General features: G+C 46.3%; 1 protein-coding gene and 1 long non-coding RNA gene across 10 annotated transcripts; both read left to right on the forward strand.

Moving 5' to 3' along the window:
* Positions 1-2,006: 2,006 nt before the first annotated feature.
* LOC309340255 lies at positions 2,007-4,911 on the forward strand. The gene is made up of 2 exons (XR_014155889.1): positions 2,007-2,256; positions 4,697-4,911. It is a non-coding gene; the product is annotated as an uncharacterized lncRNA (long non-coding RNA).
* Positions 4,912-5,406: 495 nt separating this feature from the next.
* BCOR (BCL6 corepressor) lies at positions 5,407-103,665 on the forward strand. Of its 9 annotated transcripts, none has more exons than XM_081858852.1 (15): positions 5,407-5,480; positions 46,615-46,745; positions 48,604-48,682; positions 50,264-53,068; positions 53,705-53,758; positions 54,207-54,390; positions 68,476-68,754; positions 69,087-69,440; positions 72,447-72,775; positions 73,258-73,395; positions 84,021-84,187; positions 99,609-99,754; positions 101,634-101,711; positions 101,875-102,025; positions 102,542-103,665. In XM_081858852.1, exons 2-15 carry the CDS (start codon positions 46,660-46,662, stop codon positions 102,825-102,827), a joined length of 5,136 nt encoding a protein of 1,711 aa, XP_081714978.1. In that variant the 5' UTR covers positions 5,407-5,480; positions 46,615-46,659; the 3' UTR covers positions 102,828-103,665. The 9 variants fall into 9 exon arrangements, with proteins under 9 accessions (XP_081714978.1, XP_081714981.1, XP_081714975.1 ...); XM_081858849.1 differs by lacking the exon at positions 5,407-5,480 and adding an exon at positions 7,242-7,784; XM_081858856.1 differs by lacking the exon at positions 5,407-5,480 and adding an exon at positions 7,242-7,784 and having other exon boundaries at positions 69,189-69,440.
* The last annotated feature ends 40,048 nt before the right edge of the window (positions 103,666-143,713 follow it).

Consider the following 143,713-nt stretch of genomic DNA (forward strand, 5'->3'; position numbering starts at 1 on the left):
CTTCCGAGCCGCCCTGCAAGGCATGTCACTGCCTTCCCTTTCCCGGCTGCACCCCAGAAGTGACAGACAGGCGGAGGCCGAGGTGTGCGCTCTGCTGGGAAGAGCTGCTCTTGGCGAGTCCCTTTGGAAACACTCCCAGGATTTCCAGCCCCAGCATGCAAGACAATCAAAATGGCCGAGGTAGTAAACAGCCACAAGTTGCTGCCGTCCAGCCCTCGATCAACGGTGTGTTGTTGTTGTTGTTGCTGTTATGATGGTGGTGGTGCTGTTGGTGTTTCAAAAGCGGGCTTAAATCGAGCCTCCTTCCTACAGGAAGGCCATCTAAAGCCTTCCCAGTTAACAAAAGTGTTTCCTGTGCCGCTACCTCAAGAGTAGGAAACCTAAAATCCCCGATAGTTCTTCTGGCACACCAGGCAGGTTGGGCTGCATTGCCTGAGGCGGAGAACCAGTTTCTGCAATGCAAGGAAATCTTCCTCAGGTAGATCTGCCTGAAGAAAAATCCCGTGTAGTTGAAAGGCTCTGCTCTTTCAATAAAATATATGCCTCGAAGCACGCGATACTGCATCTTTGTGGGAGAGCCACCTTATCGGAGGGAAGGATGAGGATGAGCTGTTTGGAAATGGCTCTCTCCTTTGCTTTGGCCTCCTGGCACGACCAATTTCTGTCTCCAATAGGGCTAAAGGGGCAGTTTCACTCCACTGTTTCCAATACAGGTTTATGGCCATGTCCACAGAAACCCCTATATTCCGATTTCAACAACAAAAATACCCAATTGTTAATATGCTTTAAGTCATTTTCTTACAAATGGCAGATGAGGTGCTAAACCCACACCTGACTTACCCTACTAAGCACTGTAGGTCTGGTATCCAGCTTGACTGAATGCCCTCTCCTTGAAAATAAAAACAATCCGATACAGCGCAACCAGATGTCAAGGAGAGCGGTTCTGTGTAGCCTTCTCCTTAACGTGCTACCCTGCAGCGGCTGCATACACAATACATTTAAAGCACATTTAAAGTGCATGGTTCTCCACAGAGATTCCTGTGGAGTCTGTCGGGGTAAACTACAGTTCCCAAGACTATGTGGGGGAAGCTATGTACGTTAAATACATGGTATAGAAATAGGTGGGTTTTTAAAAAAATATTATTAGCAGGGTGATGGTGTCTCGAAGCATTCCATCAAACGAGCCCTCAGGTACTGTCTGAAATCAAGACAAATGATTGCCAGCGACACAATTTGCTGTTTGTGAGAAGTAGGCCTGGGGGAGACTGGAAAATGTAGGTGAAACAGGAATACTCCCCTCCCACACACTCCGGAACCCTTTGTTCATTGACACTTTCACCCATTATGAGGTTGCTTCTGTCTCCTGCAGACAGAATGGCTGCTTTCTCCCTAGGAAGCTAGAGTGGATTGTGGGACAGCCTCACAACAACCTGCGGACCGTCCACCACAGGCGCAAAAAGCAAGCAACAGACCCATAGATCTGTGACGCGCTGGCTTTGGTGGAACAGTTGTTCCTCAGCTATCCAAGGTTGGAGCCTTGGTTCGCTCCAGTCTATCTGATTGTGGTGCTGAACCAAAGAGAAGACGTTAGCTTGAATGAATGAATTTGGCTCTTGTTTAGGCCTCATAAAAGAAGAAGAATAAAAAGAATACTGGCAATTGTATACGTATACTTTTAGGGTTGAGAGTGTTTTAAATGCATACTAAGCTAGAGGAGGCAGAACTTTATCTGTGACTCGTCTGCCTTTCATAGCTGCTTCTTTTTTTAACGTTTCAGGGTTAGAAGTCGAGGCCTTGTGGCTTCTCTCTCAGTTGCCGGTGCGCTGCATCTGTGTCACATGCCTCACAAAATCTGAAACATGTTCTTTCCTGTCTGCCGAGCGCGCACCGGAGCTCTGTGTGCGCCAGGGCCAACGCCAGCCGACGTTTCCACTCCAACTGCAACCGCTGAGAGTTGAAAACATGGTCGTCCCTCCACGCCTACTTATGTTTACGCAGAAGTAAGCCCCACTGATTTCAGTGGAACTTGCTCCCCAGTCCGTTTGTTTAGGATTGCAGCCCAAGTGTGTGACTTTCCAGGACGTAACACAAACCCTGTTAGAAACTTGGCAGCGGCAGCCGGAGAGGTTTTTCGCCTGCGAGCACACATTTCGATCACTTTGGGGCCAGCAGAAAGCCACGCATTGCTCCGCCACCCATTGGCCCAGGAAAACAGCACGGACTTCCAGCCCCGGCCCCCCTCTGCTGCCGCGCCAGGTGTGTGTGTGTGTTTTAAGTGGGGGGAGGAAAAAAAAATCTTAATTTCAATGTCTTTTGTTTTCCTGATGGTGAAATCAGGCGTGCAAGAGTGGTCAGAGCCTCTGTCTAAGGCCAAGCCAAGGTGGCCTTGTTTTGTTATTCAGATTTCTACATTCCCATTAAAGCAGGCTCCCAGGAAGCGGCGGCCACGGCTTGATTTAACGCACACTCAAGCAGGGCCATTCAGAGCTCGGGAGAGCGCCGGGTTATTTATAGGCTTTTTCCTCGGCGCTGTGCGCCGCCGTAGCCAAGCAGACCGCTAATGAATTTAATCCTGGCGACACCCTTAGGAAGGAGAAAAGGACTGAGTCACGGGCCGAGGTTGATCAGGCCCGGGGCCTCCAGCGCGGCGCGGCTCCGGTGATTGATTACGTGCCTTGCCAAGAGACCGGCCTGCTGCTTCGGGATGCAGCGCTGCCTGGAAAAGGGGCCAGCGGGGAGCCACGTGGAGTTCAGAAAAGAAGGGCCGGTGCCGTGTGAATCCATTGTCGCGCCAAACAGCCAGAGCGAGGCGAAAGGCTGCAGCTACGCGGTTCCCCTCGCTTCCCAGCTCCGCAGAGAGGCGCCTCCGGCCCGTCCTCCACAGCAGCGCTGCCTTCAGGAGGTCTTTAAACGCTCGGCGTGCCCGCAGCGGCTGTTTTTTTGGCGTGGATTTCCCTCTCCGACGCTTTCGGTCCCGAGGAGCTCCAGCGTCTACAGCTCGCTGGCTCCGCTCGCTCTCCAATGCTCCTCTTCTCTCCCCCCACCCCAGCGCAACGCACAACGGCCTGACCCGAGGGTCAGCTCTCCGAGGAGGCGAGGGAGGAAGGGAGGGAAAGAGGCCTGGCGATTTGCGGCCTCAGTTCCTTCGGCGAAGGCTCCCTCGGCGATTCTGCTTAGCAAAACACAGGCGGGGTGAACGCGGGGCAGGGGGTAGACTTAGCGACCGAGACGGACCCCCCCCCACACACACACAATGCCTGAGGAGCTCGGGAGGCGTTGCGTTTGCAACCTCTGGGAATCCTCACCGGGTGGGGGTGGGGAAGACAGGCACTCAAGGAGGGTAAAATAAAATCTGAAAACAAAAACAACCCGCCTGATCGCTAAGAACTTGCTTAGAAAGACCCTGCGCGAGCAAATGTTCCGGGTCCTTGAGACGCGGAACGTCTAGGCAGCTCGGTCCATCATAAACTGGTTAAACAATGGCGTTAATGAAACCAGTCTTACAATCCAAGGACTTCGACTCAGTTGTGTTGCTCGGCAGGCAGGTTCAGTATTTCCACGGTATTTTTTATTTTATTTTTAAGGAATTTGTCCTTTCCTTTTCTGAAGGCTCGACCATACACACTCAGAGACTCAGAATGTTTTTTGGGGGTTAGAGCCGCCGCACATACTGTCGTGACCATATTCAAAGGTTCTTCAGAAAATTAAACGGATATGATTTTAAAACCGTTTTAAATACAGAATCAACCCACTTTGCAAGCATACATCTACACTTGCTTGTCCAGAAAAAGAAGTGAAAGTAAAAGCAGGGCATTTCGACAAGGACTCCCTTTTTTATCTCTGGATACAGGGGAAATGCAGTTTCCCCTTTTTTTATCTCTGGATACGGGGGAAATGCATATGTATCTAACAGAGGCCTTCCACCCCCACCGCCATCCAGCTGCATGTCTGTACCTCACGTGTGCTCCGTCTAATAACTTTTAATGTCTAGCCCTAAAACGTCTTTATAAAAAATAGCTTTACAATGTAATGGGCCAGGTGTCCTTGCACTCGTTGCCGGAGATTGAAAAAACGTGTAGGATGGTTTTCAGATGCAAAGCTCATAAACTGGGAACAATATGCAACCCACCCCCTCCATATCGGATTTTAAACTCCACTTCCAGGCACCTCTGGAGGAAAACCTTCCCGACGCATTTGCAATGCACACACTTCATTGGCAACTTGTTTCTTTACTCTCCCCTCCCCTCCCCCTTAAGAGTATTTGCCCTCCAGCTTGGGAAAGCGATGCCTTTTTGCCATTTCTATCAGCTGGTTTTAAGAAGCTGAAAAGCTTGTGTGCCCAGCGTTTCGGGTTACAAACGGTAGATATCTTTCACTTCTGCTTTGAAAGCGAAGAGGAGGCTTTCCACCCCTCCCTCTCTCTTGCAAGCTAAAAATAAAATCCAACAGAATATTAGCTTTCTGGCTAGAAATAGGTATCAAAACAATCAAGCGATTATTCATGAGATAAGAACTTGGGGTTTAGGTTTCCAAATCCTTCTAGCAGACTCTACTTTTAAGAATCTCCTGCTTTCCATTAAAACGTAAGAGATTCGCATAATTAAAGAAGGAAACTGCATACTGAGTAAGCAACTTTTTTAATCAAGGCAAATGTTGCTAGGGACCGGATTTAAACATTTCCCCTTCTTTCCCACAGATTCCTGGACTTCGCGAGGAACAGGCTGGCGCGCTCGTCGGCGTTGAAATAGCTAATCTCTCGGGATGCCGCAGCTCCTAGCATACTTACCTAGGTATAAACAGCTTATGCAGGCAACATAAGAGTGTTTTAAGGACGCTGGAGCGAAAATTAAGAGCGAGGGCTTGGTATAATCACCTCTGTAGTCAGTGACAATAAAATTCCATTCAATTCCACCCGGCTGGTTTGTGCTCCCCTCCCCCCACGCCCTCCTCTTATAGCTAAAAACCGAGACACGTCTAATCCGAATCAGACAAATCCCGGACCCCAAACTTTCCTGACAAGCATGTTTAGGGTTGCAGCCCTGTCGGATTACCAGTGGAAGCTGCACTCTCGCGAGTAGGGACCCGATACCTCTACAGCGCAATCCTGTGGCACGTTTCCTCAGAAGCAAGTTCCACTGTGTTCAGTGTGGCTTACTACGAAGTAAACGTGCAGAGAGGAGGACTGCAGTGGGAGCCAGTGATTCCCCCCCTGATGCTGCACACACCATCCTGGTTAAAGAAGTGTCCCTGAATGAGCGAGGGGGCGCGCGCGCGCGCACCCCCAACACACACCACCACTTCCCGAAGTCTATAGGGTTAAATCTTGTAGCCGGCGCCGTGCTGTTAATTCCAGCAATCGCTAGGAAAGCCATAAAGAATCACGCGCTGTGCGAGGGAGAACCTAACAAGCGAGGATCAGTCAAGATGGGCGTCCTGAACCCGACATTTACTAGCTGACCTGCCGAGTCAGCGCTACCAAAGTAAGTAGATACGCAAGATAACGACCATCCCGGCGAGCGAGAGATCAAAAGGCCGGCAGAGAAATCTCCAGCCGGTACTAGAATTACAGCGAAGGAGGGGGGGGGACCCCTCTCGCCCCACCTTCCCAAGCGATTCACACGCCGTGACAAAAAACAAAAAAACAAAAACGTGTTTGGGAGTTTCAGAGGTGGGAACCACGCGGTACCTTGTTTAGACCCCAAGGGGGAGGGAATCTGTTCTGGGGGCACTCCGAAAAGTAGCTTCTTGAGAACCGAATGGTTCTCCTCACCCAGAAAGGCTCGAGGGCAAAGGGGCGAGAAGGAAAGCCCCACGTCGGAGTATGAAAACAGCGACTGGTGGTAAAATGAAGGATGTTGAAGAGTCGTGGGTGCAGGGGGTACACTGGAGGGGAACGGTGGCTTGCGTGCTTCTGGAAAGGAGAGATAAAGGGAAATTGCTCGTTTGGAGGGAGTCTTTAAATACAGGCTGGGATGAAAGCGGGACACCACACAGTTATCTAAAAAAAGGAAAGAAAAGAGAGGGCTGGAGAGGCATTTTCCCCCAGGGGAAGAGTGGTGGCCAGATAAGACTGGGGGAGAGAGAGAGAGAGAACACGAAGAAGACGTTCCACTTTGGGCAGGCTGTGCGCGACAATGGAACGCGCGCGGGTGGGGGGAAGAGGAGGGAGGGGGAGGGGAACAAAGAAACAGCCCATTTGGGGTTCTCAGGGAAACGCAGAGAGGCAGATGAACGTGGGGGGAAGGAGGAAGAGCGCGGTTTTCCACACCTGAGGAAATATCTATCTATCTATCTATCTTAGGCGCGTGAGGGGAGGAGGAATGAACAGGCAGCGCCGTCCTCCTTCCGCCTCATACAAGGTTATGAGGATGCCGTTTACGAGGTGGAGGGCTTCGCCTTCTCTCTCACCCCCCCTGTTTGAAAAGACTCTTAATGAAGGGCTGAGGAAAAAGGGAGAAAAGGGGTCGCGAACAACACACACGCGAGACGCGGGAAGGTGCTCTTGCCAGAAGCCGATATTGAGGCGGAGAAGAGCCCGCGCTCGCTCGGCTTGGCGAGGAGGTCGCGCAAGGGGGAGAGCGAAGCCTTCTGCCGCGGGCGAAAAAAGGAGAGGAAGCCGGGCGGGCGGGCGGGCTGGCTGGCGGGGGTCTGGCTGCGCCTGCTGCTGCTGTTGCCGCTGCTGCCGGGGCTTTGACAGCTTGGCCAAGCGGAGGGAGAGGAGCTTTATGGTAATTGCGGCTCTCTCTCCACTGGCCTTCTGGGTAGCGAGCCAAGCCGAGCCGAGCAGGGAGTCTGGGAGGGGGCGGGAAGAGACTTTCCCCCCTTTTTTCCACCTCGCCTGGTCAAAAAGGAGAGCGGAGTCTCCTCAGGGCGCCCTCAGGCAGGGCAGGGCAAGGCAAGCAGAGCGAGGAGGAGAAAGAGGGGAAGGGGGGGGGGGAAAGCAGCCAGGAAACGCCGCGGTGTGGAGGGGGAATCAATTAAGGAGAGAAAGCGAAAAGCCTTGGAGAAAGGGAAAAAAGGAAAGAAAAGAGGCAGCTCCGGGAGAGCGCGCGCGCGGGGGAAAGAGAAGCCTCGCTGTTGCTGCTTGGGAGAGTGGAGTGGAGGTGGCTCTGCTGCCGCTGCCGCTGCCTCTACTGGCGGCTCCCTGAGTGCTGAGCCCGCCGGGGGGAGGGGAGGGAAAGAGGAGAGGGCGGGGAAGGGAAGGAGGAGGCGGTGGAGGAGGAGGAGGCGAAGGGGGGCAGCGTGCAGCAGACGGAGCCTGCTCTCCCAGCGGCAAGGTGAGGAAGAGCGGCTTTCCCGGTGGATTAAATCCCCAGAGCCAGCCCAGCCACACACACGCACACGCCGCCGCCGCCGCCGCCAGGACGCGGGGCTCTTGCCAGGGAAGAAAGAGCATGTAGGCGCCGTCGCCAGGAGCCGTCGAGCCCAGCCCGGAGCAGCCACACCAGCAACATGGCGCTGCCAGAGCCGAGCCGTCGGGCAGCCGGAGGGAGCCTGCTGCTGGCGGGGTGCTGAGCCCAAGCGATAGTCAAGCGGGGTGACCGTAGGTCTCGCTCCCCCCCCCTTCCAACCCGCGCAGCCCCAGCTGCCCTGCCGAGGTCCGCCGGTGGCCGGATTGTCCGACGTGGGGGCAGCCCGGGTCTCTCTCCTCCCCCCCCCCTTGGGCTCGGAGGTTGGCAAACTTTTCTCGCCCTCCCAGACTGAGAGTGGCTCGCTTTGGAGAGGATACGCTACAAGCGACGCCGGAGCAACTCCGCAGCGGCATCTCCGGAGCCGAGGCTAAGGTCAGCGCTCTCCCCTTTGAACTCCTCTCTCTCTCTCGCGTCTCTCTTTCTCTCTCTCTGCGGAAACGCCGCGACGGCCAAGTACCAAAAAGGGCGACGATCGCATGCGGTACGCTTGAGTCTTGGTACACTTCTCCCGTGTGTGGGGAGGGGGGACCTCGACGAGGCGACCTTTTTCCTCAACACCCCCCGCCCCCAGACCTGGCTGGGGTGCGCCTGTGTGTGTGTGTGTGTGTGTGTGTGTGCGCGCGTAGGAGAGAGAGCGCGCGCGTTGGTCCCAGCCTGCCTCTCCTCGGTTGGGATCGTTGCCAGAATGTCTCTCAACCTGAAACGATCCGGGCTCCGAGGAGGAGGGCGGCGTGGAGGCGAAGGAGATGTTCGCGAGCACAGCGGTCACCGCCTGAATGCGCCTTGGCCGGGTAGAGGCGGGACGCGGAGGCGTCGGGTGGGGGGAGTGCTCCGAGGGGCGGGTGTGTTGCGCGGGTTTGTTGAAGTTTGCAGGGTTGTGAAGAGGGGCGCGAGGTGGGGGGGGGGAGGGAGCGAGCGACGAGGAAAGGGGAAGCTGCCGGTCGTGCTCTGTCGGCTCCAGCAGGAAGGAGGTGGCGGGCGGAGGGGGATCGAGAGAAGAGGCTTCCCGGCGTCTCGCTCCTCTTTTATCTTTCGGATTTGGAAAGGGCTATAAAAGCCCCACCTCTGGCAGCCGCCACTTCTGGGCTCCCAGGGGGACAGGGGAGAGTGGGTGGAGGGGAAAGGAGCGTTTTTGGAGAGCTGCTTGGCTCTCCTTTTGGCCCACCGGCAGCGAAGTTCAAAGATGAGTACCGGGAAGAGACAGCCAACGTGATTGAGGTAAAAAGAGGCTCTCGCTTTCGGTGCGTGTGTGGGGCGTATTTGTTGCTTTTCTAAACGCTCTTGGAAAGAGACTGCGGAGGCTGTGGGAGCTTTTCTTCCCGGTTGTTTTCGAGGCCACTTTTTTGAGGGGGGTGTCGGAGTCGGCTGGGCGGGTTGGGGGGGGGAAGGGAGAATAAACGAGAAGGTTCGGGGGCGGCGGAGAGGCGATGTTCTAGAGCTGGTGGTTCCAGTTCAAAGACTTTGTGTTGCTAGTCTGGGGTGGGGGTGGGAAGAGGTCCAGAGCCGCCGTTAGGAATTTCGGGCGTCCTTTGCACCTTTCATTTCTGGCTCCGGGGAGGTTGAGAACTTGCCTCCCAGGAGCGGATGGCGGAGGCTGTTGGCTGGAAAACCCTAGCCAACTCCGGGGTTGCTTGCGCTCGGCATCTGAGGCACGTAGCTTGTTTGTTGCGAAGCCAGTCCGGGGGCGATCTCTAGCTTTGCGAAGCCTTCGCCTTTCGTTTCTGCCTCGCCGGCTGCGTCTCAGATTCAGAAAAGCGAGGTATGTGGGTGGAAGGAAGCGGTGGGGGGGGGAGGGCGAAGAGAGAGTGGAGGGAGGCGTAGATCGGAAAACCCCAAAACCCCTTGAATCAGAAGCTGCGAGGGAAATACGTGCTGGTGTTTTAATGGCAATCGCCTCGGAGCTTGTTTCCGTATTTAATTCTCCCGAGCAATTCCCGCCTCGGCTCTCCATCTGCTCGGTGGAAGCCCCGCAGCTTCGCGTTCGCCTCCCTTGGCAAAAGGGCGGTCTGCGCTCGTTCTGGTCGCGCGGGCTGGATCTGTCAAGGTTTTGTAAACTTTTCCATGAGGCCTAGGCCAAAGGGCTCCTTAGACGGGCCCCACGAAGACTATCTGCCAGCAGAGATAAGGAGAGCGAGACTGCTCCCCTCCCGCATTGTAAGGGGAGTAAAGCGAAGCGCCCTTGCAAGATCGCCCTGGGACCTTGGAGACAGAGCCCCGAGGCCAAACTAAGTTGTCCCCGGGGAGTGGGGGTGGTGTCTACATTCAGCATTGCCGAAGTGGATCGGCTCCCACTCCCCCCCCCCCATATTTGCATGCTGTTAATCTTGGGAGTCCCGCTCCTGGAGGCGGCTGCTTCCAGCTTTGCGCTTTCGTTCTCTCTTACACACACACACACACACACTCCTGGAGGCGGCTGCTTCCAGCTTTGCGCTTTCGTTCTCTCTTACACACACACACACACAGTTCCGTCTAGGCAATGTTGGTGCTGGCAGACATGCCTGCGGGATGCGGTGCCCTCGCGATAGGGCCTGGTGGTTATAAGAGCTCCCGTCCCTTGCCTTGTGCTCCCTTAATTGAGGCCAGTGGGACCGCTCTGGAGTAAAGCAGGCCAGGAGGACTGGGCTCAATTAAGGTTTTGTCTTTTTGTTTGTTTCCTCTTTATCAGCCTTGTGGGGGTGTTATGTAGGTGTTTTAAGTGGCAGCTGGTGGGTTTTGTCTTTTTGCGAACAAGACAACCTTAATGGCTTTTCGGCGGACCGTAAAAAGCAGGACTTGGAATTTCCTCCCCGCCCTCCATCCCGCAAGGTTTGCCACAGTAGACGAGATCTTTGAATTGGTGACTGGGAGTTAATTAGGAAGTATCCTCTGGATCAATGAGTTGCACATCCCATTAGCTATTTCCCAGCTCTTTGCAGAATCGGCCTTTCCATCTACTAAGCCGGAAACTGCCTCCTTTTCGAGCTGGGGTCAGATAGAGTCAAGGAGTTTTTGGACAAGCAAAGAAGAGTGGAATCTGGGAACCAGCCCTTCCGACGCAATGATTAAGTTCTCCACTCTCTGGAAGGCCTGGAATCTCGCCTCTCCCCCTCTTTCCCCACACTTTCTCCGAGGGGAGCCCAGGCCCTTCGCCCAGGGCAACTGCGGGACACGAAACGTGACGCGCGCATTTAGCGTGCGCTAAACAGGGACGGACAAAACCCCGTTTGTCAGCCATGAGGGTGGGCTATTTCAGGGGTCTCTGCATACCCACCAGCTGTTGGTACTGCGGATGATGGTTCTTTATTACCCCATTTCATCTCGAAGGTGAGGTGCGGTGCTGCTGGAGGAGGAGAGAAAAGGGAAGGCGGCTTTTTCTCTCCCCCCCCCCCGGTATTGTTTCGCTCGCCTGTGATAGATCGGTCTAGACAGCCGTCCAAGCTCCCTGCGAGCGGAAGAACCGGAGCCTGAAAGGGAGAGTGGGGGAGTCGCAAAGGAAAAGGTCACCGCGAGATTCGGTGCGTGTGGATGTGTGTGTTAACCCTTCAGGAGTCAGAAACCGAGGTAGATTTTTCCGCGTGAAGGGTTGAGGCTGGAAGTTGCAGAAATCTTCTGTCTCCAGGGGGAGGGGAAGTTGGGAGAGACCGAGGCGCGATCCCCCTCAGGCTGCTCTCGATGCTCCGTGAAGATCACTTTCCCACCATCAGGAACCTCCTTTTCTAGCCGAGTGCCAGATTCTTCCGTTCCCAGAAGTTTCGTCGTTTGGGAACTCCGCTGAGCGCGCTTAACCCCGTGTCCTGTTGGGGCAGAGCCAGGCAAGCACAGAGAAGCACAAGGCGAGCCAGGCGTGGTGGTGGAGGAGGAAGAAGAAGGGGTGGGGGTCGAGCTGGAGCAGGAGATCCACTCAGCGCTCTCTTCTCCATTCTGGGGAGGGGGGAGGAAGGAGGAGGGAGGGATAGCTCACAAGGACAAAGCCAGAGCGGAGAATTCGGAGCCACTCCGGCCAAAGACCTCCAGGCGAACAACCTCAGGAGCAGAACCCAGCTCTCCCTTGCTTAGAAATGGGGAGTGGGTGGTGTGGGTGCTTTGTTTTTTGAGTGCCCAGTAGGGACTGACTTTGTTCCATACGACGGGGCTGGGCGAGCCTCACCTGTGTTTGGTCAATATATAAGCGGAGAGAGCCGGGGCAAAACTTACCTGCGGCTGCCTTGAGACACATTAGACTTGACAGAAGCAAACTGGGGCTCTGGCTCTCTGTGCGCGCTTCTGTTTGGGGTCTCCTTTCTGTGAGAAGGGCTGGTGGGTGGGAGGGGAAGAGCAAAGCCCTTCTCTGCGGAATATAAGCGCGCCTGCCTTCGGAGCTCCCCTCCCCCCCTTCCCACAGACATCGGCTGCCCCCGAATAAGATTCTCTGGCCCTTTATCACCCCTGGAGGAAAGCTGCTTTGCGTTGGATTTGCCCGCGACGCGGCTCAGTTCTTTCCCTCTTTGTCTGGAGCCCTGGCTCGCAGCGCTCCAGCCCTCGCTGGAAAGCTTCCCGACGAGGAGTCCGCGCAGAGCCAAGCAGGCAGCTCGACAGTTCTTTGCACGTCACATCTAAATACATCGGTAATTAGATGGAAGCACCGCCGGAAATGATAGATTGGCTGCATAGCTAATAGGGACGAGGACAAATAAAGCCTACAGCGTCTCTCCCCCACCTCCTCCCCTCTCCCCTCTTCTCGCTTGCTCCCTCCCTCCCTCGGATAAGTGGGCCCCTGGAAATCAAGCCCACGATCTGGAGCGAGAACTGAAATTACACGTCGTCCGTTTTAGGGCTGTAATCAACCACGCAGATGAGAGTCTCGGTTGCTCCCCTGCTGCCTGCAAGCAGTTCTTCTTGAACGTGTTTGCTGCATGATTGTGGGAGGAGGGAACTCGGAGTCTTTTTAAACCCCTCTGGGTGTCTGCTAGCTAAATATATACACCTAGGAGAGCGAGCGAGCGAGCGAGGGATGGGAAGGAGCGGGTGCGGGGGGGGGGAGGGGTGTGAGAATCCGATCATCTAATCAAGCCTCAGTCCCTGCGGCTGCATTTCCCACACCCTTGCGCTTAAGCCGGTTAAGCTCCCTTTGCGACGTTAATGGGCCTCGCTACACAGACGTAATTTAAGCGCCTCCTGGATCGCAGGCACAGGAAGCCTTTCCAGGGAGTCGTAAACGGCGGAGCAGCTAGCGCCTGGATTATAAAGATAGTAGATGGAAGCAAACCCCGTCCATTTCAGGGCCTCGGGTTGTGCCTGTGGAAGTTTTCTCTCCTGGAAATCTGATGGCTTCCTCACTTCTCTTTCTGTTTAGGATCTAAGGGCTAACCTGCTGTGGGCAGTCCAACGTGGCGCTGCTTCGAAGTACTTGCTTTGGGAGCATCTTGCTCCCCCTTTCCCAGCCTAGCCTTTTCCCTCTAATGGGATTTCCCGCCCCCCCCCTTATTTCAGTGTTTTCCACAGCGCTTCGCATGCCCTTGGCTCTAAATAACTGTAGCAGCTGCAGAAATACTGAAGGAGCAGCGAGCAATCTGTGGCTTTACTGTAGGTGTTTAGGGGCTCAGGGCATGGGGCTTAGAGTCCCGCTACATCTCTCTCTTCCCCCCACCTTCATCCGGCCAGTTTGCACTTCTAATTTAAAAGTCCCTGTTGCAATCGCCACAGCCTTCCTACAGCGTTCTGTAAACAGGAGGGTTGAAAAGGGAGCTCCCCACAGACACTATGATGCAGGGCGTATTTTTTTTGATGGCGTGCCTAACTTCAGGAACAAGAGAGCAAGGCCCATTTTCAAGGCCAGCCAACGCCTGTTTTCTGTTGTGGCCAGTCAAAAGACCCCCGGCTTCAAAACACATTTGGTTTAGCGGCTGGAGTGTGCCGTGTAAATTTGGAAAATTCATTTCTCCAGTTTAGTCTTGACGGGGCACCCTCCGCCTCTGTATACGGTTATCTGCGTGATGAGGAGAAGGTGATATCAGCATACAGTAGTACCTCGGGTTACATACGCTTCAGGTTACAGACTCCGCTAACCCAGAAATATTACCTCGGGTTAAGAACTTTGCTTCAGGATGAGAACAGAAATCGTGCAGCGGCAGCAGGAGGCCCCATTAGCTAAAGTGGTGCTTCAGGTTAAGAACAGTTTCAGGTTAAGAACAGACCTCCAGAACGAATTAAGTTCTTAACCTGAGGTACCACTGTAGTAGTTTAGCTATTCGCTCCTTGGAGGGAGGGTGAGAAACCCAAAAGACCTTATATCGCAAGACCTCATTCCTAAAGTGTCCTGTGCATTTTATCAGAGGCAACTTGCGCAGCCATTTTGAACCCTCAAGAGTGCTTTAAGAACATCCTCAGTATTCCTTAATAACACCTCTGTAATGTAGGCTAGTGTTGTGTTTGGCTTGCCCAAGGTCACCTAGGCTGCCTACACAACATACATTTAAGGCACGCACCTCCAAGAACCCTGGGAACTGTGGTTTGTTAAAACTGCTGAGAATTGTAGCTCTGAGAGGGTAAACTACAGTTCCCAGGATACTTGGGAGTGGGTGCTTCATATGTGCTTTTAAGGCATGATATGCGTAGTAGTGACTTCCTACTAGGTGAGCTGAGATTTGAGCAGGGTATTTCCAACCTGACACTCCTTTCTACACAACACCACCTCTCCACCGGAAGATACGGCTCTGATAAAGGCTTTAATGGTCAGCTGGGGCAAAGGCATTTAGTTATAGCTGAGTTGGGGACTAGGCTGGAGACAACCCTCCTTCTTAAAATAAGCCCTCTGGGTTGTTTTTTTAATGGTCTGGCTTTTGCTGTGGGTTGGAAGGTGTTAACCGAATGTGGAAATGAACTGAAGCATTTTAGAAGCCCCCTTGGAATCAGGCCCCTATCTATCTATCTATCTATCTATCTATCTATCTATCTATCTATCTATCTATCTATCTATCTATCTATCATCTATCTTGTACAGCAGGCTTGCTTGTCCCTGCTTCTGTTCAGCGGCTGCTTGCTTGGTTTACATACCAGGCGTCGCGGCGCAACGCACCATCTCGCGTTTAGCCCTCCATTTCCAGGGAGGCCTCACAAACAGCCATGCAACACGATCGGCACCGCAGCCTCCGGTGCTTTCGCCTGCTGGGCTTGCTTGTTAAAAATAAATGCTAGTGGTAGCGAGGGTGGGAGAGAGAAGGTGGGGAGGAGGGGAGGCGGTGGGTGGGTGCGTATGTTCCTCCTCTTCCTTCCTCTCCGCGCAGTGTTGCACTAGCCAGTTAAATAGATCAAGCAGATTATTTCCAGAGAGCCAGACTAACGTCGTTCTCTCTCTCTCTCTCTCTCTCTCTCTCTCTCTCTCTCTCTCTCTCTCTCTCTCTCTCTCTCGTGTGTGTGTGTGTGTGTGTGTGTGTGTGTGTATACTACATCCGAAGGAGGAGGGGTGGGAGGGAGGAAGAACGCTAGAGCCCTCCCTGACTCGAGTGTGGAGCGGAGGCCTCGTTTGCAGACAGGGGGAGTTCCCATTTCCGCGAGCAGCGCTGGCTGCGTTTAATCCTTGTGTGTCCTTTCCCCCAAGCCGGGCTGATAAACGAGAATTACGCTGAAGCGACCTCCCTTTTCCTCGGCCCTGTTCAACTGTCGGGCCCTGAATTGCAAGCAAGCGAGCGAGCAAGCAGCCGGGGCGTGCTTTCCTGGCAAAAGTTAACGAATGTTTCACAAGGGCTCCTCTGGCGTGCGCTTTGACTCTTCCTTAATGGATGAGCTGACTTTCGGGCAGAAAGCAAGGAGGCCACCAAGTCGAAAGGAGCGAGCAGCACCCCCCCCCCATCCACACCGCGTAGAAAATCATCTTGTCCTCTTGAAGCGTCTTCGTTTTCCTTATTTGCTAGGGAACCAAAGTACTTTGCAGCTTAGGCAACACACACGGCTAAACTAAAATTCCTGATCGCTTGAGAAACCTATGCACGCGGTTCTTGCCTTGTCAAAGATTAGAAAGCCAGGGCAGAAAAGCGGTGATAGCTGCGGCAGCAGCTCATTTCCTGGCCCTTCCGCTTGCATTTAAATTATGCACACACACCTGGCCCATTTCATCCACTGCGGTGCTGTGAGGAGGGCAGGTAGGAGGAAGCCCGCGTGGAAGACGATCCTTTGGCTGCATGAAATATAATTTCGTGATCTGCAAGACACTTTCCAGTATAATCTCATTATGCACCACAGGCTCCCGGTGTTATTTTGTAGGAGGCGGACAATGATCAATTTACATTGACCTGGGGCTGGGCAAGCTTTTAGATGGTAATTGCCATATTGATTTGCATGAGAGGGAGAGAAAGGGGTGGGGAAGGGGAAGGGGAAGACTGGCTAAAATTAAACACCGGAAGCTAAATTAAACTAAATTTAATGTCTAGGCACAAACGTAAAAGACCTGCTAAACTCCTGGGTTCTTAGCTAGGCGTCTATTTTTAGAACTGTGGAACTTGGAGGAAGAGGGAGATGGCTCGGGTCGCTTTGAACGTTATCCGGCTCTGCTCCAGAGAGCGAGAGTGGGAATCCTGAGCGATCCCGCCGTGGAAACCCGCGCGAGTCCCTTGGAAGAGTTCCGACCCTTGATGGAATTTCGGCCGTGTCCTCTCATACGTTATTAAGTAAAAAAAGAATATATAGGATCGCGAGTGAGCCTTGTCTTCCAGAAGGCAAGGACAAGGTTTTAATTTGATCATAAGGCAATTAGAGGAGAAAAATACAGAATCCGGCAGCAGTCGCTTCCCTGGAAACTGGCTGTGCGGAGAGTTGAGTGTAGTCAGCGAACCGTTAGGAAAGGGGGTGGGTGACTGTTCCGCTCTGCGGCACATCTCCTTAGAGGAAAGCATTCCGTGCACTTTGTATCGCCTTAATTTAGTAGCAGCAGGAGAGCTGGGCGGGGGAGGGGAGGCACCCCACTTCCTCCCAAAGTGCGCTGCAGCCGCTCTCTGGAACACGCGTGCAAAAGAAGCCACAAAACAGCGTTGACCATTTATATTGGGGACACTTCTCTTCGCAAATGTTCTCCGTGCAGTTGGATCCTATGCAAGCTTGTTCATTGGGGGGTGTGTGGGTTCATTCAAATAAATATGGATAGGATTGCAGCTTTGACCTGCTTTACTTAGTGTCTAAAGCTACAGTCCCCCCGTGCACGTTTTTCTGGGAGTAAGCTTTAATTAAGGCGATGAGACTAGCTTCTCAGTTACCTTGCAATTTAAGCACATTTAACTTGTGGGCATTAAGATTAGCCAAAAATTTGAGGTGGGTGTGTGGGAATTAAAAGGGGGTGGAAAGAGTGCCTGTGTCTGGACAGAAAGACTTTGGCGATCCCACCCACCATCGCACCCTATATGTTTTGACTATATGCGATTTTAGCTTTAGGCGGGATCCTTGAGCGCAATGCCTGACTACCGTAAACGGAGACAAACAAAAACAGAACAAAAAACCTGGCCACTCCTCTAACACCTAAATCCGAAACAAATTAGTTGGAAGGAAGGCCTGCTAAAATAACTGGGGCTTCCATCCAAGTCTTTAGGGCTGATGTCTTAAACCTCAGTGCTTTCATTTGTGTGCTGTTGTTGTTTAACTTGAAAGCATTCTGCTATTAGTCAGTCCCGCGGCTACGGCAGCACGGAAAGATCCTGTTTTACTCAGAAGCTAGGCCCACTTTGCTCAGTTAAGCCTTCTCCTTGAAGAAGTGCGCAAAGGACTGCAACTTCAGATTCCTAAAAATGCACAAACTGGGATACTTGTCAGACTTCAGGAACAGAATACTCTGCTGCTATTTCTTTTGTTTAAGGAGGGAGAGCATGCCGACTTAATGTTTCTTTTGAAGGGTACAGCTCTAGTGATCAGGAATAAAATCAGTTTCCCACATCTGAACAAAATTGCAGTTGTGGCTGCCCTTAGGATGGGAGGCACTTGAAAAGTGAAGGAAAGTGAATTGGTAGAGTTCAGGCTATATTTACTTTGTGCTTGTTTTGGTGGGGGGGGGGAGAGAAGTAAGCGGATGTTGTCTATTTTTGCACTGCAAGGTTGTGCTTTCCATCAAGGAAGTGAATTGTAGGCTTAGATGAAAACAATCTTGCTTAGGCTTTTCAGAAGACTTCAGTGGTGTTATTAAATGCAGGAGGGGGTGCAGGCTTAGAGAAGCAAACTTGCTTGCTTGGAAGTAGGTCATATCCGACATCCTATGCACACTTCCTTGGAAGTAGTTTCCATTAAAATCCTTGGGGCTTTCTTCAGAGTAAATATTTAGGATGGATTGAAACTACCCAAGCATTAAACAAACAAACAAACAAACAAACAAACAAACAAAAACAGGGTAGCTTATAATAATTCCCTGCATAAATTCAACCAGGGATATCTAAGCCACATTAAACCCACATTCATAGAAAGTGAGATTTGGAGCCCAGATTATTGACAGGGATTGACAGATTCCTGGGGGCTTGTAATGGCCCTATTTGATGGGGCACTATATTTGGGGCTGTGCTGGTTTCAATTCTGATGTCTGTATATATAGATCTGAGCATGCACAGCCTATAATAAGACCTTAAGAAGTGCAGTGCTGGACCAGACTGGGGGTGGGGGGAGATGCGTTTAGTCCGGCATTCTCTTTCAACAGTAGCCAGACTGATGCCTCTGGGAAATCTACAAGCAGGGCAGGAAGGCAACACAGCTGTCCCCAGACTCTGGTATTTATGTAATAATAATAATTTTTTAATATATGTGGCCTGCTCGTCATTGACAAACAAACCCAGTGTGAGATACAATTAATAATATATAAAAATTGCAGTATTCCATAAGACAAAAAGGGGAGCAGATAATAAATCAACACAACCAGCAGCTCTGCACAAATGATAGCATAGAAGGAGTCTTACTGGCACTAATACCCACAAATGCCTGGGTGAAAAAGTAGGTCTCCAGCTGGCAGCAGAAAATATTCTGGTACATTGGCCTTTGAAAATGGGGGTTCCATTTAGCTATCATGTGATGGAGCTGTGATATCATCTTTATGCATTTATTTAACACATTAAAAGCCATCCTATTTAGTGGCATTACCACATCCTGTGACAGTGAGTTCCATAAATTTACTTTTGTACAGTATTTACTTTTGTCAGGTCTGAATTGACTTCTGATTCATTTCATTGGGCAATCTTAAATTCTAGTATTTTGAGAGTGGAGAAACTTTTTTTTAAAAAACATACATCCTCTTCAAACTATTCACAACTTTAAAAGTCTTTATCCTGGTAAGGAATTTGTCCGCCTTCTGTGTACCTTTTCCAATTCTATAGTTTCCTTATTTAGAGGGGGCAATAGAATTGCATGCAGTGCTCCAAAGGTGGCCACACCACAAATATCCATAAAGGCTGAAAGGCTTATACTTCTAGCCCTGTTTGTTCGGCACACTTGCATGTAAACAGTGATGTAGAGGCTGGTGTGTCACCTCAGCCTATTCACAGCCCTCAACAAACTTGAAGGCAAAAGTCTGAAGCAGGGAGCCTCACCTATCTACTCATGGAGGCTTTATGTACAGCTCAGAACCCTGCCGTTTCTACGTCATGCTGGGAGCCTTCTTGCATGGAGGAGGGTTCCCTGCTTTAGACTTTCCCCCTCAAGTCCATGGAGGGCTGCAAAAAGGATAAAGGTGATGTACTGGAGAGGGCAAAGACCTGCAAGCCTGTCTCTGTTCCTCCTTGTATGATTGTCCAGATATGACTGCAGTGAATACCTAGAGTGGCAAGTTGACTTTGCCTCTTTCAATACAGTGGTACCTCGGGTTACAGACGCTTCAGGGTACAGACTCCCCTAACACAGAAATAGTACCATGGGTTAAGAACTTTGCTTCAGGATGAGAACAGAAATTGCGCCGCTGCGGCACAGAGGGAGGTCCCTATAGCTAAAGTGGTACCTCAGGTTAAGAACAGTTTCAGGTTAAGAACAAACCTCCAGAACAAATTAAGTTCTTAAGTACCACTGTGCTTCTGCACACTGACTGAGTTGGGTCCGTCTGTCCCCCCCACATTGATTTGTCTGCCATGATCCCTGGATCTTTCCTGGTTGGTCACTGCTAGGTCAGCTCCCATCATACGAAGTTAGGATTTTGTGCCCCAGTGTGCATCACTTTGCACTTAGATAGAATCTTGTTGGCCATTTGTCCATCTTGGAGTTCTTCATAGTTTACTTGGGATTTTACCAATCTGAAGGATTTGGATGTTATCCATAAACCTGGCTACCTCGTTACTTGTCCTGGATTTCAGATTGTCTGTGGGGGTGGGGGACAGGTCTCAAGTCTGATCCTACCCCACTGCTTATTTCTCTCAATTGTAGGAAATTGTTCCTTTATTTGTACCCTCTGCTACTCATACTTTAATCAGTTACCAATCCTTAAGAAGACTTGTCTGGATGGTAATAATAATAATAATAATAATAATAATAATAATAATAATACCACCCCTACCATATGGCTGGGTTTCCCCAGCCACTCTGGGTGGTTTACAACATATCTAAAAACATAATAAAAACATCCTTTAAAACTTCCCTAAACATGGCCGCCTTCAGATGTATTCTAAAAGTCAGATAGTTGTTTGTTTCACTGACATCTGAAGGGAAGGTGTTCCATAGGGAGGGAACCACTACTGAGGGCCCCATTACTGAGAAGGCCCTCTGCCTGGTTCCCTGTAATTTCGCTACTTGCAGTGAGGGCACCAGCAGAAGACCCTCAGAGGAGGACTTCAGTGTCCGGGCTGAGTGATGGGGGCAGAGATGCTCCTTCAGGTATACCGGGCCAAGGCCGTTTAGGGCTTTAAAGGTCTGCACCAACACTTTGAATTGTGCTCAGAAACGTACTGGAAGCCAGTAAAGATCCTTTAGGACCGGTGTTATATGGTCCCGGTGTCCACTCCCAGTCACCAGTCTAGCTGCCACATTCTGGATTAGTTGTAGTTTCTGGGTGACCACGTAGAGTGCATTGCAATAGTCCAAGCAGGAGATAACTAGAGCATGCACCACTCTAGTGAGACAGTCTGCAGGCATGTAGGGTCTCAGCCTGCGTACCAGATGGAGCTGATAAACAGCTGCCCTGGACAGAGAATTGACCTGTGCCTCCATGGACAGCTGCGAGTCCAAAATGACGCAGCAAGGATACTCGTTGCCAAGCACTGGAAATCCCAAGATTTACCCACACTGGAAGAATGGCAGATGCAACTGATAGACTATATGGAACTGGCCGAGATGACCGGCAGAATCCGAGACCTGGGAGAGGAGACGGTAGAAGAAGACTGGAAGAAATTCAAGATCTATCTACAAAAATATTGTAAATTGTATGAATGTTAAGAAGGATGCTAGATTATAAATAACTTGGCACCATTAAGCTAGAAGAAGTGAAGTATGAAGATAAGTTAAATTTAAGAAAAGACAAATTTTGGATAACTATCAGGCTAAATTTAATTTTTTAAGATTGAACAAACGATATCTAAAATTAGAGACACAACATTGGAAAATTAGATAACAAGATTGGAATTAAGGTGATAAATTGCTGGTTAAATATTTATAAATTAGGAATGCAGGAGCGGGAGATGTGAGGAAGTCCAAAGAAGTTAAGAAAATATGTTTATGATATGTGTTAACTTGTTTCTTTATTTGTATTGTAATTAAAAAAAAAACTTTCAATAAATATTTATAAACAAACAAACAAACAAAATGACTCCCAGGCTGCACACCTGTTCTTTCAGAGGCACAGTTACCCTGTTCAGGACCAGGGAGTCCCCCACACCCACCTGCCCCCTGTGCCCCAATAACTTCTGTCTTGTCAGGATTCAGCCTCAATCTGTTAGCCGCCATCCACCCGCCAACCGCCTCCAGACACTCACACAAGACCTTCACTGCCCTCACTGGTTCTGATTTGAAGGAGAGGTAGAGCTGGGTATCATCTGCATACTGGTGGACACCCAGCCCAAAGCCTTATAAAGCCGTATATTATTTTAATAAATGTTAGTTGTTATATGCACTTAGAATTTTGCTTCTCAATTGCTGTGGCACATTGGTTTTGCCATAACTTGTGTGTTTTTAATTCCCACCACCTAATTCGGACAAGACTTTCATTTTGGAATAGGGGAACCTTCTTACCTTTTCATACCTTTGTTTACACTGCTCTTTAACCATGCTGGCATCTTCCATAATGTGAACTTTAACCTGTAGATCAGGATTCAGTTATCAGGGTGTGCACTGTGGCAACAGAGCTTAATGCATGTACTTCTAGGTACACTGAGTTCAAAGCAATCAATCAATGAATCAAGTGATTCTGGATTTACTGTGGCTTGGGCAACATGGTAATGGCTGCAATACAATGAATACTATACTTACTTTGGAGTAAGTGCCAGTGAACTCATTGAGGCTCACTTATGAATACACATGCAGTTTCAGGTTACCCATTTGCACATTATAATTGGCATAGGCAAATTCTTATCAGGAGGATGACTGGCTTCCTTGAAGGAAACCCCAAACCCAAAATAAGATGTGTGGTTGCAATCCATGAGCTATGTTTGCTCAGTAGTTCTATGCCACCTCTGCAAGGCCTTTCCTGACATAGTGATACATTGGAGAGTGTGCATAATTTTGAGTGCCTACAGCATTTTCAAAAGGAGCAAGTTGCTGGGGGAGGCCAAAAGAAAGCAATTAAGCGAATTCTGGGTTTGCTAAATAAGTGCAACATTAAAGAGAAGGGGAGCACTTGGGAAAATATATATATGGGGGTGGTGAAAAAGGCGTATTTGGCCATAATCCTATTCACTTTCTGAAGAGTAAGTATTTTGCTTACTTTCTAGTAGACATGCATAAGGACTCTACTCTGGTTTAACAAAAAAATAAGCAAAGGGTTGGGTGGTGCTTTCAGGCTGATATGTTTGTTGTGGTATCCGCTATCTCGGGTAGGCCAGGGGAGAGTTCTTTTGTTCCCCTGTGCTCTGAACAAGCTGAGATGTTACTTGAACCATGGGTTGTTAGTTTCAGGAACCCTTTACAAGCAGAAGCCAAGCAGAGTTGTAAAAAAGAGAGAGAGGAGTGGCTGAAACGCCCCCTCCCCCCAGTTAAGGAACCTCAGAGCAGGAAGTGACTGGTGCGCCTTCCTCCCCACTGAGTCTCGGTTCCTGTCATCTCCCTTTCCTCCTGGCTGCTTCTTGGCCGGGCGGGTTGTGTAAACCACACTCGCAGTTGGTCTTGCACAAGAAGCTGCAGTTCCCCATCAAGAATCCTTCCTGATCATTGATTGGAGAGGAGGAGGAGATGGGGTGGCCCGGGTGGACAGTGGCCTTCCTGAGAGCATTGTTTCTCGCCACAAGGTTGCTGTTTGGGCGCGTTCCACCTGACCCATGCCTGGGCTCCCATTCTAGACAGAGCTTAAACTATTACGCCGATCAGGTTGCATTGTTTTAGTGGAACAAACCGGATCCGTGAAACCAAGTGGTTCGGCTAATCTGGTCTCGGGTCGAAACGAAGCGAACCGTAAATATGTTTCCAGTGGCTTCGTATACCTGACCAAAGAGCCCGATCCTACAGACAGTTGAGCGCGCCTAAATCCTGCAGGGGGTCCTCGGGCTGTGATGCAGCCCTCCTAATAATGGCCAGGAAGCCGGTACCATCGGCTGAGCATCCTTGCTTACTGCTGAGTAACGATGATCTGGGTGCGGAAGCAAACATCCAAAGGTCCGCTCTCAGGCACATTTCCTTGGAGGTAAGCCCCACTAAGTTCAGTGGGACCTCTTCCCAAGGAAGTCTACCCAGGAGGGCTGCAGCCTTACGCGCCGGAGATTCCTTGTACGTGTAATCAAGAGCATAAAGAATACGGGTGGGAGGAGGAGACGGCTTGCGAGCTTGGAACAACGGCTTCGCCCCGGTGGATGCGACGCGAGGCTGCCCTGCGTGGATGTTTCGAGGCTGTTTTGCTTTTGGCAAGAACGGAGAGTCCCCGACCTGATTTCCCCGCCCTCCCGCCTCATCTCCTTTTCAATCAGGAATATTGGATCTCGTCTCTATATACAAATTGCTGGTATGAAAGGGAAGGCGGATGGGGGCGTGGGGGGAGCCCAGCCCGTGTAGATGGAGGCAGGCATAAACTTGTGAGATCAGGTTTCCTGCTGAGTTCCCGAAGGAGAAGTCAGCATTTGATTGAAGCTACACTTGGTTCTTGGTTCCCAGGGGGACAACAGCCCTGAAATACGAGAGCGCTCTCGCTCCCTCCTCTCCCTCCCCCGCCCCTCCCGTCTTCCTCTCTAAAAGCCTTTGTGCTGAAAGAGCCTCGGTAGGCACGAAGCGCTGCTCTCTCGCAAGAATGTGTTGCAGCCTTTGCTGACATTATTTTGTTAGCAATGGTTTTCTCTTTCTCCCTCCTCTCTCCACCCGCGCCCCCCCCCCACTTTGTACAGCGGCAAGCAAATAAATTGTCAGCTCGGCTGAGGCACCGGTTGTAACTGACCACAGCAGGGCTACAAAGACGCGGATGCTTGGAATCGCTCGCCCGGGAGAATTTAGCTCGGAAGTTGGGTGCTGCGGAGGCAGGAGCTGCGCTAGCGAAACCTTTTAACCTTTAGTAGCTAGAGCTGGAGTCTGCGCCTCCCGCTGTCTCGAGCACAGGCAGAGCCCCAGATCCAAAGAACCGCGCAGGCCGATCCTATGCCTTCTCCCTCGGAAGTAAGTTCCCTCAGGCTTACTGGTTTGCCTTGGTTGGGGTGAGATGTCGCCTGGGGTTTCGGCTTGCAGTGAGGCAAGTTCCCTGCTTTTCTGTGGCGGCGAAGTCACAAACAATCCTTTGCCGCGGCGGCAGCCCAATCCAATACGTGGTTACTCGGAAGTAAGTTAAATGGGACTTATTTCCAGATAAGTATTGCGGTCTACGTTTGCGACCCCACGCGCAGTTAACGTGGGGGAAAGGCCCATTTAAGGACTCTTGTGCGTTTTGCTTCCGGCGGGTAATCTTGCATCGGGTTAGGCTGTTACCGTTTCTAAGGTGAAGCAAGACGCTTAGGCTGCCATCTCCGACACACTTTAGGAGTAAGCCCCAATGGTTTAATAAAATTTAGGAGTTGGCAAGTAAGGAAATACACCGCCAATTTCCTCCCTTCCCAACCGCTTTAGTTTCCCTGCGCCTCTTTCGTATCCTAGTTTTTCAACTGCATTTTCGAGAGATTTTTTAAAAATTATTTTTATAAAAACAGTAGTAATAAAAAAGGGGGAAAATGGAAAACAAAAAGAAACGGTCTTCAGAGGTTGCTTATGACACAGGCCTGTTTGTCAGTTGCCAGGGGTCTACGGAGGTACAACCACGAGATTTACTCCCTTTGCAGAGTTAACTGCATTTGCACACTGGAGCCAGTCAGCCTTCTTGACTTGAGCAGGGCCGGCTGCCATGTAAATGTGTTTAGGGTCAAGAGTTAATTTTCGCGGCTGTTGGTGCCTCCCAAAGCTGCACTCTTGGAGACCGCAGCTGAGACTCGGCCTGCACAGCTCCAGCCACCTGGTCTCCCCGTCATAATCGAGATGAATTGCGCTGAACCTAAAGGCCAGCTACTCGAGAGGAGGAAAGCCGCAGGCTGGACCGGGGTCTCTTTCCCAAGGAAAAAGCTGTGTGTTTGTTCCGCGGTGAGGGTCGCCTGGGCTTTGAACAAGTAGTTGGTGGCAAATTGCCCGCTGGCCCAGAAAGACCAAAGCAGCTTCCTTCTCAGCTATTTGCCCAAAAGATCAGGACACCTAAGCAGCTGTTCCTCCGGCTCCTGAGGACTTTGGCATACAAGAGCTGTCTTTTACGCAGCAGGGTTTTTTATTTTTAAGGATAGGCAAATAGTTCAATTGCTCAATGAGTACATATAGGGTGCCTAGGAGGACACGTGTGTATGAGAGAGGGGGGGGGCACTCGCCGGCATCACCGTCGGGCAGGGACTACAGCTCCCATCATCCCTAGCCGCTGGATGCAATGACTAGGGGTTGATGGGAATTGTAGTCCAAGAAAATATGGCAGGCCTCACTGGGGCTGCTCCTGTCATGCGGCATAAGACCTTCCATTTCCGTTATTTTGCTCGGGGCTTGGCCAAAACCATAACGGAGTATCAGGAGCAGCAGCAACAAGGCTGTCCGGGAGCAATATCCAGTGGGTCTGGGTCGCTCTGGCAGGGGGAATATTATATGCACTTGCCTTGAGAGTAAACCTTAACTGAACACAGGGATTTAAGACCAAGTTAACATGGCTATTGTCCAGCGGTTAGTGGGTGTGGGACGTGGGAATAAGAGCTGAGCGAGCCCCCCTTTCATTTGAACTGGGACAAGCCAGAAGGTGGTACCTAGGCAAGGCCATGGGTAGCCATGAGCTGATCCTACACTAATGTGGATGCCCTACTTCCTACCTTCATATGTGAGAGCTACATATTCCTTCATTGGGGGGTTGGACTAGATGACCCTCAGGGTCCCTTCCAACTCTACACTTCTATGGTTCTACTCCTTGCTTCGCCCCCACAATCACCGACCCAGTAACCCCTATCTCTTCTACTGGGTGGAAGTTTCCTAGCATCAGAATAACCCACTGGGCGCCCTTTCTGGCAGCTCGTTCTTTCTCCAGACAGCCACGACTCGAGTATTTGGGCCTCAGCTGGTGCGGGGAACAGAAAACCGGCCTGCAAGTGCTCGCTTCAGGTAGCGGGCGCCGGGTGCGGCAGGCGCTGGAAAAAAGAGGATTTCAAACCACCCCCCTCCCTCCGCGTCCCTCTCGCTTGAGTGACACGGCGTCTCTTCGTGTCACTCAATGCAAATAATCGGGTCCACGTCACTGTCCGGGGCCTGTAGCGTCTGGGGAGCTGATGAGAAGCGCTGGGGGCGGGGGGGGGCGGTGGCGACGGGGTGCATCTCTTAAGGACCACGAGGGAAATAAACTGTTAAAAGCAGCACGGCAAGAAAGCAACAGTCTCTGCCCTCTGCTCGGCGCCCCCCACCCCCACCGACGCCCGCGCTTGCAAATGCAGCCAGCTGAGGAATTTCTCCTGCGGAACGAGAGGCATTAAAGCTTCTAAGAGCCACAATGAGCGAGACCCGGGCAAAGGCACGGGCGGGCGGGCGGGGGGCGCGCTAAGCTACTGCAGCTGGACTGGGGGCGAGCAGAAGAGGACTCCAGCTCTGACCTGGAGCTTCGGGGAGAGGGCGACTTGGGGAGGAAATGAGAGCGAGAGCGAGAGAGACGCGTCAAAAAAGAGCAAAAAGAGGACGGGGGTGGCGCGCGGGGAGGCGGAGGAAAGCTTACTTTTTAAAAGACTCCATTTATTGCCCAAGGAGAGTTCGCGAGAGTGAGGGACCGGCTGATACAAATAGTTCCCTGGCCTGGGGGGAGGCGGGGGGGGGGTAGGGAGGGGAGAGGGGGGCTCCTTGTTTCGAGTAAACCAGCTGCAGGAGTGATGCTAGAGCAAGGAAGGGCAGACACAATGCTGCTGTTGTTGGTTTGATCTCTAACTGTGGATTGTTAGTCTGGATTTAACTATGTGGTGTGGGGAGGGAGGGAGAAAGGCGGAGGGGGGGGCCCCGAAGGCTGTTTACAGCTAGTGCAAATAATGTGACAGCTGTTGGAGCGCGAGCAGCCAGCGCCTCTTCGGCTTTTACACAAAGCTCTCTCTATGGCGAGGGAGAGAGAACTAAAGGGGGCGGTGCGGCGACAGGGGACAACGGTTTCGCCCCGGGCCCTAGTAAAGAAAGTAGCGAGCATGCCCGAGGGAAAAACAAAACAAATATTAAACACAAGAAATCCACCCCAGCATCATCTTCCTCATCGATTTCCTGGGATGGGGTTTTGAGGCCCGCCCTCCCCCTTTCTCCCCTCCCCCCTTTGAATAGCTTGCGGCGCAGTCCCCAACCAAGCCTGTTTGGAAATTCAAGTCTTGCGGGGTGCAATGGCCCTTACTCCTTTGTAAGTGTGTCTGGTGGTTTTACAAGAACCACAAAGCTGAGCTGAAAGAACAACACCTCCCAGTGCTACTGGGAGGAATGAGCTTTTTTGGGCCAGTTGGAGGAGGGGGCCGACGACCCTCACCTGCAACATTTATTTAGCACGCGTGTCCCCAACTGTATACTATTCCTCTGAAAGTAGGGAAAGGATGTATGCACCCCGGCGAGGATGTTAGAGTTCCTTGTAAGCAGTTTAGCTGAGGGTTGATTCACACATGCACACACATCTGCCTATCTCATTCCTGAGATGTGTGAATCGGCGCCTTTGAAAAGCATCCATCGTGGAACACCAAGGAAGTGCTGTGTGTCCTCTTCCTACATTGCAGAGTTTGGACTACATGACCCTTGGGGTACCTTCCAATTCTAAAATTCTATGATTCTAATTGTGATGGCTGTTAACACTTGATACTGAGGTCATGTACTGGAGTTAAGAACATGCACCTGTGAATTCACTCTTTTGAAAGGTTTATTCACCTAAAAACAAACAACTGGCCTGCTCTTAGGCCAGACTAGATATTTGGTTCCCAAATCCCACCTGGACCATGGACCTCTTGTTGATGGTCTTTACAGACCATTTAATGATATTCTACCTTTTGTAGCCGTTGCATTGTGCCGTGCTAGAAGCTGTATGATGTTTAATTGCCTTTTAATTGCTTCTTTTATTTCTTATACTGTATTTTATTATATTACAACTCACATTCCATAGAACTCAGATTGTAATACAATAAATTACAACATAAGAAATAAAAGAAGCAATAAAAAATATCAGTAAAAATCATTATAAATATTTAATGTGGGCATGCTGCAGCTCACCTGAATGAAACCTGCAGACCACACTCTGGGAAGCCCTGGGCTAGATAATCCTGCATGGAGTACACAGTGTCCTGGAACACCAACCTGAAGCCAGGGAGGAACACTGTTCTTTAGGAAGTAAGGATTGCAGTCTCTTCCTGGTGTGGATGGCAGAAGTACATAGGAAGCTACCTTATACTGAATATGGCTATTGGGGAAATCTAGGTCTGCACTGGCTACAGAGATTTGCAGCTGCTCTCTTTCTGTCAGGGATCTCCAAGTCCTACCTGGACATACCTGGGTATGCAAAGCATACATCTCATCACTAAACTATGGCCCTTCCCCAACCACATCCTTGGGAGTTGCTAGGATCCAAGTACCTGGCAGGGTCCACTGCTGATGCCTGCCCCTTGCCCCCCCCCCCGGCCTTGCATTCAAAGCAGTGCCAGGGAGCATTAATTATTATTATTATTATTATTATTATTATTATTATTATTATTAGATAATAATTCCTACCTAGCATTGTTACAGGCAATTGTGGAAAATTAAGACAGAGGCTAGACACAGGGCTTCTCCTTGGTGCCTTGCCCACCACAGCCAGATAAATCCACATGGGCCCACTGACAGAAGAGGGGGCCTACCAAAGGACACATTCCACTTGCATCTAAGAAAAAATCTGAAGATGTACAATCTTGCAGGTGTTTTCAGGACCACAGTTTCAGTTACTTTTGTACACACAATTTCCAGTCTGCAAATGGCTTATTTCAGGATTCTTTCCTTGAAGCCCATTGGGCTATTCTCCAGGATAATTGTCCTGAGGATACAGTTGATCCCTGTTTGTTTCACTACGTTTAAAAATGGCACATAATCTTTCATATTTGTGGGAATGTTAAGGAAGGTAGGAGAGGATATATTGTTTGAATATTATCCCTCCTCACTCACGCTAGCGAGTAAACAGCAGAGCACATTCCCTTTGCAACTTATTGGAAGCAGGCTGATGATTCGTTATAATCCTTTAATTAAGCAATCCAGCCTGGCTTGTCCAGTTTGGATTGTTCCTGGTAAGTTTCCCCTTTATTTCCCTCTTAAAATAAGAATAACACAACACAGTCTTCTTTAAAAGTAAGAATAAAGTTTTACTCACATTCAGTTCACAGCAGTAATCTGAAGGCAGGTTTTATCTTGTGGCTACAGTGAAAAGAAGTCTGAGCTACACTTCAGACTTTCTGCTTTTGGGCTCCATCCTATGTGAAGGTTGAGCTGTGTGCTGGATAAGAGCCAGGACAGTGAGGGTCCAAGAGAGCAAGAGAGAGATGGTTGCGTGGCTTGCCCTTTTATCTGGTCAGCTAGGGTCACACAGAGGGGGAAGAAGCTCCAGAGAAGGTATGACAGGAAGTCCTCCCTGTCTGGAGTCACATTCCGCTGTGTGTCCATTCTAGGCAACAAGAAAATGTTGTACTTGACTGCTCTAGTAATAATGCATCCCACAATATTTTCTCTCTCCCCCCCATCTGTTATATTTTTTACCCTGTCCTCCTTCCAATAGGAGCCCATGGTGGCACACACATAGTAAAGGAAGTGTCTGCTTTTTGCTCGGCATCCCCCTCCATATATTTTCTATATAAAAATACTCAAAACAGTTTAGGTTCACAACACAGCAGGCAAGGAATAACAGACTGCCAACCCTTGTCACCCAACCCCGAAGGGTATATTTTTAACTGTCAGCAAAATGATGCCAACATGGGAGACATATGCAACTTTACAGGGAGGGAGTGTTCCATAATCTGGGAGCCACCACAGAGAAGGCCCCTGTCCTTCAAGGATACTGGAAAGTTGTTCAAGACAGTCTAAATAGTTCAGTAATAAGAAACTGCTTTTGTTAAACTTGTATGATTTATTACAAGTACTTGCCAAAGCACCTTCACTAACACCTGCCAACTTGTGCCTTAAGATCTCTGGGGGAGGCTCTGCTTGTCCTCCTGCCAGTGAGCATGGCATGTCTGGCACTTAGGCAGGATTCATTCTGTTGTGGAAATAGTTGTACTCCACCTTCTAACGCACAAATTGTGACTATTGCAGTCTAGGTGTCTCAGACTGAATTCAGAGGGGGGCATACTAGCAGGACTGGATGATGACTGATTTCTTGATATTTTTGCTGCAATACTCAAGCCATAGATTTTAGAGTAAGTTCATTTATAAATGCATGATAGATAACCATATTGGTTCATTAGGAAGAAATCCAGGTGTTAACATTCTGTGGATCTTAAGATATATAGTGACTACCTTGGACACTCTATAATGGAAAGGCAGGATAGAAATGTTCTTAAAAATTCTAGAGGAAATGGTTTGAAGGCAGAACTGTAGGTAGTGACTTGTGTACTAATACCCCAGTGCTTTCACATGTCTCCAGAGCATAGTCTGAGGACTGCCAATGCTCAGGAATTGTAGTAGCCAAACTCTCTGATCCAAAAGCCTCACTTTTCATTCCAGGTGCACTCTATGTATGCTAACTGTAGTCCCTAGCCAGCTTGCAGGTGCAAAGAAAAATGACTCTCACCAGATTCTGGCTCCAGATGTCAATGCAACTAGGTTTCTGCACTGGAGAGTCCTATCTGAATTTAAGCACTGAAGCTGTTTTTGTCCCACACTGGGTAGGAACCAACCTATTCCAGTATCTCCTTCTGGAATAAGAGTTGGCATGCCTGGGACCTTCTCCTTTAGCAGCAGATACCAAGGCACAATTAGCAATGTCAGGCACAATTAGCAGTGTCAATGCAATTTATATATGCAGGCACTGAAAGGGAAATTCCTGGTTCAAATTAAACCCTTTTCATAATTCGGGACTAAAACCAAGTATAAACTGCACAATTTTAGGCAGATCTTACATTTGATCTTTCCAAATGGGTTTATTAAGGGGAGAATTAAATTGTGGGAGGCAAGTGGGAAGTACATTTTCACATTCTTTCAGGATTAAAGAGTATTTCACCTCGCGCAAGACCAGCTCCAGTATGCAGTCACACCCCTTGCTAAATGAGTATGGCTTTGTTTGAAACCAGGACATAAAAAATACCAAGGAAATCTCATCCAAGATGGGTGAGGTCTAGGACTGTGATCCTAAGCTTACAAGTGAAATCCACAAATTTACTGTGTTCTAATCACTCTGAAATAATCAAACTGGTATTTAAAAAGTGATAGAGGAGTTCAAGATAGGCATACCTTTTGCACATAGCAGGAGAAAACTGCTTTTTACTGAAAACTGAGTCAAAACTGCCTGGCTTTCCTAGGAGAAGAAAGATAAGGTTTGGCATGCATGTATGTGTGAGTGAGAGAAATAGAAGATCAGGGCTACACACAGTCTGTTTTGTGTGTTCTGATTTGCATGGTAATTCAAAACAGAGTTAGATTAGTTTGTAATGTGAGGAAATTTCCATTGTATTTATTGAACAAATCTGTTAACTTTCCATTGTTTTTAAATATTGTACAATCAAGTTTCGAAATAAACTGAATCTATTCTGAGAAAACTAGGCTGCTATTCTCACAATGTCTAAGTGTTAAAACGTGGAGCAAAACTACTTTTGCAGCAAAAGGAATCTATCTCATGATGCTTTGTTTGCAGGTTTTCTCCCTGCTTTTGCATAAACAGTAATGTCAATGACTGATGTACACCAATTTTGTTAGGGGCAAACAACATCCTGTTTTTGTGATCCTACTCCTGATTATCTTGATTGAGAGTCAGGTTTAATTAGAAAATGAGTGCTGAATCAGGCCCATGTCCCATGTGGTGCAGCATCCTTTTCTCAGACTGGTCTACCAGATATCTATGGGAAGCATGAAAGCAGGCCATATGTTTAATAGCAGAAACTGGTATACTGAGGCATACTGACCTCAAAAATGGTGGTTACACAATGCTTATTTCAATGTGGACAACATTTGCATAACAGCAAACAGAACAAAACCCTGAGGGATAGCTCAGTCATATAGCATGAGAATCTTAATCTCAGGGTTGTGGGTTCAAGTCCCAGGTTGGGCAAAGGATTCCTGTCTTGCAGGGGGTTGGACTAGATGATCCTCGTGGTCCCTTCCAACTCTACAGTTCTATGAAATTTAGCAATGTGCAATTCTAACCTTGTCTACTCTGCAGTAAATCCTATTGAATTTCATGGGGCTTACTTACAGGTAAATGTAGCTAGGGACTGTAGCCTGGACTATTGCTTTACTTGCAGCACATTGACATGGTTCCTAGACTTTGCTTTGGCTCAGTGGGAGTGAAACCTGTTATCCAGAGTGGCTCTTTGATCACACATGCGCAAGAAACACTGCTTTGCCACAGCCTTCCTGTCCCCCTAGCAGAGTGAGGTAGCTTCACTCCTCTTCATAAACTTTTCAGATTAGGTGGGAATCATTATGCTACAGAAATTTGATGCTTCCTTGCCAACCTAGCAGTTCGAAAGCATGACAAAGTGCAAGTAGATAAATAGGTACCGCTCTGGCGGGAAGGTAAACGGCGTTTCCGTGGGCTGCTCTGGTTCGCCAGAAGCGGTTTAGTCATGCTGGCCACATGACCCGGAAGCTGTACGCTGGCTCCCTCGGCCAATAAAGCGAGATGACTGCTGCAACCCCAGAGTCGTCCGCGATTGGACCTAACGGTCAAGGGTCCCTTTACCTTTACCTATGTAGGTAATGGAATGAGCACTTATTTGTACAGTATATCAACTATATCAATATAGCCAATTAGTAGCTTATAATAATAATAATAATAATAAATTTTATTTATATCCCGCCCTCCCCAGCCGAAGCCGGGCTCAGGGCGGCTAACAATAATCAAATAATCAAATAATCACACATTCAAAATATTCATTATAAAAATTAAAATCAAATTAGTGGCAACCGATTAAGCAATATTCTTATGCAGCTTTCCCACCTTGGAAACTGCATCAGGGCCTTATTGCTAATGACCCAGAATGGCTAGAGACATGATGGCAAAGTGGGCTTTTAATGCTTTGGTGTAATATGTGAAGAATACACCCAATTTCTCCTTGCATGGAATGCATGAACCGCCCCCCCATATGTTTCCTGTGCATCTCACTCATGCAATTTCCTGTTTCACACATTAATCTGGAAGTACAAAAGTATGTCTGAATTCCCACACATCATAAAGTGAAGCTGAAGCAGTTTTCAATATGTTTTTTCCATCTCACTTGTACCATTTGAGTGCATCTGGGAAAGACCTATAAGGGCACATGCACACAACATGAAATATAATTCTGAGTATTCTCTTGCACTACTGATACACTATGGCTGCAAAAACACTTAAAGTGTGACAAAGAGAGAAAAAGAGCCATGTTTAAAATGGACAGGCATTGTAGCTTGTTTAGGTCTTATATTTGAATTAAAGATGTGGGGAAAAGAAAAGAAAACCTTTAACATATTGTGTGAAAATGTCCTATTGTTTTCAAATTGATTGCGAGTATACAGGAAAGTAGATTTACACTTGGCAGTTAAATCTTTCGATGCTTTTTGAGGAACCTGTGATCCCAGTACGATTCACGTTAAGGGAAGTTCAATTGATTTCAATGGGAACTGTTTAATAAACAGATTTAGTACCGAGATGATTAGTCTCGCTAAAGTGAGGGGTCAGCCTGTCTGAAATGGCTCTCCCCCCGCCCGTCCTTAACAGCTTGGAAATCTGTCTTTTTGATTTCAACGGGAAGCCATTAGTGATACAGCTCTAACCCTGCTTGGAAGCGGATGAGCTCCATTCAGCACTGTGGGACTTGCTTCGGAATTAACATGGATGCAGCGGGGAGGCAAGTCATATAAAACCTGGGAATAAGGATTATTCTATTTTGTTTTGGATTGTGGCGCCGATCGTCTTCAATCCGAGCACTTCTGGTTTGTGAATAGAATTTCTGTTTTGGGCAATGCCGGCTTGTTTCAGGGCAACTGGCAACTGTACATCGAATTTCATTCCTCGTCACTCTCATGCGGCATATCTGTCACTCTCCAGTTTCTTTGCACGAGGCACTCTGGGTGGAAGATACCCCCAGCAGTCATTCATTAAGCGCCAGAGCAATAAATCGAGCTCTAACGTGACGTCTGCCATTTTCTGCAGGAATGTTGCTTGCGAAACTACTTTTGCCTTGGAGCAAAGGCGGAAAGATAAACACGGCTGCCTTGCCAAAACACTGGCAAATCTTTTCCTGCTTCCACAAATTTCTAAAAGTCACCCAGCATCTTTCTCTCCCCTCACTCACCCCAGGATTAGACTGCTGCCTCTGAGCGGGGCGCGCGAGTGGTGGTGCTGTCGTTGGCTTTTTATTTTGGTCTTAAGGGGGGGGGGGAGAGAGAGCTAATGCAAATGAGAGGAAAATAATTTTCTTTCAGCGATATGCAATGTATTAGTCACTTGTTATCGTGCTTGGAGGCAGACCTCATTTGCGCGTCTGCCAACTCGCTCACATCTGCTCAGAGCTGTTCCGGGCATTTTAACCTTGGCGGTGTCGTGTCGTAGTCCCACGGATCAAGAGCCAGTAATTAAGGCTTGAAGCAGCAGCAAAAATTCATAGCCGCCCATCTGCAGCGCAGTTGCTTCCGCGCTCAGCCCCCCTCGCCTCCCTCCCGTTTCGGAGCCGACGACTTCAAGATGGCAAGGCAGGCTGCGCCGGGGTCCTTAAGTCTTCCGAGGAAGGCCGAGGGGGCGCGCAGCTTCGCAGCCCGAGGAGGAATCCCAGCTGCGCCGCGAAACTTTGTCCGCGAGGCCCTGCTCTGTGCTCCCTCGGCCGGTTCTTGCCCTGCGCATTGCTGGGATATTAAAACCGGGGGATTCGTCTAGATCGCTGCTTGCTGCTTGAGGACACGTACGATGCTTTTAGCAAAGGCGGAATAGATTCTGCTGAGACTGGAGGGTTTGTCCTTAGGGTGCTAGGCGATGTACACTTAAAATTGAAGAACGCTTCCTATCCCCACCAGCGGCCCTGTTGGGACTTAGGGAGTCCCTGGCTGAGTGGTGGAGCATCTGCCTTGCACGCAGAAAACCCCTGCTTCAATCACTGGCGTCTCCAGGTAGGCCTTCCTGAAACCCTGGAGAGCTGCTGCCGGTCAGTGTAGACAATATGAGCAAGATAGGCCCATGGTCTGGTTCATGATAAGCCTTTGTTCCTATGAATGATGCCCAAGCCCTAGTCGTCTTCGCAAAAATGGTCTTTCGGCTCCATCCTATGTATGTTTACCTGGAAGCAGGTGTCGCTGTGTATTCTGTGTCTTCCTCTCGGTGAGCCTTAGACTGCCTGCAATCCTGTGCTCATTTACTTTACGATGGAACCCACCCCGGGGGTGCAGGAATGCACTTTAGGGGGGCTAAAAAAAGTTAAAGGAGCGGAAAGCACTTGGGATGGGACAGTTAGCTAGAAATGCTAATGTAGGGAAATCTGGATAGGAGAACATGATTCGTGGAAGAAACCCTCCTGCAACTGATAGGCAGGTTTAGGGACTGGGCTCAGATTTCACATTTAAGGCGGCAATCCTATGCGCGCTCACCTGTGAGTAAACCCCATTCAGCTCAACGAGGTTTACTTCTGAGTAGATATAAAAAAGGGTCGCAGGGCAATTGTGAGGTCACCCTGGATCAAGCGGCTTGCAGATGGTTGCCACACAGCTCCTTTTCTGACATTTAAGTCTGCTGCGCTCATCTCTATTTTAAAAGGCACGTTTAATGTACATTTTCCAGAAAGCGCTGGCACCAAAACTCCTTACTGGTAGGATTTGTACAGACGAAGTGTGATGGTGCTGGTGGTTTGGATTTTCGCTTCTTCTTCGCAGGAAGAGATGGCTAAGGGCGCAAGCCAACGGGAAGGTCTCCTGCGCAAGCCCGGCTGACAGAGCTGCGCAGGGAGCGGCGGCTGTTCTTTAGCAATTAATTTCAACCGGGGCTTGTGAGCGCTGGATTGCGCCTTAAGCTGCTTTGCTATGGCGTCATTTCATTGAAAGGAGAGCGAGGTTGCTCCTGAGTTAACTTTGCGGGGGACGAGCTCGCCACCTCGGCATGGGGACTTGGACTGAGCGAGCGCTTAGGCGACGAGGATTGCAACCCCCCGCCCTGTTAAAAGCTCTCCATTCGCTAGCGCTTAACTCGCGGACCAATCTGCTGGCGGGCGAAGAGGAGGAGGAGGAGGCGGCGGCGGTGGAGGCGAAGGGGCCGACGACGCAGGCAAAAGCAGGCAGACGGTCCTGCGGGGGGAGCGGGAGGATTTAAGGCTACTTAAGCTCGCCCGAGCGCTCGACAGCGAACCAACCAAGCTGCATCTCTAGCTGCCGGCGCGCCGGCCATTTGCTGAATAATGAGAAGCTGCTCCTTCCCCTCCCGAGGGACTCGCCTTCACACAGGCTCCTCTCGGAGGTGGCTGCTCGCTCCCCCCCCCCCCGTGTGTGTGTGCCTGCCGGGAGGGAGAGCGGGGAGTGGGAGGCGCTGCGCTCCCAATCAATCAGACCCTCGATGCTGTTGCTCCGTAAATGAGGAAACCACAGGCACTGTCAGCCACAATTAAGCAAAATCAACTCGCCCGTGATCAATATCTGCTCGTTTCCCCGGTGAATACGGGGGCCGACGCCGACCTCCTTTGGGCTCTCGCAGCGCGGCCGCCGGGCCGAAAAGCCACAAAGGGCAGCGCCGACCCAAGCGGGGCAGGCAATGGGAGAAAGGGCGGGGAGCGCATTCATCACGAAGGGGGTGGGGAGAAACTCGGCTGTGGGTGTGCGCCTCCCCGGTGCACGCGCGCTGCTGTAGACCGTGGGGCTTCAAAAGCAAGAGGGTGTGGACCAAGCGGGTTTACCATTTCATCCTGGTCTTCACAGCAACCGACCTTGGGTCTGGGCTGGTTTGTTTATGTGTACTAGTCACGCACATAGCTCGATACTTGTGCTGGTTTTCTTTCTTAAACTTTCCTATTAACAAACACGGTTTTTTTTTTTTTTTTTAAAATAATTTCTTTCAGCCTACTCCCTCCCTAACCTGGATTCTTAGCATACCCTTGTGAGACCAACACTGGGCTGGGAGGAACCTCTTCCTTCTGTCTTTGCAAGCCAGCCAGCTTGCCTGCTGTCCGGGCTGGGTGGCGTGCGAGGGGTTAATGGGCCGCAGGCGCCGACGGGGCCTTGCCTGCGTTTTCCCCCGCTCTCGCTTGGCTGATACCCAGGGAGGCGGCGCCCGCTTAGGTACCTGAAAGACCCATTGAGTGCCAAGCGGGTAGGCTGCACGGAGGCCCTTCTCCTTTCCTCGGGCCCCTTGCTGCCGCCGCCGCCGTCCCTCCTCCGCCTCTGTCACCGCCTGCTTGTTGTCTCTCCAAGCAGCAGCAGCAGCGGAAACCGAGCCCGTGTCTGCGCGCGCGCCTAAAATGGCGCGGCGGGTCGGGGATCTCAAAGACTAAACGGGCTGGGATGACTCATTCGGTCTGGCTGAAAGAGCGACGGAGAGTTGCAGGAGGCGGCAGCGCGAGGAGGTGCCTGCGCTCGGTACAGGCCAGGCGAGCGCCCTTCGCCACCGTGCTGCCGAGCCTATAATCCTCTCGAAGGGGGAGGAGGGGACCCCGCGGGACGGGGTGAGACCCCCACATCGGCGCCCGAGGCGAAGGTGCTTTTCGCCGTGTACGTAGTGCGGGAACTGGGCCTTAATGGCACAAGTCAATTCGGGGACTTTCTCGGATCAAACGGCGGGGGGGAGACGCGAGGTCGCGAGAGAAATACTTCTCTCCCCTTCATTCTGTTTCGTTGCCTTCGTTTCTGCTTCCTGCAACGCCCCGTGTGCCTGGGCTGTTTCACGAGGGACCAGATTATTAAGGCGCACGACGACCCCCCAATATCCCCCCCGCGTGGCCGCTCCACCTCCCCCACCTCCGAGTTCATTTGGGTGGAACAAACGGGCCCCACAGCTTCCCCCGGGTCTCGTACTAGGAGAAGCGGGGGCGCTATTTCTCCACCGCGCAGAAAACGTTGGCAAGAGACGACGTGAGAGAGAGAGTGAGAGACAGAGACGGCGGGCAGGGTTATTTGAAGGCTCGCCAGCCATTTTACCTTTCCCTTATTGACGGCCTTCCGTCCTCCTCCTCCTCCTCCTCTCCCCGCCCCTCCCCGTCCCCGAACATCACTTATTCACAAGTTTTCCTGGCAAATGGCGGTAAAGGGTCGAAGTCACTGCGCTTTGCTTCGCGGTTGATGTGCAAAGGAGGCTGCTGCGGTCCGAAGCCTTGCGCACGGCGGTGGAGGAAACGACGGGCTGCTGCCAGAGGTTTTTGGATGCGCTGCCGGTCTGTGCACCGCCCCCTTTGAACCCCGATCTTTCAGGGAAACGAAGGCAAAGGCTGTCTGAAGCCACTCTCTCCCTTCGAAGCAGGGTCTCCCTGGCAAAAGGCAGGGAAGTCCTTTCCTTTCCTGCGGCTACACAGCAGTTGGCTGGGGTTGTGGAGTCCTCGCTTCCCCTCGTCCTCCTGCTCTCGACATATCACCCCTCACTTTTGCAATGCACAAAAGTGAAGTGAAGGAAGGAAGTGAAGGAAGGAAGGAAGTGAAGCATTTCTACTTCCTCCCTCCCTCCCTCTCTCTCTCTCTCTCTCTCTCTCTCTCCTTCCCGTCCCGTTTCGTTTTATCTGAGTCTCGAAGCCGGAATCCCCCATTCCGGATGCCGTTGCCTGTGCCCAATCGATCGCGGCCGCCCGTAATGCCTACACAGCGCTTTGTTTACATGACTTGAGAAGAAAGTCCAGATCGCGAAGGCGCAAGTGACGGCGCAGGAAGCCTCCCGAGGAACGTGCGCAGACAGAAGAAAGAGGCAGTTCAAAAGCCCCTGAAATAGCCACCCGACCGGTTCTTCTCTTTTTCCGCGCGCTGCTTGGGCAAACTTGGGCATCGTTCTGCGCGCCTCCGTTACGCACATGAGAAAATCGGGTTGGAGACGTCGCAGGCACATTGTGCTTAGCTTTGTGGCCAGACAAAATGCCACACGTCCCGGCTAAAGGTCAGCCGCCGTCCTCCCAGCCGTGGATACTTAGTTTGCTCTTTCCTACTTTGCTTAACAAACGTGCTTCAAGCTCTCTCGTACAACGTAGCTTCCCGCCACCTCTGCGCAACGGCGTGTTCAAATTTATGCCACCGTATTTTGCACGACCCAGTGCATGCTTATTCATAAATTCTTCTGTGTTCAAGGGGGCTTATTCCGAGGCAAGTGTGCACAAGACTGCAGCCTTGTTTAAAATAGCAAACTGCACTAATATCTTAAGGTTACAGTTGTAATACCGTGGGGCGAGGCCTGTTTAACACAGCGGGGCTTGGTTCAGACATAAGATAGGAAGGGCTGGGCCAATTCGAAATTGTAAATGGAAGAAAAGGTGGCTTGACTTAAACGGAAGCCAGGACAGTGTAGTGCTTAGTGCAGACCAAGATGCTCCCTGAGTGACCTTGACTCGCTCTGCCCTTTCCTTTGATCTTACCTCGCGCGATTGATGTGCGGCTAAAATTGGGGAACGTTTGCCACCTTGACCTCCTTGGAAGAGATATATAAATGCAATAAATACATTTCCACTAATGTAGAGCCAAAAAGCGTGTAGTTGCCCCCGAGTTCAGGCTTTGAGTACATGTGCAGGCTCATGAATAGGCTAAGTGTACGTCGCGTCATTATTGAAATATAGGAGAAAAGGCTGCCTCCCCATCAGATGCTCTGCAGCTTGTTTAGGGGAGACCTGAAACGGGCAGGGAGCTAGAGATGGGCAAACTATGTATGGTCTTGTTTTGATTACAGAGGAGGGCCTTCACTGATTAACGCGAAAGCCCCGCTGGGTTAGCGCCATTCCCCCCCTGACATTCGCCATCCACGTCCGCTTGCTCTACGGCTCCGACCCGCCTGCCGTGCAGCTGACGGCGGGCCTGTGGTTTATGCAGTGGAAAGTGGCCGGCTGCCAAAAGGAGCAGGAGGTGGAAAGAGGAAAGGCGCCAACAGGGAACTCGTGTGCGCTCGCGGCATTCGCTCTCCTTCCTGGCTCGCTGGAGCCCGGCTGGGGCTTACTCTCTGGTTATTTTTCCTCCTTGCACCCTTTTTCGTGCCCTGGTTGGCAAGAAAGGCGCCTTCGCCACCTTGAATGGCGGGAAAGAGAGGCCGCCAACGCGCTCGGCATGGTTTCTCCGGACCCTCCTTCCCGGGGAGGCGAAGCGCAAAGCGCTGCGGCTGCTTCCCCTGGCCGCGGGCACCAGGTTTGTTGAGTTTGCGAAGGCAGGAGCGTGCGAGCAAAAGTTTGTTCCTGCGCCCGCCTCCAGTGGCTGCCAAGAGTCTGTTGCCGTTGCGAGGGCGATGCAAGCGGTTCCCTTTTTGAAAAGAGAGAGAATGAGAACGGGGAGGGCAGAGGAGAATCCAACAGCCAAGCAGGGCGCTGCGTGAATGCATTTGCCTCCCACCCAATGATGTGGAGTTGCGGCGGCTGCCAGTGGTGCCCGGAGAACTGGGTGTTCAGCCAGACACGCCGAGCGCCGGGGCCGCTTTTTTCTTTTCCTTTCGAGTCTGCTCTGTAACATGAGCGCAGCAGCTTGATGGGGGGGGGGGGGAGAGGAGGCTCCTCTCGGCAGCGGACACCGAGCAGGTTTTGCAGCGAAACCCCGCCGTGCAGCTCCCCCCTTTTCCTCCCAGGCGAGCTTGACGGATTTGTCAGCCGGACACCTCCGGGGAGGAAATTCCGCGTGGCCTCTTTGGCGCTCGGAGCCTGCCTGCTGCTGCTGCTGCTGCCTTAGGTCACATTCTCGCGCAGCCAGCGAGCTCGCCTCGCTCGGCAGGAGGCGCGGCGCGATCCCCACCCCGGGGAGGAGGTTTTGCTTTCCGTCGCGGGCTGGTACGGTCGGAAGCTGCTGCAGCTATGGCAGCCTCTAGCAACTCTGGCCGAGGTGCTGGGCATGTGCTAGCAGCATATAAACGAGGTGGAGGGGGTGTGCTCTCCAAAGTAGCATGCGGGAGGGGGAGGCACCGAGGACAGCTTTTTAATCAAGTTTTTTTTTTGGGGGGGGAAATCGTGACATATGTGCGGTTCTGTTATTTTCTGTTGTCTCCTGCCTTACGTCCCCTCCGCCCCCCTTCTATGTATAAAGCAAAAGAGTGTTACATAACGGGGAGATTCCCGAAGGTAGAAGGAGACTTGCGGGGACTCGGAAAAGCAAAGTGTCAAGCCCTGAATCGCTCCACGGAGGCGGAGAAACAGCCAGGGAGGTGGTTTATTTAATTTTCAGGACGAATTAGATAAAACTGCGGTCTTTGGTCCAACACTCTAGTGTAGCCGGAATCTCAGCTAAAGCATACACACCAATTCAACGTACTGATTTTTTGGGGGATGGGGTGGGAAATAATCGCAATAAACACTAACACGGCCTACCCGCCCTCGTTATGCCCAAACCCCACTTCTTTTTGACAGTGTCTCTAAGCGTGACTTTCTCAGACGCTTGTGCATTTTAATTTACACTATGCATTATATATGCCGCCTTTTATTAGCATGTCAAGGCAGGCGGTTAATACCTAGAGCTAACAAGTAGTCCTGAACAGCCCCGATTCTGCGTGCACTTTCTGGGGACTAGGCCTCGTAAAATGCAAGCGGGACTTGGGTCTGTCTTTATTTCGGTGCGGGGGGGGGCACTCATTTTCAGCTTGAGGGTCCCACCTGAAGGAGCCTTCCGGGGCCGGCGGTGGGCGAGGCCAGAGGCGGCGTTGGCTCCATGGATGTTACGGCAGCCTACATTCTAACCGCGCAAGAGTCAAAAGGTTTCTGTGTTCTATTTCTCTATAAAGTGCGTCAAGGCAAGCGAAGAGGCATTACAGTATCTTCGGCCAAGGACACATTCAAACCAGACAAAAGCGCTCCGAAGGGTTTGTGGGGGCAGGGCCAGTGGGGTTTGGCCTAAGCAGAGTGGGCTTCCGGTCCCCCATCCTTGTTTTACTGGACCTCTTGGGATTTACCTTCAGGTAAAAGGGTAAAGGAAGGTTTGGGTAGTTACAGGGTAAACCAGTGCATGTCTACTCTAGTCCCAATGCGTTAACTGGGGATTACTCCCGGGTAAACGAGTAGTGGGTAGGATTGCAGCCTTGAGCGCATTTCTTTGATTTCACAGGGACTTGCGGGTAAAGCTTGCTCTGGACCGTAGATCCAAATGCTCAGACTTAACTGAGCTGTGGATCCATTGCTCCGTAAGCGGAGTGGTTGCCGCTTCCAGGCTCACAGCCACAAAGCAGAAAGAGCTGCTGCTTTGCCAGCAACGTCTCCTCCTGGAGCCCGAAGGGTTAAAAGTCTGTTGCTTGTTGCAATGAAATTATGGCTGGCAGTGGCGCCGCTGTTTGTTCAACAGACCTCCACTTTTAAACAGTTCACAAAAAGTTCATCAGGGCGGCGGTGATTATAAACAACGTATGTATGCGCTGGGAAGCGCGACCCTGAAAACGAGCAGAAACGAGCAAACATCTCGCCTCGCCCACTTCCCGGGAAGGGATCGCGCGCGCTCGGTTGTACTTTTTGCACAGAACCGGCTCAGGCGCTGCGCGCTCCCGGCTACTGCAACTCTTCTCCCGGCCTCCGAAAAGGCCTTTCTCTCCCAGCCCGCGGATGCCGCCTCCCTTTCGCCTCGTGTCGCTGGGATGCAGCGGCGACACTCCAAAGGGGAATTTGGCAACTTCTTCTGTTGCAAAAGCTCCGCGGCAGACCTTAAGCAATCCCAGCCTCGCTCTGGGCCCCTTCTGTGCAAACACCTTTGCCCGGGGCGAGTTTCGCGGCGTGGACTAGCAAAGAGAGATGGTTGTCTTGCAGCAGAAGGCAACATAGTTTTCTTTTTCTCCTTGTTTTGTTGTTTTATTTTTAAATACGCACTGTAGCGCTTTGGGAGCTATCATAATTTGGGCCGATTATTTGGCAATTTGCTTTTGACCTTCCTCTCTTCCCAGTTTAGGAAACTTTTGCATTCAGGGCGTAGCTTCGCTTGCATATCTGCCTTTGGAAGCCAACGGCTCCCCCTCCCCACACAGCGCCCCAAGTATCTGGGGTTGACTCAGATCGCGCTCCTGGGGTCGACTTTTGCAGATCTCAGAAGCACCAGTCGATGGCAACCACCGATACATTTCCCCGCGAGGAAACCCAGAGCCTTAGCTCAGTTCCAGCCTATAAAAAGCAAGATTAGGCTCCCGGGCATGTCTTCTGCTTTTCAGAAAAGGGGTGGGGGAAAGGGGAGAGGGAGCGGCGTCCCCTCCCTCCGTGCAGACAGCCCTATCTCTTTGGACTTTGTGTCCCCTCCATTCCTTACAGATGAGGCGGCGCTCTGGGCGGCTACTAACCGTATGTAAAACTCTCAATCATTCTCCAGGCTGCGGCTGCTCCATTTGAAAACATTACGAGCCGTGCATCTGGAAAACACTAAATCTGGTCAGCAAAACCCGTCTTTCCCCTGGAACAACAACTTTTGAATGATAGGGCGATATTTCGTCCTAGCCTTTACTGGGGCGGTGGGGGGGGGGTGCGAGGAGAAGGAAGGAGAGGAGAAGGGGCCAGCTCCTCTTCCTTGACAGCAATTGGGGTCAGCTCTTTCAAGCTAGCTGCTGCGCAGGGAGGGAGGGGACGGTGCCATTTCAGTAAAATATGTTCCGTGCGTGGGGATCTGCACAAAAGGCTTCTTCAAGGAGCTGGGAGGGGTTACAAGAAGGGCTCATGAAATGCTTGAGAGAACACAGGGCTTTCCTTGGCGCTTATACGGAGGTCCTCCTCTGATCGTGGTTGGAGCATTTGTGCGCAAACGCAACCTAGGTTTTGCCTCCGCTCCGGTTTTAAGGGTTAATTCGTCTGTTTTGGAGCACAGGGGCTTTTAAACTGCGAGGCGTGCGTGCGTGCGTGCCGCTCTCCACTGGCCTCTGCGTGGATAGGTCCGACCAGACCCCGGGGCTCCTTCACCGTTTACTCTCGGGTAATCCCACTGGGCTTGGTTGAGCCACAGGGGTTGAAGGGCTGCGGCAGTAGAGCCCGATCCTAATCGCATACTTATATTGGATAGTGGGTTAGTTTCAGTGGTGCTGTATCCCCAAGTTATTAACCGTGTGTAGGATGGCCCCTTATTAGGAATACACAGGTTAAGGTCTCCATCCGTTCCGCGCTATCCTAAACGCGTTTAGCTTAGAAATGGGTCCCGATTTGTGCAGAACGACTTCCTCGGTGGTAGCTACGTTAAGGATTGCGCCCTAGTACGTCTCCGTTTAAAAAACCGAAAAAGCCCCGGAAGCCTCCCTTCTCTGCAGAAAAGCAATTTAGCGCAGCGCGTCCCGCGTTCGCCGTTCCTCCCCTAGGCGAGGCATTTTGTGCCTGCGCGCACTTTCCCCTCCCCTCCCTCCTTTTTGGTGAGAGGAAGAGCTGAAGGGGTATCCTGTGCATTAAAGGCTCCCCCTACTTATTAACCCAGCATTTAACAGCGGGATGCAGGCTGAAGCTCAGTCAAAAGAAACGACTGAACCTCCAAAGAGCAATTAAAATCCGGCACTGGAATAAATCACGCGCCGCGATAATCGTGTTAATAAAACGCAGCTTGTCCTGACACTTCACTCATGCAGCAAACTAGAATTTAATGCGGGCGGAGATGGCGCGTTCGGGAGGGAAGAAAGGCAGGCGAGGCCCTTCTGTTGCTGGACGCGAAAATCCGGTTGCCTTTCACCTGCCTTCCCTGCTGCACGCAGCGCCGATCCTTTCGGACTGCTAATGCTTCTCCAGTGAGCCCGCTAATGATTTCTTTCCCTGGAGTGAGCAGGCGTCATTGAATTACTGAAAGCACTCAAAGCAGCAGCGGCGGCGGCGCAACAACAGCAGCTCCAATGGTGGAAGCCACCAGGGTTGGGTTACTTAATCAAATCAAGGGCTGGGGATCTCACCAACCTACTTAATGTTTTTTTCTCTCCCCTTAACCCTTTTCTGGGCTGGGAGACGAACTTCTAGGAAAATGGTTACCCTATTAAAAATAGGAGCTCTTGTTTGTCTCTGGCCTTCTACTTCAGCTTGTTTTCACAGATAGAAAGGCTAGAAACTTCATTTGAAGTGGAAACTGACATTTGACACCTTGCTTTTTTGCTTTCTTTAAAAGTGAATGTTAGGATATCACTCTGTGCCTTCAGTCTGGCTCCGTTCCCACTCCCAGGCTATGTTTTCATATTTGGATTTCCTCCTTGCTAAAGTTATCTCTTCAAACACAACCCAGTTCTTTTGTGCACTGGGTAAGATCCCGCCAGTGTTGAACCCTGCTTTGTGAATAAATGAAAACCTGCGGGAATTTGTCCTGCTTAATTTTGGTTGGATCTTCCCCATTATTTGGATTTAAAGTTTCACTGAAAGTTATTTCAACACAATGGGGACAATCAGGCTAAAAAGTACATTTAGTGACACTAGGTACCATTGATTTCAGAGGGTTGGGGTGTCACAATTGCCGCTTGATCACACACACACTGGTTGTGCTACACGTGGAAAAGAAAATCCACTGAAAAGAAAATGATATATTGCTACTTACGAAGGGTTAAACACACACAGACAGAATTATGCTGCCAAAGTCGAGTACTCTTACATCCTGTAGAAGTTATGCAGGTGCTCAACACTCCCAGTGAATTTATTTATTTATTGCATTTATTTCCTAGCTTTCCCCCCAAGGAGCTCAAGGTGGTATATACATGGTTCTCTCTCTCTCTTCATTTAATCTGCACAACAACCCTGTGAGATAGGTTAGGATAAGAAAGTGAGTGCCCAAGGTCACTCAGTGAGCTTCATGGCCAAGTGGGGATTTGAACATAGGTTTCCCATTCAGACAATCTCACCACAACAATGCACCAGACTCTATGTGAAATCAATAGGATGCAAAAGCTTTTGGGTGGGTTTTTGCTGGTCCTGTTTCCTTACTAAGTTTTATGGGTATATTGTTGTGTGTGTGTATGTGTTTTTGTTTTTGCAAAAGTCTCTTATTTTTTTGTATGCCACCTTAAGCAATTTTAATCAGTAGTGTGGTAACTAAACGCTATAATGTCCCAGTTGGTTTTCATTTGCTTGTCTGTGTGCACCATGAATTCCTGAGATGTAATTCGCTTGAGTATCAAGCAAATATCTCTGGCTTCATTACAAGTAAGGTGTGCTTTGCTGATGGGTGTGTAATTGTTTTTATTTCGAATTAAACTCAATGGGAGTAACATTCTTTCCCTGTCCTGCACAACGTTAGATTTATAGCGTTTCTGACCAGTGCATTCCCTCAACTTCCTACTTTTTGTTACATGTGTTTTAACTCTGGCTGCTCACGACCTTGTACCAAGCCTATATTCCTTGTTAATTATCTTGAGGCAGACCGGTGATTCCACTATGATGTCTGCCCTTCCTCCGCGGTCAATCTTCTCAACTTCTTTTTTTTCTTTCCCACCAATTAGATTATACACACGTGTGAAGAAAAGCCTCTGTTTTAAGGTGAAGTCATGCTTTCTGCAACTCCCCTGTATGGCAACGTTCATAGCTGGATGAGCAATGAGAGAGTCCGTATGTGTGGGATTAACGAAGAGAGGTAAATATTTTAAGTTTCAGGAAAGTTAAACCACGCGGTGTTTCTGGAGAAGGGGGTTTCAGCGTTAATTTGTCTTAGTGTATAGCTTTTTAATAGCTTGCATAGCGATAACTCATGGAGAGCTCTTTTATGAGACAAGAGTTGGAGACGAGAGATGTTATGGGCGCAGACTCTCCCTTCGTGTACTGTTTTAACAATCAGTGTTGCTCAGGAAACCAGAAGGGGGCTTATAAAAGATTAGCTCCCAAAGTCACCTCTTCCTCATATATTACATACATTCTCTCCCAATCTTCAGTGTATTTACTGGAAAGCAAACGTCTGTGATTTTTAATGAAACTTATTTCATGGCATGCGTGCTTAAGGTTGTCCCTGTAAGTTTATTATTTTATATTTGTGAAAAAGACAAGAACAACATGGATTCAGGTTTTTAATTTTAATTGGTCCACATTACATGGCCTGCAACTTAAGATAATTTGTCCAGCAATTAGATATTTCTATAACTTTCCATAAATTAGCACAAAGGTCAGAGTTTGGCCCCAGTTCAGAAACCATTCGTCATTCTTCATTGAAATGAATGGGGCAAGTTAGTCATGATTAATCTAAGCCACATTCGCTGCAACGAGACTGAAGCAGGGCTAACTTTCTCTGGATTGGGGCCTTGTAAAAGCATACCAAACACAGTTTTTTAAAGAGACTTTACAAAATAGTGGACAATACTATAATTCTTTACTTCTAATTATTAAAATGAAGCAAGCACACTGTGTTTGCAAGTACTTTTGGTCAGACTTGCACCCTATAGAAAATAAAATCAGGACAGCATTGGGTCATTTAATAACTTTCTCTGATTGTTTGAAAACAGCATGCGAAAATTATGAGTTCCGAGACACTGAGGGGGAATGCCATGGCTGTGTATATTGTTATCAAATGTCAAAGGAAGGAGGTGCACATGAGCAAAATGCTATTGTTCTGTTTCTATCCAATTGCATCCTGTGGCTATTCCAGTAGGTGTGGGTTGTAACAATAATGTGGGTGTTGCTATTACTTTAAAAATTGATAGTGCCACCACTTTAAATATCCTTCTGGGTAATGATGAAACTTCCCTTCTGCTGTATGTCAGCAATTGTGTCCCTGGGATTTGAAAGTTGGCACTGAGGTGCATTCTTTTATCTGTGTTTTCTGTGATAACAAGTCCCTGAGCTGCTACGCTGCTAACACACAGATGTATGGTTCCTTCTTCAGCACTGAACAGCTGACATTTGTATGATATTAGAAGTGTGTGGGTTTTTCCTGTCTCTGTATATGTGTGTGTGTGTGTGTGTGTGTATATATATATCTGTATATAAATGATACTATACAGGGTTGTTTGTTTCTAAAGAAAGAAAGAAAGAGTATTTACTACCATAACAAAACAAATTCCTTCCAGTAGCACCTTAAAGACCAACTAAGTCAGTTCTTGGTATGAGCTTTCGTGTGCATGCACACTTCTTCAGATACCAAGTGTGCATGCACACGAAAGCTCATACCAAGAACTGACTTAGTTGGTCTTTAAGGTGCTACTGGAAGGAATTTGTTTTGTTTTGACTATGGCAGACCAACACGGCTACCTATCTGTAACTATTTACTACCATGTATTGCTTTAGCAAAACTCCTTAACTGGAAATAAAGTCCAAAAACATTTTTTCATCCCTGAACTCTATAGAGAGAGAAAAAGCCCAATTAGAGGGCAAATCTGTTAATTTTCTTCTGCACTGATGTATTGATAAAGGTATTTTAATAGAAACACTGCAGTCAGATCAAAATGTCAAACCATTAACGTTGTGTCTGTAAGTCACTTTTTAAAAATATCTCTTGAAAATAGGAAAATCCCAGTTAATGATGGAGATGCTTCGAAAAGCAGGTTGGAATTAAGGGAAGAAAATCACCTGAACCACAGTGTGGTAAGAAACTGATAGTTCCGTTTGATGACAAAAGGTTTTTCTCTGGATTTTTGTGCTATGGCTTCAGTTTCAAATAACTATTTGGGACTAATGAAAGTTGCTTCTAACCAGAGGTGGCATTCAAATATCAGGTTACGGTTGCATCCTTTTGTATATATTTCTAGTATCTGAGTCTTAAGCATTTTTTTACTTCGTCATATGCTTAGTAGCACATCATGAACGCTCTCAGTCATGATTGCTCTAAATAACATCGCTTGGCATATTTCAATTAGCCTTCTGAGAATTTCAGTGACTGACAGCTGGTAGCCTTGGGTGGACAGAATGGGGTGTGTGAGCCTTTGCTATAGTTTCAGTGTCTAGAGAGGAACCACCTAAAGATGATCCTAAAGATGTCACAGGCTCCTTGAAAGAATGGTGGGATATAAATATAATAAAACTGTAACAACTAGAACAAGTACAATCTGCAGTTGGGGGCTGGCTGAGTGCCTAGGAATGAGATTTGAGAGAGAGTGCCCCAGGGCCAATGCTTTTATTCTAGAAAAAAAGGTGTTGGGGCTGTGTACCCCTGAGTACCCCTGGGAAAAAGCACTGCCCAGGGCTGTTGTTTTTTCTTGGGGCTTTGAAGGACTGTGGAGCCAAGGCCTTTGCCTGCTTTCTCTGTAGTGTGTTTTGCTTCTTAGAATTGGGTAGCCTACCTTCTCTCATCTTGTCTAGGAGCAAACATTTGGAAAAGAGGAGAGACCAGTGTTTCTGTTTCTTCCTCTTCCTCCTCTTCTTCTTCTTCTTTCAACTTATACACCACCCTATACCCTGTAATACAACTACATTACGTGATCTTGCTTTCTCCTTTCCCGCAAGCTCCTCTTTGTTCATATGAGGATGCTGCGAAAGGCAGCAGTTTAGCTCCTCTGCTGGCCTATAAAAGTTATTAACAGTACAATGCTATATGTGTCTACTTGGAAGTCAGCCCCATTGAGTTCAATGGGACTTTCTCCCAGGTAAGTATATATAATATTGCAGCCTAAATATCACTTATTTTGGCTATCAATAAGCAGAGGAACGGAAGTAAAAAAAGACTCAATGTCATTGTTTGATTTAAATGATTTTTGGAATATAAATAACTTTGCATCTGAGGGACCTCCCCTCCCTCCGTAAGCATACCTTATGAAATGTCCCTAGTAGGAAACGAGTACACCCATGGTTCTGGAAATCAATTTTTTTTAACGGGACAGTTGGTTGAGTAGCAAAGATTTTAGGATATTATCCTAAAATCCATGTAGATGTTTTGCTAAGTATGAAAGGATCTAGAGACCTATTAAACTAATCTTACTGAAAAAATAAGAATCAAACTTGGCAGGTCTCAGACTCCACAGACAGAAGAATGAAGCAGGCAAAAATTTTAAAATTTGATTTACTTTATTCCTCTGCATTTATCAGTTTAATCAGCCCACGTTAGTTTTTCACAATAAAAACAATGTATTTGCTTCCTTTTGTTTCCCGCAATGTTTTTTTTTAAAGTACCTGTAGCCTTGAATAGTACTTGACTAAATGCCAAAGTCACCTCTCTCTTATTTCACAAAGGTGGATGCCACGGCAGTGCATCGCATTGACAGCCTTGCAGCTCTGAGCATGGACCGGTCTGGACTTATGCGGGAAGGGCTTAGAGTCCCCAGCAGTATTGTCTATTCCAGTTTATGTGGACTTGGCTCAGACAAGCCCCGGGACGCTACAAGTGCTATTGCTGGCCTTGGATTTGCTCCTGAAAGAAATCCAGAGATGCAGTTCAAGTCTAATCCCACTGAAGCAATTGAAAATGCAGCTGGAAAACCCCCAAATGGCTTCAGTGCTATGTACAAAACGCCACCTGGAATACAAAAAAGTTCGCTTCCAACTGGGGAGACCTTAGGCTTGGACAGAAGCTCAAGTGACAAACCGAGTCCTCTCAATGTCAATGGTGCTAGTTACCTAAGGCTACCCTGGGTAAATCCTTACATGGAGGGTGCTATTTATCCTTTTCTCGAATCACCAAATAAGTATTCGTTGAACATGTATAAGGCCTTGCTACCTCAGCAGTCCAATTACAGCTTGCCACAGCATCTGACCTACTCGCCCGTATGTACAAATGGTGAACGTTTTTTATACTTGCCACCTTCTCATTATGTTGCTCCCCACATTCCATCATCGTTAGCTTCACCAATGAGGATCTCTGCTGCAACCGCAGCTCCAGCTATTCCCCCTCTAGGACACTGTCCAGAAAAGAGCTTGTCTTGGAAGATGGGAGTCGGCCCCGGAACTCCTGTGGACTCTCATGCCTATCCACATATCCAGAATAGCAAGCCTCCCAGAGTCCCATCTGCAAAGCCAGCGGCTAATAATATGCCAACAGACCCCACTGTTCTCTTGTCTCATTCACCGAGACCATCACCTAGAGTTCACCTCCCTCCGCAGGTTGGGGATGCTTACTCAGAGTTTCAGAAACACTTTTCCAGGATTTCGACGTCTCCTTCTTCAGTTACACTCCCAAAGCCATACGTGAATGTAAGCAATGAGTTTCCTCAAAGAGTCTCCGGGGGGAAAGCTCCTAAAACACACGACACAGGCGAAATCTCTCAGCAGCCTACAGTGCATGCAAGGAAAACAGGTCACGACAGGAAGGACAGCAGATCCCCTCCACTGTTAGAAAAACAACAAACTGTTACCAAAGAGATTATAGACAAACCATTGGATTTGTCATCAAAAGTTGTTGACATGGAGACAACCAAATCTGATCATGTTAAGAAAATGGCGCCAACTGTGCTGGTTCATAGCAGGGCCGGAAGTGGCTTGGTTTTACCTGGAGGTGATCTTCCAAAAGAAACCATTTCTCCTGGAAGTGGTTGCCCTGTCTATAGACCTGAAATAATCAGCACGGCGCCTTCCTCCTGGGTTGTTCCTGGTCCAGGTCCCAATGAAGATAACGGTGGTAAAAACATGCAGTTGAAAAACAAAGCATTGGACTGGGTGACGCCACAACAGCGGAGTTCCTCTTGCCCTAGGATGGGGGGTACAGAAGCAGTTGTCAGTAATATTTCAGGGTCTGTATCCAGCGGAGGTCGCCCAGCATCTGCTTCTCCTGCTCCAAATGCCAATGTTGATTGCCCTAAGACGACTAGCTCAGTAGAGACCACTGCATCTGTCATACAGCACATAGGACAACCTTTAGCAGCAGTGTCTTCAAAGCATAGTAATAAGGCAGCTAAATGCAATAATCCAGAACCTATCTTCAAAGCAAATGAGAACACCCTTGCACCAACTTCCATATTTTTCCCTCCGAATGATGCATTCCGATCTCCACCATTGCCCTATCCGAGAAGCTATCTCCCATATCCAGTTCCAGAAGGCTTAGCTATAGGCCCTTTGTCTCTACATGGGAAAGGACCTGTATATCCTCACCCTGTTCTGTTACCCAATGGGAGTCTTTTCCCTGGACATCTAGCTCCCAAACCTACCATTCCATACAGCCTGCCAGCCAGCAGAGGTGAGTTCATGACCTACCAGGATGCTTTGGGTATGGGTATGGTACACCCAATGCTGTTACCCCATACAGCTTTGGAGCTGAAAGATGAGAAATCGGAAAGGAGGTCTAGATCGCATGAACGGCTCCGTTATGAAGACCCTGCCTTGAGAAACCGATTGCCCGAGATGCTGGAAACCAGCACAAAACTACATTTTGAAGTACCTGCAGACAGAAACGCGAAATTGCACCAAAGTTCAAGTCATGGTAAAAATACTACCAAAAGTGACAAGCACCTGTTTGCAGAACCAAGAGAGGAGCAAGATGTGAAAGGTGAAACGAACCTGATGAAACCTAGCTTTCCTGTTGAAAGCAGTAATCAAGCAAGTGACCCCACAAAGCACAAGGTAGAACAAGGCTTCCCCCACAGAGATTTCATTGTGATGAGGGAAGACTGTGGGAGAAGCAATTTCCATGAAGTTTATAACTTCAAGCAAGCCCAGAGCCCACACCCATCAATGTTCAACTTAAGGAAAGAGGACCTTTCCTTGAGCCAGAATAGGGAGAGGTTAACGGTTCCCACTTCCTCTGTGTTCTTGGAGGCTGCTCACGGAAACGATGGCCTAGCTATGTCCTTTTGCAAAATGCCAGATGATGCTAAACAGCTTTGTATGGGAAACACGCAGTCAAGTATGGAAGTCAGTCAGGCATACGCCAAAGAGGGAATTGAGGGCGCGGAACCTAATGACGGCAAATTCCTGAAACCTAAGCCATCTAACCTGGCAAAGAGAATCGCAAACTCTGCTGGTTACGTAGGTGATCGATTCAAGTGTGTTACGACAGAACTGTATGCAGATTCTAGCCAACTTAGTCGAGAACAGCGGGCTCTGCAGGTGAGTTCTGAGGCTTAACTACCAAAGCAGTTTTTAAAAAAACACAGTTCACAGTTGAGAATGAAATATGTACAACTCTATAAGTCTATCTTGAACTTAACTAGCAGTGGTAATCTTGTGTATATTCGGGTTCTGCTATGAAGCCAGGGGTATTGGAGCGTTAATAGATAAGAATTATATGTAGTTAATTGGTGTAACAAATAATTTAATCTCATAAGCATAACATGTAGTAGTGAAAGGAAGCTGAAGAATGCATGACATGTTTGTTTTTAAAGGTAGTTTGCTATAGCTTGCCTGTGTTTGGCTAGCACTATTAAGAACCAAAGGAAAGGCAGAAGTTCTGATGATTATTTCATACAGGACATTTGATTAAAAAGGAGTAGCAGCCATATGTTAGCGGGTTTAATGCAACTTCTTTACCAAGCAGAAATGTAGCTTAAAGGAATAGAAGCTGTAGTGAATTTGACGTTGAATGATGCCAAGTATTGTAGGTTATTTTTTAGATTTGTGAAAGAATGAGTTAAGCCAAATTGTTTTGCGTTGTTAAAAAAAGAAAGAATTAGTTGATGCTTATAAAAATGGATGAAATTATCTAAAATTTAAATGATCCATTGAGTGCCCATTTTAATTACATAGATGGAAGGATTACAAGAGGACAGTATTTTATGTCTACCTGCTGCTTACTGTGAGGTCAGTTCTTCAAATTTTTATTACTAGAATCTTGCATAAACCTTTGAGTTAAAATTTCATTTCCAAGTACACAAAGGGAAGTTGTGGGCCATGGTCGTCTTTATTCATTGTACAGTTTATGTTTTGTTTCTTTGTTATACCTCTCAAAAGACAATGCTTTTTAATACATATATATATATATATATATATATATATATATATATATATATATATATATAGTTATTTACTTTTATATATGGAAGAACTGTATATTATTTGTGTATAGATACTACATGCCTTGCATATTGAACATATGGCATTTTAAAACTTTATATAGAATTGTGTGTATCTCAAAACTTTGGGTTTGAGGAGATATTTTCTTTTGGAAATACTTTTCATAGAACGTAAGGTAAATGAAGTAGCTCTTATTGTGAGGTGTCTTTTTCCCCCATATCAATTCTCTTTCTAGCGTGCAATGATGCGCTTCTCAGAGTTGGAGATGAAAGAGAGAGAAGGCCACGTAGCAACCAAAGACCCGGAGGTCTGCAGATTCAACCAAGCAGACTGGGAAAACTTGAAAGGAAATAATGAAAAGAAACCTAAGTCTGTCACTTTGGAAGATGCCATTGCCGGGCAAAATGACAATGACAGATGTAAGCAAAGTTTTATATGCCTTTTTGAAATTTCTGTGTGCCTCCTGTAGTCATTTAGAGCAAAACATGACGATGCCATTACAGTGGTACCTCGGGTGACATATGCTTCAGGTTACAGGCTCCGCTAACCCAGAAATATTACCTCGGGTTAAGAACTTTGTTTCAGGATGAGAACAGAACACTGTGGCGGCGGTGCGGCAGCAGCAGGAGGTCCCATTAGCTAAAGTGGTGCTTTAGGTTAAGAACAGTTTCAGGTTAAGAACGGACCTCCGGAACGAATTAAGTACTTAATCCGAGGTACCACTGTACGTAGATGTTAAAGCATTCAGCTCCAAATAGCTGCTGCACAGTCATAGCAATACCTACTGGGTGATATACAACATTAGTCATAGAGTAGACCATTTGATAACAGTAGATGTCAGTGGGTCTTTTCTGAATATGACTAATGTTGCATATCGCCCACTAAGTTTCCCTTGACAAGAAGTGAAAACAAGTTTCTTTCATGTAAACATTTGTCAACTGCAGCTCGTCGTTTGTGTAGCTTAAAAGTTGCGTCGGTCTTAGTGTGGGTTCTCTGTTGTCTTAAGCAGGGAGAAAGGAAGACAGGTAATGGGAGGGTTGAGTTAAGTCATATAATCAGAAAACCTTCCATTTAGTTATTTGAAGAGTTTGAACATTAACATTGTGTGTGTGTTTTTGCTTTTTTTGCAGAAAGCCACTGCAATGTGGTGATCTGTATTGTGTAGTAGAAGCCTGCCCTCTCCCTCCATATCAGCAAACTGTTCTGTGCACAAATTTTCCATTCATAGGCTTGTCAACTTCCATCAGACCAGTAAAGAATAAAACTATGCCATGAATCAACAGGGCCAGCTGGTGTGGCAGCACCGTGGTTCTGAACTCCTGCTAGCACTGCTGCTTGCTGCTTACCAGGGTGGTGTGGGAGCTGGGCAGTGGTGAGGCCAACGCAGCCTGGCCATACTGGTGGAGCCAATCTAGTGCCCCAACAGCTGCCTTTTATCTTTTAAAATTGGGGGTTGTTTGTTCTTGATTTGGGCTGTATTTTTCCCACCATTAGAATGGAAGAAGTGCCTGCTAATTTCTAGTGATTTCAGCAGCAGTAAGTGTGCAATGAACAAAAAGATTGGAGGGTTTGTCGCCTCAGTGTATCCAAACCTCTTCAGATGTGATAACCTATTACTTCTCCCTTCCCACAAACTTGCTAATAGAAAAATGGGTGTTCTTTAGAGTGTGTGTAACTTTGTGGGGGCTGGTCTGCCATGGCTGGTAAACTGAGTCAATAAGAGATGTTAATTACAAGTTGCTATCTCATAATGGGTTGGCCACAAATTCATATATTCATCTATAAAATCCAGATCTACAGGCAATGATTTGCGTGCTTCCATTGACGTGCAACCTCGCATTGCGGTGACCTGAGAGTGCCTGGGGAAAGGGGGCAGGCAGGAACGTAACCCCTGTGTAAACCAGTTGTTGCCTGTATTTGATAAACACTGTTAATCCAGCACAGAACAAGGTTGGGGAGCACTTGGCTAGGCTAAGACTCTTGAAGAGAGTCTTCTCTTCTCAGCTGTGCTCAGCAGAGTTCAGGTAGTTGAAGAAGGCATCCTAGGCTTCCTTCTGAACCTGGAGACCTGATGCTCCATTCTGCTTGCTCCTCCTCCTCCTCCTCTTTGTGGCTTCCTTCAGTTTCAGTAACTGCTTGTGTTTCAGTGCACTCCCCATGAGCCCTGAAAACTCAAAAGTGCTGTTCAGTTAAAAGGAAAGCAGTTACAGTCTGTGTCTATTCCCCCAGCTGATACAGTGGGTGGAGGGGCAATTCATACACATCCTCATCAAGCAGTAGAAGAGCTGTCTTTTTCAAAGGCAGCTGGAGCCCAAGAAACTAATGGTGTAAGGAAGGAAGGGAAGGACAAATCAGGGTTTGAATAAAAGAAGGGAGGAGACAAAAAGGTCTCTCAACATGGAGGTTGATTGGGTGCATATCATGCTGCAGGGAGGCAAACATATGTTTTGTGAAGGGAGCACCATGTTGCTGTGATCGTGCGGATGTGAAGACTAATTCTGTTGCAATGGGTTATCTAGGAACACGATTCAGGTTATTTACTCCACTGCAACTGTTCTTCTATGCATGCAAGTGTCAAGCTTTATGTAAGATCGACCGTAACTTGACACTTTACGTTATCCAGCAGTGGCATTTTTTTCTTCCAAGTTGACATTTACTCCTTGCTATGATGCCTCATTCTTCAAGGCTCCATTGTTTTCAAAGGCACTGAAATCTTTGGGATGTTGTTGTTACTAAAATTATTTATTATTATTGACAACACCAACAACATTTCAAAGATTTCAGTTGTTGCTATTATTATTATTTATTATTGGGTTTTTTTTGTTTTTTAAAAGATTTCAGTTGTTGCTATTATTATTATTTATTATTGGGTTTTTTTGTTTTTTAAAAAAAGGAGCGGCCAAAACAAAATCAGAGTGGAATTCAAATCCAATGAACACCAGGCAGTATAAACAGTTTTTACAGCCTGCCTAAAACTAGGGAGCGAGTGCCACCAATTGGACGCACCAATCTATTTTTTTTTTTTTTAATAATATTTATTAAAATTTTCCAATTAATTACAAATTAATAAAACATCCAATTTCAAATCTTTTTCCAATTACATCCTTTCAGGACTTCCCCTTCCCTCCCCCCCTTGTATTCCAAATCTCTCAAATAATCTCAACAAGTTCTTCTCCTCAATTCAAACTTGTTATCCTTAACCCAATTTTTTTTTTTAAAAAAAACAACAACATTATTTTCCATTCCCCTAAAATCGGCTTATTCCCACCACGAGTTCCCCACTTTAAAATACCATATAGATGTATATAGCCTAAATAAAACATAGTTTACGCCTTTAAGGATTCCACATTTCCCACCCCCCCTTTTCCCGGTTGCGTTCCCAATGTTCCTCAATGTCCGATATTTCCACGTCTCTCTAAATCATAGTCCTTTGCCAGTCCTCTTTAATTTCGAATGTCCAATCATGGAAGGATTCTGTCTCAAAGAGAGGCCCATTTTTTCCATCCAGATTTTTATATCCAGGAGTGAAAAACTCCAAATTATAATCCTTAAGCTTGTCAAATCTGGATGTCCCAAATGTCCCCACTTTTGACTTGGTCCAATTCTTGTTATTTTGTTGTTCTTATTGATCAGACTCCTCTTTCTATTTCTTTCTGTCCCTGTTTTCCTGCACAAATGTCCTAATTCCAAAAGTTAGTTCCTTTACAGAGGCTTGTTATTCAGAAACAAAACATTACGTCAAGTTCCTTTCATTCCACAACAGATGATTCCATTGTCTTCTTCGATGTAGTGGCCTCTGTAGTCATAATAATGTTCCATTTCTGCAGTTTCCCAGGAGATAAACAGTTCAGTTCCAATTTCCAGCTAAAACTTGTAATATCCCTCGGCTCCTCTAGGTGGATTGCAAAAACTGAGTTCTCTTCCAGATCGCATCCATTAGCCCTAGTAACTTTGTAATCCATATTTAAAACAATTTGTATCCAATTTATAACAAATATAACCAGCAAAGTCCTTGTAACATAGTCTCTGTCTTATTTTCCGCTTTGACAGCTCTTTGACAGCTGTCAAAACTTGCCTTTCTCCTCTCCAAACTCCGTCATCGATCGCTCCCGGGGTTCCAGGGGGGGTTGTTTTTAAGTCCGAATTCTACTTTCCTCCTCCAGCTCAATCTCATATTCTTCACTCGTGAGGTTAAAAACTTGCCAAAATGATGTTACTCCGATCTTAGTTATCAGATCCTTTGCTTTGACCCTTCTACAATGGAGGGGGTGGCTGACTTCCTTTTTTGCGCCTCCCCCGCTCGCTCCGAAATTTTTAAAATTTTTGTCCCTCTTTTTAATCCAAGTTCCAATTACTTACAGGTTGTTCTTTTAGGTCCGAATTTTCAAAGGAAGAAGCCAGCGCTCTCCGCCGAATGGCATGCGGCTTCGCACGGCAGGGATAGCAGAGGACTCAAAACACCACGCTTCTCCCCGGCACCCGATCCGTAGCCTTTAAAAAGGCTCCTTCACGAGTCGGGAGGGCGCTGACGGTGTCAGCCGAGTCTCCATGTCCACGGCCCCCGTGGCCGTGGTTTTTAAGGGTCCCCGCATCGCCGGTGCGGTAGGACCCAGCCCCTGCCGTGCAGGCTCCCTCCGGAGCTCGGAGGGAGTCCGCCATTCGGCGATGGCGCCGACCCGGAAGTCCTGGACGCACCAATCTAGCCTCTCTTGAGGATGGAACGTACAACAGGGTCCCTGAAAATGAAATTGGGCATTGTATGTTTTCTGCTATTTTCATTTGCTTTTGCAAAAGGTGAGAGGGGTGGAGTAGCTGCACTTTTAGGTTTGCTGTGAACTAACAGGATTTTATCAGTTCTTTAAAATTTGCTGTATTTAGAACACCTGTGTGCAAGAAGCAAATAGTTGATAAAATGGATTACACTATGTCTTGGAGCCAGATTACATATTGCTGTTGCCAGGGGATTGGCATCCTGTGGCAAGGTTTTAATTTCCTGCGGCTATTAGATTCAGCTGTACTCACTGCATCAATCAGGGCCATCAGGAGAATCTTCCTGCTTCTGCTCCACGCAATTGGTGGCCATTGAAGGGGGAAGGTCAGGACAACTCACTACCTGATTATCTTGATGCGCATAGTAAATACTATCAAATGTTATCTCTGCAGGGAGGCAAAGGTGCCATAGGGTTGTTGATCCCCACAGTGACTGTCCTATATAGCTCTGTTCTTAACTTCAATGTAATGTGATTAACTTCAAGTTACTTTGATGTGGCAGTTTGTGATATTTGTTTATGTGTGGACTGATAAGGTGTTTACAAAATAAAAGTTTTGTGCACATCACAGGGCTTAGCTTTGCAAAAAAGTTTCAACACACAAAGCCTGGGATCTTGTCAATTCTGTTCTGCTTAGGCCTTAGGGAATAGACATACAGTGATACCTCAGAAGTTGAACAGAATCTGTTCCGGAAGTCTGTTCGACTTCCAATACGTTCGAAAAGCACGGCTTCTGATTGGCTGCAGGAAGCTCCTGCAGCCAACCGGAAGCTGCAGAAGCCACATTGGACATTCGGGTTCCAAAGAACATTTGCAAACCAGAACACTTACTTCTTGGGTTTGTGGCGTTCGGGAGCCAAAACGTTTGACTCACAAGGAATTCGTGAACCAAGGTACGACTGTATTGATTTCAGCAAAATGAAAAAATGAGACTACTGTAGACTAAGCTGTCTGAAGGTGGTAAAGGAAGGCTGATTGCATAAAGTTTTTTAAAATTAATAAACGTATTAAAACCAATGTGGTAGACGAGATGTTTAAAAGTGCATTTTTCTTTGATGTGGTGATGTCTATGGTTACTATGCCTGCAAAGCACGGAAAGTTTTCACAGCATCACTACAAAAGTTTGCCACATCTATTCACTTTTTGCTCCTTGCAACAGCAGCTAGTAAAGACAGCTAAGCAGAAAGCCTTTAGCGCTAGGTTTTTGGTACTTCAGGGCATTTTGAACCTAAGCACCTGACATTCATCATGCCAATTGGCATAAGTACCTGATGTGGTCAGAAAGTTTTCAGGTTCAGCTTTTCCCATGGAGAGTTGCTGTTATTCAGTTGATCAGTGTCTTACATCTAATGTTACCACGTTTATGAGAGCCTTAAATCTGGATAACATTTTGATCTTTAGTAGCATAGCTGGGAGCTTAACAAAACATTGCAGTGTGGAGTATTCCTATTCAGGATTCCAGCCAGCCATGTCTCTCCCAAAGGTCTCCATTCTGCCTGCTACCCAATTTTCTGCCCCTCGCCAGACATTCATTGTTTTGTGGCCATTGAGCAAGCTCTGTCCTTGTTGGGCTGTTTTGGGTGGTTTTTCATTCCCTTCCTCCCCCGCCCCCTAAATATTTTTGTTGTATGTCCACACACCTTGGGGCTTCCACAAGCCTTTTGATACCTCCCTCTTGTGTGTGGATGGTGGTTCTTTTGGCTACATAAAGATGGGTCCTGAGAGTTCACTATTCTTATGTACAATGTGACTTGGAAAAAGGGTTTACACATACAACAGAATGGATTGTACACAGACTATAGTGAGGTGAGGTTTCTTTTTTGAAGGTTTTTCTATGTGTAAAAAGGCCCTCAAATACAACGGTCTACAATTAGAAAACTATAAAGGCCAGTGAGATTCTTTCTCTCTACTATGTTAGTTTTTTTCCTGGCAGGAATTTTTTCCTGTGAGGTGGGGGCATTTACAAATGGTAACCTCACTTGCCATCTGAAGTGCTATATTATAGTCCACTTTACCACTTAATTCTGCTGCCTCTTACCTTCTGGACTGGTAGATTTCTTTGCTTTGCTTTTTTCGTTTGTAGATCTGAGATTGGACAGAATGTTCTCAGGCCCTTATGGGAACTGTTAGCTGTCTCCTTTCGGGCTCTTGCATACCTATGGCAAACTTTTATTATTATTATTATTATTTTTAAAAAACCCAAGTTAAAAATAAAAAATCCTGGTAAAAAGCATTCTTTTCTCCACCTTTCCCACCCCAACTACCAGCAAAACAAAGTTAGATGTGATAGTAAAAGACTGAGTACTGGTGATTTTCCTTATCTCTGACCGAAGTGGAATTAGCTGAGGCCATGAAAGGCTTTGGCATGTCTTAAGTTCTCCAAGGGAAGGTTCTTGCCAAAGCAGGAAGTCTGTGGAGAAGTAAGATGCCCCATTGGTTCTCAGTGCTGCTAATTACCTGAACACAGGTGGTCCTTTTCCCTCCGTTTGTGGGCCCACTGCATACATGCAGCCACGTGAGTGATTAGTGAGTGGGGTGGAGAACCTATGAGGTCCAGGTGGTTTTTTAAAAAACTCCATAGGAACCCTTTTTTCAGTGCAGAGTTGTGCTGGCAGAGTAAACCTTTTGGGGAGCCACTTGCTCAAGCATCTTCCAACTAGGATTAGATAGTGCTAGAGGCCAGCCACTTGGGTCACTGCAGCAGACCTGAAATGGTGAGAGGAAACGTCTAGGCTAGGAAGAGATTGCATGTCTGCAACTGTCTGTACTTCCCTTCCTTACAGCAAGAGTAGTTGGGCTACTGTGAATTTATATGAGTGGAGTCTTTTGTGGTGTCCATATGGAACTGCCACACTCAGGCAGAGTCTCATTCAAGCAAGCAAAATGCTGGGGAGGTAGAAGCATCTGCCTGCTCAAGTGCAGCCTAGAACATGCCTAATATAGTGGAAGGAAGGCTGTAACACTTGCCGGCAGTTTGAGTCAAGTTTCTGCAATGCCCAACTCCTAGGTCTGGTTGCTAAGTTTAAATGGTCTGAATAAAAGCAGTGGCTCTCATAGGATTGGTCAAAGTATTAATTTCTGTTTTCTAGATTCATCCTTAATAATCAGTTAATTATTTTCATTCTCATAAGTGAGCTCTGAGTGTTTTTTCTGGTGCAGTGGTGCAAAACAAATTACAGCAATGTTCATTGTGCTGCCTGCAGATGGATTGGTGCAAATTTATTTCATTTTAAATAATATTTATCCATGCATCGACATGTACTGAAGCGGACTTAGAACTGAGGCACAGAGAGAAAGTTTCCTAAAACCAATGATTCATCTGACCTCCAGGATATTTCCACTGCATTTAAAAATGTGTAGCAATTCTCTACTGGTGAATTACATAATTTTTTTTTTGGGGGGGGTAGAGGGGCAAATGGTGTCAGGTACATCCAACCTGAAAATGCGAAAACCAAAATGAGAGGCAAGCGTCTGTATTCTTTTCCAGGGAGTTTAAAAATCAGGAGGACCGGGGAGAGCCATAGCAAAAACTGCTTTGTTGCCAAGGAGACTTGTAAACGTTGCTATGGAGAGCTTCTTTGCCACAAATGTGATAAATTATGGGATGTGTTCAGCAGAGGAATGATTTAAGCAGCCTGGTATATGGATCCATTTGAAATGGGCATGGTGGCTTAATAGTGTTAAAAGGAAGTGTCATTCGTTCTTTGAGAAATACTATAATTTTTAGGCATCCTGACCCTTTTTAAGGCTTTAGCTGCTGCAGCATGACCACTGTTCTGCACCAAAGAAACCTAAAGTGGGACAACTAGTGGAACAATGAATCTTCCCCGCAGGCCATGTAGCAAATGCAGTGAGATCCATAACCCTTTTCCTATTTGTTTTAGAAAGTAGAGTGCTGAAGTATAGGATGATTCCTAAACTACCTGTCTGCTGCAAGAAACAAATTAACCAATTAAAAAGCTCTTGCAAGCACCAAGTACTCATTTGCAGAGGAAGCTCTGGCTGGGTCTCTGCAAGATTCACTGCTGTGGACTTGCCTCCTTCCAATCAGCCTCTGCTGATTGGCATGTGATCCTCTTGATTCTCTGCTTCAGATGTCATTGGATCTTTCAATCATTCCCCATGCAGAAATTCAGCAGCATTACTCAGGCTCAAGAGGAGGCTACCAATTGCATCTTTGCAAGAGTTGCTACTCTAAGCTGGCTCTTCTGGCCAAGAAGCACCCCTGGCTTCATGACTCTGTTGAGACAAAGGCATAGTTTCCACTGAGGGGGATAATTGTTACTCCTACCTTCAACCTCTAAAGAAGTAAACATTTTTCAGGTGTAAGGGTGATGTATATCAACCTTAATTCAGGAGATAAGTGTTGTTCAACTACCAGAATGTAAGAAAACATTGGAGTAGATTATTTTAAAATGCACTTGTTGTTTAAAATGAATTTATGAACAGTGGGTATAATGTACGACAAGCAGAAGAGAAATGCTTATATCTGTCAGGCTGTTAGGAATTATATTGAGAATGAATCCGTAGCATGTTGGAGATATCTGGGTTCCTCAAGCCAAACTTCTTTATTTTTCACCCAAGAATTTAGGAGATTTGGGTGAGTGGGTGGGGACTAAATTATGATCTCTACATTTGACATTGTGCTTCAGATATTTTCCATTCATTCTACAATAAGTTCAACCTGCCTAGGAATATTTTTCCAGGGCTGTCCTTCTTTTTCTGCTGCTTTATAAGGTTCATGAGGAAGAGACATACACAGAAGTTGTTCATTCTTTTGGGAGGAACAGACTTAATTCAGTGCTTCTCCATTGCTCTGACAGACACTTTTCATTTTTCTCATTTTGGGAAGATCAAGGCCATTTTGGGGAGATTGCTCAGAATGAACAAGACTGTTAAGCACAATGAAAATGCAAAGTGACAAACATTTATTTGTCTTGCATCTTTGCCAGTGATAAAAAAGCCAAATCCATGATTTGTTGTGGAGGAAGAAATAAACAAAGGTGGAAACATCCTGCATGTGGCAGAACTATAGGATAGCTGATAGTTTGTATTCCTTCATGTAGGGCTCGGAATAGGGATATATTACTCTGTCAATTTCGATTTCTTATTTTTCCAATCTTAAATTCTGTTTGGCCAATTTCTGTTGTCATTCATGTGTTTTTTTTAATTTGCAAGAAATAAGTTATCTTACTATACATATTTTTTGCAAGCACTTTCCCCCAATGTAATACATTTTTAATGTTATCTTCACTAACGTAAGCATTTTTGTTTGTGCTTTCTCAATACACATTTTTGTATGCATATTTTGGTTGGAGGGCTGCACTGTAAAATTCAGAAAAGCATGAAATTTGATGAGTAGGTGTGCTTTGGTTTTCATGTGGATTCAGGAAGTGAAAATTAGTTTCAAACCAAACAAATTTCTCCCCTATCCCTAGACCTGGGTAATATATTTATTATACCTATTCGATAGATAAGACGTGACTTTCAGTGCATACTCTAAAGTAAACCCAATTGAGTTCAATGGGGCTTACTTCTAGGTAAGTGTCATAGGATTGCAGTTTGGGTCCCGTTTATTTCCAGTGCAGGTAAGAGTGCATGTGAATGGTGTATAGTCCTAGGGTATTTACTCTGGTGTAAGTTTCCCTGAGAAGTAACTTCCATTAAATTCAGACCCATAGGAATGTAGTCTAAGTTGGGCTTAGCTGTGACTACCATAGGCTGGCTTTTGCCAATTGTGATATACTTTTGGATGAGGACACTGGATAATTTTAGAGTCTGGGTGGTCTAATAACATTTCCTAAAGAAGTTCCCCAGGTCAGAATTAAACTGAAGAAAGGAAACGTGTCTGCTACCACGTTTGAAGAAGATAAAGGACTTCATTTTTATAATGAAGTGAACTTGCTTGTTTGCTGTTCACATATACTTTAAAGGTTAAGGTAAAGGTACCCCTGGCCATTAGGTCCAGTCGTGAATAACTCTGGGGTTGCAGCGCTTATCTTGCTCTAAGCAGAGGGAGCCGGTGTTTGTCCACAGACAGCTTCCGGGTCATGTGGCCAGCATGACTAAGCTGCTTCTGGCGAAACTAGAGCAGCGCATGGAAACACTGTTTATTTTCCTGCCAGAGTGGTACCTATTTATCTACTTGCACTTTGACGTGCTTTCGAACTGCTAGGTGGGCAGGAGTAGGGACCGAGCAATGGGAGCTCACCCTGTCGCGGGGATTCAAACCACCGACCTTCTGATTGGCAAGCCCTAGGCCCTGTGGTTTAGACCACAGCGCCACCCGCGTCCCCTTCACGTATACTTAGGCAAAGTTAAAAATTATTTGTTGCTCCAAGTATGGTAAGTGTACTCTGGGCAACAAACAGTCCTTGAAGTAGACTATTTTCATTCTTGCTGTGGAATGCAAGGTCGTATTTTAGTTTCTGTGTTATCATGGTTGGACTGAAGCTGGAAGATGCATGCAATTTGTGGTGGTAGATTTGGAATGCAAGAAAGACCTGAAATGGCCTTATCCTGAGGAGTTGTAAGGAAAGCTTGCATAAAACACACACATGCAGCAGATGGTTACTTGACTTCACCATTTTTGTAAATTCAGGGTCTCCTTTTTGCCTGATTTTTAGATGTAGGGGATTCCCAGATTGTTAAAGGAGGGAAACGACCTTGTTTTAGGCTGATATTCCTGTCTGCTTTCTTATCTGTAAGAAGAACTGTCTTTGATTTAAAGTTCCCCTCCTCCCCAAACAGATTCTCAGTAGGTAGCAAACTGGTACGGAATGCTAATAAAAAAGTTTAGTGAAGTCATCTTCTATCAGGCTCTTGTGGTAGAACAGAAACGTCCCACCTATATTTGACTTCTTAGTTGTTGGACTTATCAGTCAGTTGGGTGTTTGTTTGTTGTTTTTTGTGTGTGCAGGGGGTGCCACTAGCCCTGTTTCATGTTCATATAGAGGCTGGTTTGTTGACCAAATCCCTGTGTGTATTCCTGCCCCCCCACTCCCTCTGGGGCCTTCTGTTACTGCTGATTCTGAACTGCAAGTGTAGCACACATGTGGGCATAATGTGTTTTTAAAAAATCCACTGTTGATAGAATGGGGGTTAGGGGTTGGTCCAAACACCTGAACTTGTTTTAGAAACTGGACTTAGGATTTGGGTTGGAGATGTGAATCAGCCTAAGTGAGAAGGTGGTTGCATGTTATGGTAGAGAACCTATTCAGCAGATTTTTGTTACGGTTTAGGTCAAAAACAGGTTAACAGCCTGGAGTGGAATCTATCTGAGGTCCACTGGAGCTCTTGTTATTCAAGGCCCATTGGAACTAATGATGGTTATATGGGAGCTGTGCTTGATGGTTGTATGCCTTAGTGTTTTGTTTAAATGCTTTGTTTAAATGGTTGGTCCATTGGTTTAAGCCCGGTTTGCAAAATTCTTATGTAACTATGAATTAATACTCCAGAGCATGGGCAGGTAAACTAAGGCCCGGGGGCCGGATCCGGCCCAATCGCCTTCTAAATCCGGCCCATGGACAGTCCAGGAATCAGTGTGTTTTTACCTGAGTAGAATGTGTCCTTTTATTTAAAATGCATCTCTGGGTTATTTGTGGGGTATAGGAATTCGTTCATCCTGCCCCCAAATATAGTCCGGCCCCCCCACAAGGTCTGAGGGACAGTGGACCCAGCTTCCTGCTGAAAAAGTTTGCTGACCCCTGCTCTAGTCATATTTCAGGTTTACTTATAATCTTCAAAACATGGACTTTTCTTGGGCTAGCAACATCCCAATCCTCTAAATATTTGCAAGAAGCTTGCTAGTATTCACTAATGAAGCTTTATACAAAATTAGAGCGAATGCTTTCTTCCAGCATCCAGTCAATAGAACATCGAATAATAAAGACTATGAAATACCACCAGTCAAGTCTTTATACCAGAGGAAAAATAAGTTGTAGTATTTTCCTTCTTTCCAAGTTTGCAAATCCAAACGTTTTGTAGATTTGATCCAGTGTTGTGTGCCTTGCTCATCATTTTTTAATGCAAACAAATTTTTATACCTCATTTTCTTCATTATCTGTAAGAGATCATATATTTCAGCAAAATCACACATGCTAAAAAAAAGGAAGTTTCATTTTGTGTGTCATCTTGAGATATACACCCCCTTAAAAAAAAAATCTCACACTAAGAACCGCCTCGAACTGTGTTAAGGGAAACACCTGTTTAGATTGCTGGTCATCATGAGTTCATCAAAGCTAATGTTTGGAGCATGATGTTGTTCTCTTCACCCTATAATCTCAATACATGTTGAACCCTTCCTATAAACCAGTCCCAGGCAAAACTTGTTTCAATGTAACTAAAAATATTTTTTAGATAGGAGAGTAACCTAGTCCTATTAATCTGCTGTCAGTTTTATCTGCATGTAAATCTAACTCATAATAATAGCAACAACACTAAATATTGTGTAGATTCTTGTGCTTTGACATCATCAGGTTTCAGTGTAAACGAGCTGCTCCTGTAAATTGGCTCAGTTTAACCCTCACTGTTTTATAATCTTCCTTTGCTGGGTTTCAAAACTCATTTCAGTCTGCTTTTTGAAGTAGCAGGTGTCAGGCAAACTTTTAAGAAGGGGGCTGATGGAAGGAGAAGATAAGGCAGGCAGCAAAATGGAAGAGGAGGAAGTTAAGCGGGTGATAAGATTGATGGGATAAATTAGAGGAGGAATGTGCGGGAGGGTGGGAACAAAGGAGACCAGAGGCAGATACATGAGAAGAGGGCTCCGGCTGCATCCTTTAAAAAATCCTTATCTACAGAGAAAGATAATGTGGGAAGGGCAAAGAAGCTTTAACAGGATTGCACAGGGGGGAAAAAGTTTTAAAATTTTAAAAATTTCAGGTTCAAGGCATGGAATCCTTATGCATTGTTGATATACAACTTTGATTTATTTAGGTCTAGTTCAGAAATGTTTGTCTGTTGGTTGAAGACTGTGGTTTTTGTTATATTGTATATATCCTTGACTAAGGTTAAGCATAACCTTGAGGATACAAAATGTCAGCCAGGTTTTCAAGGCCTGCTGCAAAAAAGGAAGAAAGTTGTAGACTTTTTGAAGACGAGTGGCATTGCAATATGTTAACTGCACTACTAAATCCCCGAATACGTGGATACTGGGGGGGCATAGGTCAGAGAGGGCCTAATTTCATGCAGGTTGCAGGGGCGGGAAGCAGAGGGAGTGAGCAAATCGGATTGGCCCTTCTCACTTTTCACTCTGGCCCTCAGTATGTGGCCCCTGATTAATTACTGTCTAGGGAACGTGACTCTCAACAGAAAAGGGTTTCCCATCCCTGCAATAAGTGTTTCCAGCAGTTCAGGTTATGGTGTATCGTCACACTCTGTAGTCTTTCATTCCCTGGGTTTGCAAATTTGACTTGGAGCTGCTAGAATTAATTCATGGCAACTGGTTATTTTGCATCATGAGAAAAACAATATTTTGCATCATGCCACCTTTTCCTAGTGAAATATCAGCAATATTAGTGTATGTCTAGTTTTCCTATTGGTCCTTGATGTAATAATAATCATCCTTACCAAAATCCATAGTTGTGTCTAAACTTTTTCATCTACTTCGTAAATTCTCTTGACAAGCACGCACTTGGTGCTACAATTGCTCTGAAGAGATGGAAGCAATTGCGCGAGATGCTCGTTGAGTTAGTGATGTGGTAACCCTTTTTGTTTTTTGTTTTGTTTTAAATTAAGGTGATTTTCACAATACAGAGAGCACCCAGGACCACGGTTTTGAAGTTCCTGAGGAGAAAGGTCCTCCAGCAGACAGTAGTGTGGAGAGACTTACTGTATATGAAAAGGCCAGCGACCAGTCTGCAGAAGATGTCAACCAGGCCCTGTGCCCCCACCAGGACAGGAAGCGTAAACATTCTGGTGAGAAAATGCAGAACGATGGAAGCCTTAAAGAAAACTTTGTAGAGGAGCAGGAAGATGAATTTGCATCAAAAGCAAAAAAGAGGAAGAACTCCAAAGGTAACCCGGCCAAGTTGGTCACTCTTTAAGGCATGGCTTGTGAAGTGAACACTCTTTGGATTAACCTATGTCCATTTATGACCTGTGTTGTGCCAATCCCAAATCCTCGCCTGAATTATGTTTGGGTACCTACAAGGTACAAGAATAGTCATTGGACAACGTAATCTTTGGCCAATGCAAATTGCTGTAGTGCATGCAAACCCCTCCTGAGCTAATCTTTTAAAAATGCATAGTGTGGTGGTGAAGCTGAAACAATCTGCCCCACAAGTGAACTATAGCTTTTGTTTCAAGTTGAGGGCCTTTTGATTAATTTTTAGTTATTTTTCCATTAGATGACTGGCCTGAGAGGGAAATGACAAACAATTCCTCTAACCACTTAGAAGAGCCCAATTGTAATGAGGTGACCAACCTGAAGGTGTGCATTGAATTAACAGGGCTCCATCCCAAAAAGCAGCGTCACCTGCAGCATCTTAGGGAACTGTGGGAGCAGCAGGTGTCACCAGAGAGATCCCCACCCGGCAAGTTGGGCCGGCAAAGCAGGAAAGATTTAGCTGAGGCTGTTCAGCCAGAGGCCACTGCAAAGGTCAAAGACTGCACAGAAGAAAGGCACACCAAGAAAAGGTCAGAGGTCAAAAGCAATAGAAGTTGGTCTGAAGAGTCCCTCAAAACAAGTGACAATGAACAAGGTATGCAGAGATTACTAGGGAAATCTAGCATTACTTAGTGACGCATGCTGCCACCAGTACTAAGAAGCTGTCAGTAGTTTTTTGGGTAGAAGTTTTATATTATATTATATATAATATAAAATTTTACTATGATCATATAAAGGACTTAAAGTGCCACTATTAAACCACTTATGCTTGTTTTGCCAAATCTGTAGTGTGTGGTGCTAATTGTGTTTTAATGCCACATCCTAGATGTGTGTGCTGTCTGTGTCGTGTGATTCCCTCCCCGCTTCAAATTGGGGGTGGGGGTGGGGAGAGAATACCAAAAACCTAAAATATTTTTGTCTGTAGGTTCTTTTCGGTCATTTTTGCTTTTTGATATTCTTAACAGTTTTTGACTTCATAACAGCCCCCCCCCCTTCATCTTTACCGGTCAGGAATGATTTTGATTTCATAACAATTTTTGACACGAATGAATGAGTGTAGATTAAGGAAGACAGTATGAAAAGTACTGCATCTTTTAACCACTTGTGGGAATTCACTGCTCCATTAGGTTTGAACTTCTGAGTTAATTTTTTCCTTCTCTGGAAAGCTGGAGGGAAGGAAGAGGTCTCCTTGTGTTCCATTCTCTTTATGCCAGGAAAGGTGTACAGGTGTCTTTTCCCGAATCTTTTCCGCTTTGTGGTTAAATGCAGACTAGCTAAGTTCTTCGACCTAGCCTGCTTTACCACTTCTTTCTTCTCTTTCCTAATTAGTCGTCTTCAGTTTTGTATCTACTGCATCTTCTACACATAGATTGTACTGAAAACCAGTTCACAGGAAATAAAATGACAATTTAAATATAACGACAAGCAATGTAGCTGTCTTGCACAATAAAAATCTATAGAAACCTACTATAACATTGAAATATAAGATTTCATCTCCAACTGGGAGCAGGTCTTTGGGAAAGAGCTTCTGAGGGTCAAATTATATGTTATGTTAAATTCTTGTTTAACCCTTTCTCCTTGCACTGTTGTTCTGACTAATATCGCTCCTCAGAGCTGCTATAGGTACCAGCAGCAGGTTCCCTGTAAGAGCAAATGGCAGCTGGAGGAGGGAAGGATTTTAATCAGGACCGTGGTGCAGGGGGAAAGGGTCAATGCCCTTCCCATGTGCTGTGCTCCAGATTGCAGCTGCTGTGTTTTAAAATCAAAACAAAACCTGAAACATATTAAATCAAATCATGCATTTAATGTAACACATAGTTTGGCCTCTATCATTTCAGACTGCGATAGGCAGAGTTTTGGTTTTTTGTTTTTATATGAGAGAACATTCTGTTATTGAGAGCAGAGATCTGAATCGTTGAATGTTCTCCCATACAAAAAGACTCCCTAAGCCCAGAAAGGAATCATATGGAAAATGACCCTTCTTTGCAACATGCTAGTTTTCCAGGTATGGGGATATTTATTTATTTTTGGAACAGAGGAACATTGAAGTGCAAGCCCCTACTTCCTGCCTGAAAAGTCCAGCCACAAGTTTCACCCTGGTGAAAACTAGGCCTAAGTCTACAACAGCTAGAGGATTCACCACTTTCTTATATGTTTTTTTAAAAAAGTTTTTTTTAAGACAAGAGAGAGAATCCTTCATTAGATAGACAGATCAAACTCATGAGTCATGCCCTTGGTTTCTATTCCATTCATACATTGCTTGATCTTACAGAAACAGAAGTTAAGAAACCTTGATCTGATGCACTGTGAATTCAGATACAGTCATACCTTGAGTTGAATGTGCTTCGGGTTGAGCGCGTTCGAGTTGCACTCCACGGCAACCCGGAAGTAACGGACGCGTTACTTCCGGGTTTCACTGCTCGTGCATGCGCAGACACTCAAAATGACGTCATGCGGATGCGCAGTAGCGGCGAAATGCGACCCGCGCACACGCAGACACGCCATCGCATCTTGCGTTCCATTCGGGATGCAAACAGGGCTCTGGAACGGATCCCGTTTGCATCCCGAGGTACCACTGTACTGTTCTTACTCTAAAACCACAGCTAGTCATTCATTTTTATTCATTTCAGTTGTTCTGTTGGTCCCTTTTGGGTTCTGTAGAAGTTTAGTCCTGATTCCTCTTACCTGAAAATTGTCATGTAAACAAACTCATCATGAACCTCTTTGCTTTCTTTACATTTCCTTTGTGTCTTAGGGAATCCTTTTCTCTCTTCAGGCATGGTCAGTAGAATGTTACAAAAGTGGATTGAACATTGAAGCTATGAGAAATGCATTGTTGGTTTTTTAGAGAAGCTGAACAGGTCACTTAGGGTCAATATATCCTGTTTCTGATTGGATTGTGTACATGACATCCTTGCAAAAAGCAACTCTTGAAAGTTAGTTCCTTGCAATGCAGCAAACAGGACGGTTTGCTTAACGGTTAAGAGCCATACAACACTGAGAAATAGATGTTTGGATCTATGATCCCTTTTCAGAATGCTGCAAGAAACAGACCCAATGCTTTCCTCATTTTTGGTGCACAAAGGGAGACTTTTTCAAAGGCAGAAATGGGAATTGGGCACTCAACCAGCGTTTCTGATTATGGAAACCGTTTCTGTGTCCTTTGAATTTTACACTCCACTCTGCTCTACAAAAAGCAAAAATGGGTTTCCTGAGGTGGAAAGGTTTCAGCAGTTCTATACCTGAAAGAGCAGTATATTCCCACTTTGCTAGCATGTCATTACAGGTAAGGAAGCCTCTTCTCTCATCTGCATCCATATAAACAAGTACACTGAGAAGGAGGCCTGATTCATATCTCCTTTGCCACAATGCTTAGATGGTGCAGTGCTAGACTGTGTGGTTGTTTACTGTGCTTAGATCTCGAAACAGCAAACTTTGTTTAGCAGATGTACCCGCCCATTACAATTACTTTTTATTGCTTATAGTCCAAATGTGGAATTGCTTAATGCGAATGTAAAAGTTTTAAAATAATGTTAGGTGTGTGTGTTCTCTTTCCTTTCAACACACTATGCAATGTACAATGCCTTTCCTCCCCATTTAGGTATCCCTCCATTCCCAGCATCTCCGCACATGAAGACCCTTTCATCTACCAATATAAACAGCAAAAGGCAAGCCCAGCCAAGCTGTACTCCAGTTTCAAGGTTGGCTGCCAAGCAGCAGAAAATGAAAGAAAACTGGAAGACAGATGTGCTGTGCACAGACGAGGAAGAAGATTTCCAAGCTGCATCCCTGCTGCAGAAACATGGCGACTGTGAGAAGCCACCAGGGAAACGTCAGTGTAAAACAAAACATTTGGCACTGCAGGAGAGGAGAAGGAGGTCATCCCTGACAGGAGATGATGTCACTGATCTCGAAAGTGCTGAAGAGAAGGTATCTTTATTTCAACCCAGTTGTCCCACTAATATTTCAGGTTTGGCTAATATCAGCCACTTTAAACACTTAGCTTGTTGTCTTATGTAGTGGCACTTCCAAGCCCTTTCTGTTTACTTTAAAACACATTGTACTGTTCTGCAGTGCTCAATCCACTTTACTCCAGGACAAATCTGTGAGGGCTCCTCCGATTCTTTCAGGATTTTGATCATAAACTTTTAGATGGTATAAATCTAGAAGCCGACACTACTACACTTTTAAAGAGAGAGAGAAAGGAAAATGGATTTTCAATGAATTATTAAGGATGGATGGGTGGGGTGTGGAATCCAGTAATGATTTTGACAGGTCATAGTTAATGAGGAGAATCTGGAAGCGACCAGAGGCTCCTTCAGACTGTGACTCTTCGCTAGTCACATCACATGAGCAGGCATTGTACAATCGCCTGCAGCAGCAGAGTCCCTCATTATTGCCTGTCTCTTCAGCCCTCACAGCTGCAGATTGCAAGTGCCCCTCAGGAGACTCCCCCAAGTCGTCCCATGCCGCCAGAAGCCCGAAGGCTTATTGTCAATAAGAACGCTGGAGAAACTCTTCTGCAAAGGGCAGCCCGACTGGGATACGAGGCAAGCATTGTTTCTGAAGTTCACTACTCTGAATTACAATGTGGAAGATGCTTGGTGTCACACATAATTCTAACTGTGCACGTGGTTGGAGTCTCTCTTTGTGTTCCTTCTCAACATGTCGAAATATCTCCAGGCTCTCTGTTCTCTTTCTTTATTCAAGCGTGCAATTAGTATATTTTGTGAACAGGGCTAGGAAAGAAACAATATAAACCCCTGTAAGTTAATAGCCTTGAGCCTGAATAGGTGCCAGTCATTTTCAATAAGAAGTCAGTTCTTGATGTGCTTTGCAGGATGGGGATCGTGACTAAGTAGTGGGGGATGGGGATAGATACCCCGATACACAGCCAAAGTTAACATATATGCTACATTTCAGGAAGGTTAATTACCGGCACAGCTTTGGCAGTGTGAGAGTGTGGACACGCTTCATTTCAGGGCTGCTTTTGAACTTCGCATTTTAATGTTATGAATATATATTTTGTGATGCATTCCCATATTTGAAAAACAAACTGGCATTTAGAGCTGGTAAATCACTGGGACTTGCAGACTTGCAGGTGAAAATAGTCATATGTACAAATAGTTTGGAGATCAGACTTATTAGCAAAGCAGCTCTATAGGTGCCTATGTCTTTATTTTCCTTTCTACATTTTTAGACATTGCTTGTAAGAATGCTGCCATTCTTTAAATGCTATAGAGAGAGAGAGAGGGTGGGGGATGGGTCCTGACAAATCCTTCTTGTTTTATGCAAAGGTTTTGTTTACTTCTACCTGTAGCAATAAAATGTGAGATCTTCAAAAGTAGGGGTGCGGACTGGGGAACCAGTGGCTCTCCATATGTTGCTGGACTCTAGCTCCCATAAACCCCAGGGATGATGGGAATTGCTTGTTTCCAGTGGTGGTTATAGAGCTTAATCAAGCACAGGTCAATCAGAACTTTACCTGTTCTGATCCTTAATCAAGAAGCATTCAACTTGCTGTACTCCTTTTCCTTGATGAAAAAGAGAAGAGAATCAGTTCAGTATGTTGAAGCCTGTGTTGAGGGGCTAGATAGCAATGTGGCAAACTGAAATACGGGTAGTGCTGATATATGGTGCATTTAACTTCTTGTGTAGTAGGGCAATGTGGCATCTTGTATATGGGAAAAGTCCAGTGATTAAAGTCACAGTCAGACAATTTCATTCTCCACTGCACTTTCTAGTCTTGTTGTGTTGGATGAGTTTCAGTTAGCAAGACTTATGGACATGGACAAGGTGCTTGACTTGGTTTGGGCAACTACTTCTGCTCTTCTCCCTTGATGCTTATGGTTTTTTAAAACAGCAGGGAAAGGATGGTTGACCAGATCAGAGAGGTGATTAAAGCCTCTTTGCAAGAGGGGGTGGGCCCCCCCACCTATCAAAAGGAGATAGTGTTAAGACCACTCCTTAAGAAACACTCTATGGATTCAGAAAATCTAAATAGAAATTGGTCAGTCACGAATGTTTCCTTCTTGGGCAAGGTTCTTGTGGGGTTGCAGGACAGATCTTGGGTATCCTGGGTGAAACCAATCTTTTAGTTCCATTTCAGTTGGGATGTAGGCTTGGGATGTTGGGATGTATGTGTGACCCTATATAATGATCTCTGTTAGGAGAGAGACAGAAGAGAGTGTCCCTAGTGACGCTAATTGATTTCTCAAGGGCTTTTGACACCATTGGTCATTCTATGTTTCTGGAATGAGCTGGGGTTAGGTGGCACCACTACCAATCTGACTTGGATGGTTGTTTTCAGAGGGTGGCACTTGGGGAGTATTGTTTGGCCCAGCATAGGGTTCCAAAGGGTTTAGTTTTATCCCCCCCATACTGTTTAACATGTTCATGAAACTGCTGAGTGAGGTCAGTGAGTATGCTGTAAGCAGTATGCTGATGACACATAGCTCTACTTTTCCCTTATGTGTGCAAATGTGGCCACGGATGTGCTGGACCAATGTCTTGCCTCAGTCATGGGCTGGATGAGAGCCAATAAACTGAAGCTCAATCCAGACATGACTGTTAGTGGGTGGTTCACTTGAGCAGATGAGTGGAATGTGCCCCGCTCTGGATGGGGTTATACACCCTAAGAAGGTGCAGGTATGAATTGCATGTAGTTCTGGATCTGTTACAGTTGCTTGAAGCTCAAGTAGGTGGCACAGAGTGCCTCCAATCAACTTTGGCTGGTGGCCCAGCTGCACCCCTATCTGGACAGGGCCCACCTAGCTAGTGTTGGCTACACTCTGGTTACCTCTAGGTTAGTTTACTGTCATGTGTTAAACCTGGGGCTGCTCTTGAAGACTGTTCTAAAACTGCAGTTGGCGTGAAATTCAACAGCCGGGTTGTTATGGCCCAAGCACATGACACCAATCTTGGCCTGACTGCACTGCACCAATTAGTTTCCAGGCTCAAGTCAAAGTGCTGGTTGTGACCTACGTGGCTTTGACCTATGTGGCTCAGCACCCCAATTCCTCAAGGGCCTCTTCTCCCCACATGAAGCAACCCAGACCCTACTCTGTGTGACCTGCTGTGGGAGGTGTGGAGGGTGGCAACAGGAGAAGGAGCCTTTTCCGTGGTGGCCCCTCTCCCCTGTTAATGGGGTGCTCTCTCCAGGGAGGCACACCAGTGCCTGCTTCTAGGTACCAGGCAGAGCCATTCTTATTCACCTAGGCCTTGGGATCTTAATTTTAGCAGGGTGTGGTGGATCTGGAGCTGTTTTTAGGTATGTTAGTTGTGTCTGCTGAGTGCCAATGGGGTGTGTATGAACAGAATAGAAAAGGAATGGTTAGCTGACTAGGAGCACTCCCATGCTGCAGCATTTTGTTGCAGGACCCACTTGTCTCTGTAGGATCTATAGGTGTTAGTAGTGGAGACAGTTCTGAACCTCTGTTCTTCAGCCACATTGGACTTCTGAGGATGGACATTCAGCATGAACAACAAGAGTTCAGTGCCACCTTATTTGTATATGTAACAACATTTTACATGAGACGCCCTTGGAAACGTTCTGCTTTTATAGCTACCACATGCCACTGGGAATCTTGCCTCTGACTTTGACGAGGTGTCCCATAGCTTAATTAATTCAAACTGTATTCCACGAGGCTTCAAGGAAAACAAATAAGGACAGTGCTGAAGGCCCTTTCCAGAGTAAACAGCGGCAAATACCAGATTAAAACTCCTCCTGAAACAGCTGTATTGAATGCACAGTTTGACGGGGAAAGGGAGAGGCATTCCTAGGTGGTACTCCCTGTGTCTTGACTTAGAGATATCAGTTACATGTCTCCTTTTCCTTCATCATATCTGTTCAGGGCCAAATGAGATGTGATTGTTTCAGCTCAGTTTTGTGTATTGAAACACTCTGTTAAGAGGAAGATTTTAATAGCAATGTGAGTTTAGTAGGTTGGGTGCCAACTCCACTGTGTACCTATTGCTTACCTCTTCATGGAGCTTCTCCCCAGAAGCATTTTGCTTGGTTGTGTTTCAGAGCTTGGCTGTAAAGATATGGGTGCCTGTGGGGCTGGGGCGGGCAAGAGATGCACCATAATGCCCAGATCATCAACTTCCATTAAGGAAAAAAAGAAAAAGAAAGTTTATGGCACTTTTAGAACCCAAGCTGTGAAGCAAAATGTGCAGCCCGATTGTGGAAACTCTAGAGAAGAAACACCTTCGCTTGCTTTTCACTTTTCCACCTTTTATTCTGGTCTTCCCTGGTGGAGAAGGGGTTGCTGCCCTATAGAAAACAATGTGTTTCTCCAGGATTCGAGTGTAGCTGTGATTGGGGAATAGTGTATCAACTCAAAAGCAGCAGCAAAGCCAGGAGTGGATTATCTTTTGAACTTGGGCAAACTCTTACTTAAATTAAAACAATTTTAAAAGCAGTTGGCCCAATACCAAGCAGATAAAGGTCCTGCCTTGTTATACCCATGTTGCAGGACTATGGCTGTAGCCGAGAGAGCAATAAGCTACACCCAGTGTTGTTGCACCTATTTTGGAGGGATTTTGTGTAGTGCACGTCAACCCTCAAAGGTTGTCCAGTGCTATCCTGGTGTGTGCGGTTTATTTTTTTAGAGAGAGATGCAGCTGGCAGGGAGGGTTGTGAAATTGATTATAGCAGCAGTGCCATTCATTAAGGGCTGGAGGTGTGTGAAAGGAGCAGGGAAAGAATTGCAGGTTTCAGCATTGAGTGGAAAGATGTTGCTTAGAAGAAAGTCGGATGTATAACTTGAAAAACAACAGAGAAATAAACCTGGAGCCCAATTTTCCCAGAGGCCATATCTACCCAGGTCTCTTTGCCACTACTCAGTCAACAGATCTAGCTTGATGCTAGCTATGTTTTATTTATTTCTTTGGTGTAATAAATTAACACTCTCCCCCGGCTCCCGCCCATCACCTTCCAGATGTGTAGGCAGAAGTTAATGGCAGATAAGCCATAGGTGAGGGAAAGTCTGTACTCAACACCTGTACATTGCTTTAAAGTCAGGCATGCACACACTTTTCTTTCTCTAAACAAAACAAATTCCTTCCAGTAGCACCTTAAAGACCAACTAAGTCAGTTCTTGGTATGAGCTTTCGTGTGCATGCACACTTCTTCAGATGCAAAGATATCTGAAGAAGTGTGCATGCACACGAAAGCTCATACCAAGAACTGACTTAGTTGGTCTTTAAGGTGCTACTGGAAGGAATTTGTTTTGTTTTGACTATGGCAGACCAACACGGCTACCTATCTGTAACTTTTCTTTCTCTGTGATTTGGACAGTTTACGTGTTTACAACATGCACAACTGTTGTCAGGACTAGATTGGCCCTGCACTTGTGTGCAGCTGGCAACCTTTCAAATGACCTCTCTGATGTGACAGGCATAATCAGCTGAAATGCTGTAGTCCATAAGACAGCCAGAAAAGTGTCTCAAACCCACAATACAACAAAGTTTTGAGATTTGTTGACAAACTTGTTTTCTTCATCTCTTAAATATAAATTGACAGGGAATATATTATCTAGAGGGATGTTAAAATAACTTGTTTTTGTGGTAGATTTTGTATGACCTTTCTAGTTTTTTGTTGTTGTTTTTTTAAATAAAATTTCTCATCCAAGTGTGTGCTCTCAACATTTTCCCTGTTATTGTACAGGAACATGCTAGAAAAGTCAGTGAATTTGTGAGCGGTGGTGAGGGGCGGGGTGTGCATTGTGGATAGGGTTGTAGACAGGAAATCCGAGGTTTCCTTCATGGTTTTCCCAGAGGAATGGGGTTTTGCTGGTAGAATGCATTGCAGGCCTCAGCCTAGGAAAGTCTGTTGGCTGCCATGATACTTTGGCTGCGAGGGATATTTGCTCATAGGCGTTGGGTTTCCAAATGCCCTTCTTATCTGACTGCTTTATAGAAGGACTCCCCCTAGAACATTCCTCTTCTCTTCCCCCTCCCCAATTGAAACACTTCCCAGATGAATTGTGCCCCTCCCTCCTGTTTTCTTTAAGTGATAACCTCTGGTGTTAAAGATATCTCCATAGCAACAAACAGTTTCTTTTCTCCACCCTTCCTGCCTTTCTCCAGGAAGTGGTTCTGCATTGTTTGGAAAACAAGGTCTGTGATGTAAATCACTATGACAGGGCTGGCTGTTGCGTTGTAAAGAGACTTTAGGCACATTATTCTTTCAGTGATTTCCTTTGCTGGCTTGGACGGAGGATGATGCACAGAATGCTCTGTGGATCCGTACTCATGGAACATGGATCTAGAGAGGCAGCCTGCCACACGTACTAAAGCAGCAAATGAGACATGCACACACCCCTCTCACACACACACATTAAATAGGATTCCCATTTCTACTAGGCTAGAATGCATCACTTTCTAGCTGTCACGGAAGCATTGAAAATAATTCTGTGCTTTGGTTGGTGGAAACTGAGATGACTTCATAAATAACTATGCATCTTATAAATAACAACACATGGTTGCATGAAAATGGCATATGGGCTAGAACTGGCCAGTAGGTGTCATGGTGAATGCAGTTTTAAATTCTCTATATTGGGGTTCAGGGGCGCCGACTTATAAAAAATATTGGGGGGGCCCAAGACCTCCAAACCGCTGCTGCTGGGGGAACGAAAGGGGCGAGCCCCGGGCTGCCCCGACCTTAAGTGAACTTGTGAGGGCCCGCCCTTTGCGGCAGCCGATTGGCTGCCGCCGTGGGCGGTGAATATTAATGAGCTAGGGGGAATCCCCGCTTCTCGCGGGGCTGACGCCAGCCCCGTGAAATTGTTGATGGGTCGAGAGCCCGCAACCCCACCCCCTCTCTAGATCGGGAGTGGCTTTGTTTTAACTCATTACTGAATGTATTTTAAAAGGTAACTATCGTCAAACTAGGAAAATAAAAAATACCAACATAATTTTGTGATTTTACAAAGCATAATATAATTAATTAATTTTCTTAATTTTCTTAATTTTTGAGGGGGCTCGGGCCCCCTCAGGCCCCATGGAGTCGGCGCCTATGTTGGGGTTTCCAACCTTTTTGGGCTCAGGGGCACATTTGGAAAATGTTAGAAACTGCCACGTGATGACAAAATACACGTGTTGCAGAAGAAAAGCTGGTGATACACCAAAACCCGACAAATAACCCACATACTTCCTAAAACAAATAAAACACAAAAAGCTGAGCTCTCCCTCTCCCAAGCAAAATGCTCACAATCCAACGGCAAAACCAGGCAAGGCAATCTGCATCCAAGCAAAAGAAAAACCAGTTCTCTCTCTCTCTCTCTCTCTCTCTCTCTCTCTCTTTGGCGATCACTCATAGCTGAGTAATATTGTCTTCCATAAACATGGTTTTAACAATGAGTCCGTACCACAAACACACAGAGCCCCCTCCAAAAAGCAGATAACTCCAACATACAAACACAAAAATCAGGTGAAACACACACCAAGAAACAAAAAAAATTATGGCAAAGTGCCACCATTTGGGACCCAGAGGCTTTCCTAGTGGAAAGGGAGGTAAAAGAGCCAGGGTAGGGTGGCTTTCCAGTCAGTTTAGCATCACCAATGGTAATGAAGAAGGCTTTTTTTTTTAATAGAAAAAATTAGGAGAGTCGGGTGCAATGGTGGTCACCAAGTGGGCATCATGGTGCCTGAGGGCATCACAATGGGGAATTGGGGAATTAATGGGCATAGCCAAGGGAGTAAATAAACCAGGTAAATAAATAGAAATACTTAACTAGCCGGCCAATTGCATCACAGAAAATTCTGTTCTGCCCGCCCCCCCAAACATAAAGCCTGCCCCTCTAAAATAAATCCTGGGTACACCCATATTTATATTCATCAATCTTAATTGTTCTACACAAGCTTCTGCAATGTGTTTTTTCCAGGATTCCCAATTTCAGATCCAAACTAGTCATGTGCTATCAGCCACATGTTGTGGAATTCGACAGAGAAGGCTGAGATTTCTATGAATTGAATAAATCATGTTTAAAGAGTTAATGAGGCATTTAATTAATTAACCATAAAACTCTACATTGTTACATCTCATGGTTAATGACACTGGATGAAATCCACTGGGAACTTCTCTAGTTCTGTGGCAAGAGGCTGAGTGTATGCAGAATGGGTGCCCTCCTTCAGGGATCTTCGTGCAGATTGAATGAATGGGAGTTAAGCAAAGGCATGTGCTGGGGGTTTATGGGGTGGGGTTGGGGGAATGACAACTAGCCCTGACAATTTCTGACGTACGTGTCACTTAAATATAGGCAAATGCTTATTGCCTGTTGATTTAAAACTCGGAATTAGTCCCGAGTTTTCTGTGCTAATGTTTTTTGTTTGAAAGCCAAAACTCTGGCTGGTCCACAGCTCAGTGTGGCACAATGCATAGATTGGGCACAGAAAGAGGCCCAGGGTGCATCTAGATAAGGTCTTGCAATCTCAAATGGATCATTTAGACACTGCAAATGGTTCATTTGCAACCTTAATGAATTTTCCGCAGAAGGGATAAATCCAGCTTAAATGGAGAAAAATAAGGGCTGAGCAATTAGATGCCAATGACATTGTGTGGCCTCTGTGAATTGCTTGCATGCATGAGCTCCATTGATCCCACAACACTGTCAGTCCCTGGGATTTCCAGGCAATGGATTTGGGGTTGCAAGGCTGAGAAAGAGCTAGTTGTCGAGCTTAGCTCTGTTGCAGAGTCTCTGCCAGCCAGAGTAGATGATGCAAGCTAGCTGGACCAATGGCCTGATTCATTACAAGGCAGTTTCATATGTTTAAAAGCACCCTTTTTGTAGTTCAGTTTAAAATTAAACAAGTGGCAGTTGTTTGTACTAACAAACTGCCCACTCACAGATGATTTGGTACTGTTTCTGCAAGCCAGAAATGGAAGGAAATGTATGAAACAACTTTTCCCAGATTTTTATTTTTTAATTGAATTATGTTGCTCATGTTGATGCTGTTGGTCCCAGCCAGCTGTTTTGACCAGCAGAGAAAAGTCTGGGTACCAGACTGACAGATTCCATCATGGCTGGTGTTGGGGTGGGGTGGGGTGGAGAGGGAACACTATCTGGGAGAGCCTTTTAAGTCTTCCCCATTTTGTTCATAGTATGTGGCTGAAGCACTTAAATCTTAAAAGTCATAATTACTGGACTTCTTTCTTTAGCTTGGACAGCCAGTTCATTAGATTCCTGCGATCCACTTTAACCTGGTTAGCAAAGGCCTGCTACACGAACAGCTTCATGCTGTATCCTAGCTACCAACTCCTCAGGTCAGGTATGTGAAGAGTGCAGATTACTGTGGGCTTTCCGGCAGATTTGGAACTGCAAGGATAAGTCTGCGGCGCTGGGGAAATGGGCTTCCTGCATTTCACAAAGTGGACTCTAGTCCGCGAAAGCTTATGCCGTAATAAAATAGGCGTGCTCTTTATTCTCTTTTCTTCTCTCTGCCTTTACTTGAGAACAAAATGGTTAACTGAACTTGTGAAGGGTCCTGCTAAATTGACAGCATTTGTATCGGGTTCCTTTCACAGCACTTTGTCACCTACTGAGGGCCAATAGAACAGGATCTGCTAGCCCAGGCCTTTGTTCCAGGTGACTGAAGGATCACAGTCTCATTTTTGCAAAACCGCTTTGGTTCCCCCCGCCCCTTACAGTCATGCGGTATACACGTTTTATGAAATAAAAGAACTAATGAAATGTTTCCATGACTGTCAAGAGCTTGGGAAAATTGCCTGTGAGCTTGATTGTGTTATCACTACTGCCAAAACACTACCTTGGCTTCCATGGTGCAAGAAAGGAAATAAATAAATCCTGGGGTTGGGCTAGATGACCCTTGGGATCCCTCCCAACCCTATGAAATGTAAGGAGTGTGTATGTGAGACACACTCCCAATCAATTATCTTGGTCGTTCTTGATTCCATAAAGGCATCTCAAATCAGAGATAAAGTGTAGACAAAGGCCACAGTATTTAGACTAGTCTACTCCCTACCGTACCTTGGTGGCACTGTGGTCTAAACCACAGAGCCTAGGGCTTGCTGATCAGAAGACTGGAGGTTCAAATCCCCGCGACGGGGTGAGCTCCCGTTGCTCGGTCCTTGCTCCTGCCCACCTAGCAATTCGAAAGCACATCAGAGTGCAAGTAGATAAATAGGTACCACTCTGACGGGAAGGTAAGCAGTGTTTCCGTGTGCTGCTCTAGTTTCACCAGAAGCAGCTTAGTCATGCTGGCCACATGACCCGGAAGCTTGTCTGTGGACAACGCCGGCTCCCTTGGCCAGTAAAGCGAGATGAGCGCAGCAACCCCAGAGTCGTCTGCGACTGGACCTAATGGTCAGGGGTCCCTTTACCTTTAGCTTTACTCCTTACCTTACCTTACCTCATGGCAAATTTTCATCTTGCACTGCAATGTGCACAGACCACACCCTGTGTAGTCCAGCATCATGATGTTGTGTATCTTTGTCCATGCCAGTGGCTGCCATTGGCATGGAGCAGAGGCAGGGAAACTCACAACATGATGGCTCCATGTCCTCATGGTGTTTGTACACATTGTGGCGCTGGGGTGAAACCTGTGACCCCAGGGAGCAGTTGAGGGATAAGTTAAAGTATAGATCAGCTCTAACATTATTTGGAAGGAATTAAGATTTCAGTAGTTAATATACAGGATGCTGCAAAGAGGTTTAGTCAAACAAAAGCAGAAGCTGACCTGTTTTCTTCAGGATCTGAAAGAAGAGTTAGGCTATTTATACTTTCAGTGGCTACCAACCTTCCATTCTGCCATAGAGGAAATATTCAGGGTTACAATGGCAGCTGTAAAATGTTGGCATCTCCATGGCACCCTTCTCTTAGTTTTGAAAGCTACTTGTTGTATGTGAACACCCTACATCACAGTCTTAAGTATGTTATTTGCATATTCATAGACTTGCTTATAAATAAATGGGTTGAGATGCGGAGCTGTTTGGGTTCTCCGAATCTGCCTTTGGGGGCTAGTGGCTTGTTTTGTTTTTCTAAGTTTTGACTTCTTCAATGGGGAGAAGAGCTGTGTAATTTCCTCCCTTCTTGCTTTTGTTACTTCTTAATAGCCCAATGAGAAGGGTATTCCCAGCATGTTAAAGTAAAGGTATGCATGTCTCCACAGCAACAAACAACATGGTCTGTTTTCTCTTGCTTCTCTTTTCCAGGAAGTGGTTCTGTATTGTTTGGAAAACAAAGTCTGTGATGTAAATCATCGTGACAATGCTGGTTATTGTGCCCTGCATGAGGCCTGTGCCAGAGGCTGGCTGAGCATTGTGCGACATCTCCTAGAATATGGAGCCGATGTGAACTGCAGCGCTCAGGATGGAACTAGGTTAGCAACACTTTAGTTACTAAGAGTAAACGGCCATTGCTTTTGTCCCGCATTAATACACAGCTGGGTTGATGTCACCAATGGCTTTGAAATTATGTTTAAAAGAAACAGTCGCTTTTCTCCAACAGTTGAGGCCTGGAGTCTCTCAAGCTTCCGAAACTTGCTAATTGCATTCTACTGCATAAAATTTGGTTCCTCAAAAAATGCTGTGTCCTCCTTTTGTAAATTTAGGCTGCATATCTATCCACATTTTAATCCTACTGGAATCAATATAGCCTGGTTTTGTGGGAGGTCCAGGTGGCTAGCCATTCACAATTCTTGTTCTGATATTTGAGAAACTATACTGGACAATAACATTCTGCTAATTTTCTGTGTTAATTCTCTTTGTTATGTGCCTAACTCTTTTTCCATTAGGAAACCATTTGTGGCTATAATTGTTATAGGAATAGGATCTCTTGCAGTTTTACTGAACAGTTGAAAGATACTACTTTTTAGTCCTGTTTATATCTTACTTATACTTCAACTGGTCAAAAGTGCAAGTAATTTGTACACACACCTTATAATTTAGTGTACAACATTGCTTAATTTTACTCATTCTTAGTGATATGCAGGCAAATCACCTTCTTCAACCTTTTATCCTTCTACCCATGCCCTCTAATGGCGATATCTTTTTCTAATTATTAAGTCCTTCCTCTTTTTCTTTTTGATGCACTAAACATTTCTGTGCATAATGTTGATAATTGTTGCTTTTAAATACTGTACTAAGATACAAGATGGAGGGCGCCTTTTGGAGTTCTTCCATTTGAATGTTTTATCACTTACCACCAAACCTGACAGCCTGAGGACATTAAATTAGCATGTCTGTGAGCCAAGAGCTCTTAAGTTATTGGTCTTTGCCTATCAACTTGCAATAGTCAAAAGATTTCAAGAAAACACACACAAAAGATTTAATCTTGGTTAAGGTGGCCTATTACTCTTGAGCACTCTGTCATTATCACCTTATCAGGTCTATAGGAACATGCTTCCTGGAAGGAAGAACAGTGAAAGAAGCTTGGACAAGGGAGTCAAGCCTCTTTTCTTTGGCCTTAGGCCCACCCCCTGGCCAGCCATCAATTGTCCTCCCTGGCCTAGGGTGGGTCAAAGGCCAAGTAGGTGGATGGCACCCACCCAGGTGAGCCCCGCTCAGTGCCGCAAACCCGGCCCACCTGTGGGAAAGGGAGGGCGGAAATTGTCCCTTCTCCCCATCTAACTAAATAAGAATCTATGAGGCTGGGCAGGCCCCCACTGTGTGGGGGTTTTTTATTGAGCGGGTCAAGCCACTCAGACCTCCTTAGCACCATAAAAAGAAGGTGCTTGTATCTCCTTGAAAACTGGAGATTCCGCAGCCACTTCTTTTCTATAATGTGCAAAGCTCCAGGACAATAATTCAGCGGTAGACAGCACCTGTTTTGCATGCAGAAAGTCTCAGGTTCAACCCCCAGGTAGGACTAGGAATGTCCTCCTGTCTCAAACCCCAGAGAGCTTCTGCTGGTCATCACATAGATCATACAGAACTAGATAGGCCCAATGGCCTGACTCTGGGTAAGGCAGCGGGCTCTTATGCTTCTACGTTTTACATTAGCACTATTTCTTAACACCAGCTTCCTGAGCATTTCTTACATGGCTAAAGGTTGACATACCCTTTCACCTACCATGCACCAGAATCTCTCATTGCTTAGTGCTAGGGTGCCCTCTACCTGCCCTCCCATGATGTAGTGGCAGCAACCACTGGATTAAGTACACACCCACCACCCTCCTTGCATGGGCCTTCCATTTCCATCCTTTGCTGCCGCATGATGTGCTATGAAGTGGAGCTCAGCAGATGCATTTGTCTCCCTTTCCTGCTGGACCGGAAAGTCAAATCCGCAATGTTCTGCCTCTACATTTTCCTCTCCCATGTATTTGAACGTGACTTCCATGGCTCCCCATTCCATCACGAAAGGGACACAGGCGACAGCAGGAAGGAAGTGCACATGTATGTCTGGGTTTAACGGTGCTCTTGTCAAGGTAGCAGGCGCAGATGCAGAGCCCCCAAGCAGCAATGGAATGGTACTCTTAATTACTGTGGTTTTTTTTACCACGAATCACTGCTTTGCTATGGAAAACCAATGTATGAACCATCCTATGGCAAAGTGAATATGGAATCTGCAGTGCTAGCATTGCATAGAACGAGGTTGTTCAAACTCTGTAATTTGATGTTGGCGAGGAAAGGAGATGCAAATTATCTGTGGGCATGTTTGGATTGGCGATCCCAGCAACCACAGAATTTAAAACAGGGGGAGAGGGTACTTTGAGATCTCAGCACAACTCTGTAGAACAGGCTTCCTCAACCTTGACCCTCCATATGTTTTTGGCCTACAACTCCCATGATCCCTAGCTAGCAGGACCCAGTGGTCAGGGATGATGGGAATTGTAGTCTCAAAACATCTGGAGGGCCGAGTTTGAGGAAGCCTGCCGTAGAATCCATGCAATGGGACCACTTGGTGCAAACCACATTGCAAGGTTTTGTACGTCCACCAGCTGTGGTATAGAAATCCTGTGTCCATGCGCTGTTTTCAGTGGTGAGAGTTTGTCTTCCATGATTCACATGCCATCCCTACAACAGCTACACTCCTAGAACTATAGTATTCTGGGAGCTGCCATCGCCTGAGAATGAGCCTAGCAAGCATACTGTGGTCTCCAGGCTGGCACCTCTCCTCATATTTGCGTGGTGAGTTCCCGCCCCCCACCAGGATAAATAAAGACACAAGACACCATAATTTAAGGTTAAATGGGCGAATTAGGCCACAACTTTATTGAATTCAGGAATGAGAGGCATTGGCTTAGGCATTGGTCCTATCGACTATCCGGCTCCAGCTCATTTGCTGGAGACACGGGAAGGGTTAACACCATAGAGGGGGAGTCTCCTGCTGAGGCACGTCAACTAGGAGCTCAACTAGGAGCTCCCCCGGGTCACTGCTCGGGGATGTGCCTTTGGCCCACACCTCCATAGGCTTTGGACAGGGCCACGCCCCCCAGAGTCCTTTATCGGACCACCCTTCGTTCACTGGGGGGAGGTGATGGCGTTCCTCCCCCCCCACATCCTCTTAACCCCTTCTTACCAATGCCTAACCGCCACACGAGCAATCGCTCGCCGCCAATACTCTCATGCCTGAAACCAATCCCTTATCCCCTTTGCTATATCCATCAGCCAAATATCATTTCCAGCATCCGAGAGATGCACGCCATCAGCCAAATATCATTTCCCGGATCCGAAAGATGCACGCCATCAAGCCGGTTGAGGGCCTCACAGTTGAAACGTATGCCTGGGTGGTCAATGACCCTCCCACCCAGGGCTGCCACTCTACACACCACCGCCCGATCCAAGGCTTTCCTAGCCCTATTTATGGCTATCGGGCACCTGCAATCTCTCCAAACCTGCCTCTCCATCAACGAGGCCCAAATCAAAATAATAGTGACGTTTGGGTAAGAGGCCTTAAGTTCCTCAAAGTCACTAAAGATATGCCACATCAAGTCGACTGCCTTTCTGTAAGCTAACTCATTTTCACCTAATTGGATAACTAAAGCATCTGGGGGGGCCCTCCGCTGCCGCTCTGGCCCTAATAGCGGGCAACATTTCGGCCCAGCGCATTCCCCTCCAAGAGATCCAAGATATATTGATGTAGTTAAGGTGCGGCCCGAGACCGGAATTGATGGCGCGGACCCTGGCCCAATGCACAATGCTGTGCCCGATTATTCAGATGCCGCCCTCATAGCTCCTGCACCCTAGGTCCCCGTTAACGGCATGGTTTCTATCCCAGTGGACGGTGCAGGGCCTATACTCCAAATATGCACCACAACGTCACCTGAAAGCAAAAGAAGGTAACAAAGCCAGGTCAGGTATACTGTGAACAATCACAAGGTCTTACGAATATATCCTTTATATGCATCAGACTTCCCTTAATGCATCAGACTTCCACTTCCCCCACGTCCTTCATCCTTTCAGCTGAGAGTCCCAAATGCACTGCTGTGGTGGCGGCCCCAATCCAAAAGGAGTTAACCGCAAATTCAGCTGAGGGTAAACCGCAGGCAGCAATCGCCCTTCGCATAACGCGCGTGGACTGATGCCGTGCAAGGCCGGAGCCATCCCAGTGTTTGAGGAATGGACCTGAGACAGTTGGTCTCACGTACATGAAATGTTTAGTGTCCTTTACTGCTGATCGGTTTTGGAACATTAGACATGCAGGACTAAATTGGATCTGAACAAGGTCAGGTCTCTCAAACTACCCCAGGCAGCGGGATCTGGTTGGCCCTTACAAACCACTTCGCCCCTGCGCATAGCGCCAAAGGCCTTGTCCTCGGACCAACAACTGGGCCTTGTCCTCAGACCAACAGATACTTCTTAATTTTTTATTGTATTTTATTTTTATATTATTATTATTATTATTATTATTATTATTATTATTATTATACTTTTATTTATTTATTTATTTATTTTGGAATTGGCATAGAATGTCATAAGTTAAGGGGGCTAGCCGGCGAAAAGAGGGCGAGCCCCCTCTGCGCTGGCCCTAAATAGGGCAGTCCATGCCCCCCCTCCCGGCCAGCCAATTGGCTGGGGGGAAGACGCGGCCGGGATTCCCCTACCCTTGCGGGGGCTGAAACCAGCCCCCGCTCATGTGGGGGTGGGCGTGAAGCCCGCAACCCCATCTCCTGGGCAGGCCGGAAGTGACTTTGTGACTTAAGTGTGTAGCAGTGATGTCTTGCACAGAAAGGCATCAGCATTAGCCTTCAAACAGCTGCTAGTAGTCAGTTTACCTTGACCTATTAAGTCTTCTTTGTCTTGGGCCCAGCAGGCCAATCAAACACTTCTCTCTCTCTCTCTCTCTCTCTCTCTCAAGATTTGCCCTACCCTACTAAAAATCTAATATCATTTCAAGGGGGAACGTCTGTGAAGGAGCAGATCAAGGCTGTCTTCTTTCTTTAGAGACAGGTCTTCCAAGTATGGCTTTTGTTGCACTTCGATTGTTTTTAGATAGTACAAATTCACTCATTCAACAGGGATTATGTATATAAAATGCAATCAGATTCAGTCGTTCAACAGAGATTATGTATATAAAATACAATCAGAATCTATCAGGTCCTTGACTGTTCTGAATTTTAAAGAAACAGGAAATACATTCAGGCTCCTCGCAACAATTTGTCACTGCCCCAAGGATATACTGAAGCAGAAACACCCTCCCATGTTCCTAGTGAGATGTGCCTTGTTGTCTGGATAAGCCCCAAAATGGTTGGTGTGTTGGACAGTGGGTGTAGGATTGCATCCCAAAACCATCCACATATAGGAGCTGGGAGAAAATCCAGTAGGGTTTTCTGCCCTGTTCCATCTGACGTGCAGCTTGACCTGTCCTCTGTAAGTGTCCTTGAGAGTTTTGAGAGTTCTCATCGGATGTCTTTCTATTAATCTGTAATCTTGAACCTTTCGTGCACTTATCAGAGTGGGAAGTGGAAGGACCCCCAGCTTCTCGTTCCCTACTTTCACAATCCACTCCCCTTCTGTGTGGTTTTAGAATTTGCTGTTGAGATGCATTTGTTTTTATGAAATTCCTAATTCCCTTCACAGTAACAAATGCATGTGCTTGGAATGAGCTGCCATCTCACTCAGATTCACATTGATGTGGCTACACATGCTGAAAAGCCACGACTCTTCATGCCAGACTACTTATGCCTTTCATTTCCCCCCAACCTGGTGCCCTCCAGATGTTTTGAATTAAAACTCATTAGCCCCAGCCAGGAGTTGTAGTCCAAAACACATTTGTGGCTGGCAGGACAGGGCTGTGTGGCTTCCAAACGCTGCACTTCACTGCCAGTTACTGAGAAGAGGAGCGGCAAGGCGTGTGTGTGTGTGTGTGTGTGTGTGTGTGTGTGTGGTGTGGGTTGCAGCATCAGGAACATCTGCATCCACACTGAGCTCTCCTGCCGCCTTGTCCCTCCCTCTTGCAGCTGCAACTGCCAAACACATCTGGAGGGAGCAGGTTTGGCTGCATTTGACCCACTGGCTTCCCCTCCTCCATTTTCCCATTTCCTCAGTGAAATAACCTATTGTTATCAATTCATATATTTGCATACTGCTTAATAGTAAATCAGTTTCTAAGCAGTTTACAAAATAACAAATGACAGCATGTATATATATAACAAACAACGAACCTGGAAAAACTAGTATTATACAATACAAAACGACAACACGGTGCCATATAAAACAAAATCTACTCAAAGCAAAAACCCAGCAGCACGTTTTGGAAAAAATCTTAAGAGTCTGGGACTGCTTCCCTCTTCAGCCTTCCTCTTGCCATTTTCACTTTGTGATTGGCAGCTGTGTGTGTTAAGAGTTAGGAAGATGAATGTGACTTTTTAAATGGGCAGTTTTCAAGCAGCTTGTGGGGGGGCAGGTCTCACCTTAAAAGTTGGGCATCATAGAAGTGTCTTCAATTACCGTATTTTTCGCTCTATAAGACGCACCAGACCACAAGAGGCACCTAGTTTTTGGAGGAGGAAAACAAGAAAAAAAATATTCTGAATCTCAGAAGCCAGAACAACAAGAGGGATCGCTGTGCAGCAAAAGCAGCGATCCCTCTTGCTGTTCTGGCTTCTGGGATAGCTGCACAGCCTGCATTCGCTCCATAAGACGCACACGCATTTCCCCTTACTTTTTAGGAGGGAAAAAGTGAGTCTTATAGAGCAAAAAATACGGTAACCCCACCCCAAGGAACTAGACTTATTCATAGGAAAGTATACATACTCTACTTACTTACAACCATGTATGACTCGTTTTATATATTGGTATATTTAATACAAATTTATTTTTCTAGGCAATACTACTCCATTTACTATTCCTCTCATGATGATAATAATAATAACAACAACAACAATAATAATAATAATAATAATAATAATATATATATATATATATATATATATATATATATATATATATGAGATCCTGTTGCATTAAGTGCCCTCACAATCCATGTTAATATCTCTGCACAGCAATCATGATGGCAGATAGATTTAGCCCATTTTCCTTTAAGAGAGGAACATGGCAAAACGTCTTTGTGTTCTTTTCTTACGGTAGGTCTGGTGGCTCATGAGCCGACATCCTGTAACAGCTAATTTTTAAGAGAGGAGCGAGGTGGGACATTGCCACTAGGTTACACCTAACCTAATGTTCTTCAGGGGAAACCTTGCACTGAGATATTAAAAACCGCCAACCGAATCAAGAGGTCACTCATGTCATGTGAAATATCTTGTCCGGAAAATGGACCAGGGCAATTCAGCTAGTGGTGTGTGTAGAGCTTCATGGGAAGGGCTTAGCTTGAGAAACTTGTTTTGGATGCCAGGGGCATGGGAAGTTGTAATTAAAGGTATGGCATCTGAGCATATGCAGAGTGTCTTTCCCTTTGCGCCCAGTGACTTCCCTCTCCTACTATATATATTTGGATTCTAGATCAAAAGGTTCCGCTTCCCCACAGCTTAAACTATGGTGAACTGCATCCCACTCGCACGACCATGGCTCAATTTCTGCTTCTGTATGGATATTTAACTTCTCTGCAACCTGATATTGAAGCTGCCCTGTCCTCTTTGATGCCCCAAAAGACCACTGTGCTTCTTTGGTGCTTGGTAGCTGCTGCAGATTACCGTATTTTCCCCTCTATAACACGCAGATTTTTTCTCCTAAAAAGGAAGGGGAAATGTCTGTGCGTGTTATAGACCGAATGTGTGGTCCCTGGAGCCGAAAAACCAGGCAAAAATCAAATCGAGACGCTTCAAGGAAAAGGGAAAACTGAAAAGAGGAAGCGGCTGCTTTCCTGCATTCTGCCTCAGGGTCTTACTGCCCACCCTCCTCTTTTTCGTTGCTGTGTTTGCTGAAACGGAACAAAGAGCAGGGAAAGCCCCTCCCCTCCAGGCAAGCTCCGGTGCTGCTGGGGGAGAGGGAGAGAGAGAGGGGGGGAGGGAGAGAGAGAGGGGGGAGGGAGAGAGAGGGGGGGAGGGAGAGAGAGAGAGAGAGAGAGATGGCTGGCTTGGGTGGGGGGAAACTTTTGCCTTTCTTTCCTCCAACCCGTTAAATCCCTCTCCTGCATTCTTAGCCAGCTGCTTCTCTGCACACCCCTCTAATGTCCCTTCTTTGTTTTTCCTTCGCTCCCCACTTAAAATGTGGTTACAAAGCATAGATCCACATGGATCCTCAGGATCTTTGCATTGGGTCACCCCAAATTCACCATCAGATCACATAGCATGTACATGGCTACAGCCTGCCCCCCCAAAATCACGCACCCACTGTTGCCTGGGGCTGCAATGGTGCAAAAATGTGGTTAAAAAGCATGGATCCACATGGATCCTCAGGATCTTTGCATTGGGTCACCCCAAATTCACCATCAGATCACATAGCATGTCCATGGCTACAGCCTGCCCCCCCAAAATCACGCACCCACTGTTGCTTGGGGCTGCAATGGTGCAAAAATGTGGTTACAAAGCATGGATCCACAGGGATTCTCAGGATCTTTGCATTGGGTCTGTGATGGGATAGTGAGCTGCTTGTGCGTAAAAGCTTGATCCCTCTGGGGTTTGGCTGGTCATCCAAACCGATGCACTAACGGAGCCCCCAAAGCATGACTCCGTCAGTCGCTGGTAGAATCTGACAGTGGGCGTCTACGGAATTTACGCCAACATAAAAGCTCTTTGACAGACATGCGCTTTCGAGACTCTCTGCGTGACAGTTTCCGGCGAAGGGTGGGCGTTCCCAACGGGGGTCCCGTTACCTCTCCACTACTCTCACTGGAAGCATCCCAGAGCCTCCCCTCCGCTGTGACTCCTGCACTCCCCCTGCTGGTTCCCTCTTCTACTGCAGATTCTCTCCTATTCTCCTGTAGCCTGTCCACCACCTGTCTCTCCGATGGCAGTTCCCTGACATCCACCTCCCCCCCAGGGCCCCCTTCACCCCCTCCCGCCTCCTCTCCCACTGGCGGTGAGGGCGGAAAGCCCCTGAAGGAACTCTCCTCGTCGTCCGAGGATTCTAACACTTCCGGCCACGGCGTACCGTCTCTCTCCCCGTCTTCCTCTTCTTCGTCGGAGTCGGCTTCTTCACCCACCCCTGACTCTGGGAACCCTTCAAACTCTCCTTCCTCATCGGTGGTCCCATCAAAACTCCCTGGTAACCAACCACATGGTTTTGTGCTGTCCAAAATGTCCCGCTGTGGGGCTGTCATGCAACTGCTTGAGTACTCTGCCCCTCAGTTCCCCGTCGGGTATGTACAGTGCCCCTTTGTAATACAACGCCCCGTTCTTTTCTTCGAACCCCCCTGTGCTCTCCTCTGTCCTCCGGAGCTCTCTGAGTTTCTCTTGGGCGTATTCATCGTTCTCCGTACCCTCTATCAGTTCCCTCTGCCCCACCAATGCCGCCCCACACACCCAGCGGTCTTCAGGGATTACATGCCTTGCCTCAGGCGCTCCCTCCCCCTCTAAGTACTCAGGTTTCCTGGAAAGAGCGTCCGCCCTCACGTTCTCGGAGCCGGGCACGTAACGAATCTCAAAGTGGAATTTGGAGAACTCCTGGGCCCATCTCACTTGTCTCTGGTTCAGCACTCGGGCTGTTCTCCAGTATTCCAGATTTTTGTGGTCAGTTCGGACTTGAACCTTGTGCTGCGCCCCAATCAGCAAGTGCCGCCATTTCCGGAATGCTTCATGAATGGCGAGCAGTTCTCGGTCGTACACTGTGTAGTTCCTCTCTGATTTGTTCAACTTCCGCGAGAAGAATGCACACGGTCTCCATTCAGACGTATCTTTTCCCGGCTGGAGAAGAACGGCCCCCACCGCTCGGTCTGACGCGTCAGTCTCCACTCTCATTGGTTGTTGTAGATCCACGTGCAAGAGTTGCTCTTCCGACGCAAACGCCTGCTTTAAGCGTTCGAACGCTTGTTGCGCTTCTCCCGTCCAAACAAATTTCTTTTTGCTACTAAGACAATCCGTGATGGGCGCTGTTAAATGGGCAAAGTTTTTGATGAACTTCCTATAGAAGTTTCCGAAGCCCAGGAACCTTTGCACGTCCTTCTTGGTCTTTGGTGTTTTCCATTCCAGTACCGCTTGAACCTTGCTGGGATCCATGGCCAATCCCTTGTCAGACAACCGGTACCCCAGGAATTCCACCTCCTTGGTATGAAACTGACACTTCTCCAGTTTCACCCACAGCCGGTTTTCTCGCAGCTTGCTCAGTACCTCTCTTACATCTCGCACATGCTGCTCCTCATTGTCTGAGTACACCAGAACGTCATCTAAGAACGCTACGCAGTTCTTGTAGAGCAGTGGCCCCAGGACGTGATTCATGAATGATTGAAAACAGGCGGAGCCCCCTTGTAATCCGAAAGGCATAACGGTGTACTCAAAGGCCCCCAAGGGGGTGAACATAGTGGTCTTCCACTCATCCCCCTTTCTCACACGTATCAAGTTATATGCCCCCCTAAGGTCCAGCTTGGTAAAAATTTTCCCTTTTCTCACCCGTGTTAGAATGTCATCAATTCTGGGCATAGGGAAAGTCACTGGTTCTGACACTGCATTTAGGGCCCTGAAATCACATACAAGCCTGGGCCTGCCTGTGTTTTTTTTGTCCACAAAGAACACTGGGCTGCCCCCCACCGCTCGTGACTCTCTGATGAAACCTCGCTTGAGATTCTTGTCAATGAACTCCCTTAACTCCTGCATCTCACTGTCTGACATTGCATACAGCTTGCCCACTGGCAATTGTGCTCCTGGGAGTAAGGTAATTTGACAATCAAAGGGTCTGTGCGGGGGCAGTTTATCTGCTTCTTTTTCGCTGAATACGTCAAGCAAGTCAGCGTATTGTGGTGGCACCCTCCCTTTGTCCATCACTTCCATCCCTGCTAGAGTGCCCCTGGCGCCTGCCTGAGCCTCTCCCTCCTTGCAGTGTTCTAGGCAATGTGCTGATCCAAAGGAAACCACTCTCTGATGCCAGCCTACTAGCGGATCGTGTAGCGCCAGCCAGCTCATACCCAAGATAATAGGAGCTCCTCCCAAGGTGGCTACGTTAAACGCTATCAGTTCGGTGTGTCGTGCCACCCTCATTATCATTGGTACAGTCTGTTGGCTCACTTCTCCTCCCAACAGCTCCCTCCCATCAATCGTGGTAACCTGCAAAGGCTTACTCAATGGGATAGTCTGTATTTGGTGTGCAGCTGCAAACTCTTTGCTCATGAAATTACATGAGCTACCTGAATCCAATAGCGCCTTTATCTTCAGTGGGTGTCCGTTTGCCAGTTCCAGCAACACCTCTATCACAAGCGCTGGTCTTGGAGGTTCCGGCGTGGGCACATTCATTACTCCCTGGCCTGGCTGCTGTGCCCTGATGTTGGCAACCAGGCGTTGGCTTTTACTGGCTCCGTGATTTCTTCTTCCTCCTTCCCCCCAACAGTTCCCGCCATCCCTTGCCATTCCTTCCTTTGCGGACAGACTCTGGCAAAGTGACCTGGCTGTTGGCAGAGATAGCATCTCTTGCCGCTCTTTCCCTCCTTCTTCCGCCCTTCACTGGTGTTTGAAACTGCGCGCGCGCGCGCTGTTCCAAGTTCCATCGGCTCTGCTGGCGGGAAAGGCTGCTCCGGAATCTCTGGAATGCGGAAGTCCTTCCAACGTTCCCCCTTTCCTTCCCGCTTTTCCATAGCTCTAGCTTCCTGGCGTGCGCCAATGGACAGCGCTGATTTAGTCAGCTGATCCATAGACTCCGCCCTAGGCGCCCGGGAAAGTTCATCTTTCACTGCCGGAGAGAGACCTTCTTCAAACAGCATTTGAATAGGTTCACTAGCAAGGTCCCACCCAAGTCTATGAATCAGCATGGTGAACTCAGTCCAGTACTCACGTACAGATCGGCTCCCCTGTTTACACGCCATTAACTGCCTGCGCACCACTCCCTGCTCGATCTCGCTGGAAAACATCAAGTCCATGGCGCGGAAAAACTTCATTGTGTCCTTTAAGATTTCATTATTGGCTGCCATCAGGGGCCGAACCCAGTCCCTCGCCCCTCCCTCTAGATGGCCAATCACGTACGCCACTCTAGAGTTCTCGTCGGGGAAGTCATCAAACAGTAGATTGAGAGCATATTGCATCTCTGTCCTAAAGGCTTGATAGTTCCGGGGATCCCCCCCAAATTTCTGCACCAGTCCAGGCACCCGTCTGGCAAGTGGGGTGGTTTTCCCCTTATCTGCATCTTGAGCCCTCCTCTCCTCGAGCCTCGCCGTTTGCAGTGCCAGCTGGACCTCCAACGCCCTGTACCTTTGTTCCAGGCTTGGATCTGCACCAGCTCCCGCTCCTGCTCCTCCGGTTCCGGATGGTTCGCTCATGATGCCTTCTGCTTGCACAAGCTGCTTTCAAAGACTGTCAGATTGCTGTGATGGGATAGTGAGCTGCTTGTGCGTAAAAGCTTGATCCCTCTGGGGTTTGGCTGGTCATCCAAACCGATGCACTAACGGAGCCCCCAAAGCATGACTCCGTCAGTCGCTGGTAGAATCTGACAGTGGGCGTCTACGGAATTTACGCCAACATAAAAGCTCTTTGACAGACATGCGCTTTCGAGACTCTCTGCGTGACAGTTTCCGGCGAAGGGTGGGCGTTCCCAACGGGGGTCCCGTTACCTCTCCACTACTCTCACTGGAAGCATCCCAGAGCCTCCCCTCCGCTGTGACTCCTGCACTCCCCCTGCTGGTTCCCTCTTCTACTGCAGATTCTCTCCTATTCTCCTGTAGCCTGTCCACCACCTGTCTCTCCGATGGCAGTTCCCTGACAGGGTCACCCCAAATTCACCATCAGATCACATAGCATGTCCATGGCTACAGCCTGCACCAAAAAAATCACGCACCCACTGTTGCCTGGGGCTGCAATGGTGCAAAAACGTGGTTACAAAGCATGGATCCACAGGGATTCTCAGGATTTTTGCATTGGGTCACCCCAAATTCACCATCAGATCACATGTCTGTGGCCACAGCATGAAGCCCAAAAATGATACATCCACTGTTTCATTCAGAATGCTTTTTCCCTTGTTTTCCTCCTCTAAAAACGATGTGCGTGTTATGGTCAGGTGCGTGTTGTTATAGAGCGAAAAATACGGTAAATGAACCAGAAAAAAGATGGTGTTGTGCATGTAATCTCAACCATTAAGAAACTTAAAATGAGTTTACCTAGCTATGTGGTCCAATATTAACTAGTCTTATATTTACTTTAAGGTGGCTTTATTATTACTTGCTGGATATATAAAATGTTTGCTAGTATAATCTCTCCCTTGCCCCCTTGCTCCTGTTGTCGCTTTCCATTACTTCTAAGTTTGCTCCCCATTCAGTTTTTTGTAGCCTCTTTCCTGTCCTCTGGCTCTCATACACTAAGATGGAGCCTGTCAATGGGGTCAGGAAACCCAGACAACTTGGTTAGCCACTGGTTGGTGTGTGTGTGTGTGTGTGTGTGTTAAGAGAGATTGGGTTATGAAGCCTGAAGAGCAGCTGCTTCCTGTGCTGCCTGCCTGCAACAGCTGAGATAGGAAGCAGTTCTTGCAGGTCGTGAGGCTGGTGGGAGGATGAATGAAGCTACAGCCTAGGAAAGGCAGCTGCTGTTGAGAGTGATGTGATCTCTATAGGCAGGGAGCCGGGGAGTGACTGCAGTAGAACCGACTCTGTGTGCCGCAGCCGTAATGGGAACTCAGGCCAAGTCTTCCCCCAGAGGAATTGACATGAGCACAGCAGGGTCTTTCAGTATCTCCCCCTCTCTTAAGCCTGAGCAGGTGTGCATGCCTTGTGGTCTTGAGGTTCTCCTGATTTCTGTACCAGAAAAAAACCTGCTCTCTCGTTTAAAACTGGGAGCAAGCACTCGCTAGATCAGAGTTGCACGGATTTGCTGGATAAATTTTGCCCTTTCTAGAAGTGGCAAGGATTGGGATTTCTAAAGCGTTCCCCCAGTTCATAGGGGCATCCAGTTTTTGCTATCCTCAGCCCTGTTTTGCTGGTCACCAATCTAAATGGTTGCAGGCATCTCTCTGTCTCTGAATGGCATGATGCCCATATGCACTTCTGGGGGGAATTTGTGCAAAATACGCGTGTTGCTGCTTCATTGCACTGGTGTAGATGCTTTGCCAGGCCATTAAGGTTGTCTGCTTAGCTCCCTGTGCTGCTGCGTTTGCCTCCTATACAGCAAATGTGTGGAAGACAGTTGTATATTCAGTGCACAGCAGCCCTGAACAATTTGCCATTCCCAAACAAATGCAGCCCCCCAGCTCTGCATGCTGCCTGCCAATTTCTTCACAATCCCGTTTTTACTATCCTAGGCAAACAGCGAGAGCAGGAATTTTATTGTCTCCCTAGTTGGTGGCTTTCAAAACCTGTGCTGCTCTGCTTATAGCAATTCTGTATATAGCTCATAACTTCCTACTTTCTGTGCATTTGAAGCTTGACCTCAGCAAAAAATAAAAGTGTGTGTGTGTGACAATCTTAGGAATTATTGTGCATTTAGAGTTGGCATGTTATGTTCTCAAATAGCTCAGCTGGTAGAGCACGAGGTAGTTTTAGGATCATGGGTTCGAGCTGCATGTTGGGCAAAAGATGTTGGGCATTGCAAGGGGTTTGACTAGATGACCCTTGTGGTCCCTTCCAACTCTTATGATTCTATGAATTCAGGAATGTTGCTCTCCTAAGCTAGCTCCAGGTTTTTATGTGCAGGAAGGAGGCTGGCAGTAGAGTCTTCCAGTCCTATTTTGTTATCAGACATATGGGGAAAACTAAGAAAAAAAATTGTGAGTGTTGAAAGTGTTTCCCCTTGCATTTGTATCATCACAGCTAGCTTCATATTCAAGTCTAACACTGATGATTATGGCCACACACACACACACACACACACACCCTGTACACACACACACACACACACAGAGAGAGAGAGAGAGAGAGAGAGAGAGAGAGACACCACCATACATAGCCCTGTACAACAATTTTATTAAGTGACCTCAAGGTACCAAACATGGAAGTTGAATAGAATTCAGTGGTTGTTAAAAATGGGAATTTGTTTAAAAGATGAGATTGAAGTTACTTGGTCAAAGTGATCACAGTAGTGATTAATCGCTGTTGCCTATCTTTAAGGGAACATGCCATTTGATATCGTATGTCTATTCATTTGCCATGTAAGCTTTGTTTAATTCCTGAAGTTAACATTTGATTTTAAAATGTTGAGAAAAGCAATTAGTAGATGGTCACCCGCCATACATTATGATAAAGATAATGGTGTTTTTGCTTCAAATGGAAACAAAACGTGTCTCGGTACAGTATGTGAATTTGAAATGAAGGTGTCCTTTCCCCCTCTCTGCCCCCAGGCCTGTTCATGATGCTGTGGAAAATGATCACCTGGAAATTGTCCGATTACTACTTTCGTATGGTGCTGATCCAACGCTTGCAACGTACTCTGGTCGAACGATTGTGAAAATGACACACAGCGAACTAATGGAAACGTTTCTAACAGGTGTGCAACACTATTACTTTGTTTCTTTGTTTATGGAAGTCATCGGTCAGACTGCTAACCAGGGCAAGACAGTTGAAGCCTATAAAAGCAATTCTGGTATGACTGCAGTGGCTACCAATTAGTTTCTGGGTTCAGTTCAAAGTGCTTGTTTTTACTCAAGATCCCAGTACCCAAATTGCTGCTTCTCTGTCGAGGAACTTACCTGGGCCTGTGTTTGACATTTGAGGCAAACCTCTGAGGGAGGTGTGGAGGGTGGCAGCATGGGAACGGCCTTTTCATTGGTGGCTCCCTGCTTGTGGAATGCTGTCATAAGGGAGGCCTGCCTGGTGCTGTCAGTATCCATTTTTAGATGCTAGGCAAAAACATTTCTATCTGCTCAAGCTTTTGCCTCTTAATATGGAGGGTATTAGGTATATCTCTCTTTTTGCTCATCTTAGTGGATTGAGTTCATCTGCCATATACATGGTGTGCTCTTTAGGTTTTTATTTCTACTTTGTTTTAATGTTTGCTTTGCGATGTGAGTCTCTTTGGGTCATTTTTTGGTGAAAAACGCAACTAATAAATGCAACAGGTAAATAAATAATTTTCTACCAAAGTCGATGACTCATTTTAGGGAACAGCAATACAAACTCAGGCTGTAAAATTTAGTCCGTTAATTGGCTAGTTTAGAACAGAAATACAGGTCTTTTAGGACTTCAGAAGCACTGTTATGGAAACATAACCGCTATGTTATATAATAATATGCCATTGGATTTAGGCGGCAACCATCAATACATTTATGAGAGAGCAAGACCCAGGATTGTGCTGTTAGCTGCATTAAAAGATGCAATATCAACAGCTTGGTCTTGCTAGTAGGTCAAAGGGTCTTTTCCACCCATCTGGCAAAAGTGGTGAGGGTAAAATTACAATCCTTTGGGGCTCTGGTGGGATGAAATGCAAAATTCAGGGGAGTTTACAGCAAGAAGGCAGAGATTTACTATGGTCTATATGCTTCTTTTCCTTCCTGCCTATCAAAGCTTTATGCAGCTGGGAGTATTTGAACCATTTTCTACAGAGCAGCCCAGCTCACTGTAATAGGCTTTGTTTCCTTTCCTTTTTTAAAAAATAAAATAAAATCCTGCCTATTTCAAAATGTTACTTCCAAGGGTTACTTTTGAGGCAGTTAAGAATTAAAACAAAACAAAATAATAAAGCCTAATCAAAACCAGCAATAATAAATAAATAAATAACAAGCAGTATAAAATCAAAGAAAAGCCTGGAGCAATAAAACAAGGTACAAGCAGAAGGAATTGATACTCTGAAAGGTCAAATCAGATGCTGTTCAAAAGCCTAAGGAGCATGACTTGATATTGCCTGGTACCTAAAAGATAATAAGGAAGATGTTAAGCACATGTGCTGGGGAGTGACTTGCAAAGTTTGGGCACAACCACTGAAAAGGTCCCCTCTCTGGTAGCTACTCCTCTAACCTCAGAATAATGTAGGGATGTCTGGAAAAGTGTCTCTGAGGCTGGGTGAGTTCATATAGAGCACATGTAATCTATAGCAAGATTAATCTAAGGTCATTGTAGCCTCTATGTTCAGAGTCTGTTTTAGGAGTGTGCCAAATGAGAATGCCGAGGACAGGAATGGAAAAGGACAGAAGAGATAAGTAGGTGGAAACAGGAGAAGGGTTTTAGAAAGGAAGTAAGATGAGAGATAGTGTCTTATTTGGGCATCTGTAGTGGTCTGATCAATAAAACAGATTACATTGTATTTGAGAGCTTTGCAAAAGCAAAACTTCTTGGAGTATGAATAATGTGACGCTTTATGACAAGATTGTCTGCAAAACTTGCCGACATTTTGTTTTGACTAAATTTGTTGTTATTGTTGCTGCCCCTAGAGTACTTAACTGACCTGCAAGGTCGAAGTGTCGATGACCCTGGCTTATCCTGGGACTTCTATGGCAGCTCTGTGTGTGGTGAGCAAACATTCCTTTTTTGTATTATGCATGTTTTTTTTGTGTGTGGGTGGGTGTATAGGAGGTGCAGGTGGAAAGCCACGCAAGATGCACATTTTGCTGTATGTTTCACACTGGTTCTCATTTCTTTTTTTCTTTTTCTTTTTCTTTTTCTTTTAAATAGAGCCAAAGGGGGAAACAGGTTTTGACATCCTATCTAATCCACCTGGCTCAAGTGATGAGGATGAAGATGGTCTTAGTGACATCTTTGAGTTTGAATTTTCAGATGTACCTCTGTTGCCATGCTATAACATCCAAGTGTCTCTTTCTCAAGGGTAAGGAAATGGAGATGGTATAAATATTTGAGGTAGTTGTGAAGTCTTGTGATTTTCATGTAGCCTCTCCAAATGGGTTTTGTGATTCTTTTGTCATTGGTTTTGGTGGAAATGGGCTTTGGCTTGCATTTTTTATTTATATTCAGCTTCTGGAAGGGTACAATCCACCCACATTGCATTGTGCATCCCTCTTGATGATTTTGTGTGTCTGTATCTGCATGGATTGTGTGCTGATTTAGAGCTACATGCAGAACAAAATCCACTCCTGTATTTCAAACTGTTATTAAAGGTCCCCATTCCTGTCAACTGCCTACTTAAGAGTTCTTTTCACGTTTTTGCAAGGTCCAAGTAAAGTATACAGCATTGACTGCCTGACGTAGAGCTCTTTCTCATCAATATCACAAAAAAAGGGAATGTGGCCAGTTACGCAAATAATTACTGACATAATTGAAATGACTGAAGCCTTTGTGCCATCTTACTGGTAATTTGAACTTCTTTCTTTACTTTGTTCTATAGACCACGGAATTGGTTGCTGCTTTCTGACGCAGCAAAGAGGCTGAAAATGTCGCCCCGGATATTTCGTAGCAGTTTCCCAAGCGTGGAAGTTGTCAGCATCATGGAGGCGGAATTTTTCAAACAGGTATCTTTGAGTCAGCTGTTCTCTTGCCAAAAGGATCTAGAAGCTTTCAACCCGGAAGGCAAGGAAATGCTGGACTTGGTGGAATATACAAGTGAGCTACAGACTTTGCTGGGAGCTTCACTCGAGTGGTTGCATCCAGATGAGGATATGGATCATTGGTGAACTTCCAGGCCGCTTTAATGTACAGTTCTCTGTAAAGTTATGTCTTTATGTATATGTGTTAATGCCACCATTTCTGTAAATAAAGGACACTGTTAAATAAGATACCTTTGCTTTATATACATATTATAAATATATAAATAAATTCCAGATGGGTGGACTTTTGGAAGATTTCTTTTTCTTTTTTTTTTAGAGATGTCATTCAGTTTTTACAAATTGTTATATAATGTTCCTTTAAATGCACACAAACTTTGGTATAAATTTGTTTTTACTTGGGACTTTTTTTTAAATAAAGGAAGTGGTTTTGCTTCACACAAAGCTTTGGTTTCACAGGAGATGCCTGTGACAGGCAGTGTGATCAAAGTCATATGGTTGTCTTGGGAGACTGTATTGGGTAAGGCACTTCATAAAATTTTCATTTTTGTTTACAAAGTTGCCTGCTTTGGCCAGGTAAACCCTATTGAATATAATTCAATGGACTGTAATATAAATTTAAAACATATCCATGCGCATCAGCTAGTTGTGTGAACTTTTATATCTTAATTTAAAAGATGTGAAATTTAGTTTTCACAAGGCAAACTGGATTGTTTATATATATATATGTATGTTTAAACATTTGATGCTCTTTATTTAAAAGAAGACTTTGAACTATTTTTTCTGTATCTTGTAAAATATTGAAAACTAACATATGTTGAGGTTAAAACTGTACAGAAGCTAAATCTTTTCTGAATTGTGTGTTTATGTTTGAGAACCGTGTTTTAACTTTGTAAGTAAATTCTTCTGCCTTTGTATTTATATTTTACAAAAAAACCCTTAAAGGCAATAAAACTGTTGAAAACTATATTGAGGTAACTTGGTTTTGTGCATGACCCTCAAGTGAACTAGGAGCCCTATCCAACCCCAGCTGGCACCCATGCCTTCATAGGAGTAAAGCTGCACCAGAAATTTCCCATATCCCCCTAGCTGCTCCTTGTGGTACAGGTTTGTCTTCTAAAAACACCTTGTCACCATTTTGAATAGAGCAGAACTGGGCAGTGTTGCAGTTTCAAAACTGCTGGTACCTTTTAGCCTTTGTGCAGGTACCTTTTAGCCTTTGTTGTCAGAAGGCAGCAGCGGAGACAGGAAGTACTGCCGCCAGTGCCACGTTGCCAGGGCTGGAGTCAGATGCAGGTCAGCAATAAAAGAAGCAGATATCTGTTGTCAGTGAAGTTTTTTAACTATTCAAGGAAACGAACATGCACTAAGCATGCACCTAGTGGCCTCAGCAGCACTTCCTAACAGGGCTTGCCCCTAAGGAGCAATTGCCAGGACTGAAGGTCCTCACCTTCCACACCTCTCTAAGCTGCCTCCTCTCCTGGATGTTTCCCAAGCAGCCTCAGAACTGTGTCTGTGCACCTCTGGCTTCCATTCAGCTCTTTGCATTGCTCCGAGAGTTCTTGGAGACCAAGGGGGAGGGGAGTTTTTGGCAGCAGGAGCCCCTGAGCGGCAGCCCTTCCCCAACTAGTTGCTTGCAGGGTTGCCTTCCTTAATGGTACAGGTTATCTAGGATGTAAACATGTGCTTCTCTGTTTTACAGTGTACTTTACAGTGTACTAATTCAGGCTAAACGTAAGCTAACGGGAAACTTTACCTGGATTATTGGGTATTTCCATTGAAGCAGGGCTTAAGTTAAGAAAACCACGCAATTGGCTGTAGACTAGTCCCAGTGACTTCACTGTATTTATTTCAGATTACTGTATAGCTTGGTTGCTTCAGTGTTAGAGCAGAGGTAGCCAATGTGTTGCTCTCCACATCATAGAATTGTAGCATAGGAGCCAACTCCTAGGGGCTTTGGAGGGCTTTGCCCCCCACAAAATATTTGAGGGGGACAGCCCCCCCAAACTTGATGGGCATTGTCATTGAAATGGTGAACATGCACTGTGTCATGTGATTATGTGAGGTGGGGCTTACTTAGGCCTCCCCCAATATTTTATTCAAGTTGGCACCCTTGAATTATAGAGCTGGAAGGACCCCAAGGGTCATTTAGTCCCAACACCCTGTGGTGCAGGAATAAATGTTGTGAACTACAACCCCCATAACCCCCAGCCCGGCTGGTCAGTGGTAGGGGACTATGTGTGAGTTCACACCATTGGGAGGGCACCACATTGGCTATCTGACCTAGAGTATTATTTTTCTACAACTTAGTACGTAATTGCAGAAGCAGCGGTTTAAATCCGCTCTACAGGGTGAGCTCCCGTTGCTCTGTCCCAGCTCCTGCCAACCTAGGAATTTGAAAGCACACCAGTGCAAGTAGATAAATAGGTGGTTCTTCTTTGGCAATCACTCGTAGCCGAGTAAGATTGTCTTCTGTCAGGGGCTCAGGAGCAGAGGCACAGGGGAGAGAAGAAACGGAGAGCGAAGGGGAAGAATCTGAGGGCAGCGTAGGGGAGTATGACAGTGGCCCGAGAGATTCCATGAGTTTCTCCAGCGATTCAGAAGATTCCCAGAGGGGGGCGCCGATGGCCAGGGCAAGGGGGGTCCCAGGGGGGACGCACCAGAAGCAAGGGGCCAGCGGGGACTCCCAAAGCAGCAGCGGAAGATCAGGACCAGTTCCCCCACCAGAGCGTAGTGGGGGGGAAGAGTCCCATGTATCAGGGCCAGCGTCTCCTCCAGTAGGGAGAGAAGATGAGTCAGGGCTGACCACGCCTCTATCAGAGAGTGAGAGAACGGAGGGGAAGTCAGGTCCAGCTAGCCCCCCCGAAGAGGGAAGCAGTGACAGGAGCAGTGTAATGGTCAGGAGAAAGGTTGCCGGCTGGGCGCGCGCGCCAAGTTCAAATGTACAGGCGCGCGGGACGGCAGAAAACCCGGATTGGGAACTAGGTCCTAAAGCCCGCCGGAGGCAGGGGGAAGACTCAGGGGACTCAGCGTCAGAAGAGTCTAGAAAGGGGAAGACCCCAGCGGACAGGCGGACCCAGAGGAGGAAAGAGCAAAGGAAGAGGTGGAGCAAGGCTAGAGTCTTAAACTGGTGTCTGGGGGGAGGAGATTCAGACGGAGCTTCAGCGGTCTAGAGTTCAAGACGTAGAGCTGCGCGCCGTGGCTTTGAAATCGAAACTGAACTTCAATAAAGACTTTTGTATATAACAAGAACTGGCGTTGGTCTTTTGTGAGCTGCGACCTCGGGCAGCTCTGACATCTTCCATAAACACGGTGTCAGAGCTGCCCGAAGTCCCAGCTCATAGAGGACCAACGCCAGGTCGTTGTTATATACAAAAGTCTTTATTGAAGTTCAGTCTCTATTTCAAGGCCGTGGCGCGCAGCTCTACGTCTTACACCCTAGACCGCCGAAGCTCCGTCTGAATCTCCTCCCCTCTGACACCAGTTTAAGACTCTAGACCTGCTCCACCTCTTCCTCTGCTCTCTCCTCCTCTGGGTCCTCCTGTCCGCTGGGGCATTCCCCTTTCTGGACTCTTCTGACGCTGAGTCCCCTGACTCCTCCCCCTCCCTCCGGCGGGCTTTAGGACCTGGTTCCCAATCCGGGTTCTCTGCTGTCCCGCGCGCCTGTACATTTGAACTTGGCTCTCGCGCCAACCCAGTGACCTTCCTCCTGACCGTTACACTGCTTCTGTCACTACTTCCCTCTTCCGGGAGGCTAGCTGGACCTGGCCTCCCCTCCGTTCCCTGACTCTCCGATGGAGGCGTGGTCAGCCCTGACTCATCTTCTCTCCCTGCTGGGGGAGACGCTGGCCCGAGCTCTGGGACTCTTCCCCCCCACTACGCTCTGGTGGGGAAGCTGGTCCTGATCTCCAACTGCTGCTCTGGGAGTCCCCGCTGGCCCCTTGCTTCTGGAGTGTCCCCTTTTGGACCCCCCTTGCCCTGGCCACCGGCGCCCCCTTCTGTGAATCTTCTGATTCGCTGGAGAGGCTCATGGAATCTCTCGGGCCACTGTCATCTTCTCCTACGCTGCCCTCAGATTCTTCCCCTTCGCTCTCCATTTCCTCTCTTCCCTGTGCCTCTGCTCCTGAGCCCCTGACACACGGTCTTAACAATGAGTCCATAAGTGACTGTGGAGGCCAATTCTGGATCCACACGTCCTTCCACAGTGGGGACTTTGTTTTCTGGGCGGGAGTTGATTACGGTGTGGATTTGCCAAGCGTGCCTTCCTCTTACCATGTTTCTCCCTTGCGTCCTGAGTTTGAGTTTCTTCAAAGCCCATGACACCTTTGGTAAAAGCTGTTCTCCAATTGGAGCGCTCGCAAGCCAGTGTTTCCCAGTTGTCAGTGTTTATACTACATTTTTTTTTAGATTTACCACTGCAGCGGAAAGGTAAATGGTGCTTCTGTGCGCTCTGGCTTCCATCACGGTATCCCATTATGCCAAAAGCGGTTTAGTCATGCTGGCCATATGATCTGGAAAGCTGTCTGTGGAGAAACACTGGCTCCCTTGGCCTAAAGCGAGATGAGCGCTGCACCCCATAGTCACCTTTGACTGGACTTAACCGTCCAGTCCTTTACCCTTTACCTTTTTTAACCTACGCAATTGTAGGAGCATTGTAGAAGATTAGCTACACAGGTTGTCAAGCAGCAGTAATGAGAAAGGAAGAAATTGCAGAATACCCAGATATTTCCTATGGCAAGAACCACCCACAATCACTGCATTAGGTATGAACCACAGTTCTGCCACTAAATAGATTTTCCTTTTGTTGTCACATTAATTTGCAACTCATTAATTGTGACAGAACTGAGGTGCTGTGCTGATTCAAATTTGCATATTCATGAGTAACTTATTAAACAAACAAGATCTCCCTGGCCTTAGGAAGTGCCCAAAGTAATGCTTCACAGTACATCACACAGCCTTGGATGGTTCATTCTCCCTTTATTATGTTAATAGATGCATCTGGCTTAAAGAAAAAAAGTAAACAACCTGTGATTTAAAAATTCAGAATCATTTAAACAATCCAGTTGACATGACTGACCATAGCTTCCCAAAATGTGTACACATTCCTAGTCATCCTCAGAATTAATTTGAAGGTGGGATATAAATGCCTACATTAAATAATTAAGTGAATGAATGAATAAATAATGCACATAGTAAAATAGTTGCGTGTGCGTTCTTCATGCATGGCATACATGCATTGCTCATATTATTTCCTATATGCAACTGATCTCCACGTAGAAAAACTATAGGATATCCATACAGAAGAAAGGATCATTGTGTGAGGCGGTCCTTCAGGGAATAAGCATATCTGCTTCTCTTTTTCTTTAAAGGCACACAGAAAAATGGTCTTTCATTAAGGTTTGTACTGATCTTGTACAAATCAGGGAAACAAGGTAAGAAGAGAGAAAGGCAGAAGGGAAGTACAATAGCAGCACATGGAGAGAGAGAATATACATCTCTTGCCATGTGCACAGGAAGGTGCTGAGGTGTCCCTTGATTCTAGCCCAGGGTTCAGCATTTTTTTCTGCTGTGGGCCGGTCCACCGTCCCTCAGACCATGTGGTGGGCCAGACTATATTTTTTTGGGGGAAAGGAACGAATTCCTATGCCCCACAAATAACACAGAGATGCATTTTAAATAAAAGGACACATTCTACTCATGTAAAAACACGCTGATTCCTGAGAAGGCGATTAGGCCACATCCGTCCCTGGGCCTTAGGTTGCCTGTTCTAGCTGATGCTTTCCTTGGCAAAAGCATTGAGCATACCACTAACACAGAGTGGAAAAGGGGAAACACGGGACTTCCAGGACTGTAAAATGATCATTTTGGCCACCAAAACAGCTCTTTGAATCTGATGCTCTAAACAGAAAGATATCCCAGGTTTACAAAGAGAAGGCTCACCAAAGAACATAGTACTATTTTAGGACCAAAACTGTACTATTTTAGGATGCCCCCCAACAAGTGAACCAAATGGCCATTATTAATCTTCACACCAACTCTAATAATCTTTATTGCTCAGCTGGTTTAATTTAATAGGCCCCAATGTATCTGGAATGCCATTTTGGGGTGGATAAACTTTGAAATTCGAAACTAGGGTCGTTAATTTTATAGATTCAGTGGGAAAATGTTCTGCAGTCTTCTGAACTGGAGTAGTTAATTGCAAAGTCCAGTGGTTGTGTAGATAGTAAGTTGTACATACCAGTAGTTTTTTTTCTAATAAGTTGTACATTAATATTGTAGGATCTGAAAGCATTTCAAGAGAGAAGCAGAGAGAAAAAGAGGGCAGTATTCTGAACCCCACAAATTTCAGGGGCATATTTATCAGCCCACCAGACCCTGACAGAAAATTGAATTCAGGTTGCAAGAGTTCAGATTTAAAATTGTCCCCATGTCTGATTAATTGAGATAAAGTTATATGGTCACAAAGACTTTCCAATAGTTTCATCTGCTGCTTTTTAAATTGTGGGACTCGAGTGTCTAGTCCAGGCATGTCCAACAGGTAGATCGTGATCTACCAATAGATCAATGGACGTCTACGGTAGATCACTGGTAGATCATTGGCTCCCCCGAAAGAAGCTGAACAACTGTGGCTCCACTTAAAAAAGCTCAACACCTCCTTCCTGGAAAAACTCAACAACTTTGACCTGAACCCCCAAAAAGGGGGTAGATCACTGCCAGTTTTTAACTCTTATGAGTAGATCGCAGTCTCTTGGGAGTTGGCCACCCCTGGTCTAGTCCATAAGTATATAAGGATTAAAACCCTAATGAACTACCCACTGCACATTCAGTCTTAGGACCTGGAGTTTGACACTAAGGCTCAGGCAAGATACAATGCAGGAGATCCAATATCATAAGTCCCGGGGCCCCGAAACTGGACCAAGTGCCCAGTGCTGAGCAGGGAGAGGGTTATCCTTTCCCCTGCACCAATTTGAAAAACTTAAAAGCTAATTCTTAGCCACAGAGTGGAGAAAAGGATTCCCTCTTCTACGGAAAAGCTTCAAGGGAGCTTTATTTTATTTTAAAAGGTATACAGCACCCTTTGTCAGAACTGAGAAAATGCAGCAGCAGGGAAAGCACCACAGTCCTGGTTGAAATATCTCTGCCCCCCCCCCACCTCAATCCCTGGCTGGAGCTGTTTTTAAATGTTGGGAAACTAGGTTATCCAAGCATGGATCTCCCCCAACATGCCAGCTAAGGCCCACAGTCATTCAAGAGGGCCCAGTCCCAAGTCATAATCTGTTTGGCATCTCTTCAAATTATCCTGTAGCTATTTCTCTTTGAACCTGGACCCAAGCAGGAACAGGGCTGCTAAGCATTCTTTTCATCCTTCCCAGCCCACAGAAGGCACCTTGCAAAACTCCTCTCACTGATCCTTTCCTTTTTGGCCCGGCTGTCAAATGATACAGGATCACCTCTTCGAAGAGAGTTTCCAAACGACCTCACCTCATAAAGGCCTTTCGTTTTTATCAGCGCCTATTTTTAGACTCCCCCTGACAAACGTGCGTGCTCTTTTCTATTTTAGATTGCCGGAGCCTGCAGCCTTTGAAGTAGCTGTGTGTGGATCAGCACTCCTAGGCTGCTGATGGCAGCTGAACAAGCGCAGCCACCAAAACCGAGAGCGGAGGGCTCAGGGTGATAAAAGAGAGCTTCGGGATGAGTTCTGCAACATCTGGCCGTGAGGTGGCACGGCAAGAGCAAGAGCAGAGGAGAGAGTCAGAGCAAGGAGCTGAAACAAAGGCAGGAATAAAATGCTGCTCTTTCATAAGGAACTCTGTTGCAAGCTGCCGGAGCATACAATCAACAATACAGTGGTACCTCGGGTTACAGACGCTTCAGGTTACAGACGCTTCAGGTTACAGACTCCGTTAACCCAGAAATAGTACCTCGGGTTAAGAACTTTGCTTCAGGATGAGAACAGAAATTGCACAGTGGCAGTGGGAGGCCCCATTAGCTAAAGTGGTACCTCAGGTTAAGAACAGTTTCAGGTTAAGAATGGACCTCTGGAACGAATTAAGTTCTTAACCTGAGGTAACACTGTACTGCTGTGTGCCTTTGTGGATAGCTCAGATGGATAGAGCGTGGTGCTGATAGTGCCAAGGTTGCAGGTTCGATCCCCATATGGAACAGTTGCATAGCCCTGCATTGCAGGGGGGTTCGACTAGATGATCCTCAGGGTCCCTTCCAACTCTACAATTCTGTGATTCTATGTGGCTTTTGAACGTTCAAAATGATTCACTTATATACAAGAAATATGCAAAATAACTAAGTTTTAGAAGTCACCCCAGAAGTGGCCCTGCTAAACATCTTCCAAGACAATAATGTCCACTCACATCACAAAGAGCTCATAACCCACCTACTCTCAGCAGCCAGAAACATCATAGGCAGACACTGGAGAGACCTGTCAGGAGCAAGCATAGACCAATGGTATCAAATAGTACAGCCATACCTCAGGTTACAGATGCTTCAGGTTGCGTTTTTTTGGGTTACGGACCCGCCAAAACCCGGAAGTACTGGAACAGGCTACTTCTGGGTTTTGGCGGTCACGCATGCGCAGAAGCACTGAATCGCAACCTGCGCATGCGCAGATGTGGCACTGCGAGTTGCGAACGCTGCAGGTTGTGAATGTGCCTCCCACACGGATCACGTTCATAACCCAAGTGCCCACTGTATGGGAAACAGCCTTATTAGAAAAACTAACCAACAAACTGAAACTGACATGGGAACAAATAGAAGAAGACGCCTTCACCCTGGTATGGCTCCCTTTTATCACATACACAGCCCAACAAGACAACAACAACAGCATTCAAATCAGTATGGCTAACCTGACCCAAACACACACACCCTCCCCCCACTTACACATGAAAACATATTTCACTACAGCCAATCAAAGACAACCAACCGCACCCTAGACCACTCCAACCTCTCTCACCACCAAAGAAATACAAGCAAATAGTAAAGAGAACCCACACAAGTGATGCTGACACAAAACCCCACACATACACTAAGTAGAAGAGAAGCATTGCCACCTGACTCCACCCCACTCACAATTCCCTCCTCCACCTCTTTCCCCCTTTTCTTCCTAACGTAACACTAATGTCTCACAACAAATGAAACTGATCTGTAGAAAACGTAACTTGCACATACTTTTGTAAACCAAGAAATCTTTAACTATATATATATATATATATATATATATATATATATATATGATTCACTTACATTATCTCAGTCTTGCTTGCAACAGCCCAGTAAGGAGGCCAGCCCAGGATTACTGTCTCCATTAGCTGATAGGGGTGGGACTGAAAAATAGCCACTTGCTGAAGGCTAGCCTGCTGAGGAAACAGCCCAGATGAGATTCAAACCAGCACTATGCCATTGTTGTGCTTCATTCGCAGGATATTCTTGCCTGCTCCACATCCTTTCCACAGACCGTCCCAATGAATCCCATGGAACCCTAGCCAGTGACTCACCGACTACAGTTTGAAAACTTCTGGTGTATACAAGATGGAAATGGACTGTTTGGGCAGTATCCTATGAGATTTATTTTAGAAGCCTGTTTTCCTTCCTTCCTCCCATGAGCCAAAAGAAAGGCGTATCATCATTGTTTTGAGAGAGAGAGTTAAATCACAGTTTCAGAAACAGCTGGACACCTCCCTCTCTTCATGTCCAATTACACATATACTGGGCTGAAAATGGGGAAAGAAATTTACCCAGCAGCTAATTTGTTTGCAGTTTACAGCGAGAAATTATTATTTTTATTTTTTTAAAAAGCTCATTTAATCACTTTTATTGCTCGCTTCAAAATCCTATCTCTTCTCTGTATGGGAGATATTGAAAGGATATTGAAAGGAGACTGGACACCTACCAAAGGATTTGCATGGACAAATTCACAGCTGAAAAAACACAGTTTTGGAATTTATACCTGGAATATCACAACAGCCCTAGTTTTAATCTAGAAACAATGGTAACTCAGGCCAGCCACACAAAATTGTTCATCTGCCGCAATGGTTTGTCAAGAAAAATAAACAAATTACGCTGGAATGAAATAAAAATATATCCATCTGGGCCTTGGTGCTGTTAAAATATTTGTGCTTCTGTGCTAATTTACAGCCTCTGTTGCAGTTGCAGTTGCAGCAGGGATTAAAAAACATTGGCAAGATTAGGAGGTGACTAGAAAACTTTATTTCCAAGATAGGGCTGTGTAAGCAAGGGTCCTGGAAACTACCCTTTCTTAGAAAAGAGCTATAAACCCAGCAGCATGGAGAACTTGGTTGGATTATAACACTGTAAAGCTGGTCTTGCAGCAAAAAAATAAAATAAAAATAAAATAAAATAAAGTATAATTTTGAAAATGTTAGTACAGACAGTACAATTACTATTATTTATTTTTATTTATTGAATTTATCTACCTCCCTATACCCGCAGGTTTCAGGGCAGTTCACAGAATAAAATCACTTCCAGCTTCTCCTGCTAAATATTACTAAGCAGAGCAGTTGGGAAAATCTTTGCTGGGCCATGTTCCCCAGATCTGGACCCAAACAAATCCCATAAAGTTTTCTAAATATGCATTTTGCCTCTCAGTCTGTGATTTATTGAAAAAGCACTGGGGCCAGAGCTATGTAAAAGAATCACTTCAAGACCAGCTGATACAAGTGAAGGCAAAGGTGTTATCTACAGTATAGTGTTACTTTATAGACCTGTCTGCACTAACCGTTTAAAGCAGCACAATACAATTTTAAGCAGTCATGGCTTCCTGCAAATAATCCTGGGTACTGTATTTTGTTAAAGGTGTTAAAGGGAGTTGTTAGGAAGCCCCCACAATTTTCAGAGTGGTTCAACAATCAATTCTGGTTGCTTGGGAATTGTAGCTCTCTGAGGGGAAGAGGGGTCTCCAAACAACTCTCAGCATCCTTAACAAACTACAGTGTCCAGGATTCTTTGGGGGAAGACTTGAAAAAAGAAGTGTTATGGTACTGCTATAAATTTATAATACAGATGGGCATTAAAAAGAGAAAAACAAACAAACAAACATGAGAGGGCACAAACTGTGTAGGGAACATGGGATTAAGTATGCCCACTCCATTCCTGATCTTTGCATGCTGAGCGCAAAGAGTTGTAGGGAAAGTCTACATCCTTTGCAATCCTGACCATGGTAGATTTTAAGTGAGTCAGCGGACAGTACTTAGAATACCCCTATAGACCCTCACACTCAATGCACAATGATTGGGAGTATAGGCCACCCCTCCACACAACCCCACACACTGCACACAATTTGTGTCTCACATGTTCTTTCATATTCTTGAATACAGGGATCTAGTCATGTGGAAATCATGTCAATAGCTCTCCTAATTAATATTGCTCCCCTCCAGCTATTGAGTAGTTGAAACGAAGTCTCTCAAGCCATTTGGACGAAAGAAGTTTCACTGGCGATTTGTGGCCAGTTCTCATACTAAACTTCCTGTCACTGTCACAAGCATCCCAAAGTGATATAGAGTGTTTCATGTGAACAAACCTGTAAGAGATTCTTTTCAATGCACACCATAGACCTCTCCAATGCCCAGGGCCTCTGTAAAATAAAATTTATTTGACAGGTTTATTTCTTTATCAGGTATTTGTTTAACCCCACAATACCAGGAGGGCTAACTTCCAGGAACTGAGCTAGAAGCCTAGATTCCTCTACCTGCTAATACTACAGACCAGAAGTTGTTGACCTCAGGGTTTTAGGCTTATTTATGCCTTCCCGTTAGAAATACCGTACCTGCTACTTTTCAATTAGAGTTGGAGTAGGAAACCATTTTTCCTCTCAAGGGCCACATTCAATTCTAGGCAACCTTCCAGGGGCCACTTGCCAGAGGCAAATGTGGACAAAGGAAAGGATGGAGATTCTACTGTTGCACAGGAGACTAGTTTCTACACACACACAAACACACACACACACACCCTTCCTCTATCCAGCCATTCAAGAGGCATTGTCAGAACTGAAGAACACTCTCCAGCCAGGTAAAAACACTCTGAGTCAGAAGTGGGGCCACTGACTGGCCTGGGAAGAGTTCCAAGAGCCAGATAACAAGGCCTGGAGGGTCACCCTTCCCACCCGTCTCGTAGTGGAACTGGAACTGCAAGTTGACTGGAGAGACTTGGTTCAAAATTTTCACCCAGTCATAAAGCTGGTGGCCTTGGGCATCTCTCTCTCAGCCTAACCTACCCCACAGGGTTGTGAGGAGAATTAAAAAGAAAAGACCCACATATGCAGGCAGCATGCCTAGATGATAATATCATTGGACAATACATTTAATCAAATGTTATCAATCAAATTGGGTGAAATCCAGAGCTTTCTTTTTCTTTTGCATGGAATGACTTATGGAGCTAAACAACTACTTTTTATTATTTATTTATCGAGGTTCCTTTTGGATTCATTTACCCATCTACTTTCCCCTCATTCCAAGGGACTCTGAACAGCATAGGGTTAAAGAAACTGCTTCCAATAGGATGCCCGGGTCCAGTGGGGACAGGGAACACAAACGCCTTAGTTAAACAGCATTTCTTATTTCACATGCCTTGAGGTTTGCAGTGCTGCTGGCTCATCAAATGCAAATTAATATTTAAATCATAAATCACTGTAATTAAAATTAGATGTATTTACAAACTAGGGATGGGTACTTAATGATTTGGTGTATGATAATAGTAACAGCAGTGTGATAAAACTCAAGCATGGTAACCATATTCCACTGAAAGAGAGGTTGGCTCCTTTATTGTTATTAATCATTTCTGTGTCACTTTATCTCAGCCGGAGGTGCTTTATCATTCTAATCTCATTTATCCCCTTAACAACCTGTGAGGAAGGTGTGGCTAAGGCAGCCTGGATAACCCAAGGTCAACCAGTTAGTACTGGGAGTGAGGAGGCACCTGAATTCCATTCCCCTTGGCCAAATGCAACACTCTTGTCCTCTTACCACTTGGGGTCACTTGCTAGACTTGTTTTATTTCCCTATAAAAAATTAAGAGAAATGTATTTCACTTAAGTAGGTCAATAATATTTTTGCTATCATTGTCCATCCTAAAGTTGACTGCAGACTTATGAATCCCTTTTATCTTAAGGAGGATAGCTTGTGCAGAATTGGAAAGCCATTTAATCCATGGCCATTGCCACAACCCGAATCCTAGAAAAACCAATAGCATTTCCATGCATGCTAAGAGAGTAAGTAGGACTGCAGTCCACAAAGCGGTGATGGGAAATCTGTGACCCTCTGGATGTTGTTGGACTACAACTCCCATCTTCCAGACTATTGGCCATAGTGGTTGTGGCAGATGGGAGTGGGAATCCAACAACTTCTGGAGAGCCAAGAGCCCTCTATCCCTGCCAGCTTAAAACTGTGAATGCTTAAAAATAATAATAATTAACTGCTATTCCTTCTTGATTTTCACAAAGGTATTGAGTACTGGCTCAATATGTTTCGCTGCTTAAATCAGAGCCCTGTATGCTATAGGCAACAACTTAAAGAGTCTCACTACACCAGTCAGACACTGGTTCCTGTCATTATCATCTCCTTCTAAACTTCCTGCTGCCAAAGCAACGTGCTTCCCCTTGCCGCATGGTAGGGACTGACTAAGGCTGAAGAGATTCCCAGAGCCACTGATGAATGGATGGATACTGAGTGTGATTTTCAGGCTCTACAGTTTGAACAGGAGGCTGGCAGATGCATGCTATTTCTAGGAAATTCTTCTGGCACAGTGGCCCACTGCCAAGAACATGCTCTGGCATAATATCTGTCCCTATGTATTAACATACCCCTTTAAAAAGGCTGGTGCTTGGGGCAGTGCCACCACATTTCCTGCCCCAAAGAGGCCCCAAATGGCCCTGGGATGCATATATGAAATGCTGATGAATATCATCTCAATAAGCCTTCTGAATGATCATCTCATGGCACAGCCTTGCCAGAGAGTAAACTGAAACACATTTTCCGACCTAAGGGATCTCCATTAGAATAGTAGAGTTGGAAGGGACCACAAGGGTCCAACCTTCTGCAATGCAGGAATATTTTGCCCAACTTGGGACCCATGACCCTGAGATTAAGAGTCTCATGCTCTGCCAACTGAGTCATCCACAGGGCTTGTGAGTACCTCTGTAGGAGAGATCGCTGGAGACATGCAGGCCATAATTCTGTTAGTTGCATTTCTTAGTGCAGAAAGTTTTGATCTGATGTGTAGAGAACTACTTAATTCAAGAGGGTTCTGGAAGCTTTTCTGTGTGAAACAAGCAGAAGGTTCATGATTTTTGGGTTATATACCTTCAGAGAAGCTGAGTACAGCTGGTTTAAACTGGTTCTGTTATCCCTTCTGTCAAGGTCATGTTGACTATAAAAGTAAGGTCAGAAGGAGCCTGGGTTTTACTTTCTCTATCTCTTTTCCTTCTGGTGTGGTGTTCTGTACATAGTATGCTTACTGTTAAGTTCTAGACTTATTATAAGTTATTGTAAGTTTAAGTTAAGTCTACTGCAACTGGATTTCTTATGGACAGTGCCAATCCTGAATGCATTGGATTTGTGACCATTATGCTCATTTGCCTTCAGTATCAGTAAAGCTCCGCTGGATGAAATACAATTATCTCTGATCTATTTTTTCCCCCGGGGTGGGGGGTGGGGTTAATCCTGCAACGTGTTTAAGTTTTTACTCTGCTAACTATACATTGGAATCTACTCTGGATCAATACTGGATCAATTTCACATAGAGCTAGACCCACTTAAACTTAGTGGCTTGGACCCAAAGGTTGCATTCTACTCAAGTGGCTTCCAATCATGGAAGGGACCCTTCTGCCCATTGAGGAACCCTTTCAGTTCACAGAAGTATTCTTCCATACAAGGAAGCTTCTTCTGTGAGAAGGATGGATCCAGCTCAATGAAATAAATGGGGTTCTGTGCATTTAATTCCATACTGGATTGTGGCCATGGTGTCCAGTCTTTGTATTCTTTTGTTGAACGACTTTGGGCAGATCCACACCCTACAGTTAAAGTACATCCAATGTACATTTAAAGAATCCTGGGAACTGCAGTTTGTTAAGGGTGCTGGAAATTGTAGCTCTATGAGGGTGAAACTGCAGTTCCTAAGATTCTTTATGGGGAAGTAATGTGCTGTAAATGTGCCTTGGAAGTACTTTAAATGTATGGTGTGGATTTGGCCCAAGTTAAGCAGGCATTAGAAGGTGCAGAACCAGATTCATAACAACATCAAGCTATTCCCCCAAATGCTGAAACACAGCTGCAGACTCCTCAAGTGTCCCAATTTACCGTATTTTTTGCTCTATAAGACGCACTTTTTCCTTCCTAAAAAGTAAGGGGAAATGTGTGTGCGTCTTATTGAGCGAATGCAGGCTACGCAGCTATCCCAGAAGCCAGAACAGCGAGAGAGATTGCTGCGCAGCGCTCCCTCTCGCTGTTCTAGCTTCTGGCTTAGTCACGCTCTGTCCCTTCCCCCACTTCCTGGAAAAGCCCCCAAGAGCCACGGTCCCTTTAAAGAGCCATGTGGAGCTCTTGGGGGCTTTTCCCCGAGGAGGGGGAAGGGCAGCATGTCTCCCTCCTCGGGGAAAAGCCTGCAAGTGCTGCACACACACTCTGTGGGGTTTTGCTGCTGAACCATCTGAGTCAGCTTCAGATTCAGAACTTTCATCAGTGGGTGTGGGGTTTTAATGCTGTTTATCCTCAGTCTCTTCACATGCTCCATGCGGCTTGTGAAAGGGAGTGCTGAGCAGAGTCTGGGATGCATTCAGACTCTGCTCAGCGCTCCCTTTAAATATTTTTTTTTTCTTGCATTCTCCCTCTAAAAACTAGATGCGTCTTATGGTCAGGTGTGTCTTATGGAGCGAAAAATATGGTAATTGGGACGTCCCAAATTTACAGAAGTTGCCCCCAGCTTCTGATCCCAATCTGGGATGCCCCAATTTTCGCAGAGGCCGCTGTAGGCATTGTGGTTTCTCCTGGCGCTGCAGGGCATAGGGCGACCTTCCCAAGGCCACTCTAGGCTGCTGAGCAGGAGGCCAAAGAAAGCAAAGGGAAGAGAGGGGAGGGAAGAAGGGGGCGATCAGCTGGGATCAGTGGCAGGGAGGGGGCAAGCAACAGAGATGGGGCATGGGGGGTGTGCCTCAATTTTTCCTTACAAAATGTTGGAGGTTATGCAGCTTCCCAATCAAATTTGAAGTTGGTGCTATTCTACCCTTGATCTCCACTTTCAGTTTCTTCCCACCATGCAGACAAGTGAGACTCAAGTTATGTTCCTGATGGCTGGTACAGAAAAAAAGTTAACAAAGCTCAGTTAAGCTTAATATGATGATCAGTAGACCAGAATCAAAGCATTACAGATTCAGTTAAGGTTTCTACATAAGACAACAAAGTACAGGTAAGACAGAAAATAAACTGACATCAGCAGCCCATAACAACCGCCACACGGGCAATTTCCAGGGTGATAAGATCAGTTGCATCATTTGCTCAGTTGCTTCATGCAATGCATGTGATTTGAACACTAAAGCTCTATATAAAGGCACAACAATATTACTAGTAATAGCAATAATGATGAAGCAACAGTTATCCTGCGCCAATCTGCAAATTAACACCAGAGGCACAGTTTTGTGACCTTTGCTGACCTCTTCTTCAAGCCTGCACAAAGATCTAAGGCGGTTCCTCTTGTGGGACTATTTTAGGGAACATACAACAGTTGAATGGGGGAAGTAAAGAGACTGTAAGCGTGGTTGTGCAACAGTAGCCAGAGAGACAGAGAGCTTCAGGAAACTCAAGAGCATTTGGCAGGAATTCAACGAAGATTAAAAACAAAACAAAAAACCGGAAGAAGAATAAGAGGGTGGTCCAGTGAGGGAGTACAGGTATTCCTCTGACTTTAGTTAAATGTTTGCTGAAAACTTCTGGGTGCTTGAGAAGTTGTGCTAGAAGCTGGCAGAGTTAAACAAGACAAAATTTTAACACAGAGCCCTTGGTTTATTTTGTTGTAGGACATTGTATAAATCTTTTTTAAAAATAAAATATTTGGGATACCTTCCTTAGTATAAAAATATGAATCTGTGTCAAGAGACATCCGCAGCTATTTTCTGCACCAGTTGCAGGCCACATGTCTGCTGAAATGACTTCTTTTTTGGTATGGGATTCAAAAGCCATAAAATGTTTGACTTTGGGGCATAAAAAATGTATTTGTTTCAGATGGTGTTTAGGTGTAGAAGAGGCTTAGCAGGTCTCTGGTTTAGTGCTGGGTAGCAGCTGCATAAAATCTGAAAAAATGGTTAGAATTACAAGCATTTTGCCATCTGGACTGGGTTATTGTGGAGCAAAGTGTGTCGCTACAATTGAGGATGGGGCAAAGGGAGCTCAGATGAACAGTATTTAACCTTTTCCCCTTTCCGTCTTTGATCAGCATTAACCACAAAATGTCAAAACAGTGATATAGTGAGTCTGAAGGTGATTCAGCCCAACCATCTGAAAGGAGTACACGACTGTAGTACCTTTCAGTTGTGGGCTCAACTAGCCTCACCTCCTTTTGTAAAAGCTGCCACCTGCCCTGTGCACCTGCTTGCCATGACGGCTGCTACAAGCCCAGTCCCAGCCAGCATAGTCACTTTGATCACTGGCGAAGGAAGAGGAGTGCGGGGGTGGGCGCACCACCCCTGGCAGCGCGATCCCGGTGGGCTGCCATCGTGCCTGCCGCCCTGCCCGCGCTGGGCACCACGCCCCCAGGACGTGTGCCAGTCCCGCTCGCCTGATCTCCGCCCCCCAGTGCCGGAGCATGAAGCTCCGCCACAGGCTTTGATACCATACATAGAGAGACAGCGTGGTGTAGTGCAAGGACTGTCAGACTAGGACCTGGGAAATCAGGGTTCAAATCCCCACTCAGCCATGAAGCTCATTGGGTGACCTTGGGCCAGTCACTGCTTCTCAGCCTAACCTCATAGGGTTGTTGTGGGGATTTAATGAGGAGGGGGAGAACCATGTACACCACCCTGAGCTACTTGGAGAAACAGGTGAGGTATAAAGGCAGTAAGTAAATAAACCAATTATTTGCATTAGTGAAATATGCGAGGGATAGGGATTAGTGAAATATGCAAGGGATGCGAAAGTTGGTAGGACGGGGACCAGCTGTGGGGGCTATGGGAGCTGGGAGGGCAAGAGGTGTAAACTCAGGGGCTTAGTTGGAGAGGGATGGTGGCACTGATGTGGCTCACACAGCACCTATTGATAAAGGGTACACACACGAGCACACATACATACACACTCACTCCTAAGAGATTGAGCCCACGTAATAGAACACAGCCAAGTCTGGCTCATTCTGATCACAGTGTGCTGCAAAGAGAGCAAAGGGAAATGAAATACCTGTAAAACGAGATACAGTATAGGAATAGTAAAAGCAATCCAGATGGCTCAAGCAAATGTGTTATGCCACATGCTGAAGGAAGGAAGGAAGGAAGGAAGGAAGGAAGGAAGGAAGGAAGGAAGGAAGGAAAGAAGGAAGGAAGGTGAGAAACACACAGACTTGCAGGCCACAGCGGCCAATGTGATCCGCTGAAGAAACTTTCCTCTCCATTTCAGATAAGGAGTTCAGTGAGTGACAAGAACCTTGGCATGCAAGCCTGATCTCTCTAGCTGACAAGTCACTTTGTATCCGCTTCACCTCTAATACCTTCCCTGCAAATAGATATCACGTTAGTGTGGCATGATCTATTTTTATCATGCTGATTCTATGCTGCACCATTTTCCCTTTGTGGTCTATGCATTTTTAAAAGTTTAAAATGTTAAATCATTAATCATACCTTGGTAATGATAGCACACAAAGACACCACTGTACATTTGTCTGTAGAATATCAACATTATAAAGTTAATAAAAAGTATCCAGATTTTGTTACCTTTTAAAGGGCTCCAACTTTCGCTTTTCAGGTAAAAGTTTGTCCAAGAGCCTGCCATTTTCAAGTATATGTACCTGGTGCCATTGATGCAGGTAATCTCAACTGCAGTATTGGAACCCCAAGACTTATTGTCGCAGGAGGTGCCAGCATTCGTGGAAATGCCCCACTAGTCTGGTGTTATTCAGTATTTCAAGACTCCCATGACAGCCATGACCCTTCGCCAACAGATACCTAGTTCCACATATATGGCAGGTCATACTCTTGATTGATTTGTGTTTTTGTTTGTTTTTTTCATGGGGCGGGAAGGATGAGAATTATCTGGTTGTCTGAACTGTTGGTTGATTCCCTTGGTGTGATCACTGCAGCTTTCACTGATGAGCCACCTCTGGCAGTGGTGAGAAACCAGTTAGAACTGTTGACTCCCAGAAACTGATAGAATAAAATAGCTTATTAATGGTGCTAAGAGCAGAGGTGGGTTTAGGATAGTACAACTGGTACAGAGCCTTGCTGCAGGGGGTGCCACAACAATGCCATAGAATGGAACACGAGAGGCCGAGGAAGGTGGACCGAATTCTAGTGTTGCACAAGTTGCCACTGAAAGTCCACCACTGCTAAGAGAATTTCCTACCACCATCATTGACTCTTCTGTCGATGATCTCGTTAGTCTCTGGAAGGCACAGAAGACTTGGACAGCCAACACCATATCTCCTAAATATTTCTCATTTTTAGTAGAGTTCAAATGGCTCTCTGCTTTACTATGGAGCTAGAAGTGTTGTACAAGAGGGCCAAGGGTTAGAGTGGTATTGGACAAATAAAAGTGGAGGACCAAACACAGACTAGAAGAAGAAGAAAACGAAGAGTTTGGATTTGATATCCTGCCTTTCACTCCCTTTAAGGAGTCTCAAAGCGGCTAACATTCTCCTTTCCCTTCCTCCCCCACAACAAACACTCTGTGAGGTGAGTGGGGCTGAGAGACTTCAAAGAAGTGTGACTAGCCCAAGGTCACCCAGCAGCTGCATGTGGAGGAGCGGGGAAGCGAACCCGGTTCCCCAGATTACGAGACTACCACTCTTAACCACTACACCACACTGGCTCTCCAGGCTAGAATGTCTTTGCAATGAAATGGCAGCAAACACTTTCCTCCAACCATCCCATTTGCTCAGTGTCATCCAGCAGAGCTATTCTAAGCAGTGAGAAACCTGTTTTAGAGCTGGGCCTCAACAGGAGATGATGGAATTCCCGGAAGCTAGCTTCAACCAATTTTCAAAACACTTTTCAGATAAAATTGCTGACATGAACTTAAGTTGTCTACAACTTCCTTTTATCATGGCTCAGCTAGCATTTTTAAGCATTAATAATGCTTCGTTTGGGTACAGGAATGCTCTAGTAAGGCACTCAGAAAGCAACCAAGATAAGCTTATTTCTCAGAAGATAAACGTTGTACTGGAAGAGTATAACAAACAGAAGTTAAATGGTTAATTATGTAACTTCCCAGAAAAAGAGAAAGAGGCAGCTGCACAGTGCTGCTTTTGAGTTCAGAGGTGATAGAGGGAGTTGGGGAGATTGTAGCAGAATTTAAGAAAAGAGACTGGGGGGGGGGGAGAACTCATTTTTGGACCCTTCTGAATTGGTGAATTACTACCAAATTGTTAATATTCAAGTCTTAGGCAATATGCTTAAGCATATAATGGTGGCACAGTTCCAGTCAGCTTTTAGGCCCAGTAACCGCCTTGGCTGCCCTAGACAATAACTCGTGCTATGAGATGAACAGGGAGTGTGTGACCATGTTGATTCTCCTAAATCTCTCAGTGGCATCAACCATGGTATCCTTTTGGACCATGTGACCAGGATGGGATTTAGGTCATTATGTTGACATGGCTCTAGTTCTTCTGTGATTGTGACCAAAGGTCCCAGAAAGTGGTGTTGAAGGACTACAACTCTGCCTTTTGGCCAACGGGGTACCACAGATGTCTCTCCAGACAGCTTTTGATTGAAATGATCAGGCAGTTTGGTCTGAAGAGTCATTGGTATGCAGATAACACCCAGCAATATCTCTCATTTTCAGCTGAATTTAGGGAGGTAGTGGAAGCCTGAATAGTTGTGAGATGGCGTTGAGGGACTAGATGGGGAGCAACAAACAGATAACATGGAAGTACTGATCTTTGTGGGAGTTTCTGATTCCAGAATGTGGCATCAAACTGAATGGGGCTGTATTCTTCCTGAATAACCAGTTTTATTGCCTGCGGCTTCTAGTATGGGGGTGGGGATGCTTAGGCCCTCCCGATGCTGTTGGACTACAACTCCCATCATCCCTGACTATTGGGCCATGCTAGCTGGGGCTGATGGGAGTTGGAGCCTAACAACTTATGGAAGTCTACAGATTCTCCACTCTTCCTCTAGAAACTCAGATGGCAGCAGTGACTAGGAATGTCTTTTACCAGCTTAAACTGGTGTGAAAAACTGGTAGGTTCTGCGGGGTAGAATATCTCTTTAATATTCAACTGCTGCCACCACTTTGAGCTCTCCCTGGCTTTGAAGCCCAAAGCTATTCAGATCTATGGGGCTTGTTACAAATCTATAGCACAAATACAAACTGGTTAGCTGCATGGGTGAGACCAATCCTAAGCTAGCACCAAGCCAGTCAACTTTATTAAATGGTTCAACATAAAGCAAGCGAGAGAAATAAGCTTTTACAGCTACCAGTATATTCTAATTAGCTTTTACATTTGATGATATACATACTAAAACCCATTTCAGTAACTTACATATAAAGAGCATAGCATTATTCTACATGCCAGTGGAGCAGGTTCCATTCTGGAAGGTAACAGGCAGAGTTTACCCAGGCAAAAGCATGTCCCAAACTGTCCATTTTTATGTTGCGTTCCAGGGTAAGGACAGGGTAGAAAGCATGTGAGCAACCAGCCAGCGCGCGCGCGCTCTCTCTCTCTCTCTCTCTCTCTCTCTCTCTGTGTGTGTGTGTTCTAGCTTTCCTTGTGTTTCATACATACACAGCATAGTGGTACTTAACACATTGTTTCCCCTGTGGAAGTAACTTTCAAAGGTGTAAACTTCAGGAGATGTTTGTTATTCTGCCAGACAGGATCAGCCCAAGGAAAGCACTATCTAAAGGATTTATATAAAGCTCAGGCCACATGACTTGGACGCCTTGTTATTATGGAAGGACAGATATAGTGAAAAGAGGGTTCAGGCTTTGGATTCCATCGCAGTTGGCATGCCAGCTGCATCCTTCTTGGAGAGGTCAGATCTGTTCGCACTTATCCATGTCTTAGTAGCTTCCTGGCTTGAGTATTGCAATGCACTCTTCATGTGGCTACCCTAGAGACACACCCAGGAACCTCAGCTGTTCCAAAATACTTATACCGGTTATCTATTAGTTTCCAGGCTCAGTTCAGGATGGTGGCTTTTACCTATAAAGTCCTGGTCAGCTTTGGGCCTAGGTACTTGGAAGAGCTGTCTCTCCTTGTCTGTATCCCTTGAGTGCCCAATTAACACCTGAAGTCCTCCTGTTCCCAGGAGAGATGTTTTCTCAATGGTGGCACTGCCTACTCTCAGCATTCCATGTCTTCCAGCACCAGGGGGAAACTTGTATTTTGTGGGTATGGCTATTTCCCCTGCTTCTTCCCACTGTTATTATATGTTTTGTTTTATTATTTGCTAATCTGTTTAACTTGTTGCATGTCTTATTAGTATTTTTATTTTATTTTTAAAATATTACCTGCCCTTCACCAGCAGGTCCCAGGGCAGGTTGCAACAATTTAAAATTAAGAATAAAAAACAGTTAAAACACATTTATAAAGAAAGGTAGACTATATCACCACCACACCATCTTTATCTCATTTCCTCAACACAACTTTGGTTTTTTTTACATTGCCACATGCTCTCACATTTTGTCTTAGCATCCCTTGGTTTGCATTTTTGTTTGCTTTTGGTATCTAGTGGTGGGCAGAGCCAGAGACAAAAGGAGGTGGGGCAGCAAATGTAATATTTACATTTGTACAGTAGGCTAGCTTCAACACACATTTTCATCCCATATATTTAAAGCACCCTGACCATGAATCCTGGGAACTGTGATTTGTTAAGGGTGCTGGGGATTGTAGTTCTCTGAGGGACAAACTACAGCGCCAGAATTTTTTTCGGGTGTTTGTTTTTTAAAAAAAGGTATGGTGTGTATGCAGCTTCTGTCATCCATCCTAGCCAACAAAGGCATTATCAGTGTTCAATGACACATTTTAGCCAGACAAAAATACTCAAGGTAGATGTGATGCATCACAAACTAGACATGTGGCTTAGGACGGTGTGTGGTCTGAGGAAAGATTTCAGAGCCAGATAGAGAAGCCTGGAAGGCCAAATTTGTCCCCTAGATCTGAGATTCCCTACCTCTGATCTAGTGCATTCAACTCTAGCCCCAGTAACCATGCATATATAGTTTTGCATGTTGCGTAGGTACACTATCAGCAATATACTTCAAAGGAAAAAGTACGATTACACTTTGAAAACAGCTTTTAATCTCCTATTTGTGTGCCTGCCAGAGAGAGCAACTAGACTGGCAGACATGAGTGGCAGAGCCTTTTCAGGTGTAGCCCCACAACTGTGGAATATACCCTGACTCCAATATGTATAATCACTTCAGGCCTTCAACACACTCTAAAGACCAATTCATTTCAAGCTGTTTCCTCTTAGAGAGATATTGGGAGCTGCTATTTTATTTTTATTTTTTTTTAGCTGGAAATTTTCCACTCTGTTGAATCCCACTTGAAAACAGTGACAGCCTGGAAGTGCCCTCAGACAATGGACATAGTATCTGAAGCAAAAGCATATATGTGAAAACTATTTGCTAATAGAATCAGATGTGTCAGACAAACAGTTGACTTTCCCAGGTTACAGATTTTCTTGACATCTTAGTCGAGGAAGCCACTTATGCAAATATGGGCACTAGTAAATCTTAGATAGATATTTCCGCCAATGTTAACTTTTCAATGGCTTCCTACAAAAAGTAAATTGAGCCTGGGCTCCTTTTAAAATCTTAAGATTCCCCCCTCCCTGTCAAAATATTGAATCAGGCTTGAACTGTTCTGAGTCACTCCAGGTGAAAAATGAAGGACCGCAGGACTTTAGGAGAGAGGAATCTCAGAGAGTTCATGCGCATTATCAAAACTGGGAGTAGGGGTGGGGAAATCAGCAGTATAGTAGTTGCCCATGGAATGTTTGAGCAGAAAACAACCCTTATCACAGCAAAAGCAAAGCAGCCTCTTCCTGGGAAGGCAGGATCACGCTGAGCAAGATTCAAGGAGGGCCTAGAGGAGATTGGGGGAGAGAAAGGGAGAGGGGGAGGCAGCTCCTCAAAAGAACTGACACTCACCAAATGAAGAAGCCTTAAATGATTAAAAGGCTCCATTTGCACGGAGCAGCCTAAAAGCGGGAATTTCAATAGGCGCAGCTTTTCTGAGGCTTGCATTTTAATTCGAAAATACTGGCCAGCTGAACATTCCTCTTGTTTCAAGCATGGGAGTCCTGTGCCCCCGCGAAGGGCAATATTTAAAATATTTATAGCTCAATCTTCATTGGAGCACAAGTGTTTGTGAGGAAGCACTGGCCTAACTGAGCTCATCTTGAACTAAGTTAGAACTGAAAAGGAAAGGAAAGAAAGAGAAAAGAAAAGAAAAGAAAAGAAAAGAAAAGAAAAGAAAAGAAAAGAAAAGAAAAGAAAAGAAAAGAAAAGAAAAGAAAAGCAGCTACAACTCAGCCTATTGCTGCCCTTAGTTCATTTTAATACAACTGAATGTGGAGTTTCAATAATTTTTTTTTTTGGGGGGGTGAAGAATGATGATGTTACTGTGAAAACTTCTAACTTCCATAAAACAAAGATCCTCTAATTGTTTTTGCTTTCTTAATTATGAGTGTCTTCTTTATTACCATATTTAAAATTTTGATCAGGCGTTCGCGTTCAGAAATTCACAACTTGATCTCGGGAGACCTGCTGTGAATTCAAATGCTTTTGCTTGTTGTGTGTATAGTTTTTCATCTTGAAGATGTTCACAGTGACAAAATTTCTTCTCCAGATTCTCTCTCTGTTTCCTCGCTTAGTCTTAGATTAGATTTTTTTGCTTTAGCTCTCACTCCATCCTCTGACATAACATTTTGTATACAACTTTGTATTATTCATGCCCAAATAAGAAGATAACAACAACAACAACAACAACCCCCCTCATGAAATCAGGCTGGAGGCAGACAACAGGGGTCTGGAAACAGGTATAAGAGAAGCATTGCTGGCTAAGGCACACTCGGGGCCAAAGGAGAGAGGACAGGGGCCAGCAAGGCAGCCATCAACATTTCTGCCCTCTCTGCATATAAAGCAGGGGTGGGTTTATTTGTTACAAATGAAGAAGTGCTCAGAGGAGTGTACAGCACCAGGTTCCCTTCCCTCAATTTAATTCATGCTGCTCCTTTGCTTTAACCATTTTTATCCTAGCCCAGCTGGAATAGCAGAAATTTCTGAAAGCTTCATAGGTGAATTCATGCGGCTGCCCTATCAAGCTCTACCGACTGAGCAGTCTCAGCCTGGTTGCTCCCACCCCAGCCTGCAAAGATGCAGACCCAGACCCAAGAGGCCAGGGGAGTGCATTTGGGCCCCAGGTTATGGGTGCCCAGTGCACATGACGTCATGTTGCAACGTGACATCATGACGTTACACGCATCCCCTGGCCTCGGAACTTGACTTCTGATGCCACCAGAAGTCAGGCTCCTGGACCTTGGAAAGCATCTCTGAGGTCTCTTGAGGCCCAAGAGATGCTGTCCAAGGCCTTGCGAAACCTTGGAAGTTCTGTGGGGCCTTGTGATGTGGGTGGTGAGCACTCACAACAATTTTTGTGTGGGAGCTTGGGCACCCAGAGCCCACTATAGTTGGTGCCCCTGCAGGAGGCAGTGCCAGCTTTCTGCACAAGCTGAATAAGCTACAATTCAGGGCCTCCGATTACGAAGGGCCTCAAAATACAAGAAAATAAATAAATAAATTTCGAGCTTTACATAATTGGTTAAAAAAATAAAGGGGAAACAGACTCTAAAACAGATGTTATCATTCTGATATGACAAAAATACACCCAATGGCTGCACAATTATCTGTCGTGTTGTTCATAAATCTGTGCAGAGATAACTATAATATAGTTTTCATTTATGCTAAGTGAGAATTCATAGGGTATTTTCATTGGAAAAATATTTCATATGCAAATAGGTGTATTGCAAGTTGTATGTTAACTTGTTAGATTCTTAAGTTCTTAGTTGCGTCCTTGCCTATCTATCAGCATACGTGCAAATATAAAAGTTCATTATTTCCATTTTTCTTTGTACTTTCCATTAAATCTGGCATAGTTCAGGGCCTTAACACATCTCACTCCAGTCCTGCTTGGAGGAAAGGGAGGAAGAAAGCATGGGGAGAAGCTACCTGGTTGGTCCCTGCTGCTTGTTAAGTTGTGGGTGAACATCTCAGATGACACAGCGATTCTTCAAACAGCTCTTGTTTATTCACAGGCCAGAACAGAACTGGGCTGAAGGGTTCAACCAACCTGCTTACATAGCGTTCAACTACAAAGCAACAGTAACATCTTTCTGTAACTATCCAATCACTGAATGTCACTTTCAATTCCTTATTTGCATATGCGGACCTGAGTGAAAACTATATACAGAATCCCCCTGCTGGCCCAGGGTGAGAACTTCAGTACATAACACTACTCACTTGCTTTCTTCTTCCACTGACACCCCACTCCCTGCACACAGACAGCCCTTGCTGTGCCTTCCTCTGCAGGGCCCTTCCTTGTTGCCCTCCCACCCCCCTGCTAGCCAGCTCCACAAGTGCCAGAAAACCCAGCAGCGAAAAATATTGGCCCAGCAACAATGCAGCCATTTTAAGTCTACAAAACTGCCAGGGAATTTAGCACAAGCTTCTCCCTCTTTCCCCCCAAGCATAAGTTATTTGCACTATCCCACCATCACCCTGGTGGGCCACTGGTCCCATCACCTCCTGGCAAATAGAAGGGGAAGAAATGGAGGCAGTGAGAGATTTTACTTTCTTGGGTTCCATGATCACTACAGATGGTGACAGCAGTCACGAAATTAAAAGACGCCTGCTCCTTGGGAGAAAGGCGATGGCAAACCTAGACAGCATCTTAAAAAGCAGAGACATCACCTTACCAACAAAGGTCCGTATAGTTAAAGCCATGGTTTTCCCAGTAGTGATGTATGGAAGTGAGAGCTAGACCATAAAGAAGGCTGATCGCCAAAGAATTGATGCTTTTGAATTAATGGTGCTGGAGGAGACTCTTGAGAGTCCCATGGACTGCAAGAAGATCAAATGCATCCATTCTTAAGGAAATCAGCCCTGAGTGCTCACTGGAAGGACAGATTGTGAAGCTGAGGCTCCAATACTTTGGCCACCTCATGAGAAGAGAAGACTCCCTGGAAAAGACCCTGATGCTGGGAAAGATGGAGGGCACAAGGAGAAGGGAACGACAGAGGATGAGATGGTTGGACAGTGTTCTCGAAGCTACAAACATGAGTCTGAGCAAACTGCGGGAGGCAGTGGAAGACAGGAGTGCCTGGCGTGCTCTGGTCCATGGGGTCACGAAGAGTCGGACACGACTAAACGACTAAACTTGCTGCACGGCACTTTTGCTCATTTCTACAAAAAGATAAAGTATGTGTGAGTGACTACATCACAAAGAAGCCAAATTAATTTGCCGCATTGCCGGGGCACCCTAGAGCTATATAGTATTTCAGGTATGAAAAGCTACAGGATTTCAGCAGGAAGTTATGCAGCGATTGCCAACGATGCCATGTGGCTGCCCTTAAAGTTTTGAGTGCGCCAATTCTCTTGGATGAGGGAGCGTGTATGATTCTCCTGATTTTGTCAAGACTACAAATCATCCTGAATGAACATGAAAAGACCCGCCAGGAGGTGCCCTTCAGAGCAAGCAGGGATTTGAGCCTAGGTCTCCCTGGTCAAAGTCCTTTACAGTGGTACCTCGGGTTAAGAACTAAATTATTTCTGGAGGTCCATTCTTAACCTGAAACTGTTCTTAACCTGAGGTACCACTTTAGCTAATGGGGCCTCCTGCTGCCGCTGCACCGCCGGCGTGCGATTTCTGTTCTTACCCTGAAGCAAAGTTCTTAACCCGAGGTACTATTTCTGGGTTAGCGGAGTCTGTAACCTGAAGCGTCTGTAACCCGAAGTGCCACTGTACACCGAATCATCTCTCAGGCTATAAGCCAAATATTATTTTGTTTTCTATATGAGATATAAACTTACACAAATAGCTCATTGTTAGGTACACTCCACTTAATGTTTTCCTGTGTGAAATGTTGGTGGTAGAAGCACTATTTCTGGGTTAGCGGAGTCTGTGACCTGAAGCGTATGTAATGTGAAGCGTATGTAACCTGAGGTACCACTGTATATTTCAAATGTTCTTTCAAAACCCCTTTATTTTATTTTAAGGGGGAAACATTGAACAATACAATATTTTGTTTTCCTTCACTTGCTATAAATTAATGACACCGTCTAATTTTGAAGAAGACTCACCAGATGTTGTTTCTCGAGAGCGGACGTCCAGTGATGTTTAGCAATTCCCCCCCACTGTTCCATGCGCTGCAGTCCAGCCATTCTGCATGGCAGTAATCAAAATGTGTTCCCTCTCAGCAAATCCAATTCATGTCTCCCCCTTCCCCTCCCCCCACCGGCAAGAGCAGGCTTTTGGGCCATCGATCTGTACAAGACAGAGTGGTCTTTGGGTACTGTTTATTTCCAAGGGGGCTATAAAAGGCAGATGGTCTCATTAGAAACAATTTATGCATATCTATTTCTAAGAGAAGAACGCTGCCAGAGTAGGCTGAGCTGTTTTCACCGTGCAGGAGGAAAATATCAGTGCTTGCAAATGTTTCCAGTTTGCAAAATAACAACCCACCTGAACCAGCTAAGCAACCAATTCCTCAAGTTGCTGAAGGCTAGATGTCACCACTAATACGCTGCTGGTCTCTGGGGCAAACAGCAGCCACATTCCTCAAAGTGCCATTACATTTTGCAGGGAAGCCCCCTACTCAGTGCCACAGTCACCCCTGTGCTAAGGCCATTGTTTCCACTGTTATTTCCACTCTCCAGGTCAAATGGGCTCATTAATTAGAAAGATGAGCCTAGCAGGTCCAATTGCTCACCAGCAATTTCCCCCACTCTCAGGTGTCATTTCCCACCTTCAGCTAAGCCTAGATATCCCCTGGTGCTGAGAAGAATTGGGGTTTCTCTTCCTCCTAAAATCACGTAGCTGGCTGCCAGGTATCTATGCTGTTACCGTGGGGAGGAGGGAGAAACATTTTTCACTTCCTGCCATTTGCTTCCCTCTCTTCTTGACATGGTCCTCTACCTTCAGAATTTCCTTCCCGTATTTGCCCTCTCCTACCCATCATGTCCTTCTGCTGACTGTTCCAGTCAGAGTTCTCTTCCCCTGTCACTGCAACACCATAAGTCCAGCGCATCATGCCTGTCTGGTATCTGCTGCTGCTGCGGTTTGGGGTCAGAAATGCCCAGGGAGGTGAGTCTTCTTTGAATGACAGCATCAAGACACCTTTCTTGTTCTCCTGCATGGCTGTGCTTAAAGCAGAGCATGTTCTCCAAAGCTGATAGATGAGAAGTCTTTTTTGTTTGTTTTCAAGTGGCTGAAGGAGCCTTCACAGGTGACACAGAAGCTGTAAGGTGCCTCCATGATGATGTAAAAAGGCTGGTGTTCACAATCAACTCCCTACTATTAGTCCCCTCCTTCCTCCTTACCTGTGTGTTTCAGATTGGAAGACACCGCACCCTAAAGCATAGAGCTGGATGTTTCATTTTTAGCAGATGTGAGGAAATTTTGCCCCTCCTGATGTTGCTGAACTGCAACTCCCACCACCCCTGGCTATTGGCCATGCTTGCTGGGGCTGATGGGAGTTGTAGTTCAGCAACATCTGATATATAGAAAAAGGGTTTGTGTGCCAGCCTAAGACTGTGTGGGTTCACAGGTGGCAGAAACAGTTGTTGTTGTTGTTTAGTCGTTTAGTCGTGTCCGACTCTTCGTGACCCCATGGAGCAGAGCACACCAGGCACTCCAGTCTTCCACTGCCTCCCGCAGTTTGATCAAACTCATGCTGGTAGCTTCGAGAGCACTATTCAACCATCTCGTCCTCTGTCGTCTCCTTTTCCTTGTGCCCTTCATCTTTCCCAACATCAGAAACAGTACATCACGATTATTGTTCACAGCCAAGTTATCAGGCCAGATTATAACAGATTTAAAATAACATTGTGTTAAAATTATTTAAAATACACTTTCCCCAACAACCATTAGCAGAAAAATTATACAACAGGAAAGACTGATCATCAGCTGAACTGAATGTTTGCTGGCAGATTGGTTGTTCAGAGTTTCCTCTCCCTTATCACTGTCTCTGAACTCATTGTTTGCTATTATCTGCAAGAATCCGAGGCTCCACCTGCACTATACATTGAAAGCAGTGTAATACCACTTTAAAAAGTCACAGCTTCCTCCAAATAATCCTGGGAACTGTAATTTGTTCAGGATGCTGAGAGCTGTTAGGAGACCCCTATCCCTTTCATAGAGCTATGATTCTCAGAACTATTTAAACAATAAACCCTTCTTCCCAGGGAACTCTGGGAATGGTAGTTCTGTGAGGGGAACAGGGCTTTCCTAACAATGCTCAGCACCCTTAATGGACTACAGTTCCCAGGATTCTTTGGAGGCAGTTGTGACTACCCAAAGTGGCATGCTGCTGCTTTATATGTTTAGTGCAGGTGGGGCCTGTGTGTTGGAAGTTCTCCTCATTCTTGCCGCTCACGTTGCTAAGAGAAGTCTCACAAGCAGCACATCCTCTTCACTTATATTTGCGTGGACCAAGAAGGGGCAAACTAGATTCTCAGGGGCCATGTGGAGAGGAAAGGTTGATAAACATGCATCTACACTACCAGTGGCGTAGCGTGGGGGGTGCCAGGGGTGCTGGCCGCACTGGGCGCAACTTCTGGGGGGGGCGCGAGTCCAGAGGGAAGGGACAAGTTCCTTCCTCCGCCGGCCTCCCCGCCCCCGCCGCCCCCGCCACCCTTGCGCCCTAGTGCGCGCGCGCCCCCCGCCGCCACCGCTGCGGCTGCGCTCCACTCACTGCTCGCAAGAGGAGCAGCCACTGCAGCAGCGCCGCCGCCGGCACCAACACCTCCGCACCCCGCCGCCGCCGCCATCCCCTCGGCCCAGCCACAGGCGGCGGCTGCTTCTGCCGACTGGGGGGGAGGAGAGCTCCGAGGGGCCTCGCCGCGCCCTGCGCTCCCCAACACCCTCCGAGAGGAAGCCGGCGGGCGGGCGAGGGTCTCCCGGCTGAAGGGGGCGCCGCTAGCTCCGGCTCTCAGCGCAACTCTCAGCTGGGGGGGGGGGTCGGGCGAGGACGGAGCGCGGCTGGAAGCCCCCGGTCCAGGCCGGGGGGGGGGGAGGAGAGGCGCTCGCCAAGCCCCAATCTGGAGCGCCTCGGAGCGCGGGCTCCACCTACAGCCCAAGGAGAGGAGGGGGCGGGGAGGCGCCCGAGGGGAGGGGGCTTCGGCTGCCTCGGCCCGCGGGGGCGCCGCAAATAATAAATTTAATAAATTCCTGCTGAGCCTTAAGGGGGGGGGTCCTTGGCTCCTTCGCTCGCCCCCAGCCCCAGTGGCGTAGCGTGGGGGGTGCAGGGGGGGCCGGCCGCAACATCTGGGGGGGCGCGCTCGCACTCGAGTGCTAAAATCCAGGGGTTAGGGGGCGCAAATTACTTGCCTTGCCCCGGGTGCTGACAACCCACGCTACGCCACTGTACACTACCATATATGCAAGACTGCGCCCTTCACTAGTCTGTATTCAGCCTGGAACAACGTCAGCCTTTGGAGACTTTGGATGCTTCCAGGTGATCTGTTTATTGAACATTCATCCTGATTTGTTTGCAGGGAGATTAAACAATGTTGGGTATTGACTTAACATTCATTCTGATTTGTTTGTGGGCAGGTGAGGTAAAAGGCAGATCTAGGGGAGTGTGAATGAGCGCAGAGCTTCTGGGGTGCTGCAGCAGGGGCTGCAGCAATGGCATCAAACAGAAGGCGAGAGGTGTCACAAAAGGCACTGCTGAAATTTGGGATGCCAAGGTCCATCATTGGTTAGGTGACTTTCCTTATGGTAAAAAGTCTGATATTTCGGGGAAGCAGCTTTGCTGTGCAGGACCTCCCCATCAACTATAATTGCGCAGGCTGAACTTGCCAGTACAGTATGTGATTAAATCCCACTTGAAAATAGTGACAATCTGGAAGTGACCTTTGTGTTTTCTCCCAATAAACATCTGAGTCCAGAAGGGCTGTTCTGCAGCTCAGTAGCAGAGCATGACCCTATTCAATCCCTGGCTTCTTCAGATAGTGCTTGCGGGGGTGAGGACCCTCTCTGAAAAAATATGCTTTTCAGTGGCCTGCTTCCAGTCAGTGTATTCAGAAGTTATACGAACCTTTGGTCTGTTTCGGGATAATTGGCAAGTCTTTACAGATTTGAGTCAGGAAACCATTCCACAATTGGTGGGCCACAGCTGAAAAGGCTCTGCCCCACATGCCTTCCAATCTAATTGCTCTCTCTGGCACACAAGTAGAAGCTCTGAGGCTGGATTCAAAGAGTGGTCAGGTTTATACCTTTTATTCCCTTTAAAGTGTGCATATGTGTGTGTGTAATTTGTTTTATTGAAAGATTTTCATGGATAACAAAGGTACTTACAAGACAGTTACATGTGGTGTGAGACGCTGCTTTTTTTTGGAAAGGCAAGGTTGTTGAGCTTTTTCCAGGGTGGGGGGGGGGGAGAAGATCACTGAGGGGCCAGAGATTTACTGGGAACACTCTGTGATCTACCAGTAGATCGTGGTCTACCTGTTGGATGTGTCTGACATAATGTATATGTAAAGTTTTTGTGCCATCATCATGAGAATTGGCTCTTTATTTGACTGTTTTTGTTGGCAGTGCAAGAGGTTGGAGAGCCGCTTTAAAGTATGTTGATGGCAGCAAACCCTATGCATGATGGAAAACTGATTTTGCATATATGGTTACGATGGCTAGAGTTGTATGTTAACGGAGAAATCTGAGGGCTCCCTTGGACAAAAAAAAACAAAGACACCAGCCAGAAATACCAGAGCAAAACAGCAGCCAGTAGGCTTGGTCTTTATTGAAGACTGTTGCGACAGGACTCCCAACTGCCACCAGGTGAAACAAGATGGAAACCCAGAACAAAAGAAGACCCCAACTTTTATTAGCTACTAATCCCCCAAGCTACACCCCTAGACCTACATCACAACTACATCATGACTACATCATTGATACATCACAAAAAGGAGGGGTTGCGGAAGGGGTTTGTGGAGGTAACCTGAGTATCTTGTCACCTGGCTGGTCCCTCCTTTCCCCCTCCCCATGAGTATTTTCCAGAGGACAAAGGGCAGCTGGCAGTTTCCTGCCCCCAGAGGGAAGAGCTGATCACTGTCCTTTGTTTCAGTCCATGTTGAATCCACTCCCATATGCAAGTTCTTTGTGTCCTTGATGGTTTTCTGTCTAGGACCATCAAGGTTGGCATGCCAACTGGGTAGGGCTCCTACCTACCTTGTCAGTATGCTCAAGGGATTATGGCCGTCCTGTATCAAGCTATCCCCTTTTGATAGTCCTTCCTTCATGGAGCAAAATAAAAGTGGACCGGTGTAGATCCGATGTACGGTTGATTTTCTATGAATTTATAACAGAAACATTGTGTATGTCATGTGTGAGTGTGTGTGTGTGTGGGGGGGGGTTTCCTGCAACAGTTTGCAGACATTCAGAGCTGGGGAATCTCAGGTCCAGGAGCCCAATGTGGCCCTCCAGTTCCCTTTGTCTTGCCCTTGGACTGATGATAAGGCAGCCTCCAAGGCAAGCTACCAATAAACCGAAGCAAAGCAAGGTAATCTTAAACCACAGCTGCAGCAGGGGAGAGACAGTCCCTGGGATCTCAGTTTGGGATATTATTACCTTGCTGGCAACTGAGACGTTTCTGTTCCTTGCTGCTTCCAGCTCATCTGTGCTTCCTTCTCCTGCCTTTTCCTCGCGCAGACTGTGCCAAGCATCCAAGGAGGAAGTGGCTTGGCCCCTTTTCTCGAACGCCCTTTCTGCACAAATCCACGCAGCGCCTGGAGGAAGCTGTTGCAACTGGCTGGAACACAGGCAGAATGTTCCAAGTCATTTATCTGCAAAGGGGCTAGAAAGAACGAGCTCATAAACTATTTAATATATTCTGCCAGAGTCCTAAGTTCCAGCCAGCCGCCGCCAAGACAAGCAGCATGGCTGGGAATCTGTCTTTGCCATGGATTTCTGCCAGCTAAGGAGGGCAAAGGATGGGCAAAGCAGGTTTCCAGAAGGGAATTAGCCCTCACTCGCCACCCAATGGCATTGCATACAATCCCTGAGTTTAGTCTAAGTCTAAGAGGACTGGTGCTGTCACTCCTCTTGTCTCTACTGCTTTTGCTCTCTCCCCAACCTTCTTATTTGTCTGATGAAGGGCAAATCGCTCCATTTCTAATGTTCATTTTTCATGCTGCTCCAAAGAACAGCATGAAGTTTCGCCGAAAACATCATACAGGTTCAATGGTTCTGGGCCCTGCATTAACGATTAGATAATCTACACAAAAATATACCACAAGTTAATCCTCCTGAATTTGCAGTCTGCATTTTCAGGTATATGACTTTTGGACTTGGGGAATTCTACATTTCCTGAATAGGCTCTTGAAAAACGAATAAATTTAATAATGGCGGTGGTGAGAATAAATTCCAAAACATTAAGCAGCCGTATGTGATGCAGCTGTGCTACAGTCTGCAGTGCAGCTCCCAAGCTGTTGTGCATCCTCCAACATTTCTCCAATGAAAATGAGGACATCCTAAGGAAAAGTGGGGCATTCTGGAATCAAATCAGAAACTGGGACGGCTTCATTAAATCAGGGACGTCCCTGGAGAATAGGGACACTTGGAGGGTCTGCTGTTGCACATACACACATAGGTCTTTAGGTGGCATCTGACAATTAATAGTTTTGCAGCTTGGCCTACCTCACAGGGTTGTTGTGGAGATAAAATGGGATAATGTCAGTTTTGACCCACAGAGTTCCTTGGATTAAAGTTGGGTATAAGAATGTGGTGAAAGAACTTAATCTTACATTCAAGTGATACATTAAAGTGAATGAAGAAATTAAACCATTTAGGCATTGTCCATTACTTGTCTATTTAGTTCCCATCTTCATGCTATATTTGAAATTATCCAGCTGAATGCTGCCTTTCAAGAAAACCCAGAACTAAGCAGAATAAAAAGCTTGCTAGTTACCATAGTCTCCATTTTAGTACCGTCAGTAAAATTCATGGGTAATTTAAACCAACCAGAAATGTTTATATTTGTATAAGGTGCTGTGCAAAATACAAAGGAACAAGTTAAAAAAAAAATGCTGTTGAATGTGAAAACCCACCTCCGGCTAAATTAAAAGCAGCATTCCTTTTGCAAGACAAGGCACCATCGAAGGTGAAAACAGGTAGAGAAACCAGCACCTGTCATGTGTGCTGATCTTTACAACTCGTGAGTTCAACGCTAATGAGTTATGGGCAGGCCCACGAAAACATAATGTGTAAATTAGGAATTTAATGATGTGTAAGATTAAAAGCTGTGTGGGGCTGCATGTATTTAAGGCTGCCATCTTGTGTTCAGATAGGAATTACTTGATCACACCACGTCCTTTTCTCTCAGCTTAAAATAATTTGATTATGTCCAATAGACAAGGCAACCAGAGTTCTGGCGGCTGCCAGCTGACAACACTTGTGACTTTCTCTCCAGATCTGTGAGGAAGATTTATTAGGGATTCACCCCAGTGTAAAAGAGCAAACTGACCTTGGTAAGACCCCCCACCCCTTACACAAATAAGGTAAGTGCAAATCTAGGACTGATTCGAAACATGATTTGACATCTCTCTGACCCCCTCTGCCCTTAACTGTGGCTGCATTCACATTAATAGAGCTGAACTTTGCGAAACACTTCTGTTAGCAGCCTTTAGGAGGACGCACCTTCCCTCCTTACTAAGAAATTTCCAAGCATCTCAGTTCCCACATGTTGTCAGTACTCCAAAGCACATCTGCGAAACAGGAGGAGGATTCTCAGCCCATCCGGTTTCGACTAGAAAGCACAGCCAGGACCTTCCAGTGCTATGGTTCCATGTGCACCTCAAAGGTACCTGAGTTCATTCCCCAGTTTACTACCACTGTTTTATGTAGCAGAGCTACAGCAAATGGAAGGCCTTCAATCTACTGAGCAGCAGTTTTGTGTCTGTAATTTACAAAGCACTGCTCCTCTGCTACGTCCTCCATACTCTACAAAGAGACAGATCCACCAATAAGAAACCACTGGAAGGAAATAGCCCTGAAGACTAGATTTTTCTTATTTGGGCAAGCAGGCAATGGGGATGGGTGAGCTTAGTTTGTCATTTGCATTTTTAACCTATAGTTTAACATCTGTTTTAAAATATGCTCTTGGCCCTGAGCATTCAGAATGTCTGGCACTGTGGTTGGAGTGGCAGACTAGGACCTGGGAGAGCAGGGTTCAAATCCCCACTTGGCCATGAAGCTTGGACCACCCAAGGTAAAAGAAAGAAAAAATACATTTTCAAATAGTTTTTTTTAAAAAAGGGAAGGGACCTCTCTGCATGAGTAGGGAGATGTCTGGGAGCACCTTGGCACCCATGGGCACCATGTTGGGGACCACAGGGTTAAAACACCTGCAGAGAAAGGATTACAGAGCTGGTAAAGACAGCTGTCACCCAGGTAATTTTGGACTCCACACTTAATAGTCTTATTGGGTGGGTGGATGTGTTCTTCCTTAGCTGGTAACATGTATGACTTCTTATTTCAAAATGTGCTATGTCTGCCCCACTAGCTCGACAGACCCGCCAAGTGTCCCTATTTTCCAGGGATATCCATGATTTAGAGAAGCTGTATGGGTTGCTGATTTCATCCCAGAATGTCCTGCTTTTGTTTGGGATGTCCCTATTTTATTGGAGAACTGTTGGAGGGTATGGAGTTAACTAACCCCTGAGCCATCTGGAGGCAATCGTGTATAGCACAGCTTTCCAAACTGTTTTGTCACGACATGTTAGTGTGTCGCCTGCAGTGTGTAGCGTGAACATTTCCCATGCTCCTCCCAGGGTTGGAAAGGAATAAGTTTAACCTAGTTTGCTAGTAAAACTGAACTACTGTGTCGCAAAATGATGCATGTCTAAAAAGTATGTCACCAACATGAAAAGTTTGGAAAGCTCTGCTGTATAGGGAAGGTTTTTTTTTTATGTTTAATGTTTTTATATATCTTGGAAGCCGCCCAGAGTGGCTGGGGCAACCCAGTAAGATGTGTGGGGTATAAATAGTAAATAGGACGTCCCTATTTTCATTGGAGAAATGTTGGAAGGTATGGTTTGAGGGTCCTTCTGTTCATTCTACTGAGCGAGGTCCAAAACATTTGCCCCAAAGTCCTGCCCTGGTGACACCACTGGGGGATGGACATGCTTTGTGGAACATACATGGGCCTTATTTTATTACCTTAGTCAAGAAGGAATTTGCGTTCATGATACAAGGGGAAAGAATTATAGTGACTGGTCTCTCTCTCTCTGCCCCTCCCACCCCTGGCCTTCAGCTTATGCTTGTAAATACTCCAAGACAAATCTCGCTAGTCTATGCAATGAATTCTAATAGCTTTCTTTGAACAACTAGTCTTGATGTTGTTGCGCTTCCGTTTTTCTTTTCATGTCGCACTCAAAAGTGCAGCTTGCTGTTTCTGGGGAAATGTGACTCTCTCCCTCCTCCCAACTGCTATTGGCGCTGCTGGTCGGACTTCTATGTGAAGAGTGGCAGTCGCTTCCAGGTTGTGCCCGTGGCATTCCTTGTGATTAGTAATACACTGCCCTCTCCATCCGGGCTCACCTGGGCTTTGAAACAGAAAAAGGGCCTCAAGGGCTTTCAAACATTTTAAGATTTGTTTTTCTGACTTTAGCAGTATCAAGCCGATAGGAGTGCTCAGGTTAGCCGTCCATCACAATTCATTGCAATTGCATCCAGACGAACAAAACCACAACCCTGGTGAATAGCGGCAGGTGCTGCCCCATTCATTGCTGAAGGAGCGTCTCCACCCCCATCGTTCTGCCCAGACACTGAGGTCCAGCTCTAAGGGCCTTCTGGCGGTTCCCTCCCTGCGAGAAGTGAGGTTACAGGGAACCAGGCAGAGGCATCTGCCCTGTGGAACGCCCTCCCATCAGATGTCAAGGAAATAAACAACAATCTGACTTTTAGAAGACATCTGATGGCAGCCCTGTTTAGGGAAGTTTTTAATGTTTGATGTTTTATTGTATTTTTAATATTTTGTTGGAAGCCACCCAGAGTGGCTGGAGAAACCCAGCCGGATTGGCGGGGTATAAATAATAATAAATTGCGGTTGTTGTTGCAGCCTGCACCAACCCCCTCTGGCTGATTTACAGTATGACTCTGCCATTTTGTGAAGCTTGGTTTTGCTTTTTAAAAAATGTGGTTGAAAATGTTAATTGCATTAATTGTGATTCCCTTCCTCTGGTGCTCTTGCAAAAAATGTTTAAAATGGTAGTAATACCCCTAATGAAGAAGAGATCCCATTCCAGAGTGCCGCTATTTCATCTTGCTGTGAGTCCTGGAAGACCTGCTTCCTGCCTTTTTCCACCTGGCCTGGGAGGGCAGGGCCTGACTGACTCCAAATATAAAAATAGAGGCTGTTGAATATAATCAGGAAGTTTTGTTGGCAGGGGTTTTGTTGCTGTTGTTGTTAGTTTTTTTTGGACCTTTATTCTGGACCTTATAATTTATGTGGCAATTGTTCAGTTTCATTGTGTACTTGTTGATGTTTTGTTTATTGTTTATGGCTACTTTTGATAGATTTTCAGTTATGTAATTTTGTAATATGTTGGAAGCCGCCTTGAGCATGGTATTAATTTTGGAAAGATGGCATACAAATAAAACGATTATGTAGGAACAGGATCATGGAGAAGAAGCCTTTGTGGATCACGCCTGTCCTCTCCTTCCCTCACCTGGGAATATGTGGGCTGAGAGAAGAGTAGCTGCGGCCTGTCAGCCTTCTCACTCTGCTCATGCACAGTTAAGGCTAGAATTTTTGTTGCCGATGGAAAATGGCGGAGGCTCCCCCTGTCTCTTGCTCTTGCCATCCCTGTCAACAACCTATTGCCCACATGACAGCCTTTCATCTGTTTTCCATTCTTCATGAAGCACCTAACAGCACTGCAAGTCTGAAAGTGTGTTATGCGGCTTTGATTGTCTTTCTGGGAGCAAATGGGCTGAAAGCTCATCGTGATAAGAGCTTAGGGATAAATCCTAATGGTACATGTGATTTTTTTCAGCAGCTGGGTGGGGTAGACTATGGAAACCTCCAGCAAATCTTCTTGGCCCATCATCAAACACCTTTCAGTAATGTGGACAGGAGGGGTGGCCAAAGTATTACTAAGAGATCTTGGACAGCACAGTTTGTACCATCAAAAAAACGTTATCAGCCTTATTTTCTTTCCACTATGCCCTATTATTTCTGCTGTTCAGGGATTTCTCCAGTATTCTAGTTTAGTACTGCAGACCAAACGGGAATGTAGAAAGTCCTTGTGTGTAGCCATGCCCTAACTCAGGGTTAGCTTGCCAGATGTTGTTGGTCTACAACTCCCATCATCCCTGATCACTGGCCAGACTGGCTGGCGCTGATGGGAGTTAGAGTTCAACAACATATGAAGGGCACCCATGTTGGTCGTCCTTGCTTTAGCTGGGTATTTTAGTATCTGGGTACAAATTAAGTTTGTTTGTTTGTTTGTTTATTTATTTAAAAAAACCCAATTGGAATGGTGTTTACTGATGAGTAAGCCCCAGTCCTGAACAAATGTAACTGAAGAGGGAAAGCAAGCCTTGCTGTGGGGGGGTGGGGGGTGGGAGTCAGTTTGCTTTTTTTAATTTTTCCTTTTTCCTTAATTGCAGCCATGCCCCCTGTCCTTTACAGGTCAGTGGAGTGTATATTGACTAAGCCACCCCTTGCCTAGTCAATTTCACTCCTTCATGACACTTTAAAGAAAGAAGGAAAGAAAAAGAGCATATTATTGAATGGTGGGAAATTGCTGATAAAGGTTGGCAGCTGAACAAGTGCTTTTGCGATAAGAAAGAATGTACTCATTTAGATACTAAAATGCCCCTCTTTTTTAAAGCTTCATCCCTATACCTCTATAGAGACTGGGGAATGTGCTGCCTGTATTGAGCTCGATCTCTCAGGCACCCATGACAATCACACCAAAACCCACACATGTATATTGCCGCAGCACTAGCTGGGCATCTGGAGGAAAGTATTGGCTTTTGCATGACACTATGAAAATATACCAAAGCGATTCGCCAAGAAATCGTGGTGGGACACAAAATGAATCTTTGTTTCATGAACATTGGGATCTACAAGATGGCCCTGGTCATCTTTTGGAAATCACGTTTCTTGTTCAGGATAACGGAATTTGGAAATGGGGATGGTGGGTGTCTTACTTCTCAAGCAGCCTATAAACCTGTGCCTGGGTCATGCCCTTCAAACTCAAACAGCACATTGCATGCAGCTGGCTGGGTGGGTGTGCATTTTGAGTGAACAACAAGCAGGGATAGCATGGTTGAAATCAGGCCCACCCTGCCCACCTCTCCTCTGCCAAAATGCATGGTTGAAATCAGGCCCACCCTGCCCACCTCTCCTCCGCCATACTTGATTATAGCCTCTAAGACTGCTTTTCATCCCAAAAAAATACTCCCTATCAGACAGAAATGCACAATTGCATGTGGTGTGAAGGGTGTAGCTGGGCATTCAGGAAGCTGGTGGATAGTTTCATGACTGGATTCTCCTCTGAACAATACATTGTCTGCATGTAGAGTTCTAGCCTGTTTCCTTCTCCCTGTCATGCTAGTTTTATAGC

This window comes from Podarcis erhardii (assembly GCF_964252035.2).
Source record: "Podarcis erhardii genome assembly, chromosome: 4".
Taxonomy (NCBI): domain Eukaryota; kingdom Metazoa; phylum Chordata; class Lepidosauria; order Squamata; family Lacertidae; genus Podarcis; species Podarcis erhardii.

Excerpts from the sequence above, each read along its gene's own strand:
- BCOR (XM_081858852.1), top strand. The coding sequence starts at position 46,660 with ATGCTTTCTGCAACTCCCCTGTATGGCAACGTTCATAGCTGGATGAGC. Across the intron at positions 53,069-53,704 it reads GAGAACAGCGGGCTCTGCAG|ATGGAAGGATTACAAGAGGA; the intron begins GTGAGTTCTGAG and ends TTAATTACATAG. Across the intron at positions 69,441-72,446 it reads AACAAGTGACAATGAACAAG|GTATCCCTCCATTCCCAGCA; the intron begins GTATGCAGAGAT and ends CTCCCCATTTAG.